Source organism: Macaca mulatta, chromosome 19 (genome assembly GCF_049350105.2).
Source record: "Macaca mulatta isolate MMU2019108-1 chromosome 19, T2T-MMU8v2.0, whole genome shotgun sequence".
Taxonomy (NCBI): Eukaryota; Metazoa; Chordata; class Mammalia; order Primates; family Cercopithecidae; genus Macaca; species Macaca mulatta.
In genome coordinates, this window is record NC_133424.1 from 1,643,985 (window position 1) to 1,764,292 (window position 120,308).

At 60.1% G+C, this 120,308-nt stretch overlaps 7 protein-coding genes and 1 non-coding gene across 45 annotated transcripts; 6 read left to right on the forward strand and 2 right to left on the reverse strand.

The window, feature by feature from the left end:
* Positions 1–1,665: 1,665 nt before the first annotated feature.
* On the forward strand, positions 1,666–11,669 carry WDR18 (WD repeat domain 18). Its single transcript, XM_015122315.3, has 10 exons — positions 1,666–1,884; positions 3,460–3,570; positions 7,013–7,146; positions 7,460–7,601; positions 8,071–8,214; positions 8,303–8,367; positions 8,443–8,567; positions 9,122–9,288; positions 11,111–11,179; positions 11,326–11,669. The coding sequence occupies exons 1-10, from the start codon at positions 1,675–1,677 to the stop codon at positions 11,455–11,457; spliced, it is 1,299 nt and encodes a 432-aa protein (XP_014977801.3). The 5' UTR covers positions 1,666–1,674; the 3' UTR covers positions 11,458–11,669.
* A 6,345-nt stretch (positions 11,670–18,014) lies between these two features.
* On the forward strand, positions 18,015–27,987 carry GRIN3B (glutamate ionotropic receptor NMDA type subunit 3B). 3 transcript variants are annotated; one of them, XM_028839842.2, is made up of 9 exons: positions 18,017–18,536; positions 21,090–21,682; positions 22,463–23,495; positions 25,852–25,997; positions 26,117–26,232; positions 26,401–26,552; positions 26,865–27,029; positions 27,104–27,174; positions 27,432–27,987. In XM_028839842.2, exons 1-9 carry the CDS (start codon positions 18,111–18,113, stop codon positions 27,859–27,861), a joined length of 3,132 nt encoding a protein of 1,043 aa, XP_028695675.2. In that variant the 5' UTR covers positions 18,017–18,110; the 3' UTR covers positions 27,862–27,987. The 3 variants fall into 3 exon arrangements, with proteins under 3 accessions (XP_077834842.1, XP_028695675.2, XP_077834841.1); XM_077978715.1 differs by having other exon boundaries at positions 26,462–26,552; positions 26,801–27,029; XM_077978716.1 differs by lacking the exon at positions 26,865–27,029 and having other exon boundaries at positions 18,015–18,536.
* On the reverse strand, positions 27,910–39,187 carry TMEM259 (transmembrane protein 259). Of its 9 annotated transcripts, none has more exons than XM_077978750.1 (12): positions 38,095–39,187; positions 34,174–34,382; positions 32,436–32,717; positions 31,520–31,619; positions 30,748–30,858; positions 30,374–30,496; positions 30,200–30,300; positions 30,059–30,116; positions 29,898–29,981; positions 29,685–29,817; positions 29,408–29,507; positions 27,910–29,154 (listed from the first exon to the last, which is right to left on the reverse strand). In XM_077978750.1, exons 2-12 carry the CDS (start codon positions 34,192–34,194, stop codon positions 28,609–28,611), a joined length of 1,659 nt encoding a protein of 552 aa, XP_077834876.1. In that variant the 5' UTR covers positions 34,195–34,382; positions 38,095–39,187; the 3' UTR covers positions 27,910–28,608. The 9 variants fall into 9 exon arrangements, with proteins under 9 accessions (XP_077834876.1, XP_077834878.1, XP_077834877.1 ...); XM_077978752.1 differs by lacking the exon at positions 38,095–39,187 and adding an exon at positions 34,579–37,969 and having other exon boundaries at positions 29,898–29,930; positions 34,174–34,524; XM_077978751.1 differs by lacking the exon at positions 38,095–39,187 and adding an exon at positions 34,579–37,969 and having other exon boundaries at positions 34,174–34,524.
* Positions 39,188–39,567: 380 nt separating this feature from the next.
* LOC114674230 (U6 spliceosomal RNA) lies at positions 39,568–39,674 on the forward strand. Its single transcript, XR_003725247.1, has one exon. It is a non-coding gene; the product is annotated as a U6 spliceosomal RNA (small nuclear RNA).
* A 4,402-nt stretch (positions 39,675–44,076) lies between these two features.
* On the forward strand, positions 44,077–55,780 carry CNN2 (calponin 2). Of its 11 annotated transcripts, none has more exons than XM_077978864.1 (8): positions 44,077–44,161; positions 47,940–48,061; positions 49,731–49,797; positions 49,898–50,035; positions 52,972–53,151; positions 53,321–53,467; positions 54,019–54,702; positions 54,956–55,780. In XM_077978864.1, the coding sequence occupies exons 1-7, from the start codon at positions 44,099–44,101 to the stop codon at positions 54,292–54,294; spliced, it is 993 nt and encodes a 330-aa protein (XP_077834990.1). In that variant the 5' UTR covers positions 44,077–44,098; the 3' UTR covers positions 54,295–54,702; positions 54,956–55,780. The 11 variants fall into 11 exon arrangements, with proteins under 11 accessions (XP_077834990.1, XP_077834995.1, XP_077834992.1 ...); XM_077978869.1 differs by having other exon boundaries at positions 53,035–53,151; positions 54,019–54,725; positions 55,002–55,780; XM_077978866.1 differs by having other exon boundaries at positions 53,035–53,151; positions 54,019–54,712; positions 54,944–55,780.
* A 1,041-nt stretch (positions 55,781–56,821) lies between these two features.
* ABCA7 (ATP binding cassette subfamily A member 7) lies at positions 56,822–82,183 on the forward strand. 8 transcript variants are annotated; one of them, XM_015122322.3, is made up of 48 exons: positions 56,822–56,915; positions 57,314–57,459; positions 57,943–58,145; positions 58,228–58,321; positions 58,545–58,686; positions 58,778–58,890; positions 59,029–59,111; positions 59,459–59,539; positions 59,752–59,962; positions 60,045–60,184; positions 60,368–60,484; positions 60,921–61,088; positions 61,353–61,582; positions 62,591–62,767; positions 63,139–63,361; positions 63,494–63,715; positions 63,790–63,991; positions 65,176–65,286; positions 65,550–65,721; positions 67,091–67,222; positions 67,325–67,464; positions 67,610–67,747; positions 68,103–68,287; positions 68,375–68,447; positions 69,214–69,416; positions 69,677–69,725; positions 69,894–69,998; positions 70,081–70,235; positions 70,464–70,588; positions 70,674–70,772; positions 70,992–71,246; positions 71,797–71,829; positions 71,955–72,132; positions 72,220–72,389; positions 72,780–72,957; positions 73,187–73,302; positions 74,063–74,207; positions 74,295–74,418; positions 75,408–75,537; positions 75,610–75,730; positions 75,813–75,875; positions 78,669–78,775; positions 79,055–79,196; positions 80,163–80,297; positions 80,379–80,482; positions 80,782–80,874; positions 81,542–81,782; positions 81,881–82,183. In XM_015122322.3, the coding sequence occupies exons 3-48, from the start codon at positions 58,080–58,082 to the stop codon at positions 82,034–82,036; spliced, it is 6,447 nt and encodes a 2,148-aa protein (XP_014977808.3). In that variant the 5' UTR covers positions 56,822–56,915; positions 57,314–57,459; positions 57,943–58,079; the 3' UTR covers positions 82,037–82,183. The 8 variants fall into 8 exon arrangements, with proteins under 8 accessions (XP_014977808.3, XP_014977810.3, XP_014977807.3 ...); XM_015122324.3 differs by having other exon boundaries at positions 58,073–58,145; XM_015122321.3 differs by having other exon boundaries at positions 57,314–57,450.
* Positions 82,184–82,312: 129 nt separating this feature from the next.
* Positions 82,313–103,506, forward strand: ARHGAP45 (Rho GTPase activating protein 45). 10 transcript variants are annotated; one of them, XM_077978710.1, is made up of 23 exons: positions 82,313–82,768; positions 85,019–85,349; positions 90,017–90,160; positions 90,376–90,460; positions 90,544–90,616; positions 90,820–90,886; positions 90,975–91,112; positions 91,191–91,255; positions 91,460–91,570; positions 91,645–91,725; positions 94,630–94,818; positions 96,455–96,592; positions 96,680–96,870; positions 97,004–97,122; positions 97,207–97,290; positions 97,424–97,528; positions 97,633–97,805; positions 98,266–98,454; positions 98,541–98,678; positions 99,533–99,759; positions 99,835–100,045; positions 101,124–101,232; positions 102,584–103,506. In XM_077978710.1, exons 1-23 carry the CDS (start codon positions 82,631–82,633, stop codon positions 102,922–102,924), a joined length of 3,447 nt encoding a protein of 1,148 aa, XP_077834836.1. In that variant the 5' UTR covers positions 82,313–82,630; the 3' UTR covers positions 102,925–103,506. The 10 variants fall into 10 exon arrangements, with proteins under 10 accessions (XP_077834836.1, XP_077834840.1, XP_077834837.1 ...); XM_077978714.1 differs by having other exon boundaries at positions 82,559–82,768; positions 89,916–90,160; XM_077978711.1 differs by lacking the exon at positions 82,313–82,768 and adding an exon at positions 83,764–84,285.
* A 1,496-nt stretch (positions 103,507–105,002) lies between these two features.
* On the reverse strand, positions 105,003–111,688 carry POLR2E (RNA polymerase II, I and III subunit E). 2 transcript variants are annotated; one of them, XM_015122333.3, is made up of 8 exons: positions 111,587–111,688; positions 110,211–110,385; positions 108,114–108,229; positions 107,280–107,360; positions 106,773–106,831; positions 106,604–106,682; positions 106,195–106,274; positions 105,003–105,485 (listed from the first exon to the last, which is right to left on the reverse strand). In XM_015122333.3, exons 1-7 carry the CDS (start codon positions 111,641–111,643, stop codon positions 106,209–106,211), a joined length of 633 nt encoding a protein of 210 aa, XP_014977819.1. In that variant the 5' UTR covers positions 111,644–111,688; the 3' UTR covers positions 105,003–105,485; positions 106,195–106,208. The 2 variants fall into 2 exon arrangements, with proteins under 2 accessions (XP_014977819.1, XP_014977818.1); XM_015122332.3 differs by having other exon boundaries at positions 105,003–105,528.
* Positions 111,689–120,308: the final 8,620 nt, after the last annotated feature.

Genomic DNA, 120,308 nt, shown 5'->3' on the forward strand with positions numbered 1-120,308 from the left:
GTGGTGGCGGGCGCCTGTAGTCTCAGCTACTTGGGAGGCTGAGGCGGGAGAATGGCGTGAACCCGGGAGGCGGAGCTTGCAGTGAGCCGAGATCACACCACTGCACTCCAGCCTGGGAGACACAGCGAGACTCCGTCTCAAAATAAATAAATAAATAAATAAATAAATAAATAAATGAAACTGTTTTTAGACCAGACGTTGTGGCTGAAGCCTGTAATCCCAGCGGTTTAAGAGGTCAAGGCTTGAGCCCAGGTGTTCGAGACCAGCCTGAACAACATAGTGAGACCCCCCCATCTCTATTAGATATATATTTAAATAAATAATATTTAATTTTTTTTCTTTGAGACAGAGTCTCATTTGCCCAGGCTGGAGTGCAGTGGCGGGATCTCAGCTCACTGAAACCTCCGCCTCCCGGCTTCAAGTGGTTCTCCTGCCTCAGCCTCCTACCACGCCCGGCTAATTTGTGTACTTTTTGTAAAGACGGGGTTTCACCATGTTGGCCAGGCTGGTCTCGAACTCCCGATCTCAGGTGATCCACCCACCTCGGCCTCCCAGAGTGCCGGGATTACAGGCCTGAGCCAAAGTGCCCGGCCTTTTTTCCTTTTTTTTTTTTTTTGAGACGGAATCTCGCTCTGTCGCCCAGGCTGGAGTGCAGTGGCGGGATCTCAGCTCACTGCAAGCTCCGCCTCCCGGGTTCATGTCATTCTCCTGCCTCAGCCTCCCGAGTAGCTGGGACTACAGGCGCCCGCCACCACGCCCGGCTAATTTTTTGTATTTTTAGTAGAGACGGGGTTTCACCATGTTAGCCAGGATGGTCTCGATCTCCTGACCTCGTGATCCGCCTGCCTCGGCCTCCCAAAGTGCTGGGATTACAGGCTTGAGCCACCGCGCCCAGCCCCTTTTTTTTCTTAATGCCATTTTCAGACATGGCCCACGACGGGCAGCCGTGCCATGAGGTTAGACCCTGCTTGGCTCAGACAGAACTGGCGACTTGTTTGACCCATACCAAGTTATCCGACTAATAATTTAGATGCTGGGGCCCCTAAAGAGGGGTCAAGGGGGAGGCAAATATGGACCAATAAGAAAGCACTGGGCCGGGCGCGGTGACTCACGCCTGTAATCAGCACTTTGGGAGGCCGAGTGGGGAGGATCACTTGAGCTCAGGAGTTCGAGGCCAGCCTGGGCAGGACAGTGAGACCCTGGCTCTACAAAAATAAATAAATAAGGAAGCAGTGAATTCCAATGTATTCATCGCCAACTAACCAGGTTGTTGGGTGTGCGCTCCTCTTTTAGGTGCAATGTGCAATGAGGTCGGAACTTTATTATTTGAACATTTAAAAATACGTGAATCCAAGAGGTCGAGTCACTTGGCCAAAAACGCCCGGGAGGAAAAGGCCAAGTCTAGTACCCCGGCTCTAGACCTACTAACTGATCGCCGGAGACCCCGGGCCTTGGAAGAAGTCGCCTCCCCAGATCTCTAAGCCGGCCGCGCGACCCTCGAGTCTCAGGTAAGCGGGAAATCCCATCTCACAGGGAAGCCCCCGCTCCGAGGCACGGGCGCATGCGCGGGTCGGCCACCCGCTGGAGCCGCGGGTGCGCCGCTCTGGCCCGCGTGGCGCAGTCGTCCGCGTCTCGCTGATGATGACGCACGTCCGGGGCGGTGGGGAAGGCAAGATGGCGGCGCCCATGGAGGTGGCCGTGTGTACGGATTCGGCAGCCCCGATGTGGAGCTGCATCGTGTGGGAACTGCACTCGGGCGCCAACCTGCTCACCTACCGCGGCGGCCAGGCGGGACCCCACGGCCTGGCGCTGCTCAATGGCGAGTATCTGCTGGCGGCGCAGCTGGGCAAGAACTACATCAGCGCCTGGGAGCTGCAGCGGAAGGTGCGGCCGTGCGGGCTCGCTGCTGGGCTTGGCTGCGGGGGTCACGGGGCGCCCGAGGCTACAGTCGGGGGATGGGTTTGTGGGGGCCGCGTGCACCCTGAGTCGGAATTGGCGTGGGGCGCGGAGGTCTCCGTTCGGGCGCTCTGCGCATGCGCGGGTCTGGGGGCTTTGGGGAGAGATGCGCGACCTGTTAGGCCGCTCTGCGCACGCGCGGGGCTCAGGCTTAGGCTGCCGTGGGGGCAGTGGGGGAATGGAGACGCTCCGGGGGTCCCTTGGGGCAATTGCGCATGCACGAGTTCTTGGCGCGCGAAATTTGATTAAAAGGAGACTATACGGATCGCGAGGTCAGGAAATCGAGGCCACCCTGGCTAACACGGTGAAACCCCGTCTGTACTAAAAATACAAAAAATTAGCCGGGCATGGTGGCGGGCGCCTGTAGCCCCAGCTACTCGGGAGACTGAGGCGGCAGAACGGCTTGAATCTGGGAGTCAGAGCTTGCAGTGAGCTGAGATCGTACCACTGCACTCCAGCCTGGGCGACAGAGTGAGACTCCGTCTCAAAAAAAAAAAAGAAAGAAAAAAAAAAAAAGGAGACTGTGAGCTCTGTGGATGTTGTGGTTCTGCAGGAAGAGGGAGAAGGACCTAGATCTGGGGGAGTCCCCCATGAAGGAGTGGCGTAGGAGACTCATGCGTTTATCCCTCCAATAAAGAAACAGATACTAACCGTCGCCCACCGTTTCCCCTCTACCCTTAAGCCCAAAATGCAGCCAGTCCCTGAAGCTACTCGCTTCCCCTGTGCGCACACTGAGATCTCTTGGGACTGGTTCTGTGCTCTGGCATTGCCTGATGGAGTCCACGCACAACTCATAAATTTTTCCCATTTTCTTTTATTTTTGAGACAGGGTCTCACTCTGTCGCCCAGGCTGGAGTGCAGTGGTGCGATCTCGGTTCACTGCAGCCTCCGCCTCCAGGGTTCAAGCGATTCTCAGACCTCAGCCTCCTGAGTAGCTGGGACTACAGACCCGCACCAACCACCACACCTAGCTAGTTTTTGTATTTTTTATAGAGGCAGGGTTTCACCATGTTGGCCAGGCTGGTCTCGAACTCCTAAACTCAAGTGATCTACCTACCTCAGCCTCCCAAAAATGCTGGGACTACAGGCATGAGCCACCACGCCTGGCCGAGTTTTCCCATTTTAAAGAGGAGGAAGCTGAGGCTTGGGGTCTTAGGTTGGACATTATGGATAGAAGAATCGGTGCACAAGCCTACTGGGCTCTTGGACCCCAGTGTCCTTCTAGACCCTCTTTGTTTTGTTCCTGTGTTCCTCCCAGCCAGGGTCCCTCTGGCCCTCAGAGGAAGCACCAGCCTCCTCTTATCTACCACCTCCAGCCTCGAATCCTCTTGCAGGGGCGAACACTTCCTCGCTGGACCATGCATTTGCTCAAACCACCCTGCTCCCGACTCCTCTCCCTGGTGCTCTTAACCACTGCCCAGGCGTCCCCTCCCCTCGCCTTCCGCTGCTGTAGGGGCTCCCGTGTCCTGCACGGGGCTCACGAGGCTGATTGTGCATCCATAGGACCAGCTCCAGCAGAAGATCATGTGCCCTGGGCCTGTCACCTGTCTGACTGCGTCACCCAACGGTCTCTACGTCCTGGCAGGAGTTGCAGAAAGCATCCACCTGTGGGAGGTAAGAGGCGCAAAGCGTGAGGGTTTCCCACAGGACATCTCAGCCCATCTGAGCCTTGCCTGCAGGGCACCAGGGAAAGACCATGCGGCCTGGGGCCCTGCGATGGGTGACTGTTCAGGGGTCACAGCCTAAGCTTCACCCTGCTGCCTCCTTTCTCCAGGTCCCCTCGAGACTCTTGCGAATCCCAAAGTGGCCCTAATCCTGCCTTGAGTGCTTGGATAGAGCCCGGTGCAGCCCAGTCCCCAGCACACACACACCGCAGCATCTTCCAGAGCTAGCGGGCATCTCTTCCAGGCAGGGGGCAGCACCTGGCACTTGTAACTTGACAGTTATAAAGGGCTGGGTACAGTGGCTCATGCCAGTAATCACTGCAACCTCTGCCTCCCAGGTTCAAGCTATTGTCCTGCCTCAGCCTCCTGAGTAGCTGGGATTACAGGTGCCCGCCACCACACCTGGCTAATTTGTTTGTATTTAGTAGAGACAGGGTTTCACAATGTTGGTCAGGCTGGTCTCGAACTCCTGACCTCACGTGATCCACCTGACTTGGCCTCCCAAAGTGCTGGGATTACAGGTGTGAGCCACTGTGCCCGGCCAGTGCCTCCTTTTTCTTCCTGCTGGAGCAACTAGGTGACAGCAACCCCTAGACACACTCACAGCCCGGACCGTGCCGTGCTCTCGCAGTGAGACACAGCGAACTGTTCAGGCCATGCATTTAGGTCAGCCTCTCAGCTCCACCCTGGTTAGGGGAAGCAGCCCTGGATGATGTGTGAGTGAGTGGGTGGTGCCGGGAAACTTCATTCACAAAGCCAGGCCTCTTGGGATTTGGCCCATATCGTAGCTGCTGTGTTAGATCATTGGCTGTGTTGTTACACACGGTTCATTGTATCTGGGGGGAGACCTGCCCTCAAACCCACACAGAGCAGGGCAGACAGTACGAGATTTGGAGCCAGAAGACCCAAAGGTAACCATGTTTCTGCCCTTCTGACCTTGTCCTTGCCTCCCCCAGTGGGCTGCTCAGAGAACTGAGAGGGCTGGATGGGCATGAGGATTCTCTGAGAGATACAAAGGCCACCAGGGGGATGGGCATGGTGGCTCATGCCTGGAATCCCAGCACTTTGGGAGGCTGAGATGGGCAGATCACTTGAGGCCAGGAGTTCAAGCCAGCCTGGGTAACATGGTGAAAACCCGTATCTCCAAAATATACAAAAATTAGCTGGGCATGGTGCCATACACCTATAATCCCAGCTTTTTGGGAGGCTGAGGCATGAGAATCACTTGAATCCGGGAGGCAAAGGCTGCAGTGAGCTGAGATCGTACCACTGCACTCCAGCCTGGATGACAGAGCAAGACCTTGTCTCAAAAAAAGACGTGGGGGGGGAGGTGGCGGGGAGCACAGGAATGACAGGAGGCATCATTATCTCACCCCCAGGACACGTGTATATGTATGTAATTTTTAAACTTATTTTTGAGATGGGGTCTCACTACATTGCCGTAGCTGGTCTTGAACTCCTGGACTCAAGCAATCCTCCCAGGTAGCTGGGATTATAGGCATGTGCCACCATGCCTGGCATCCCAAGGCTTTTAAATATCAGTCCTTGATTTTGAAACTGGGATGCTGTTGCTGAGAGAGAAACTGAGGCAGGGAGGCAGTAGCTCACAAGTCACTCCTCACGATATACCTCCTGACCCTGGTGGCTGTCAGTCTGGGGCAGAAGGGTATGTGGGTAGGAATTAAATGTATCATCACCCCATGGGGGATGTCTTAGGTGGGACCCCTTCCTGTTCTTGGCTGGGGACAGTGTGCTGGGTGGCACCCACTACCAGACCCCTGCTCCCCTAGCTTCCTCCTTTTTTTTTTTTTTTTTTTTTTTTGAGATGGAGTCTCACTCTGTTGCTCGGGCTGGAGTGTGGTGGCTCGATCTCAGCTCACTGCAACCTCAGACTCCTGAGTTAAAGTGATTCTCCAGTCTCAGTCCTCCCGAGTAGCTGGGATTACAGGCACCTGCCACCATGCCTGGCTAATTTTTGTATTTTTAGTAGAGACAGAGTTTTGCCATGTTGGTCAGGCTGGTTTGGAACTCCTGGCCTCAGGTGATCCGCCCTCCTCCGCCTCCCAAAGTGTTGGGATGACGGGTGTGAGCCACTGTGGCTGGCCCTCCTGGAGAGTTTCTGACCGGCATGAGCTGTGACCACAAGGGGGTGCCCCACATGCTCAGCTGGAGCTCAGGCCGGACTGCCTCCACTGTGCTCCCTGCCACGGTTGAAATCCTCCTCCTATTCTCTGTGTGCATGACGGGTGTGTGAGTGGTGAGTCAGGAGTGGGCTGGAAACCTGAGAGCCGGGGCTGTGGGGCGGGGGCTGGTCTGCCTCTCCCATGCCACAGGGACAGGGACCTCCCAGGAGGCACTGATTCTCTGATGCTGCCCTGTGTGTACCGGCCCCGGGCAGTGGTGCTCACCAGAACTGCCATCTGTGGTTTGGGGCTGACCTGGACCCTGCTTCATCCAGTGCCATTTAACCCTCCCTGGCCACCCTGGGTTTTGCATGCGAGGAAACTGAGGCCCAGAGAGGGCATGGCCTGTCAAATCTGGGCTCAACAGGCCCTGCCTGCCCCAAGAAAGCACCACGCACAGGGGCTTTTGACAGCAGAAACTCGGCCCCCATCCTGGAGGCCAGAAGTCCTAAATCAAGGTGTCCGCAGAGCCACGCTGCCCCTGGAGGCCCCAGGAGGAGCCTCCCCACCTCTCCGGTGGTAGCCAGCGCCCCTTGGTGCCCTTGGCTTGTGGGTGACTCTCCCCTGCCTCTGCTGCCACGTGGAGCCCCCTGCGTGTTTGCACTTCTCTCAGCTCACCACAACCGGGACACACGGGATGGAGGCCCTCGCTCCAGAACCACCTCATCTTAACTTATTATATGTGCAGAGACACTGCGTCCAAAGAAGGCCATTCACAAATTCCAGGTCCGAACTTTAACAAGCTTTTGGGGGAAACACACGATTCAACCCACAACCCCAACCAGAGATCTCAGCCCTCGCCAGGCGACCTGGAAAGGGCTCCCTGTCCTCTTCCTCAGACAAGCTGCCGGGCTTCCTGCCCCCACCCCCGGTCAGGCCACCACAGCCTCCCCAGAAGCGACTTCCCGCTGAGTGGTGGGAGCTGCCTACAGCTCCCGAGTGCAGCCGTTCCTACAGGGCCTGCGCAGGAAGCCCGTGCCTTCCCTGGGGCCCGGCTCACGGGACCGGCACCTCCCAGAGGCAGCAGGGAAGGGCAGGAGACTTGCCCCCGTCCTGGGCGGTCACGCAGGCGGGGACGAGGCGGGAACAGGTGCCCACCCAGCCCAGGCAGGGGCGCGACAGTGTGGCCATGGCCGTGTGGTCATGGGGTTCCCCGGACTGCAGCCCGCCCTTTCCTCCCCTGACCTGGGTGCCCTCTGCCCCTCACAGGTCTCCACCGGGAACCTTCTGGTCATCCTGAGTCGACATTACCAGGACGTCTCCTGCCTGCAGTTCACAGGGGACAGCAGCCACTTCATCTCAGGGGGCAAGGACTGCCTGGTACTGGCTTGGAGCCTGTGCAGGTAGTGCCTCGCACACCCGGGCCTGCACCTGGGCTCGGGCGGGGAGAGGAGGGGCCCAGGCCCCTGGTGGGAAGGGGCTTCTCTTGGGGGCTGGAGTGCAGAGGACAGAGTGATCATCCCAGGGGTCCTGGCTGCCCACGCTGGGGTCTGGTTTGTCCTGCGGGCCGTGGGGACCCAGCCTGGAGTTTACTCAGGTGAGGCGGGCCAGGCTGCTGAGTGGAGGCAGGTGTGTGCGTGAGGTGGGTGCTGGAGGCGTGGACTGCCTTGTTCCCTCCGGTCCCCGCCTGCTGAGTACCCACCTCACCCGGCCCAGCGTGCTGCAGGCCGACCCCTCCAGGATCCCGGCGCCCCGGCACGTCTGGTCTCACCACACGCTCCCCATCACGGACCTGCACTGCGGCTTTGGGGGCCCCCTGGCCCGGGTGGCCACCTCCTCACTGGACCAGACGGTGAAGGTACAGCCGCCCCCACCCCCCCACCGCGGTCCATGAGCAGAGCCCGGCAGCCGCAAGTCCTCAGCCAGGAATGCAGGGATCGCCTCCTCCCCCTCCCTGCTGTCAGGACTTCAGACAGCTTTTAATCCCCTGGTACTCTGAGCCCAAGGACGTCCAGGGAGGTCTGCCAGCCTGGAAATTCCCACTCATTCACCATTTCTGGTCCGGCTCCCTGGCCAAGCCTGGGGAATCGAAGGGCATCACTACGTTTCAGTCGTGGCCAGTGGTCCTGGGAGGGAGACCCAGGGGTCATCAGCCCGAGACCAAGCTCCGTTTCAGCAAGACCCACATGGTGACGGCTTTCACCCAAAGTCCCAAGCCCTAGGGCCAGAGGACAGCCGACGCCTGACCTCCCTGATGCCCCTGTTCCCACGGGGTCCTCGAGTTCCCCCGCGCCAGGCCGAGCCCCACGTCCTTTGCCCGCCCGCAGCTGTGGGAGGTCTCCTCGGGGGAGCTACTCCTCTCCGTCCTCTTTGATGTGTCCATCATGGCGGTGACCATGGACCTGGCTGAGCACCACATGTTCTGCGGCGGCAGCGAGGGCTCCATCTTCCAGGTCGATCTCTTCACCTGGGTGAGTGCGGCGGCGGTCTGTGGGCTGCACCCTGCCCTGGGACTGAGGGCATCGGGCCTGTGGCTCACAGCCGTCTCGGCCTTCGCAGCCCGGACAGAGGGAGAGGAACTTCCAGCCAGAGCAGGACGCCGGGAAGGTCTTCAAAGGGCACAGGTGGGGACGTGGGAACGGGGCGGGGGGCTCCCGAGCACGTCCTGTCTGGCGCCTGACCCCTGCCTGTCTGTCTAGGAACCAGGTGACCTGCCTGTCGGTGTCTACTGACGGCAGCGTGCTGCTCTCGGGCTCCCACGACGAGACCGTGCGCCTCTGGGATGTGCAGAGCAAGCAGTGCATCCGGACGTTGGCCCTCAAAGGTGGGCGCGCCTCTGCTGAGCCTGCGGCCAGCGTGCAGGGGGCGGGGAGGAGATCCAAGGGGAAAAGGGGCTTGGCTTGACTGTGGGCGGGACTGGCTTGCTGTGGGGTGGGGACTGGCTGGGGGCCTCGCAGGAATGGGGCGGGGACTAATTGGGGGCGGAGACTGCCCTGGATGGGGCGGAACCTGTCAGGTATGGGGCGGGGTCTGGCTGGGGGCGGAGACTGCCCTGGATGGGGCGAAACCTGGCTTGTTGTGAGGCGGGGCCTGGCAGGGATGGGGCGGGGCGTGGCTGGGATGGGGCAGGGAATGGCTGGGGGCGGAGACTGCCGTGGATGGGGCGGAACCTGGCTTGCTGTGGGGCGGGGCCTGGCAGGGATGGGGCGGAGCGTGGCTGGGATGGGGCGGGGAATGGTGTGGATGAGGCGGAACCTGGCTTGCTGTGGGGCGGGGCCTGGCTGGGATGGGGCGGGGAATGGCTGGGGGCGGAGACTGCCGTGGATGGGGCGGAACCTGGCTTGCTGTGGGGTGGGGCCTGACCACCGCACCCCCCAGGCCCAGTCACCAACGCCACCATCCTACTGGCGCCCGTCAGCATGCTGAGCTCAGACTTCAGGCCCAGCCTGCCGCTGCCCCACTTCAACAAGCACCTGCTGGGCGCCGAGCACGGGGACGAGCCGCGCCACGGGGGCCTCACCCTGCGCCTGGGCCTCCACCAGCAGGTACGGCCCCCAGCTGGGAACCCCCACTGCCCTTTGGTCTCAGAAGACCCCGCAGGCCGTGGGCTCCTTCGCTCCCTCAGTCCTGGCACCCGTGCGGCGGGTTCCCCCAAGCCCAGCACTGGAGGGCACATCCTGTGAGCGGGATGGTGATGCTCGGAGGGCCCTCTGCCCACTCTGGGTGTGGACCCAGAGGCTCTGATAAGTTAACCACCCCTCGTCCCCCGGTCAGCAGGGCCGAACTGTGCGCCCCACACGCCAGCCTTCGCGCGCTGGAGATCTGATGGTCAGCTAGGTCTTTCTGCAAAGGGCTAATGCCCCATATTTCGGGCTGTGAGGGGCAAAAGTTTCACATCTGGGCTGCGGAAGGTGCGGGAGCAGCCGTGCAGGGCAGGGAGCGGGTGGGGCCCTGATGGCTGCATGTGGCTCCCACGTGGGTTCGGGGCGGCCTCTGCCTGACCACAGTCACATCCTCACCCCTGCAGCTCAGCACCACCCCCTGCTCTGTGCAGGTGCTAGGGTAGGCTCCTTCCCACCCCGGCCCCAGGAACCTCACAGAAGCCAGTATGGTTGGCTGGGGTGGGGGCTGGGGGGGTCCTTGAGCCTGGGGAGGCTTCCCAGCGTGTTTCCGCCCCACTCCCCAACCTTCAGGGAGCTGCCTGCGTCCTTGGTGTCTCACGTCACTGTCTGTGTCCCTCGCTGGGCTGTGGCGCTTGGCACTTGTCCCCACGCGCCCTCTTCTCACCTGAGTACAGATTGATTTTTTTATCTGGAGGGTGCCCGACAGCCTGACAGACCCTGCACCAGGAGATGCCGTTATCTCCCTTGTCCACGCTGACTGATGGATGGAGTGACGCTCTGTCTTCCCACATCTACCAGTGGGCTCGGGGCGGGCAGGCAAGGGACCCCCACCGTCTGGGCATCTGAAGGCCCCTCAGACCGAAGGAGGCCAGGAGCACAGGCTGGACTGGCTGCTAACAGCATGGGCAAAAGGGGGGCGCGCCTTTGTGTTCAGAAAGTGCTGGAACCTTCGGAGTGAAAACAGGCCTGCAGTGGCACGGAGCCAGCTCCCCGCTAGGGTACCTGCCCGGACACTGCCTCCTCCCAGGGCAGCGGCGGCTCCCACGATTCCTACCCAGCCAAGTGCCCTCCCCAGAACCCCACCCAGCTGGCCACAGTGAGATTCTAGAAGGGGCCAGGCCACACCCTCCGGTAATGCCACCACCTTTTCCTGGGCGCCCCACCTGGCTCCCTTCCTCCTGCGATGGCTGCCAGCTTGTTGCAATACAGCTGACACTGACTGGAATGTCGGCCTGTCCCACAGGCGCTGCTGGGGCCCAACACACAGCGTCCAGGAGGCGGGTTCCCGACCTCCGACCCCCCCAGTGACTGGTCCCTCTGCCCAGGGCAGTGGCCTCACTGGACTGGCTGGGCTCTCCCCATGGCTGGAGGTGGTCACTGTCTGTGAGGCCCTCGTCCGGCCCTGTGTCCCAGAACCTTCCCTGGGATCGCGGGCCCTTCCAGGCCTGACCCAGGCCCCCTGTGTGTGGTGTGGTCATCTGCACCCATATCCCCAGCCCCATCCTTGGGCGCAGTCGTGGAGGATCTGAGGCGCTGGGTGATGGCTGCATAGCCAGGGTCAGGGTGGTCATCTGCAGACTCGAGGGAGATGAATGCCCCTGCCTCAGTCTCCCCTTCTGTCTGTGGGCGTCACGGTGGCCCCTCCCTGACTGAGTGGCTGCCCACGATATCGGGGGTGGGATGGGCAAAGCGTGTGGTGTGTGACAGGACACAGCCCGAGGTCATGCGGCCCACCGTGTTGCAGGGTTCAGAGCCCAGCTACCTGGACCGCACGGAGCAGCTGCAGGCCGTCCTGTGCAGCACCATGGAGAAGGTGGGCAGGGCCTCGGGTTGGGCGGGGCCTCGGGAGGGGCGGCCTCAGGCTGGGCGGGGCCTGAGACTGGGTCAGTCCTGGCCAGTGGCCCCCACTTCAGCGCACCCCAGGCCACTTCCGCCCTCTGACCCCGACTCCTACCGCAGAGCGTGCTTGGTGGCCAGGACCAGCTGCGGGTCCGTGTCACAGAGCTGGAGGACGAGGTGCGCAACCTGCGCAAGATCAACCGGGACCTGTTCGACTTCTCCACGCGCTTCATCACGCGGCCGGCCAAGTGAGGCCCAGAGACCCGGGCCCAAGGCGCCCAGGCCTGAGCCCCACGCCTCCCAGCAACCGGAGCCCACGGGTGTGGCCCCCACCAGCCCAGGCCTGGACTCTCCCCAGTTCTGCGTCGTGTTTGGGCTTTTCCTCTGTGACTGGGCGGTCTTGGTGTCTCGTGGCACGCGTCACATTGGTGCTAGCCTGTTTTTAACAAAAGAGGATGAAAGGCTTCTCCTCTCCTGCCTCCTTGTGTCCGGGTGTGGCCTGGTGCTGGGCGCATCGCAGCTCCACTCTGCTGCTCAGCCCAGCTCAGAACCCCAGCCCCACTGGGCACCCTCCATCCGGAGGTAGAGACCTCAGCCACGCTAGGCCTGGCAGGAACGGCTTTAGGACGCAACCCCGAGCAGCTGCAGTTCTGACTCTGCTCTATTGCCCGAGGGCCTTTGCATGGCCGCGCCTTCCCGAGAAGGCACTGGGCCAGGGTGGTGGGGTTGAAGGAACCAGGAGGCCAGGCCCCTCTGGTCTGCTGTGCAGGGGGTCTGAGTGGAGACAGCCCTGTGGGGTCCCGAAGGGAGGTGGCTTGGTGTAGAGAGACGGGCTGGGGGACGTTTGGGGGTGGATCCAGCTGCCAGGGTTGAGGGGTTTCGCCGGGTGCAGGGCCCAGCTCTCAGGTAGGGTTTTGGGGGTGGCTGGCCCCGGTGGGAACCCAGGGCTCCAGACCAGGCAGGAGGAGGGAGCCGGTGTGGGCGGGGCCTTGGAGCACAGGCTCCTCCCAGTGCCTCCCTCAGGTGCCTTGGGCCCCTGCTGGCTTCCCCAGGGGCCCAGCGAAAGCCGCCCAAACCCCACCCCAGGGCGGTTCTCTGGGCAAAAGGTGCCCTGGCCTCCCCAGGCAGAGGCGGCTTGCCCCACCCAGCAAAGGTGGCCACTGCAGCCTGGGACCACCAGATGGGTCAGGGGCAGGTCTGGGCGTGGTGTCCCGATCTAAGCCAGTCCCCAGAGGGGGTTGCCCGTTGGCCACACCACAGGCGGTGCTTGTGGATATCAAGGGCTTGAGGGAGGCCGGTCCCCTCCGCCCTGGGGATGCTGCCAGCCAGTGCCTGGAGCCCAGCCCAGAAGCCCAGAACCTTCCAGAAAGCTGCCCCTGACTGACAGTCCTGCCTAACGATCCAGAAAATCCGTGTGATTTAACGGGCGTGGTAATGACTGCAGCTTGGAGCCAGCTGCCAGCGCTGAGTTCATGCTTTTTGGCTAATTTGTGTTCTTGTCCCCTCCACGGGGCTCTGAGCCCTCTCGGCTGGCGGCCTGGTCATACTGCGTCAGGGCAGCTGGGCCCTCTCCTGGTACTGACATCCACCTTGGCTGCTCACAGCCGTGAGAGCCTCTCGAGGGTCCCTTCCCCCTGGGCGCACACCCTGCTTGTGCCTGTCCCGTCATGAACCGCTCACCCTGCTGGCCTGCAAGGCTGGGTCCTGCCTGTGGGGAGCACGAAGGTTTGGGGTGAGGCAGCTGAGGGTCCCTTGGGGTTGGCTGATCTCTCTGGGTCTGTACTGCTCCCCTGGGGCCATTCCCACGGCCCCGCCCCCCCCACACAACCACCTCCCAAAGCTCCCCCACCAGCACCAATCAGGACCCCCAGCCACCAACTCGGGGTATCTGCACAATCCTGTGGCTGGTGCCAGGGCTGGGGTGAGGGTGTGCACAGCTGTAGAGGGATGGTTGCCCGCAGCCCCTAGGGGCTGGACTTGGCCACTTGGCCACAGCCGCTCCAAGAGCCCAAGGTGAGCCAGGTACAAACATACAGGCCACTGCGCAGCTGCCTGCACCACACGGCCGTCCGGGGCTGGGGCTGAGGTCGGCTGCCCTCTCCGCAGGCTGCAGAACAGGGTTAGAGTTCACTGAGGGGCAGGGCCCGGCCACCCCACCCCCATCGGAACCTAAAATCACCTGGTAGCCTCAGACGGGCGACACCTGGCTCAGTCAGACTCGACTCGATGTTCTTGTGTCCAGAAAGGGGGCATCCCCCAGTGGGCCTGCCGGGACCCTCCGGGAGCTGGGCGGGAGCTGACGCCTCAGTCCCTGCGTTTCCCTCCATGTTCCCCCTGCATGCCTGGTCCTTGGACACAGGCCCCCTTGGTGCCTCCCCACACCCCCTCCTGCACCCTCATCACTCTCGGCCCAGAGTGTCCAGACGTGCTCAGGCACCGAGGTTCCACCCTGCGTTGTAGTTGACAGGCTGGGTACAGTGGAAACAGTGGAGACGCCATTTGTTCAGTCCCCCCTGGAGACCCCACAGATTCTCAGAGGTACGGGTGTGGGGACTGGGGAGGCCAAGCCTTGACGAGAGGGGATGCCGGTGTGCACAGGTGACCTGGCAGCTGGCAGGGCTTGACTCTGCAGATCACAGCGAGGTGCACCTGCACACCGCCGGGACAGCTGCCAGCAAAGCTGAGAGCAGAGAACCTCGTGGGCGAGGAGGTGGAGAAGCCACAGCCCTCCCGTGCCCTGGTGCGGACGTGAAATGGGGCATCCACTGTGAAAAGAGTCTGTGAAAAGACCACGCCCGGCCTCTGTCAGGTTCTTAAAAAATTAAACAGCGGCCGGGCGCGGTGGCTCACGCCTGTAATCCCTGCACTTTGGGAGGCCGAGATGGGCGGATCACGAGGTCAGGAGATCGAGACCATCCTGGCTAACACGGTGAAACCCCGTCTCTACTAAAATACAAAAAAAAAATTAGCCGGGCGAGGTGGCGGGCGCCTGTAGTCCCAGCTACTCGGGAGGCTGAGGCAGGAGAATGGCGTGAACCCGGGAGGCGGAGCTTGCAGTGAGCCGAGATGGTGCCACTGCACTCCATCCTGGGCGACAAGAGTGAAGACTCCGCCTCAAAAAAAAAAAAAAGAAAAAAAGCCGGGCGCGGTGGCTCACGCCTGTAATCCCAGCACTTTGGGAGGCCGAGGCGGGCGGATCACAAGGTCAGGAGATCGAGACCACGGTGAAACCCCGTCTCTATTAAAAATACAAAAAATTAGCCGGGCGCGGTTGTGGGCGCCTGTAGTCCCAGCTACTCGGGAGGCTGAGGCAGGAGAATGGCGTGAACCCGGGAGGCGGAGCTTGCAGTGAGCCGAGATCGCGCCACTGCACTCCAGCATGGGCGACAGAGCGAGACTCCGTCTCAAAAAAAAAAAAAAAAAAAAAAAAAAAAATTAAACAGCATTGTCTGGGCGCAGTGGCTCACACCTATAATCCCAGCACTTTGGGAGGCCAAGGTGGATCATGAGGTTAGGAGATCGAGACCATCCTGGCTAACATGGTGAAACTCTGTCTCTACTAAAAATACAAAAAAAAAAAAAAAAGCCGGGTGTGGTGGCAGCGCCTGTAGTCCCAGCTACTCGGGAGGCTGAGGCAGAAGAATGGCGTAAACCCGGGAGGCGGAGCTTGCAGTGAGCTGAGATCGTGCCCCTGCACTCCAGCCTGGGCGACAGAGCGAGACTCCGTCTCAAAAAACAACATTAAACAGCATTAAGGTTGGACCCAGCGAGTCCACTTCTGGGCATATATCCAAGAGAATGAGAGCGGGGTTTTGAAGTGATCCACACACACAACTCACAACAGCTCCATCCCCATAGCCAAACAGTGGGGTAAGGCCAGGCGCCATGGCTCATCCCTGTCATCCCAGCATTGTGGGAGGCCGAGGCCGGCGGATCACCTGAGGTCAGGAGACCAGCCTGGCCAACGTGGTGAAACCTCCTCTCTACTAAAAATACAAAACGTAGCCAGGTGTTGTGGCACGCACCTGTAATCCCAGCTACTCAGGAGCCTAAGGCAGAATTGCTTGAACCTGGGAGGTGGAGGTTGCAGTGGGCCGAGATCGCCCCACTGCACTCCAGCCCAGATAACAGAGCAAGACTTCGTCTCAAAAAAAAATGGGGGGAGGGAACCAAGTGTCCACCAGCGGTTGGAGGGTCAGCACAACGTGGTCCTCTGCACAGTGGAATATTATTCAGCCTTGAAAAGGGATGAGAAAGCCCGGTGCAGTGGCTCACCCAGTAATCCAGCACTGTGGGAGGCTGAGGCAGGATAATCACCTGAGCATAGGAGTTTGAGACCAGCCTGGGTAACATCTCTACAAAACCCCATCTCTATAAAAAATGTAAATCTTAGCCAGGTGTGGTGTGTGCCTGTGGTCCCGGCTACTTGGGAAGTCGAGGCAGGAGGATCGCTTGAGCCCATGTGGTTGAGGCTGCAGTGAGCTGCACTCAGCCTCACTCCAGCCTGGGCAACAGAGCCAGATGCAGTCTCAAAAAAATAAAAATAAAAGTGAGGCTCGGACACAGGCCAGAGTATGGGTGCACCTTGAGGATGTCACGCTCAGTGAGAGACGCCAGACACAGAAGGACATGACCTGTCTGATTCCACTCCTAGGAGGTCCGTAGAGTCTTCAGATTCACAGAGACAGAAAGGAGGATGGGAGGCGGCAGGGCTGGGGAGGGGACGGGGAGTCAGTGTTCCTTGGGGACAGTTTCTGTTTGGGAAGATGAGAAAGTTCTGGAGAGGAGGGCGGTGAGGGCTACATAGCAATGAGTGTGCTGAATGTGGCCGAACTGTGTACCTAGAAATGGTTAAGATGGCAAATTTCACGTTATGACTTTTACCACAATAAAAGATTTTTCAAAAGTATCTTCCACGTGTCCACTTGTTCACATGGCAGCTGGGAGTAGGAATGCCCATGTTGCCATATACAGATGGGGAAACTGAGGCAGGGCACAAGGGGAGTTCCAGGAGGGCAGACACAGTCTCTGCCCCTAGGAACTCTTGCTCCTCAGAAGGTGCTGAACCCAGGGAGGGGCGGGGCCCCAGTCGTCCCTGAGGACACCAGGACCCAGCACCTCTCGCAGACCCAGGGAGAGGATCCCTTGTCCTGCTCCTGGGGACACCTGGCCAGGGGGCTGGAGAGGGTGGCCTGCGGGTTCCTGGAACTGAGCCGTCCCTCCCTCTCTCCCCAGTCGTCTCAAAATCCAATCCATTTTACCGGCTGGCACTTGGCATTTTATTCATTTCATGGAGGATTTTTTTCCTCCCTCTGGAACGTTGGCTCCAAAAGGAGATGAGGTTTGGGGTGTGTGTGTGTGTGTGTGTGTGAAGAAAATCACCGGAGTGTAGATCCATTCATTAGAGCTGAATGTTCCCAGCACAGCGGCTGCTCTGCTGCCCTGCGGGATCTGGGAAGACACCGCTGGGAGGATGGGACGAGGAATGTCCGGGCAGGGAGGAAGAGAGGAGGTCCTCTGCTAGATGGATAGACAGATGCAGTCGGCCCCCGTCTATCAGGGGCCTGTGGGATGCCAGGGCCCCAGAAGGACCCCCCGAGGCCCAGAGGACATAGACAGGCTTGGGGACTGGTAGACAGTGGGGAGCTATGGAAGGTTCTAGAGCACTGGAGGAGGGGAATGTGAACAAGCATCCTTGTCTGGGCGGTTGCTCAAACCACAAGCAATTATAGAGTGCCTAGTGTGTGCCAGTGTGAGACAGAGCAGCAGCCAAGCCAGACCCACCCTGACCCTCCCAGAGCTGAGTGGAAGAGATGGTCACTAAATAAGAAGAAAATGAACAAAAACTTGGTAGGCTGTTACGGAAATGTGTGGGGGTTGGGGGTGGGTAGCAGCAGGACTTAAATGAGGCAGGGAGTGGTGCTTCCTGCATTTTCTCAGTGGCAAGTAGGGAACGTTTTTCAGGGCAGGACATTTGGAACTGGGTTTTGAAGGGTGAAGAGGAGTTCTGTGGCCCAAGTTGCCTGCTCACTGCTGGAGGGCAGATCTACTCTATAGGTTCCCATCATCTATGCCTGCCTCAGTTTCCCCAGGGTGCACTGGATGTTAGAACACACCCCTGGGCTGGCCTGGTTAGAAACTGACCACTTCCTGGATGTGGGAGACAAGCATGACCCTTCCTGGGCCTCAACTTCCCTGCCTGAGCAATGGTTGACATTGGTGGAAGAGGTCAGGGATCCTGGAGAGGAACGGGGTGGGCGTCCGGGCCAATTTTATTTTGTTATTTTATTTTATTTTTTTGAGACAGAGTCTCGCTCTGTCGCCCAGGCTGGAGTGTAGTGGTGCCATCTCAGCTCACTGCAAGCTCCGCCTCCCGGGTTCAGGCAATTCTCTTGCCTCAGCCTCCCGAGTAGCTGAGACTACAGGTGCGGGACGCCACGCCCGGATAATTTTTGTATTTTTAATAGAGACGGGGTTTCACCATGTTGGCCAGGCTGGTCTCGAACTCCTGACCTCGTGATCCGCTCGGCCTCCCAAAGTGCTGGGATGACAGGTGTGAACCACCGCGCCTGGCAAGTCGGGGCCAATTTTAAAGCGCAGAGTCCTTTCTTGGCAACTCCATTCCATCTGAGGCCTGAATCAGAGCAGGGATGGGCAGTGGTTAGGCGTCCCCAGCCCCCGCCAAGTGTCACCGCCGAGGCCCGCAAGCAACCATTGGGAGGCTCTATTCCCCCCCCCCGCCCACTCCGGACAAGGCGCGTCCCACTCCCCCCGCGCGGTTGCTGGGAACCCCGAGGCGGCCCGGGCGGGGTGCGGAAGGAGCGTCGGAACCTGGCCGGGTCCCTCCTCCCGTGCCGTGGTCCGGGCGGCTGAGCCCCGCGGCGAGCGGCGCCGACAACTTTGCGATGGAGTTTGTGCGGGCGCTGTGTCTGGGCCTGGCGCTGGCGCTGGGGCCGGGGTCCGCGGGGGGCCACCCGCAGCCGTGCGGCGTCCTGGCGCGCCTGGGGGGCTCCGTGCGCCTGGGCGCCCTCCTGCCCCGCGCGCCTCTCGCCCGCGCCCGCGCCCGCGCCGCCCTGGCCCGAGCAGCCCTGGCGCCGCGGCTGCCGCACAACCTGAGCTTGGAGCTGGTGGTCGCTGCGCCCCCCGCCCGCGACCCCGCCTCTCTGGCTCACGGCCTGTGCCAGGCTCTGGCGCCTCCCGGCGTGGCGGCCCTGCTCGCCTTTCCCGAGGCTCGGCCCGAGCTGCTGCAGCTGCACTTCCTGGCGGCCGCCACCGAGACCCCCGTGCTCAGCCTGCTGCGGCGGGAAGCGCGCGCGCCCCTCGGAGCCCCGGTACGCGGGACGCGCGGAGTCAGGACGTGGGGGACCCGGGGGGGCGGGAGGAAGCCCTGGGCACACCCGGAGTCAGGATGGGGGTGCCGGGACTACGTAGACAGGGAAGGGGGATCCCGGGACGCTAGACGGGCCCCAGGGCTCAGAGATGGGGAAAACCCGGGTGTCCTCGGAACCCAGAAACCGGAACCCAGAGGCAGAGACCCAGGGGCAGGGACCTAGACGCGGCGTTGAGAGCCCCAGGGACGCCCCTGGAACGCCCCTGCAGACCCCTTCCCAGCGCCCTAGTGGAGACCCCGTCACTGTGGCCTCTGCCCCTTCCTTGCCCAGGCCCCTTCCCTCCTTGCCCACAGACCCTTCCCTGGTCCCTGGGACCTCCTGGTCCCCACCCGGCTCTGGGGGGCTGGCTGGAGGACAGGCGGTCTCCCTCCTCACTCTAGGGGTGCAGTTTCGGGGTCTGCAGGTCTGGATCTCCCTCCTTCCATAATTCTCCCCTTCCCCTCCCAGAGGCCTCCAAGATCCCAGAGCAACCCCTGCCATTCCAACCCCAACTCCATTCCCACCCCCCACCCCACTTCCCACCCCACTCCCCACCCCACCTCCCACCCCACTCCCCACCCCACCCCCCACCCCAGGCAGCCTTCAAGTTCCTCTCTTCTGATCCCATCCCAGGCCCAGATCCCGGGAGCAAACGGAATTAGAAGAGAAGGGCTGTTGACTGGGTTCTGGGGACCCTGTTGTTCCCCCCGGCAGGGCTCACTGCACCCCAGATAATAAACCCCCTTCCATCGCCTAGCAAGGAAGTCCCAACTCCGGACATGTGGCCTGGCTGAGCTCTATGCCCAGCTGCCCCTCCTTCCCAACCCGCGCAGGAGCCCCTGCAGCCCCTCCCTCTCCTCAGGGAGGGAGACCCTGACGCTAGAGGGGGAGTCTCTTAACCCAGCTCTGCAGGTGTCCAGGGGACCCCTGTCCCCCACCACCCTAGGGCTGCTGGGAGACGCGGGTCTCAAACCCAGGCCTGGGGCGCCCTCTGCTGCCGCCGCCAGGAGCTGCACCGCTGCAGGCCGGGGCGTGGGACCGACCCAGCGTCTTAGGGACTGGCTTGGCCCCCTGGGGACTGAGCCGCATCCCAAGCCCATCCTCCGGCGCTGGGCACCCTGCTTCCACCCTGGGAAGCGCCCTGCCCACCCGAGGGGACTGGCAAAGCTCTCCCACCTTAAATGCACTAAGTTAAATCCAGGGCCGGACGTGGTGGCTGGCGCCTGGAATCCCAGCACTTTGGGAGGCCGAGGTGGGAGGAAAACTTGAGCTCAGGAGTTTGAGATCAGCCTGGGCAATTTGGCGAGACCCCATCTCTACAATTACAAAAATCAGCTGGGCGTAGTGGTGGGCGCCTGTACTCCCAGCTACTCAGGAGATTCAGGTGGGAGGATCACTTGAGCCTGGGAGGCAGAGGTTGCAATGAGCGGTGATCGCACTACTGCACTCCAGCCTGGGCAACAACCCAGCACTGTCTACAAAAAAAAAAAAATATATATATATATATATATATATATATTTTATATATAATATATATACAGGCTGGGTACAGTGGCTCACGCCTGTAATCCCAGCACTTTGGGAGGCCAAGGCAGGCGGATCATGAGGTCAGGCGATCAAGACCATCCTGGTGAACACGGTGAAACCCCGTCTTTACTAAAAATACAAAAAAAAAAAAAAAAAAAGAGCCGGGCGAGGTGGCGGGCGCCTGTAGTCCCAGCTACTCGGGAGGCTGAGGCAAAAGAATGGTGTGAACCCGGGAGATGGAGCTTGCAGTGAGCCAAGATCACGCCATTGCACTCCAGCCTGGGTGACAGAGCAAGACTCCATCTCAAAAAAAAAAAAAAAAAAAAAAATCCAGGAGAACTTCCTGGATGGCACTGGGCACAAAGGGGCCCCTCAGCCCTCCATGTGCCTGGCATGGGGCAGTAATGTGTGAAAAGGCTGCTAGGGGAAGCTACCTGGTTTGGCCCTAAACACAAGGCCATCACTGGGCTCACCTTTATGGGCCACGGCTCTTGGCCCTAGAGGGGTTCCCAGGCAGGTAGGTGCCACGTGAGGTCAGGACTATAAAGGAATCAGGAAGGGACCTGAGGCTGGAGGAGTTCCAAGCTGGAGCCTAGGCTCTGCCTGGAGGATGGAGAAGTCCGAATAGAGGAGGAGCAATGTGTTTGGGTTTTGAAGGATGTATAGGAGTTGGTGGGCATACAGGGAGAAAGGTATTCCATCTGGGGAACGGCACATGCAACACACACACACACACACACACACACACACACCAAGTGGGCCCATGACAAGGGTAGCTGGAGCCAAGAGAGGCTGGGAGGCTGAGCTTTGTGGGGATGGTGATGGGGAGCCATGGAAGTGTTTAGAGCAGGGCTGGGGCTGGGGGGAGGCGGAAGGGAGGTATAGCCATGCAGCTGGCATCTACTTACGGATCACCCACTGCTGGATTGGGGAGCGCTTTGTGGGGGTGGAGGTCGTCAACCCTAACTGTGGCCGCCCCTCTCCCAGAACCCATTCCACCTGCAGCTGCACTGGGCCAGCCCCCTGGAGACACTGCTGGATGTGCTGGTGGCGGTGCTGCAGGCGCACGCCTGGGAAGACGTCGGCCTGGCCCTGTGCCGCACCCGGGACCCCAGCGACCTGGTGGCCCTCTGGACAAGCCGGGCTGGCCGGGCCCCACAGCTGGTCCTGGACCTAAGCCGGCGGGACACGGGAGATGCAGGACTGCGGGCACTCCTGGCCCCGATGGGGGCACCAGTGGGGGGTGAAGCACCAGTACCCGCGGCGGTCCTCCTCGGCTGCGACGTTGCCCGTGCCCGTCGGGTGCTGGAGGCCGTACCTCCCGGCCCCCACTGGCTGTTGGGGACGCCATTGCCACCCAAGGCCCTGCCCACCGCAGGGCTGCCGCCAGGGCTGCTGGCGCTGGGCGAGGTGGCACGACCCCCGCTGGAGGCTGCCATCCATGACACCGTGCAGCTGGTGGCCCGGGCGCTGGGCAGTGCAGCCAAGGTGCAGCCAGAGCGTGCCCTCCTCCCCACCGCAGTCAACTGCGGGGACCTGCAGCCGGCCGGCCCTGAGTCTCCCGGGCGCTTCTTGGCATGGTGAGTGTGGACCCCGCTTCCCTTAGGAGGGTGTCCGGGCCACAGAGTCTGCGCTGCCCATGGATCACAAAAGGCAACGTGAGGCCGGGCGCGATGGCTCACGCCTGTAATCCCAGCACTTCGGGAGGCCAAGGCGGGCGGATCACTTGAGGTCAGGAGTTCGAGACCAGCCTGGCCAACATGGTGAAACCCCATCTCTACCAAAAAAAAAATTAGCCAGGCGTGGTGGCACACACCTGTAGTTCCAGCTACTCAGGAGGCTGAGGTGAGAGAATCACTTGAGCCTGGGAAGTCCAGGCTGCAGTGAGCTGAGACCGCACCACTGCAGTCCAGCCTGGGCGACAGAGACCCTGTCTCAAACACACACAGTCAGGATGCTTTGCTGATAGATGTCTTAGGTCCACAGAGGCAGTGCCCACCTGGGGAACTATCTCAGGGAGACAATGAGCTGACCTAGGAGGGAGGGAACGGGTCTCTGGCCGAGCCCTGGGGCAGTTCCTGAGAATGAACAACTCCTGGAAACAGGTGACCCCAGCTGGGCGCTTATGTGTCCGTCACTGACATCAGGCATGGCGTATGTAGGGTGGGGGTACAGCCACGGCATCCGGGCATGAATGCCCTGGCATCAAGGGGTTAGGCTTGGGTGCACCAGGAGTGTCCACATTTGTCCTCATGATATGGACGGGGTGCCCAGTGGGAATTGGGCATGTGCTGGGCAGGGGTGAGGGAATGGAGGGGTCTGAACTTTGACACCTGACATCTCCCCTGCCCTGTCCCTAGGTTCCTGGCCAACACGTCCTTCCAGGGCCGCACGGGCCCCGTGTGGGTGACAGGCAGCTCCCAAGTATACATGTCTCGTCACTTTAAGGTGTGGAGCCTGCGCCGGGACCCACGGGGTGCCCCGGCCTGGGCCACGGTGGGCAGCTGGCGGGACGGCCAGCTGGACTTGGAACCCGGGGGTGCCGCTGCAAGGCCCCCACCCCCGCTGGGTGCCCAGGCCCGGCCCAGGCTGCGTGTGGTAACGCTGGTGGAACACCCATTTGTGTTTGCCCGTGATCCGGACGAAGACGGGCAGTGCCCCGCAGGGCAGCTGTGCCTGGACCCCAGCACCAACGACTCGGCCACCCTGGATGCACTGTTCGCCGCGCTGGCCAATGGCTCAGTGCCCCGCGCCCTACGCAAGTGCTGCTACGGCTACTGCATTCACCTGCTGGAGCGGCTGGCGGAGGACACGCCCTTCGACTTCGAGCTGTACATCGTGGGTGACGGCAAGTACGGCGCCCTGCGGGACGGCCGCTGGACCGGCCTGGTCGGGGACCTGCTGGCCGGCCGGGCCCACATGGCGGTCACCAGCTTCAGCATCAACTCCGCCCGCTCACAGGTGGTGGACTTCACCAGTCCCTTCTTCTCCACCAGCCTGGGCATCATGGTGCGGGCACGGGACACGGCCTCACCCATCGGTGCCTTTATGTGGCCCCTGCACTGGTCCATGTGGCTGGGCGTCTTTGCGGCCCTGCACCTCACCGCACTCTTCCTCACTCTGTACGAGTGGCGCAGCCCCTACGGCCTCACGCCGCGTGGCCGCAACCGCAGCACCGTCTTCTCCTACTCCTCAGCCCTCAACCTCTGCTACGCCATCCTCTTCGGACGCACCGTGTCCAGCAAGACGCCCAAGTGTCCCACGGGCCGCCTGCTCATGAATCTCTGGGCCATCTTCTGCCTGCTGGTGCTGTCCAGCTACACGGCCAACCTGGCTGCCGTCATGGTTGGGGACAAGACCTTCGAGGAGCTGTCGGGGATCCACGACCCCAAGGTGGGCGGCCTCAGGGGGCTGGGGGTGGCCTCGGGGGGCTAGCGGGGGCCCCGGGTTGGGCTGCATGGGACAGGGGTGGTCAGCTGGGCATGGAGGATGTCCATTAGGCCAACTCTGTCCCAAGAGACATTTATTCAATTAATGTATTTAAAGAAAAATGGCCGGGCACGGTGGCTCATGCCTGTACTCTCAGCACTTTGTGAGACCAAGGCGGGCAGTTCACCTGAGGTCAGGAGTTCCAGACCAGCCTGGCCAACATGGTGAAATCCCATCTTTACTAAAAAATGCAAAGAATTGACTGAGCATGGGGGCGGACATCTGTAATCCCAGCTACTCGGGAGGCTGAGGCAGGAGAATCACTTGAACCCAGGAGGCAGAGGTTGTGGTGAGTCAAGATGGCGCCACTGCACTCCAGCCTGGGTGACTGAGCAAGACTCCGTCTCAAAAAATAAAAAACAGCCGGACGCGGTGGCTCATGCCTGTAATCCCAGCACTTTGGGAAGCTGAGGCGGGCAGATCACGAGGTCAGGAGATCGAGACCATCCTGGCTAACACGGTGAAACCCTGTTCTACTAAAAATACAAAAAAACAGCCGGGCGTGGTAGCGGGCACCTGTAGTCCCAGCTACTGGGGAGGCTGAGGCAGGAGAATGGTGTGAACCCGGGAGGCGGAGCTTGCAGTGAGCTGAGATCATGCCACTGCACTCCAGCCTGGGCAACAGAGCAAGACTCCGTCTCAAAACAAAAACAAAAACCACAGAGATGGGGGTCTGGCTATGTTGCTCAGGCTGGTCTCAAATGCCAGGGCTCAAGCAATTCTCCCACTTTGACCTCCCAAAGTGCTGGGATTATAGGCGTGACCCGCTACACTGAGCCTACTTTTCTTTTCTTTTCTTTTTTTGAGACAGATCTTGCTCTGTCGCCCAGGCTGGAGTGCAGTGGCACGACCTCAGCTCACTGCAACCTCTGCCTTCTGGGCTCAAGCGATTCTCCTGCCTCAACCTCCCAAGTAGCCGGGATTACAGGTGCCCGCCACCATGCCTGGCTTTTGTATTTTTAGTAGAAACATGGTTTCACCATGTTGGCCAGGCTGGTCTCAAGCTCCTAACCTTGTGATCCTCCTGCTTCAGCCTCCCAAGTGTTGGGATTACACGAGTGAGCCACCACACCTGGTCCTATTGTCTTATTTATCTTTTTTTTGAGACGGAGTCTCAGTCTTGCCCAGAGCTGGAGTGCAGTGGTGCGATCTCAGCTCACCACAAGCTCCACCTCCCAGGTTCAAGCGATTCTCCTGCCTCAGCCTCCCACAGTGCTGGGATTAGGTGTGAACCACCGTGCCCAGCCTCCCTTTGTAATTTATTGGCAAAATTGGGTTTTCTGCCCTGTAGTGTCTCTTAACCTTTGGATCTGCCCAGTGGTGTCCCCTGGGGGTGCCTGGCCTGCTCCCCAGCCCCTGGTATTCCCTGTAAAACGGTAGTAAAGCGTAGATGCCATGCTGTCGGGTGAGCTGACCGTTCCCGGCAGCTCTTCCAATGTAAACGCTGCACAGCCAAGCATAGACACAGCGTTTTCATCATCCGGAAAGATCCATCAGATGCTGCTGACCTAAAGGCACGATGGGATCCAAGTTTGGGTTTTTGGTGGTGCTGGAGTCCCGTGGGGAGGCCTTGGCGGGTGTGACCTCAGCAGCCAGACCCACCTTCTCATGAGAGGTCTGCACCAGGTTACCCTGGCAGCTGTAGGGAGAACAGACCAAGGATGGTGCGGGGAGGACCCGCGGAGGGGCCTGGGCTGGTCCAGGAGGATGATGGGGAAGGAGGCTGGGTTCAATACTGGACCCCAGTCTGGGTGGGAGCCGTGGAGGGGTGAGCAGTGTGCTGAGGGTGGAGTCCCCAGGGTTTTCGGAGAAACAGGGTGTCACAGGCAGTGAGGACAGAGCTGCCTCCGCCGAGGGTGTGAAGAGCCAGAGTGGGGGCAGATCAGGAGTGAGGTCACGGATATGTTAGAGTGGGGCTCCCGTAGGACCCCGAGGGGAGAGGCAGAGGAGGTGGTAGGATAGGCCTCGAACCCAGGGCGAGGTCCGGGTGGCGATGGACCTGCCGGCGTTTAGAACAGAGGGTCTCCACTCGGGTTGATCGTGCCCCCCGGCCCCAGGGGACCCTGGACAGTGTCTGTCTGGAGACAGCTGTGGTTGTCACGCCTGGGGTGTGCTCTGGGCATGGAGTGGCTGGAGGCCAGGAATGCAGCCTCAGCGCCCTGCAGTGCCCAGGACGGCCCCACCCCGGAGAAGGGCGCGTCCCTCAATGGTCAGGAGTCCCGAGGGGCAGGCAGAAGCGCTGACGGGGTCCCCCGCGCAGCTGCACCACCCAGCTCAGGGCTTCCGCGTCGGCACCGTGTGGGAGAGCAGCGCGGAGGCGTACATCAAGAAGAGCTTCCCCGAGATGCACGCGCACATGCGGCGCCACAGTGCGCCCACCACGCCCCACGGCGTGGCCATGCTCACGTGAGCTCGGGCGCAGGGTGGGGAGGGGGCGGGGCATGGGTGGGGCGGGGCGGGGCATGGGCGGGACGGGGGCGGGGCATGGGCGGGGCGACGGCTGACCCCGCTCCCGGCCCCCGCAGGAGCGACCCCCCCAAGCTCAACGCCTTCATTATGGACAAGTCGCTCCTGGACTACGAGGTCTCCATCGACGCCGACTGCAAACTGCTGACCGTGGGCAAGCCCTTCGCCATCGAGGGTGAGGGGCACCTGGGCGGGGCGGGGCGCCGGGGTCTCTGGGGACCTCCTGGGGGCAGTGGGGAGCCACGGAGGGTTTGAGGTGGGAAGAGGTGAAGTCTCACGTGTGCGGGCAGAGTTCCCCTGGGGCAGTCCCACCTGGCCCCACCGCCCGGCCCCGCGCCCCCAGGCTATGGGATCGGACTGCCCCAGAACTCACCACTCACCTCCAACCTGTCCGAGTTCATCAGCCGCTACAAGTCCTCTGGCTTCATTGACCTCCTCCACGACAAGTGGTACAAGATGGTGCCTTGCGGCAAGCGGGTCTTCGCGGTTACAGAGGTGGGGCAGGGCCCAGGACAGAGGGTGGGGGTGGGGGGCCCTGGGCCTTGTCTGAGGTGACCAACCCCGTGCTCATTCCCCAGATATGCGTTTGTCCCCTTCTGCGCACTTCTATGCGCCCTACAAAACCCCAGTTCCAGTGCCCGCTCCTCCATGAAACCTCACTCCCCCAGCCATGGAGTCCCTGCCTCCCAGCCTGGCTCCACTGCCCCAGACCCCTCTCTCTGGCCCAAACTGTTCTCCCCCAGTTCAAGGCTCCCCAGGGGCCTGCCATTACGTGACCGTGAGGGGCTCCTGCTGTGCTGCCCCCAGACCCTGCAGATGAGCATCTATCACTTCTCGGGCCTCTTCGTGTTGCTGTGCCTGGGCCTGGGCAGCGCTCTGCTCAGCTCGCTGGGCGAGCACGCCTTCTTCCGCCTGGCACTGCCGCGCATCCGCAGGGGGAGCAGGCTGCAGTACTGGCTGCACACCAGCCAGGTGGGGACCGGGCGGGCGGCGGGCGGCCCCACCACTCCCGCCTCCTTGCCAACCGTGTCTGTCTGGGGTTTTAGAAAATCCACCGCGCCCTCAACACGGAGCCGCCAGAGGGGTCGAAGGAGGGAATGGCAGAGGCGGAGCCCAGGTAAGTGGTATAAGTGGTGATCGGGGCGGACCACATCCCAGGACGACCCAGACTCACCCCACCAGCTCGCCCCAAAGCCGGCCGCGGGGTGCAGGAGGTTCGCGCAGGTCCCCCGCCCACCCCCGGACGGCTCTGTGCACACCGCAGCTCCCTGGTTGTGCCTATCGGCCATCCTCTGCCCTCAGTGGCCCCTGCAGAGGCCGAGGGCGCGAGACGGCTGCCCCGGCAGACACTGACCAGGTCGGTTCCGTCCCCAGCGGCCCCGAGGTGGAGCAGCAGCAGCAGCAGCAGGGCCTGCCAGTGGCTCCAGAGGGCTGGAAACGGGAGCGCCGGGTCGTGGACAAGGAGCGCCGCGTGCGCTTCCTGCTGGAGCCCGCCGTGGTTGTGGCGCCCCAAGCGGACGCAGAGGCGGAGGATGCCCCGCGAGAGAGCCCCGTCTGGCTGTGCTCCAACGGCCGCCCGCCCGCTGCAAGGCCCACGGGAGACCCGCAGCCCGGGGAGCTGCAGGAGCTGGAGCGGTGCATCGAGATAGCGCGCGAGCGGCTCCGCCAGGCCCTGGTGCGGCGCGGCGAGCTCCTGGCACAGCTCGGGGACAGCGCACGCCACCGGCCTCTGCGCCTGCTTCAGGCCTCAGCGGCCCCCGGGGAGGACCCACCACACTCTGGCCGACGGCGGAGCCGCGAGTAAGGTGGCAGCCAGGCCCTTTGGGCTCAAGACACACACATAGCGCAGTGGGCCGCTGTCAACAGACAGTTTATTCTATATACAAACACAATTTTGTACACTGCAATTAAATAGAATGGAATGAGCGCTCCTCCGCATTCCTCTCCGAGTGACTGGTTTGGCCCCCGGCCCACTCCACCCCGAGTGGGGCTGGCCCACAGCCCTGGCTGCTGCTGATGTTGGCACCTGCACCCCACATCCCTACGCCCGAGGCACAAGCTCTACTCTCCTGGGAACCCCAGGCCTGGTGCACACGCGGGGAGGGCCGGGCCATGGAGAAGGCACTGCAGGGAGCACCAGGCAGAGCCGGGCTGAGGCCGGAAGGGACAGCGCTAGGGTCCAAGGCCCCGCTCCATCCCGGCCTCTCCACACCTCCGCCTTGCTCAGAGACCTGCACCATGGGACCCCACTCCATCCTCAAGACGGTTCATTACAGACCTTTCACCAAGCCCCCTCCAGAACCTTCCACGGAACCCCACCCCCTCTCTTTGCTGGCCAGCTCAAACAGCTCACTATCGGGTACAAGCCTCGGGCACAACCTCACACCACGGGGAGGGAAGCCCGCCTTCCGGGCAAACCCCATGACACCCTGAAAGCCCCCGACACAGGCTGGGCAGTCCCAGAGGAAGGAGGTGGCGACTCCCCAGCCCCCACAGGCTCCAGAAGGTCAGGCCCAGCCAGCAGGGGTCAGAGGCGGCTCAGCTGTGCGGCTCAGGACCCAGCCTCCAAGGGCACCTCTGTTGGGGCCATGGAGGCCGGGCTAGGCCCGCCCACTGCAGCTGCCAGGGGAGTTGTGTCGGAAGCTGCGGAGTCACTCGTGGGGACACTGTCCTGAGGGGCGTTAGGGAGGCCCCCAGCAGGGACCAGTGGGCTGGCTGGACGCCGTTCCAGGAGGGAGGCGCTCAGGCCAGACAGGAAGGAGGCGTCTGTGATGATGGCAGCGGTCTCTGCCATCCAGCCCAGGTCACCACCAGCAGCTGCTGCCACTGAGGCTGCTGCGGCCACCAGGGAGCTGGGCGCCGTGGCCACAGGCCCGGGACTCCCTCCGGCACCGGGCGAGACGGGGCCCAGGGCGGGGGGCTGGCTGGCAGAGTCCGGGGCGGTAGCCGGGGTGCCCGAGTTGTTGTTCATGTCATCGGGCAGCACCGTGGGGGTCCCAGGGCCCAGTGGTGGTGCCTGCAGCAGCATCTCCTGGATGCGGACCTGCTGCAGGATGGCGGGCAGCTCGTAGTGGTGGAAGAAGTAAATCATGGAATGCTGCAGGAGGGCAGGAGGGCGGGAGGGCGGGAGGGCGGGAGGGCGGGAGGGCGGGCGGGAGTCAGGACGGGCCGCCCCTGCTCCGCCCAGCCACTGCTCCCAGAGGGCAGCCCACCCCGCAGGGCTTCTTCCCAGGACCATCCGCTGCCTCTGCCCGCCTGGGCCCACCCTGCAGGGCTTCTTCCCGGGCTGCGGCCTCTCCCGCTTGGAAAGGCACGGCTGGCCCGCCCCCTGCTTGCCGCCTGGGCCTCACCTGGATGAAGAGCCAGGAGGTGACCAGGGCCAGGCTGCTGTACTGCCCATTGAAGCGGTAGTGGTAGGCATAGAAGGCGAAGTGGTAGAGATAGAAGAACCTGCGGGGCGGGGTGTGAGGGCGTCGGGGCTGCCCCGCCCCACCGCAGGTCCCACCCCGCCAGGCCACGCCCCTGGGGTTCCCCCCCCCGCCCCCTGCTCCAACACCCCTCCCCTCTATCAGCCCCCGACCCCTGCCCACCAGCACCCTCTCCATCCTGCCCCCGCGCCGCGCTCACCGCAGCCAGTGCCGCTTGCTGGTGCTGGTGTGGCAGCAGATGGCGTCGTACTGGTCCGCGAGCCACACGATGAGGATGATGTAGAAGGCGGTGGTGGTGTCGTTGAAGAACTCGGACATGATGGCCTCCATCCCTGCGGGGAGAGGCGGCGCCGATTGGAGCGGGCGGGGTGGGGTGCGGCGCAGGGCGGGGGAGGCCGGGTGGGGTCCTCACCGACGAGGGCCAGGATGACGGTCAGCAGGGGCGCTGCGGGGAAGGCGATGGCCATGTTCATCTCCAGCATCTGCAGCAGGTCCACTGCGGGCACAGGGCGGCAGGCGCCCGGTGAGGGCCTGGAGGACGCCCGCCCCGCCCCGCGCCGGCGGGCCACTCACCGATGAAGACGAAGATCTGGTGGTGCGAGTACCGCAGCAGCATGGACACGCTCAGCGTCTGCAGGGGGCGCGCGGGAGGGGCTGTGAGGGGCTGCTTGGCTCCCGCCCCGCCAGCGCCCACGCCCGCCCCGAGGCACTCACGAAGATGACCATGATGACGAAGGCGGCCAGGTACGACGTGCGCGCCATCCACATGCTCACGAAGCGGTAGTGCTCGCCGGACACCACGTTCCGCAGGAAGCCTGCAGCGGAGAGGGCCGTGAGCGCCCGCCGCAACCTGCGCCCTCGCAACCTCCGGCCCAGGGCGTGCCTCACCCTTGTTCTCCTCGTTCTCCGCCAGGCCCTTCACGCTGGACATGAGGATGTCGTCGTAGCCCAGAAACTCATCCAGCAGCAGGCGGCTGAAGCGGTCCCCAAAGCACTGGTCCCGCGTGGGGTCTGCGGGCGGGTGGATCAGGGAGCCGGGAGCCCTGCCCCAGCTGGTTCCATCGCTGAGGCCCCACCTGCCTCCCGGCCCTGCCCGTTCTTAGGAAACCACTCAGGAACCGCAGCCGTGGGAAGCGCGCCTGGGGTGGCGCAGACCCCGGTGCTTCCTGCACAGCCCCCAGCCCCGCACCTGCAGGAGGAGACCCCAGGGAGGAGGAGAGGCCCCGCTATGGAGCTCCCCCAGCCCAGCAGCTCAGACTCACCCAGGGTGACCACCATGACAGGGATACTCAGACGCTGGCGGGTGGCCGGCGACAGGCGCAGGAAGCCATACTCCAGCGAGTACTCCACGATGTATTCATCCTGTGGCCACACTGCGAGGCAGAACCAGGGGCAGGTCAATGCCCCCCACCCCATCCCCCACCACTGCCTCCAGGCGAGGCAGCTGTTGAGGGGCAGAGGGTGAGACCTGCTGAGTCCTGGGCCCCTGGTGGGTGCTGGGAGGACCCGACATGGACACTCAGGATGGTGCCCACCCACACTGGTGTCCCGCCCTGTGTCTGCAGAGGCTGGCCAGGCTCCTCCCGTGGCCCCCTGTCCCTGGCTGGGGCTGGCTGGGTGCAGGGCTGCCCCTCTGCCCTGGCGGCCTGTCAGCACACCCCCAACACTTCAGAGGCCGCGGCCCTCTGGATAGACCGCCTGCTGCTGCCAGATGGGCAGGGGCAGGGGCTTCCCTGAGCACAGCCAGCCAGAACTCCGAGCTCACAGCCAAAGGGGCCCATCCTCTCCAAGTTGCCGTTCACAAGAGGGTCCCAGAGAGGATGAGCTGAGCCAGTTACCCCAGGCCCTGGGGTGTCCCCACAGCCTCGTATGCTGACAGATGGCAGATGGGGAAGTCGAGGCACGGAGCTGCCCTGAATGGTCCAGGGCATGTGGCCAGCAGGCTGGGGATGTTCGGAGGGACCCCACCTGCGCCCCGGCACCCAATGGCTGGGGCAGCCCTGTGAGGCAGCACACCTTTGGTGGGTGGCCTACCTTTGGTGGGCGTCTCGGGGAAGGGGAACTCCTGGCTGTCATTCAGGGCCTCTGTGCTACTCGGCGGCTTGAACACCTTGGGCTCGATGTCCAGCTCAAACTGTGGGCGACCAGGGACCAGGGCGTCAGCAGCGCCAGCCCAGGCTGTGAGGACCCGGCCTGAGGATGCAGTCCTGCTGACAGGAAGACGCTGCGTGCCTCAGCCTCTGCCCCATCACCGACCAGGCCAGGGTGGACTGCACGTGCCTCCTGCCTCAGCCGGGATCCCACCTCAACACCAAGCCTGCCCTGCTGGAGGCCATCTCCAAGCGTGGGTCTGAGTCCTGAAGCTGGGGAAGGGCCAGCCACAGACAGTGGGCCCCATGGAGGGGTCTATCATGCTCTGGCCAAACGCTCAAACTCTTGGGGTTGGCTTTGTGGGAACAGGTGGGACCCCAAATCCTGACTGCTGAAGCAAAAAGATCTCCCACCAGGCCGTGGGGCCCAACACAGCCACCTGGTCCCCCCAGTGCCCGAGGCCACCACAAGCTGAGCAGGCACCCAGCACCTCTGCAGGCAGCGGGGACCTCAGCACGGTGAGGATGGGCCCAGAGCTCTCACCTCCCAGCCCCCAGGCCCCTCAGCTATTCCTGCCCACCGCACCCCCAGGCCCAGCCAATCCCCTCCCGGGACAGCTGGACTCTCGAAGGCTGGAGTCTGCCCAGCCCAGGCCTCCAGCAGGGAGACAGGTGGAGGGTTTGGCTTCAGAGCCCCCAGGCCACCAAAAGCCATGGCAGGCAGAGGCAGGCCTGTCTGCATGCCAGGTCCCTGAAAGTCAAGAACCCCAACATCCTGTCTGTGTCAGGAACTGCCCCTTCAGCCACGAGCATTTATGGGGCACCGGCCTCTGCCGCGGCTGAGCCCAGCCCTGGCTCACCTTGATGGAGCTGTTCCCAAACATCTCCATGGTCAGCTCCTCCTCCTCCTCGTCTTCCACGTCCAGGCTACTGCCTGGCTCCACGGCCAGGCCCGGGAAGCTCCCGGAACCTCCGCCGTCACAGAACTGCAGGAAGACGGGCGCGCGGCTCGAGTTGTGCCGCACCTCCACACGCAGGATGCCCTCGCGAGGCCACTTGTCACGCACATGCTCCAGGCAGTTGATGGGCGAGCGGGAGAAGACGATATGGATGTAGGCCAGGACGAAGAGCACAAACAGGGCCTGGGGGACGGCCGGCAGTCAGTGGGCCGCCCCAGGACCCGCTGCAGCCGACACCTGAGGTCCTACGTGGTGGGGCGCGCTGGGCTGCCCAGGACAGGGGAAAGGAAGGAAACCCCAGAAGCCGAATTGGGCTCTGAGGACCCCGGGTCCCTCCCACACTGACCGCACCTGGCCAACCCCTCACGCAGCCCAAGTGACTGAGGATCCCGGGAACACCCCACTCCAACCCTGGAAGGGCTCTACCACCTGTGGCCTGGCTCTGACAGGCCCCCAGGGCTTAGGCAAGGCCTGTGACTGCCCCGCACCTCCTCAGGGGTGAGCCGGATGAAGCCAGCAGGCTGGGGCCCTCTCAGATGCGCACAGGACCCCCCCGAACCAGGGAAGAGACGAGGCTGGACTCAGACCCACCAAGTGGAGCACACCAGGCCTCTCTGCCAGCCAACAGCTCCCGCCCTGAAAGGAGCAGCCTGAGTGCTGCCGCCACCCAGGGGCCACCAGCTGGGCCCACTGCCTACGAAAGACCGGCACAGGCCTCCACAGCCCATCCTGCTGCTCCCTGCCTCACCTTCCACTGTGTCCCCAGCGCTCCCTGATCTCACCAGCTGAAAATAGCTTCTCTCACCTGACGGGGCGCCCTGTGCACCCCTCCCAGGCCTGGCGGGGCCAGCCGCAGCTGCTGGGGAGACAGTGGCCCTCCACGGCAGGGCCAGGCTGTCGTGCCCCCCAAGGCACAGTCTATGAACTGGGGTGGCAGCAGCTCTCACCTGGGGGCTCCTGCCCAGGGGATGCTGGGGACATCTGTGGTTGTCACAACTAGGGGAGCTCCCGGCATGGAGTGGATGAGGCAAGGGATGCTGCTCAGCACCCAGCAGTGCCAAGGACGGCCCCACCCCAACGTCCACAGGGCCTGGGGAGCCCACGCCCCAGCATGCTGCAGGCACAACTCAGAGGGGGCCCTCTAGGGGCAGTTCAGGGCAGCCCCTCTTCCACCTGCCCACCTCATCATCTGGCAGCTTGGCTGCCCACTGTACCTCCCAACCTGAGGTCTAGGCATCACCCCCCGAACCTGGTGAGGGTCACGTCCACCTGCTGCCCCGATCTGGGAAACTGAGGACCCAGCTGGGCCAAGGGGGCGCCCACGGCCGCATGGAACCCCAGACTCTCAGGGAAAAATTGACCAGACTCAAAACCACAAGCCAGAGAGGCCTGCAGCACAGGACCCCTCCCTGACCTGCTGGCAGGTGCACCGAGGCCCGGGGCGCAGTGAGCCACCTGTGGCCGCACAGCCATGGGCAAGACCAGCAGGAGCCTCAACTCTTCCCACAGGGAGCCGGGCCTCCTCTCCAGAGCCCTCTGCAGACCCAGCAAAGCAACCCACTGCTGGCCCGGCCGCAGTGCTGTGACCTGAGGGAGGCCCTGAGTCTGAGCATAGATGAAGCCCTGGGTCCGGCCGCACCTGCAGCTGGGCTCGCCCCATCACACTCGCCAGGTCCAGGAGCTGGAGAACCCCTGGGCTGATCTGAACTGCATTTCCAGTCCTTACAGCCAAAGGAGTGCAGGGGATGGAAGTTCGCACAGCACTGAGATTGAAGCAGAAACAGGCGACAGCAGAACCCTGACCACCATGAATTCAGGTCCCTCTGCTGGGGAGGGTTCCCCTGTGTCCTGCGGGAGGCAGGGAGGGCAGTATGAACGGTGGGCAGCCCTGGAGCCTGAGATGCCTTCAAAGCCTAGGACTTCCCCCATATGGCATCTGGGGACGGGAGCCACAGAGGCTGGGCCCAGTGGTGGGTCACGGTCAGAGACGCTGACCCAGCAGTCCCTCGGCTCAGCACCCTCAGGAGAGAGGGGCCGGCCAGGCCCGCAGTGGATGCGCTGGTGGCCATGCTCAGCCTTCCAGGCCCAGACGTCCAGCAGGAGCTGTGCCCAGGACAGCTATGGACCCTGTGCCAAGATGTTCCAAAAAGTGCTGACACACAGTGGGCCGAGGTCGGGGCTGCCCAACGCTTCCCAAGGGACGCACGGCTGTTACCATCCCTGGTTTATAGATGAGGAACTGACGCAGAGTTCCTGACAGACCTGGACCTGCTGAGGTCACATGGCCAGGAGGGAGGGGCCGGGGCAGTGCCAGGCTGCACACTTAAGGCCCCACAGAGAAGAGCAGCGCCTGGGGTCGCCCTGAGGAAGGGTGTGAGTGACCTGTCCTATGAAGACAGCAGACATGATGAGAGGATGCCAGTGTCTTCACACAATGTGCACACACTCCAGTGGAAGACGCCAAGTCCCCCAGACGCTATGACTCAGATGTCACTGTTTCTGCCCCATCAGGTGCTCCGTGCTGACCGGGCTCAGGAACCCCCAGCCCGGGCCCACCACGGTCCTTCTTCCCTGACAGCCTGACCAGGAATCTGCCCCACTGGACGAGGCCTGCTCCCACCAAAGCCTCAGCTCCCCCACAATCTCCCACCACAAAACAAGGAGCAGGCACCGCCCAGCCAGACATAGGCTCATCTTGAGTCCCGGGTCCTCCTCCCCAAGACCTGTCATCAGCCACCTTGCAGCAGACACCTCACCTGGCCCGGCCTGGCACCACACGCCCAGGCAGCCTCGTCCACACCCACAGCAGCCCTCCCCAGGGATCTCAACTGCAAATGCTCCCACGGGCCCCTGGCCACCCTCCGCCTGCAGCCTGGCTCAGCCACTGGCACGTCTTGGGTGGTACAGACCCCACACTCCATGGCCCTGTCCCTGACTCCAGCTCCCCAGCAGCTGCCCACCTGCTCCAGCCCCAGCGCCTTCCCACACGCCCTCCAGCTGCCTAGACAGCCTGCCCCGTCCCACTGGCTGTGGCAGGAGGCCCTGCCCACCCCCGACAGGAGTCACCCCACCCCTATGGCCCTTTCTTCCTCCGGGTCAGCCCACACACCACTGCACCCACAGGAGCTCCTCCCCCAGCCCGGGGCTGTGCTCACCACACCAGGAAGCTTCCTGGATGTTCTGGCCTCGGCTCCCAGGGCACCCGAACACTCAGCCACCCGGTGGACCTCTCCCTTCCTGTCTCCCCACAGACCTGGAGGGCCAGGAGCAGCCTGCTCCCTCTCTGGGTATTTGAGCGACCCACAGACTGACAGACAAGCCTGCAGAGCCACACTCTCCTCCTCAGGTGGGGCACAGAGCCCTCAGCCCCGGCCAGGAAACGCTACCTGGGGCTCCCCTTTGTCCACCTGGGGTGCTTCTGGCCTCCAGGCCACGGGGTCCTCTCCTTCTACCGCAGCCTCACAAAGTGGCCTCAATGTGACAGGTCCCCCATTCCGAGCACGGCCCCTGGGGTCTCATATACCTTGTCTTTCATCCTCACAACGACCCCACCAGAGGAGCCCCGTTACTCCCCGTGGCTAGGGGTGGGCCCTTGCCCATGTCCAGTGCGCTGAGTCGAGACCCCCTTCACCCTGTGGGCATCCACTCAGTGGTCACCTGGGTCCGGAGCCCAACTGCACAGGTGCGGGCACCCAGTGACAGCACCCTAGGATGGACGGTCTCTGCCACGCTGGCTTCGGGGCCATGAAGGCCAGCAGAGGTGGGTGCTGAGGCTGGAGGGAGGTCTCCCCAGGGCCTCTGGAACACAGGCCCCTGCCGCCTCTTCTCTCCCCAGCACCTGGTACTGCCTGGCATTTCCTAAAACCACCCAGGCAAGGGTGAGGGGCTGAGGGGCCTCGTGCTGGCTCAGGGCTGGGAGCTCCTGGCATTTCGTGAAGCCACCCAGGCATGGGGGAGGGCCGGGGGGCTCCATGCCAGCTCAGGGCTGGGAGCTCAGGGGCACAGGGGCCACAGAATGAAGAAACCTTGAAGGGACCGCACCAGGGAGGACCTGGCTCTCTGCAGGGAGAGCCCCGGAAGCCGGGTGGGCAGGAAGCAGAAGAGCCTTCTGGAATTCAAGGCAGCCTCTGAGAGCCAGTCCTAGCCTGCACTTTGCAGATAAGTAAAAGTGAAGGCGGCAAGGTCAGATTCTGAACCACCAGATTACCCGGTGGAGAATTCACAACGAACCGATTTCCCCACCCAGGCCGGGCACGGGGGCTCACACCTGTAATCCCAGCATTTCTGGAGGCCAAGGTGGGCGGGTCGCCTGAAATCAGTTTTGAGACCAGCCTGGCCAACATGGCAAAACCCATGTCTACCAAAAATACAAAAAAAGTAGCTGGTTGTGGTGGCGGGCGCCTGTAGTCCCAGCTACTCGGGAGGCTGAGGCAGAATTATTGCTGGAACCCAGGAGGTGGAGGTTGCAGTGAGCCGAGATTGAGCCACTGCATTCCAGCCTGGGCGACAGAGCAAGACTCCATCTCAAAAAAAAAAAAAAAAATCACCACCCAGAGATCTCGCAGCCCAGAGCCCCCTGCTGAGAGAGGAGGGATGGGGGGCGCTAAGAACCTCCCCAGAATCTCCACCCTCCACAGGAGAGGGGGGACCTCCAGCTCTGGCCCAGCCCCATCTGACCACCTGTGAGTGGCACCTGCCTGGAGATAGAGTTGGGTAGGCTTGATCCCTTTCCAAACTGGGACGTGGTGGGACGGAAGCCCAGGCAACAGGGATGCACCTCCCAGGGAGGCTGAGCTCTGTCGGGGGCACCTGGCCTGGCACCCAGCACACATCCTCCACAAAGCTAAGGACAGAGCGGCTCCATCCTGGACCCAGGCTACTCCATGGAAGGAAAACCCACGTCCACAGACCAGCCTCCGTCCACAGTTTCAGGTCCCGTCTGTGGACCCCAGAGCAGGGAAAGGCCGCCTGCCCGAGTAACCCTTCACAGTCCTGCTCTGATGCCCAGAGGCAACCACGCCACTCTGGGGGGCTGCAGGGAGGAAGAAGGTGGGAAGGATGACGGGCTGAGCTCTGGCCTGGGGAGGCCACAGATCTGGAGGCTAAGGGGCCTCCCTTGAGGCGGCGGTAGGCTGGGACCCACACGCAGGTCTGCAGGACGGCCAAGCTCCAGCTCCACCTGCTGAGCCCAAAAGAGCAGCCGGCTCCTGACCAACAGGCCTGGCCCGCCAGAGTCAGCCCCCTCTCTGCAGACTAGCTCCAAAAAGCTCACGGCGCAAGTTCAGCACCCCCCAAGCCCCAGCACTGCGGTGTTCTGATGCAAAACAAAAACGGCCATGTCTCCATTTCCCCAGGTGGTCCAGGACCCCGGCCAACTTGTTTTCTGAGTGGCTGCACCTGCTGCTGAGCCCCTCCTGTCACCCAAGACAGACTCCTTCTCAGAGGGACTCAGGCCAGTCCTGCATGGCTGAGACCTCTGTGCCATCTGAGAAGGGCAGGAGGGGGACAGAGGCCAAGACGCAGAGGTCGGTGCCTCATACAGGAGGCACGGGAGACAGACCTGAACTCCTGGGTCAGGAAGGGGATGGGGACCAAGCGGAGGAGGCCGGGGATGGGCTGGAACGCTGCTGCCGGTGACTTTGCCGCTAACCCTAGGGAGGTGACCTCAGCTAAGTCACATTCTCCTGAGGCTCAGGAGAGGGGAACGAGGTGGGGGCAGGTGGAAGCCTACAAGGAGGGAGAGAGCCCCACCAGGAGGAAGAGTGGGGAGTGGACTTCCAGGACTGGGGCTGGTCCAAGGGAGCCCTGGGTCAGACTGGGTTCTGGGCCAGCACACGGGGAGTGGAAAGAGGCCTGGGGACTGAGGGTCACAGGCGGCAGAGTCAGGGGTCAAAGGGCGGGAGGTGCTCCGTCGCAGGCCAGGACCGGGCTCCAAGCCTGGGTAGATAGGGACCTGGGAAAGGCGGTCGCCGGGGACAGGATGGTCCCTGGAGGGGGCTGAGATGGAGGTTTCCAGAGAACAGCGGCTTCTAGTGCAGTGGCAACCGGCCTTCCCGGGTGTACGTCCCCGGGCGGGATGGGGTCACGAGACGGTGTCCCTGGCCAATCCCAGGGTCAGAGGTCGCGAGGGAGGACCCTAACCGGTAGGGTCGGATCTAGGCCTCGGGGTGCAGGGTGGCGCTCGGTGTCCCCAGCGAGGCCAGGGGCCGCAGTCGCAGGTCGCAGACATGGGGGTCAGGCCGGGCGCTGGGGTCAAGGGTCGGGGGTCGGCGCCGCGGTCACCTTGAGCAACACGAAGAACTCGAAGAGACGGCGGAAGGCGGGCGGGAAGAGCCGCGAATAGGTGACAGCCATCTTGAAGAACAGCGCGTGGAACAGCCGGTCGCGCACGTTGATGAGGGGGTTGGGGTTGAGGTTGGGGGTGCGAGGCCCGCGCGCAGGGGCCGGGCCGCCGCCGCCGCCGTTGGGCCCGGGCCCCGGAGCTCCGGGCGCCGCGTGCTCCGACATGCCGCCCAGCGTCGCGCCCTAACGGCCCGCAGGTGTCCGAGGGCGCCTCCCGGCCGCCATCGGCCGCCCTTACCGCCGCCGCGCTCCTTACGGCCGCCCGGCCGCTGCCGCCATCTTCCGCCTCCTCGTCCTGCTGCGGCCCTGCTGACGCTAGCGAGTCGCCACGCCGGGCAAGAGCGGCCCCCCTGCGCCTGCAGGGAACGCTGGGATACCAGCGGCCGCCCGGGGAAGCTTCATCCCCGCCCTGGCCTGCGCCAGGGGGCGAGGCTACATCCGGCCCACCACTTTTGCATATTGCACCCACAATCCACCGCGTCTAGGAGGCCAGTATAAGACGGTAAAATTTTGATAAAATATGGGATTTTGCGTGACGGAAGACACTCAAAGTAAGTGCAAGCAGAGAATTTATTTGGCAATATACAACTGTAGGAAGTTATGCTAAACATAAGACTGACCATAAGTTCTCCTAACTGTAAGGTAATTAGTTTGAAGGCCTTTAAATAACCGTAGCTGGAACTTTTGAGTCGTGCTCGCTTCGGCAGCACATATACTAAAATTGGAACGATACAGAGAAGATTAGCATGGCCCCTGCGCAAGGATGACACGCAAATTCGTGAAGCGTTCCATATTTTTGCTTATAGTCCGCAGCTGGTCAGCTCGTTTTGCTTCCCTTCCCCGGACTCCCCGGATGTCCATCTCCCCTGGCACCAGAGGTTGGCGATAGGACAATCTGGCCGTCCCCACTCAAGCACCTGCCCCTGTAGCCCTCGGGCAACAGTAAGTAAATGCTCTTCAGGGGCACGTATTGAGTCCCTCCTGCCTACATAAGAGGATACTACGGTTTCTGTTTTTGGGTTTTTTTTGTTTGAGACGGATTCTCGCTCCGTCACCCAGGCTGGAGTGCAGAAGCGCGATCTCGGCTCTCTGCAACCTCCGCCTCCCGGGTTCAAGCGATTCTCCTGCCTCAGCCTCCCAAGTAGCTGGGATTACAGGCATGCGCCACCGCGCCCAGCTCATTTTGTATTTTTGGTAGAGACTGGGTTGCTCCATGTTGGTGAGGCTGGTCTCGAACTCCCAACCTTAGGTGATCTGCCCGCCTCAGCCTCCCAAAGTGCTGGGATTACAGGAATGAGCCACAACGCCCGGTCTAGACAGGGTTTTTTGTAGATCCATGTTGCCTATGGTCTGAACTCTTGAGCTCAAGCAATCTGCCAGCGTCAGCCTCCCAAAGTGCTGGGATTACAGGTGTGACCCACCAAGCCCACCCAAAAAAAAGTTTTGGTTTTTGTTTGTTTGTTTTGACACAGAGTCTCACTGCCGCCCAGGCTGGAGTGCAGTGGCGTGATCTTGGCTCACTGCAACCTCCGCCTCTTGGGTTCAAGCAATTCTCGGCCTCAGCCTCCTGAATAGCTGGGATTACGGGCGCCCGCCACCACGCCCAGCTAATTGTTTTATATTTTTAGTAGAGACAGGGTTGAACTCCTGACCTCGTGATCCACCTGCCTCGGCCTCCCAAAGTGCTGGGGTTACAGGCGTGAGCCACCCCACCTGGCAGAGAAGGGGTTTCACTGTGTTAGCCAGGATGGTCTCCATCTGCTGACCTCGTGATCCGCCAGTCTCGGCCTCCCAAAGTGCTGGGATTACAGGCGTGAGCCATGGCGCCTGACCTGTTAATTTTTATTTTTTAGAGACAAGGTCTCACTCAGTCACCCAAGCTGGAGTGTAGGGATATGATCATGGCTCACTGCAGCCTCCACCTCCTGGGCTCAAGCAATCCTCCCACCTCAGCCTCCCAAGTAGCTGGGATTACAGGCATGCATCATCATTCTCAGCTAATTTTTTTTTTTTTTTTTTGAGACGGAGTCTCGCTCTGTCGCCCAGGCTGGAGTGCAGTGTCGCGATCTTGGCTCACTGCAAGCTCCGCCTCCCGGGTTCCCGCCATTCTCCTGCCTCAGCCTCCTGAGTAGCTGGGACTACAGGCGCCCGCCACCACGGCCGGCTAATTTTTTGTATTTTTAGTAGAGACGGGGTTTCACCGTGGTCTCGATCTCCTGACCTTGTGATCCGCCCGCCTCGGCCTCCCAAAGTGCTGGGATTACAGGCGTGAGCCACCGCGCCCGGCCTCTCAGCTAATTTTTTAAAACATTTTTTGAGGTCAGGAGATCAAGAACATCCTGGATAACAGGGTGAAACCCCGTCTCTACTAAAACATTGTAAAAAATTAGCTGGGCGTGGTGGCAGGCGCCTGTACTCGGGAGTCTACTCGGGAGGCTGAGGCAGGAGAATGGCGTGAACCTGGGAGGCAGAGCTTGTAGTTGAGCCGAGATCGTGCCACTGCACTCCAGCCTGGGTGACAGAGAGAGAGACTCTGTCTCAATAAAATAAAATAAATAAAATAAAATAAAATAATGTATTTGCTTCCCTGATGGCACCAGCCACACTTCCAGTGCTCGGCGGCCCCGTGGCCAGTGGCTACAGTAGTAGACAGTGCCACATTAAAAATTTCCTTCGTCTCAAAATAACAGAAATGGTCAGCACTAATCTAAAATGAGATTCGTCGGCTAGCTGCAGTGGCTCACGCCTGTAATCGCAGCACTTTGGGAGGCTGAGGCGGGTGGATCACCTGAGGTCAGGGGTTTGAGACCAGCCTGGCCAACATGGCCAAATCCCATTTCTACTAAAAATAAAATAAAATAAAATGTGTCAAATTCCTACTCATGCTTCAAAACCCCATCTCCCTTGCCTCCTCTTACATGCAGCTTTCCTTGATTCCTCCAACAGAGCCCCAACTCTCCCTCCATGTTCCTCCAGCCCCAAGCCTCTCATTCTGTCCTGTACTTGCTCATATAGCGAAACAGGGTGTGGGGGTCCGCTTGTGCCGGCTCATACAGGGAATCTGGGTTGGGGGTCAGCCTGTGCCAGCTCTGTCTTCCTGGGCATGGGTTGGGCCAGAGCTAAGGTCTCCTGAGAGCCGGCACTGCCTGACAGGAGACTGTACCGGAAACTTTTTTTTTTTTTTTTCTGAGACAGAGTCTCGCTCTGTTGCCCAGGCTGGAGTGAGTGGCACAATCTCGGCTCACTGCAAGCTCCGCCTCCCAGGTTCACGCCATTCCCCTGCCTCAGCCTCCCGAGTAGCTGGAACTACAGGCGCCCGCCACCTCGCCCAGCTAATTTTTTGTATTTTTTTTTTAGTAGAGACGGGGTTTCACCGTGTTAGGATGGTCTCGATCTCCTGACCTTGTGATCCACCCGCCTCGGCCTCCCAAAGTGCTGGGATTACAGGCGTGAGCCACCGCGCCCAGCTGTACCGGAAACTTTTTAATAATTTATTATTATTAGTTTTTGAGATGGAGTGTCACTGTGTCGCCCAGGCTGGAGTGCAGTGGCGCGATCTCGGCTTACTACAACCTCCGCCTCCTGGGTTCAAGTGATTCCTCCCACCTCAGCCTCCTCAGTAGCTGGCATTACAGGCATGTGCCCCCATGCCCAACTAATTTTTGTTTTTTTAGTAGAGACGGAGTTTCGCCATATTAGCCAAGCTGGTCTGGAACTCCTGACCTCAAGTGATCTGCCTGCCTCGGCCTCCCAAAGTGCTGGGATTACATGCATGAACCACCCGGATTTTTATATTTATTTTTATTTATTTATTTATTTATTTATTTATTTATTATTTTTGAGACAGAGTCTGTCGCCCAGGCTGGAGTGAGTGGCGCGATCTCAACTCACTGCAAGCTCCACCTCCCGGTTTCTTTTTTTTTTTTTTTTTTTTTGAGACTGAGTCTCGCTCTGTCGCCCAGGCTGGAGTGCTGTGGCCGGATCTCAGCTCACTGCAAGCTCCGCCTCCCGGGTTCCCGCCATTCTCCTGCCTCAGCCTCCCGAGTAGCTGGGACTACAGGCATCCGCCACCTCGCCCGGCTAATTTTTTTGTATTTTTTTAGTAGAGACGGAGTTTCACCGTGTTAGCCCGGATGGTCTTGATCTCCTGACCTCGTGATCCGCCCGTCTCGGCCTCCCAAAGTGCTGGGATTACAGGCTTGAGCCACCGCGCCCGGCCGCCGCCTCCCGGTTTCGCCATTCTCCTGCCTCAGCCTCTCGAGTAGCTGGGATTACAGGCACCGGCCACCGCGCCCGGCTAATTCTTTTGTATTTTTTGTAGAGACGGGGTGTCACCACGTTAGCCAGGATGGTCTCGATCTCCTGACCTTGTGATCCACCCGCCTCGGCCCCCCCAAAGTGCTGGCATTACAGGCGTGAGCCACCGCGCCCGGTCTTGTTTATTGATTGTTTTATTTTTATTTATTTATTTTTTTATTGATTTTTAAAGACAGGCTCTTGCTCTGTTGCCCAGGCTGCTGGAGCGCAACGTTGTGATAACTCACTCCAGCCTCGACCTCCTGGCCTCAACGGATCCTCTCCCTTCGGCCTCAGCTTCCCAAGTAGCTAGAACTCCAGGTGCAAGCTACCGCACCCAGTAAGAATCCTATTCTCTTTTGGACTAACAAACTCCTACTCATCCATCAAAGCCCCAGCTCCAAAGGCCCCTTCTCCTGGCCTGGTTCCCTAGTCCACCTCCCAGCTAGTAGAGCTCCCTGGGAAGGGGTTAGACGCCTCTAAGTGGCAGAGAGAGGCCCTCATTCCTGCCCCAAAGGAAGCCTTCTCCCCTCCCCTGTGTGGCAGAAGAGGAGTCGGAGACGGAGAAAGAGGGAGAGCCGCCCAGGAGCTCTGAGCAGGGAGCCGGCAGGAGCGCCACGTCCGGGCGGCCTTGGTCCCTCCCTGCCTCAGTTTCCCGTGGCGTCAAAGCGGGCGAGCGCCCCTCCGGGCCTCTGGTGACGGGGGTGCTGTGCCCGGGCGGGGGTCCGGGGGCGACCGAGGGGGCTCAGGAAGTCCGCGGCCGCAGGAATTCGGCGCCTCCAGGCCTTATAAGGACATTTGCGCTCCGGGCCAATCAGCGGCGGGGGCGTGGCGCGCGGAGCCCAGCGCGTCCCAACCCCGCGCCCGCCCGGCGGTCCCGTCCCGTCCCGTCCCGTCCGGCCCCGTCCCGCCGCCGCCAGCCAGCCATGAGCTCCACGCAGTTCAACAAGGGCCCCTCGTACGGGCTATCGGCCGAGGTCAAGAACCGGGTGAGTGAGGGGCGCCCCCTTGTCCCCCCACAGCGCGGCCGTCGCACGCTCGGACCTCTGCAGGAGCCCCCAGGCCCCCCAGCACCTCCCGGGCAGGGAGCTTGGAAACCCGGGGCGGAGGGGCCCTTGTTCTCACTGACGTCTGGAGGGGGGATGTCTGCGGGCACCCCCGAGGCTCCCGCGAATCTAGGGGAGCAGCCAGGTCTGAGATTCTGGGGGAAGAATGACCCCATTCATCCCCCAACATCTAGGGGTAGTGGGGTCTGACGTCCTTCCCTCGCCATGGCCCCAGGACCCCCACGTGTGAAGGCCCTGGCACCCTCTCAACCTTGGAGCAGGTCCGTTCAAGGGCCCACAACGCTCTGGGGATCTGGGGGGGACCCCAGCAACCCTGTCATCTCCTGGCCACACTTCTGCTTTTGGGTCCTCTCAGCTTTGGGAGGGGAAGGGGCGGGCCGAGTGGTTTTTGAGAAGTGTTACCCCCCCACACAGGAATTTCTTGGCCTCTGGGACACCTTGGGGGTGTCCTGCAGGGAGAGTAGTAGCTGCTTTGCATGTTCACTTTGTCCCCATCTGACTAATTTAAACGGATAACAAAGAGGTTCTCTGAAGGTGGCCCTAAGATGTGTGGGGTTTTGTAACCTGGAAGCAAGAGCTGGGGCCTGGCAGGTCGCCGTGGCTCACGCCTGTAATCCCGGAACTTTGGGAGGCGGAGCTGGGTGGATGGCTTGAGCCCAGTCTGGGCAACACTGTGAAACCCTGTCTCTATAATTAAAAAAAAAAAAAAAAAAGCCCAGGGCTCCGGGAGACACTTTTTAAGAAAGCACTTGTGGTTCTGGCTCAGAGAAGGCCAGATGCTTCGCAGGGTCACACAGCAGCGTCCTGGACAGGATTCCTAGGGAAAGTGGGGGGCGGGGGCTGTGATGCCAGATCCACAGAGAGGACCGGGACCTGACCCTCCAGGACCTTCCAGCTGGAGGGGGGTGTCGTCCCCGCCCACCCCCTCCCCCAACGCCCACTGGGCACCTGGGAAGGTGTCCTTACAGCTGGCTTCTGCAGGGGAACCTGCCTCTGCACGCTCTGAGGGCACCGGCCCTGCCAGTCCCGATAGCCACCTGCCCCGGCGGGACTCCAGGGCCCACAGACTGGAGGGAGAATTCCTGCTTCTCCGCTGTGAGCCCCTCCAAGACTTCAGACCAGCTCTTGGCCAAAAAGGGAGACTGAGGGTTGGGACAGCGGAGGCCTGAACCAGGGTCCCAAGCCCGGGGCTCACGACTCCTCCTTCAAGGGGCCATGTGCACCCTGCAGTCACAGAGCCCCCCATGTAGTGGGGTGGGCACCCTGCTGCACCTCGCACACAGCCGGCTAAGGGTACCAGTGTCCTTGGGGACCTCAGAGATGTTCCAGCTGCCCAGGGCCACACAGCCGGCAAGTGGCAGGGCCAGGACTGAAACCCAGTACCTGCTGGGCCTGCGGAAGTAGGAGAGGGTACAGGAGGGTGGGGCGGCTTCCGGAGATGGGGTGGGGTGGGGGCAGGTCGATACCTGCCCTGGCGGGGGTGAGGGCAGAGGCTGGCAGAGCTGCTTCGCAGGCTCCCCGCGCAACCCTCAGTCTGTCTCTTTGGAGGGTGGGCGAGGTGTCGGCCAGCTTGCCAGGGTCACGGAAGTGTCGCATCGCAATTAGACACCAGCTTCCCCCTGGCTTCCGCTCACACCTGCTTTACACCGGCTCTCTTTCTCCCCCGCTCCCCCGTGGCTCAGTTTACGCCTGGCAGGATGGCACGGAGGCGGCTCGGATCCACCGTGTCTGTGGCCTTGCATCCCGGCTTGGGGGTCCGGACCCGCTGGGAACAGCTGGTTCAGATTTAGCCGGGGAGGCAGCGTGCATTCCTAGCAGTTTGTGGTGAACAGGAATGTGCTGGAAGGCCGGCAGGCGGGCAGTGGGGGGCGGGGGTGGAGGGAGGACGGCGGCCGCTGGGGGCGGGGCCAGGCCAGGCGCCTCTGCCAGGGACCCCTGGGCCCCTGAGCCAGCAGAGATGTGGTGCAACTGGGCAAGGCAGGGCTGAGTACCCAGCAGCTGCCTGTTCTCATTCCTCGGGATCAAGGTTGCCGGCTGGGCGGGGCTAACCTCCAGGCATGGGAAGCCGAGCTGGATGGGCTGTGAGCTGGTTTGTGGGGGCCTCCCCGCCTTTGCCTCCTCTGGGCTACGGGCTCTTTCCACACAGGTCCAGGTCAGGGGACCCTACCCAAATAATTCCAGGCAGGTCCAGGTCAGGGAATCCTACACAAAAGATTCCAGGAAGAGATGAGGAAGCAGAGGCTGAAGGGAACTGTTCGTGGGAACCTGGGGAGTTGGGTGCAGAGCAAGGAGAGGGATTTGATTTGATCCTTCCCTCGATCCCTTCCTCCCTCCCTCCTTCCTTTCTTTTTTTTTTAAGACAGAGGCTCACTCTTTTCCAGACTGGAGTGAAGTACCCCGATCTCGGCTCACTGCCTCCTCCACCTCCCGGGTTCAAGCAATTTTCCTGCCTCGGCCTCCCGAGTAGCTGGGACTGCAGGTGCACACCACCATGCCCAGCTCATTTTTGTTTTTTAGTAAGGACAGGATTTCACCATGTGGGCTAGGCTGGTCTTGAACTCCTGACCTCAGATGATCCACCCGCCTTGGCCTCCCAAAGTGCTGGGATTATAGGTGTGAGCCACCATGCCTGGCCCCAACCCTACTTTATTTTCCCTCCAGCCTTTATCTCCTGCTCCCGCTACACAACTTGCCCCTGTGCTTATGGTCCCCTATATGCTTTGCCGTCTGCCTCAGTGCTGTCTCCGCGGTCACTACTGGCTGGATAGGGATGCTCAAGGTCCCCACCGGTGCACACCCTCTGCCCAGGAGCACACAGCCCATTCCCCCATGGCGGTGTCTCAGAGCACTGAAGGCCAAGAAAACTAGAATGGCCGGGTGGAGGAAGGTGGCAGGGAGTCGGTGGCAAGGAGCCAGGTGTGTGACCAGAGGTGGTCAGCCTCCGGGGCAACTTCTTCGGGAGTTGCTAAGAAGCAGGATCCGGTCCTGGCGCAGTGGCTCATGCCTGTAATCCCAGCACTTTGGGAGGCTGAGGTGGGCGGATCACGAGGTCAGGAATTCGAGACCAGCCTGGCCAACATGGTGAAATCTTGTCTCAACTAAAAATAAAAAAATTAATTAGGCATGGTGGCACGCACCTGTAATCCCAGCTACTCAGGAGGCTGAGGCAGAAAAATCGTTTGAACCCAGAAGGCGGAGCTTGCAATGAGCCGAGATCGCGCCACTGCACTCCAGCCTAGGCGACAGAGCGAGACTGTCTCAAAAAAAAAAGAAAAAAGAGGTGGTGATTGCACAACATTGCAAACGTACGAAAAGCTGCTAAATGGTATACTTTCAGGTGGTTGAAGTGGTAAATGTCATGTGTGATGTAGCGGGGAGGTGAGAAGGCAGGGCGCGGGGGCAGATCCGGCCAGGTGCGTCCTACACCCAGAGTGGATTAGAGCTGATGTATATCAGTGAGTGCTGAGACGGTTGTCCGCCGGCTTGCAGGGTGGTTTATCTGTGCCCGCCTGCAGTGGCTGGGGTGCCCCTAATGATGGGAAAAGGGAGGATCTGTGTGGGTGTGGTGAGGGGGAACCTCCAGGCCCCTCTGTCTCCTGTTGCCCTGGAGTCCCCGGCCCCACCCTGTCCAGAGCTTCTGGGGGACTCCTGCCCGGGGTGCCCCCACCCCAGCTCAGTCTCGTGCCCTTTGCTCCACCAGCTCCTGTCCAAATATGACCCCCAGAAGGAGGCAGAGCTCCGCACCTGGATCGAGGGACTCACCAGCCTCTCCATCGGCCCCGACTTCCAGAAAGGCCTGAAGGACGGAACTATCTTATGCACGTGAGTACACGCAGGGACACGGGCTGTCTCACACTTAACGCATCTTGTTTTTTTGTTTTTTTTTTTCCTTTTTGTGGAGAACGGGGTCTCGCTATATTACCCGGGCAGGTCTTGAACTCCTGGGCTCAAGCTATCCTCCCGCCTCTGCCTCCCTGAGAGCTGGGATTACAGGCATGAGCCACCGCGCCCGGCCGAATCTTGGTTTTTCTCACTCTTTTCTTTTTTTTTTTTTTTTTTTTTTTGAGACGGGGTCTTGCTCTGTCACCCAGGCTGGAGTGCAGTGGCCGGATCTCAGCTCACTGCAAGCTCCGCCTCCCAGGTTCAAGCCATTCTCCTGCCTCAGCCTCCCGAGTAGCTGGGACTACAGGCGCCCGCCACCTCGCCCGGCTAGTTTTTTTTTTGTACTTTTTAGTAGAGACGGGGTTTCACCGGGTTCGCCAGGATGGTCTCGATCTCCTGACCTTGTGATCCGCCCGTCTCGGCCTCCCAAAGTGCTGGGATTACAGGCTTGAGCCACCACGCCCGGCCCCTACTCTTTTCTTTTTTTAATTAAGAAATTTTGGGGGGGCCAGGCACGGCAGCTCACACCTGTAATCCCAGCACTTTGGGAGGCCGAGGCGGGTGGATCTCGAGGTCAGGAGTTCGAGACCAGCCTGCCCAGCACGGCACAACCCTGTCTCTCCTAAAAATACAAAAAAAATTAGCCGGGCGTGGTGGCATGCGCCTGTAGTCCCAGCTACTCGGGAGGCTGAGGCAGGAGAATTGCTTGAACCCGGGAGGTGGAGGTTGTCGTGAGCTGAGATCGTGCCATTGCACTCCAGCCCGGGCAACAGAGTAAGACTCCGTCTCAAGGAAAAAAAAAAAAAAGAAAGTTAGCTGGGCGTGGTGGCTAAATAAATAAAAAAAAAATTTTTTTTGAGATGGGGTCTCACTCTGTCGTCCAGGCTGGAATGCAATGGCACGATCTCGGCTCACTGCAACCTCTGCCTCCCAAGTTCAAGTGATTCTCCTGCCTCAGCCTCCCGAGTAGCTGGGATTACAGGCGACTGCCACCACGCCTGGCTAATTTTTTTTTGTATTTTTAGTAGAGACAGAGTTTCGCCATGTTGGCCAGGCTGGTCTTGAATTCCCGACCTCACGTGATCTGCCTGCCTTGGCCTTCCAAAGTGCTGAGATTACAGGCCTGAGCCACCAAACCCAGCCAAAGATTACTTTATAAAGTGGAAACCTGAGGCCCAGGATGGTGGCTCACGCTTGTAATCCAAGCACTTTGGGATGCTGAGGTGGATGGATCACGAGGTCAGGAGTTCGAGACCAGCCTGGACAACAAGTGGAAACCCTGTCTCTACTAAAAATGCAAAAATTAGCTGGGCGTGGTGGCGGGTGCCTGTCATCCCAGCTACTTGGGAGGCTGAGGCAGGAGAATCACTTGAACCCGGGAGGTGGAGGTGGCAGTGAGCCTAGATAGCGTCATTGCACTCCAGCCTGGGTGATAGAGCCAGACTCAGTCTCAAAAAAAAAAAAAAAAGGAGTGGAAACTGAGTCCCGGGGAGAGGCAGTGAGTTTGCCCTGGAAGGCGTGAGCTTGGCTGAGATCAGCATCGGGCCTTCACGATTATTCATTGTTCATGGAGGTTTCTGTTCCCCCCACCCCATATTGTGCCCTCCAGACTCATGAACAAGCTACAGCCGGGCTCCGTCCCCAAGATCAACCGCTCCATGCAGAACTGGCACCAGGTGAGGGGCTGGTGGGGCGGAGTAGGGATGGTGCTGGGGGCCCATCTAACAGGTGGGGAGACTGAGGCCCACTCACCGTCCCTCTCCTGCCTCCTCCCAGCTAGAAAACCTGTCCAACTTCATCAAGGCCATGGTCAGCTACGGCATGAACCCCGTGGACCTGTTCGAGGCCAACGACCTGTTTGAGAGTGGGAACATGACACAGGTGCAGGTGTCTCTTCTCGCCCTGGCGGGGAAGGTGAGGCCCAGAGAGGGGCAGCCACCTGCCCAGAGTCACACAGCGGGGTGGATGTAGCTGTTGCATTCACGTGTTTGCAAATTTTTGTTTGTTTTTGAAACGGAGTCTCGCTCTGTCACTCAGGGTGGAGTGCAGTGGTGTGATCTCAGCTCACTGCAACAACCTCCGCCTCCCAGGTTCAAGCGATCCTCCTGCCTCAGCCTCCCAATTAGCTGGGATTACAGGCACCTGCCACCACGCCCGGCTAATTGTTGTATCTTTAGTAGAGATGGGGTTTCACCATGCTGGCCAGGCTGGTCTTGAACTCTTGACCGGGTGATCCGCCCACCTCAGCCTCCCAAAGTGCTGGGATTATAGGCATGAGCCACCGAGCCCGGCCTCGTTTGCAAATATTTCTGAGCATCCGCAAGGTGCCAGGCACTTCGGATTCCTTGGTGAACAGGAAAGACATGGTCTACACCTTTATGGAGTTCAGTCTGATGGGGGAGGCATGCAAAAGTGAATACAGCATTTTATTATGTAAGCTCTTATTATATGTAAGCTCTGGCCAGGCGTGGTGGCTCACACCTGTATTCCCAGGACTTTGGGAGGCCGAGGTGGGAGGATCACTTGAGCTCAGGAGTTCGAGACCATTCTGGCCAACATGGTGAAACCTCGTCTCTACTAGGAATACAAAAATTAGCTGGGTGTTGTGGCACGCGCCTGTAATCCCAGCTCCTCGGGAGGTTGAGCTGAGGAGTTAGAGGTTGCAGTGAGCTCTGACCGCACCACTGCCCTCCAGCCTGGGCAACAGAGCAAGACTCTCTCAAAAAATAATAATACCAAAAGTAATAAATAAGCTGTAAACTGGGAGAAATGCCTTAAAGAGAAGAATTAGACCAATGTTGAGCATCTAGTGACCCTCAAGCCCAGACCAGGAGCGTGGGTGGGACGGTGTCTGGTGTAGACTGGGAGCGTGGGTGGGACGGTGTCTGGTGTAGACTGGGAGCGTGGGCGGGACGCGGTGTCTGGTGCAGTCCGGGACCGTGGGCGGGACGCGGTGTCTGGTGCAGTCTGGGAGCGTGGGCGGGACGCGGTGTCTGGTGTAGTCCGGGAGCGTGGGCGGGACGCGGTGTCTGGTGTAGTCCGGGAGCGTGGGCGGGACGGTGTCTGGGGTAGACCGGGAGCGTGGGCGGGACGCGGTGTCTGGTGTAGTCCGGGAGCGTGGGCGGGACGCGGTGTCTGGTGTAGTCCGGGAGCGTGGGTGGGACGCGGTGTCTGGGGTAGTCCGGGAGCGTGGGTGGGACGGTGTCTGGGGCAGTCCGGGAGCGTGGGTGGGACGCGGTGTCTGGGGTAGTCCGGGAGCGTGGGTGGGACGGTGTCTGGGGCAGTCCGGGAGCGTGGGTGGGACGGTGTCTGGGGCAGTCCGGGAGCGTGGGTGGGACGGTGTCTGGGGCAGTCCGGGAGCGTGGGTGGGACGGTGTCTGGTGTAGTCCGGGAGCGTGGGTGGGACGGTGTCTGGGGCAGTCCGGGAGCGTGGGTGGGACGGTGTCTGGGGCAGTCCGGGAGCGTGGGTGGGACGGTGTCTGGGGCAGTCCGGGAGCGTGGGTGGGACGGTGTCTGGGGCAGTCCGGGAGCGTGGGTGGGACGGTGTCTGGGGCAGTCCGGGAGTGTGGGCGGGACGGTGTCTGGGGCAGTCCGGGAGCGTGGGTGGGACGGTGTCTCGCGCAGAAGGACCAGTAAGGTCTCGACATTGGAACTGGCTTGGGCTGTTAGAGGAACGGGGAAGGGAGCTGGTTTTCTCCTGGGATAACTACTCCAAATGGTGTGTTCAGAAGCCCCCGTGGCTGCCTGGTAACCTCACATGGGGAATGGTGGTCAGGGAGGAGTTGGGTGCAGGCATCCCAGTGAAGGGCAGTGCCAGCGGCCTGGCCAGGGTGCCCGGGGATTGGGTAGGAGCAGGTGGTAGAAGGTGAGAGAGAGAAGGTGAAAACCGCCTCCCCATGCCCACAATTCTTGGCCTGAGCCCTGGAAACCTGAGCTGTTGCCTAAAGCGAGGGACACTGGGATGAAACAGCCCCGTGGGCCGGACGCGGTGGCGCACGCCTGTAATCCCAGCACTTTCGGAGGCCGAGGCAGGCGGATGACTTGAGGCCAGGAGTTCAAGACCAGCCTGGCATCATGGTGAAACCCCGTCTCTACTAAAAATACAAAAATTAGCTGGGCGTGGTGGCGGGCGCCTGTAATTCTAGCTACTTGAGAGGCTGAGGCAGGAGAATCGCTTGAATCCAGGAGGAAGAGTTTGCAGTGAGCCGAGATTGCGCCACTGCACTCCAGCCTAGAATTCCAGCGGGCGCCTGTAATTCTAGCTACTTGAGAGGCTGAGGCAGGAGAATCGCTTGAATCCAGGAGGAAGAGTTTGCAGTGAGCCGAGATTGCGCCACTGCACTCCAGCCTGGGTGACAGAGCCAGACTCCATCTCAAAAAAAAAAAAAAAAAAAGGGCCGGGCGCGGTGGCTCACGCCTGTAATCCCAGCGCTTTGGGAGGCTGAGGCGGGCAGATCACGAGGTCAGGAGATCGAGATCGTCCTGGCTAACACGGTGAAATCCCGTCTCTACTAAAAAAAATACAAAAAAAATTATCTCGACATGGTGGTGGGCGTCTGTAGTCCCAGCTATTCGGGAGGCTGAGAAAGGAGAATGGCATGAACCCGGGAGGCGGAGCTTGTAGTGGGCCGAGATTGCCCCACTGAACTCCAGCCTGGGTGACGACAGAGCGAGACTCCATCTCAAAATAAAATAAAATAAAAATAATAAAATAAAATAAAAAACTGAAACAGTTGTATGATGGGTGTGTGGAGTGTGTGGAGTCCCAGACACCCTCAAAACATGCCTGAGGGGCTCTGCGCGGCAGGCGGAGGGGACAAGCTGTGGCCTGGTCTCTGTGCCGCCCTCAGGGCCTGGATCTAGGGTCCCTGGCTGCCTTCCCCTGGTACTCCCGGCCCTTTTCCCTCACCCAGGCCAAGACTAAGGGGCTGCAGAGCGGGGTGGACATTGGCGTCAAGTACTCGGAGAAGCAGGAGCGGAATTTCGATGATGCCACCATGAAGGCCGGCCAGTGTGTCATCGGGCTGCAGGTGGGTGACGGCTCCCCCAGCCCCAGGGACCACAGCATTGGGGGATGACGGTGTTGGGGGACAGCGGCGTTGGGGGACGGCGACGTGGAGCCCTGTGCTCCCTCAGGTTTGGGGAGGGACTGGAAACTTGTTGGGTGCAGTCTGACCTCTCCCGCAAACCTCCCTGCAGATGGGCACCAACAAATGCGCCAGCCAGTCGGGCATGACCGCGTACGGCACGAGGAGGCATCTCTATGACCCCAAGAACCATATCCTGCCCCCCATGGACCACTCGACCATCAGCCTCCAGATGGGCACAAACAAGTGTGCGAGCCAGGTGGGGCTCGCCCGGGTGCCCCAGACTCCTCTCCCTGTCCCTCCATAATCTGTGGTCTCGGCCCCTCCCCGAGGCCACCTCTGGCTTCCCTCCAGGCTCTTGGTCTCAGCCCCTTCCCTGGACCACCTCCGGCTTCCCTCCCTGCTCTCTGTCTCCGCCTTGGATTTCAACCTCTGTCGTTTCCACCTGGCTGTGGGTGCCTGGGGAAGTTACTACCTCACCCTGTCTCATTTTCCCTTAAGGACTACCCAAAGGTCCACCCAATTCTTCTTCTTTTTTTTTTTTTAATCTATTTATTTATTTTATTTATTTATTATTTATTATTATTATTTATTTTATTTATCTTTATTTTATTTATGTATTTATTTTGAGACAAGATCTCACTCTGTTATCCAGGCGGGAGCGCAGTGGTGCAATCTCGGGTCACTGCATCCTCTGCTCTGGGCTCAGGTGGTCCCCCAAAATGCTGGGATTACAGGCGTGAGCCACTGCACCCAGTGAAGGTCCCCTCCTCTCCACCGTGACCTGCTCCACCCTTCCTTCCTTTCTAGGTGGGCATGACGGCTCCCGGGACGCGGCGGCACATCTATGACACCAAGCTGGGAACCGACAAGTGTGACAACTCCTCCATGTCCCTGCAGATGGGCTACACGCAGGGCGCCAACCAGAGCGGCCAGGTCTTTGGCCTGGGCCGACAGATATATGACCCCAAGTATTGCCCACAAGGCACAGTGGCCGATGGGGCTCCCTCAGGCGCCGGCGACTGCCCGGACCCAGGGGAGGTCCCTGAATATCCCCCTTACTACCAGGAGGAGGCCGGCTACTGAGGCTCCCAGCACGCTCTCTTCCCACATCATCTCCCCGTCTGGGTTTTTGGGTTTTTCTGTGTTTTCATCTTTGTTTTTTTTCTTAGCCGGTTCAGTGCTGCCAATCAACCGAGGGTCTGTGAGTGGCAGTGTGGGATCAGGCAGCAGAGCTTTTTTCCCCTTTGACTTGGGCCTTCGCAGGGCTGAGCCACCGGGCTGTGGGGGAGGGAGGTCAAGGCCATATCCCGATACATATAGGGCGTGTAGGGCGAGGGTCCCTGCTGGCACGTTCAGGCTGTGCTGGGGAGAAGAGACTAACTGGTTCCCAAAGGTTTCTGGTTGCCTCGCCTCTTCCCCCTTTTGTCAGCTGAGCAGTTTGTGGTTTCTCTGCAAGTTTCAGGAAGTATTCACAAAAGAAAAATACATTTGGCCGGGCGCGGTGGCTCAAGCCTGTAATCCCAGCACTTTGGGAGGCCGAGGCGGGCGGATCACAAGGTCAGAAGATCGAGACCACAGTGAAACCCCGTCTCTACTAAAAATACAAAAAAATTAGCCGGGCGCGGTGGCGGGCGCCTGTAGTCCCAGCTACTCAGGAGGCTGAGGCAGGAGAATGGCGGGAACCGGGGAGGCGGAGCTTGCAGTGAGCCGAGATCGCGCCACTGCACTCCAGCCTGGGCAACAGCCTGAGACTCCGTCTCAAAAAAAAAAAAAAAAAAAAAAAAAAAAAGAAAAATACATTTTGCTTTTTATTCCTGAGGAATGGGGCAGGGACAGTGGAGAAGGTGCTGGGAAATCAGTCACCTGGGAAAGGGGGCCCGGCCATGATGCTAAATATCTCCAGCTCCCGAGTGACTGGATTTCTCCAGGACCAACAGACCTCAGATCCTCAGACCTGCCCCAGGGCCAGGTGGGGAAAGTGAAGGCTGTACGAGGAAGTGAAATTCTGAGTTGTTGGGCTAAGCCTGATCCCCTCTCCATGCTACCCGCCCCCCAACCCACTCTGGCCTCAGTAGGTTTTGTTTTAGTTGTGGCTGTCACCTAGGCTAGAGTGCAGTAGCGCAATCTTGGCTCACTGCACCTCCACCTCCCGGGCTCAAGCGATTCTCCAGCCTCAGCCTCCTACTGCAGGTGGAGCTAGCTGCAGTAGCTGGGACTGCAGGTGCTCCACCACGCCCGGCTAATTTTTGTATTTTTAGTAGAGACGGGGTTTCTCTATGTTGGCCAGGCTGCTCTCGAACTCCTGGCCTCAGATGTGATCCACCCGCCTCGGCCTCCCCAAGTGCTGAGATTATAGGTGTGAGTCACCATGCCCGGCCCCTCAGTAGGTTTTAAGGAGCCCCCAGCCCTCCTCCTTTCTGGTCTCGACAAGCTATACTGCTCCATCTTCCCCTGGCCACACGCCCCGCCAAGTACTGCACAGGGACCCCCACCCAGGGGCCCTGCTCCATGAGATAATGTGAAATACGATTGTGGACCAAACACAATAAAACCTCTGTAAGAAGAGAAAGTGGCTGAGAGAGTTGGCGTCGATGAGGGCGTGTTTTGCTTTGATGCTTTTGTGGGTAGAGGGGGGTCTTGGGGGATGGAGGGATCAAGGGAAAATGTCCAGTTCACCACTGGGAGGAGGAGTAAAAGCTGAAGCCACAGGTGAGTCTGGGTGGAATGAATGATTTGAAGGGCCGGGACTTGGGGTAGAGGGAGAGGCTGGGCTTCCTGGCCAGTTGGAGAGGAAGCAGTTGCCTCAAAGGCTCTCGATGCGCTCCGGCTGCACCCTGCCTCACAGCGCAAGCCTCCTGGCCTCAGCCTGGATGTCTCCCCGCTAGCGAACTCCTATTTATCCCCAAAGCCCCAACGGCAGTGCCACCGCCCTCCGCCGTGGGAGCCCTCCCCGCGCTTCTCACTCTCCCCAGCGCTTTCAAAGCTGTGGACCCACACACTCCCATTTCAGCTTCACCTCCAGCCTGTGAAATAAACTCCTCTTCCAGAGTGGGAAACGGGTTTTCCTCAAGATCAGGGTAACCCATTATGACCTGAGCCTCTAGAATGTTGGCCCCCCTCCTTCTGCCATCGCCTTGTCCAACTGCAGAAACCGAGAAGCGTTCGTGGAATGAATGAACGAACGAATGATTCTAGTGGAACCCCCACTTTGCAGATGGACAAGTAGAGTCCCAGAGTCTGGACTAGACTAGAGAGAGCCTGGCCAGCCCCGGGGACAGCAGGGACAGAGGGAACTCTTGCAATCCGGAGCTGCGGTATTGCAGCCGGCTATGCAACGTGGGGAGGCAGCCTGGCTCCCCAAAGACAGCTCAGCCTCTTTCCCGGAGGCCGGTCCGCCTGGGACCAGCCGGGCACCCCGCCACCCTACGGTGATGCAGCAAGAACCGCGCGGTCCCTTTAAGAAACCCGGCTCAGCGAGGCCCTTCTGTGATCCCGCCTCCTCCCTCGGCTCGCGCAGCTCCGACGGAGCCGTCCCGTGAGTGACGGGCAGGCCGCCCAATAGCAGCGTGCAGAGGCAAGGGCGTGGCCCGGCGCTGCTAACTGCGCGGGGAAGCTCGGGGCACTTGGCTTAAGTAAGGGCGCCGCGCTCCCTGCCTGCTGCTGGGCGGGGGAAAGGCGGCAAGAGCTGGGGAGCCCCTGGAACGGTGAGAAGGACTCGGAGAGGGAGGAAGCCCCGAGACTCGAGAATGCGGGGTTGGGGCCGGGAGGGATGCACGTTCCCTGGGAATTAGGGGGTCCAGTCTCTGACCCTTCCTTTCCTTCCGGTGAGTGTTGAGGGCGGCTGAATTGACCACTAATTCTCAAGGAGGCCATCGGACATCTAGGACTCTTAAGAGGGCCTTTGCCAATCACACACCTGCAGCCCCCGGCCCGTTAGAACTGCACTCTCCCTTGCCTTATTTTACAAATGGAGAAACTGAGGCCGCTCCCCCAGATCCTAAGTCCCGCTTGATGTAAAGGAAAGAATCCTGGCGTAAGGGTCTGGGTCCGAGGTCCCAGCTCCGGCCCGGTCACCTTTAGCAACTTCCTGCCCCTCTGTCAGCTTCAGATTCTCCATCTGTGTCAGCGGTGAACCGGCCCATTGTAAAGAGATCAGGAATCGCTGGCTCCAGGAGTCTCTATCCCAGCCCCTTCGCCTGACTCTTCCTCTGGCTCCTGCGGTCCTTCTGAGCGATCATGGTACATAAGGTGTGGGCAGAGCTGGGGTCGTGTCTCCAGCTGTGCGACTGCCTCTCTGGGTGCCTGCGTTTTTTCTCTTGGGCCTCGGTTTCCACTTCTGTAGAGTGGGGTGATATCTAGCACTTCCTCTGGGCGTGTGAAATGTCCAGCGCTGCCAATATTTGTCGCTGTTATTTTTGGAGAACAGTGAGGGGAAAGGAACCCTTGCCTGGGCTGGGCCAGGCAGGAGGCTGGGGGTCAGGACCTGGAAGAGGCTTCCAGGTGAGGCTTGCGGTGCAGCCTGGTGACGACAGCGCTAAGCCCAAACTCGGTCCCTGGAGGATTAGAGGATGGTCTTTAAGTCCCCAACTGTCAGCTCTACGCAGAGCGACAGTCCTGGCAGCCAATGAGATGCGAGGACGGCTGCGGGTGGAGCTCCCATTGGTTTACTCCACCCCTGGGGGTAGCGGAGTCCCTTTATCAAGTGACTAGTGTTCGCCTGACTCTAATCAGAGCTTCCAGGAACGCTGCGCTGTGGGATAGAGGAATGAGGTTCAGAGAAGGGCAGAGAGTTGCCCACAGCTGCATCGCATGTCTTCAGCCCGACCGTTGTCCTGACCTCTCTGTCCCATCCCCCGCCCAGTCTCACCATGGCCTTCTGGACACAGCTGATGTTGCTGCTCTGGAAGAATTCCATGTATCGCCGGAGACAGCCGGTAACACCCCGGTGTGCGGCCAGGGCCGGGTGGGCCGGCAGCCCCTACTGTCCCCCACCATCTCCCACCTATTCTCCCCCAGGTGCAGCTTCTGGTCGAATTGCTGTGGCCTCTCTTCCTCTTCTTCATCCTGGTGGCTGTTCGCCACTCCCACCCGCCCCTGGAGCACCATGAATGTGAGCCCCCCCAGCGGCCAGGCACTTTGCCTGTGTAGGGGAAGGCAGACGGGTCCCCCGAGCACAGGGATCCCCAGTGCATGTCAGGGAGCTTTCACCAGACCGCCAATACATGGCATGGGAGTGAGCTCTCCGTCGCTGGAGGCATACAAGCAGTGCCGGGCGACCCGATGGGGGTGGAGTCAGAGTCCACGGGGCCTCAGCACCGGGCATCTCCCCGCAGGCCACTTCCCCAACAAGCCACTGCCATCGGCGGGCACCGTGCCCTGGCTCCAGGGTCTCATCTGTAACATGAACAACACCTGCTTCCCACAGCTGACACTGGGCGAGGAGCCCGGGCGTCTGAGCAACTTCAACAATTCCCTGTGAGCCAGAGGCAGTGGGTGTGGCCAGCCTGCAAACGAGGGGCTGCAGTGCCTGCCGGAACCCTGCCTCCTGCCCTCTCTCTGTCCCCAGGGTCTCCCGGCTGCTAGCCGATGCCCGCACTGTGCTGGGAGGGGCCAGTGCCCACAGGACGCTGGCTGGCCTGGGGAAGCTGATCGCCATGCTGAGGGCTGCACCCAGCACAGGTGAGGAGGCCGGGGGGCCTCTGGCAGGGCTGAGCTCTGAGCCTCGACTTGCCCGGCCATGAAATGGGCACAGGGTGGGGGTGGGTGCCTCAGGCCACCGTCCCCCCAGCCCCATGCTCCTGTGTGCTCCTCCCCCAGCCCGGCCTCAACCAACCAAGCAGTCTCCACTGGAACCACCTATGTTGGACGTCGCGGAGCTGCTGACGTCATTGCTGCGCATGGTAGGGTGTGGGGACGGGACCGCGCTGACTTCCTGGGACGCTACACTGGGAATGTCCTGGCACTGCACCACCCCAGGCCAAGGACCTCCCGTTCCAGGCATCCAGGCTGTCCCTGGTCCCTGCAGTGATGCTTCTTGTCCTGTCTGGGCCCAGACAGAGTGTGTCTGACCCGGTGATGAAGACTTGTCTGTGAGATCTCGAATGAGTCCCTGTGTCTCTCAGAGCCTCAGTTTCCCTATTTGTAAAGTGAGGGCTATGATAGTATGGTCTGCCTGGGAACTGGCCAGAGCGCTGGACCCCTAGTGAGCGCTCAAAGTCATTGTCACCCTTGTGGTCTTTCTCCCCAGGAATCCCTGGGGTTGGCACTGGGCCAAGCCCAGGAGCCCTTGCAGAGCTTGTTGGAGGCAGCTGAGGACCTGGCCCAGGAGGTACGAGGCCCCACCCATCCTCAACCCCCATGCAGGCAACGTTGGCAGGCAGCCTGCACCGGGAGGGTCTCGGGCAGCCCGGACACTTCTCTTGGGTGGGTCTTCAGGAGAATTAGCAAGAGAGGGAGAGGCTGCCCCTGACCCAGTGCCCTGCCCTGGTTAGGGCTTGAAGTTGGGATCGCTGCCAGCTCCGTCTGGTGACCTCTCTCTAGATCCTGGCGCTGCCTAGCCTGGTGGAGCTTCAGGCACTGCTGCACAGACCCCGAGGGACTGGTGGGCCCCTGGAGTTGCTGTCTGAGGCCCTCTGCAGTGCCAGGGGACCTAGCAGCACAGTGGGCCCCTCCCTCAACTGGTATGAGGCTAGTGACCTGATGGAGCTGGTGAGACAGGAGCCAGAATCAGCCCTGCCGGACAGCAGCCTGAGTGAGTGACTGACCTTGGTTTCCCCTCCTGGGAAGTGGAGCGGTGGACATGGGGGCAGGGCCTCATGGCACCTCCATCCCAGGCCCCGCCTGCTCAGAGCTGATTGGAGCCCTGGACAACCATCCGCTGTCCCGCCTGCTCTGGAGACGCCTGAAGCCTCTGATCCTGGGGAAGCTGCTGTTTGCACCAGATACACCTTTTACCCGGAAGCTCATGGCCCAGGTGGGGGTAGCCTGGATGCTGGGGCGGGAGGGTGGCAGCCAGAGCCTATCCAGTACACTCAGTCCAGTGGCTCAGAGCCAGGCCAGAGGGTCATGGAAACTGGGTTTGAAGAAGTAGGAGTTAGCTGATGGAAGGAGATCAGCACGTGTGAAGGATCATTAGTGGAGGGGGTGCTGTCCGCAGGTGAACCGGACCTTTGAGGAGCTGGCCCTGCTGAGGGATGTCCAGGAGGTGTGGGAGGTGCTGGGACCCCGGATCTTCACCTTCATGAACGACAGTTCCAATGTGGCCATGCTGCAGGTGTGTGCGGGGCGGGGGAGGCGAGATGTGGCTCCCTGGTGGAGAGGGCAGACGGGCCCGGTGGATGGGAAGGCGGGCTCCATGCAGACCCCACTTTGGTGTTGGTGGTGTTTTTTTTTTTTTTTTTTTTTAAAGAGATGGAGTCTCGCTCTGTTGCCCAGGCTGGACTGCAGTGGCGAGATCTTGGCTCATTGCAACCTCCACCTCCTGGATTCAAGCAATTCTCCTGCTTCAGCCTCACAAGTAGCTGGGATCACAGGCATGTGCCAACGCTCCCAGCTAATTTTTGTATTTTTAGTAGAGACCATGTTGGCCAGGCTGGTCTGGAACTCCTGGCCTCAAGTGATCCGCTCACCTTGGCCTCCCAAAGTGCTGGGATTACAGGCATGAGCCACTGCGCCTGATCCAGACTCTCACTTTCACCTGCGCCCCCCAGCGGCTCCTGCAAGTGCAGGACGAAGGAAGAAGGCAGCCCACGCCTGGAGGCCAGGACCGCATGGAGGCCCTGCGATCCTTCCTGGACCCTGGGAGCGGTGGCTACAGCTGGCAGGACGCACATGCTGATGTGGGGCGCCTGGTGGGCACGCTGGGCCGAGTGGCGGAGGTGAGGGGCCGTCCACCTGCGGGGTCTGTTTCAGCGTGGAGGCAGGGCCCACCCTGGGGTTCCCACCCTGGTGTTCCCAGGGAGAGGGAGGCGGGCCCGGCCTTAGTAAGAGCCTGGGATTTGCAGAGATCTCAGGAGGGAGCCGGTCCCACACTGGGCCTATAAGGGGAAAACATGGCACAGCCCCGAGGTCCAGGGGGAGCAGCGGAGTGGTCTAGGAGGCAGGCAGACCCCAGCGCCTAGGACTCACCCCGCATCCCACAGTGCCTGTCCTTGGACAAGCTGGAGGCGGCACCCTCAGAGGCAGCCCTGGTGTCGCGGGCCCTGCAACTGCTCGCGGAACATCGATTCTGGGCCGGCGTCGTCTTCTTGGGACCTGAGGATTCTTCAGACCCCACTGAACACCCAACCCCAGACCTAGGCCCGGGTCACGTGCGCATCAAAATCCGCATGGACATTGACGTGGTCACCAGGACCAATAAGATCAGGGACAGGTCAGGCGAGAGTGGGGGGGGGGGAGGAGGAGGGACTGGGCGGGGCCAAGAGCGTGGTGGGTGGGGCCAGGCAGCATTCAGCCTATTGGAGACCATGATAGACAGGATCTGGGCTGTATCAACAGCGGTATAGTAGCCAGAGCCCAGGGCTCCTTAGACCAATAGGGGCCCGTGATAGGCGGGGCCTAGGTGCATGAGGGGCGTGGCCATGGGCCTGGGATAAGATTAGAGCAGGTATAGGTTGAGGGCAATGGTGGGCGGAGCCAAGTGTATCATTACACCCCTGGAATAAGGGTGGAGCTGAAATTGCACCGGGTGCTGAGCACAGTAGATCCCGCCTGTCATCTCAGAACTTTGGGAGGCCAAGGTGGGAGAATCTCTCGAGGACAGGTGTTCGAGACTAGCCCGGGCAATACAGTGAGGCCCCCGCCCCCCACCACCCCCACCAACCTCAAGAAAAATGTCTTTAAAAATTAGCCACCATGGGCCGGGCGTGGTGGCTCACGTCTGTAATCCCAGCACTTTGGGAGGCCGAGGCGGGAGGATCACGAGGTCAGGAGATCGAGACCATCCTGAGTAATACGGTGAAACCCCATCTCTACTAAAAAATACATAAAATTAGCCGGGCGTGGTAGCACACGCCTGTAGTCCCAGCTACACGGGAGGCTGAGGCAGGAGAATCCCTTGAACCCGGGAGGCAGAGGTTGCAGTGAGCCGAGATGGCCGCACTGCACTCCAGCCTGGGCGATAGAGCGAGAGTCCGTCTCAAATAAATAAATAAATAAATAAATAAATAAATAAATAAAATTAGCCAGGCGACTTGGGCGGCAGAGGTGGGAGGATCACTTGATCCCGGGAGGTCACGGCTGCAGTGAGCTATGATCGCAGCTCTTCACTCCAGCCTGGGCGACAGGGCAAGACCCAGTCTCAGAAAAAAAAGTTATTCAGGGCGGGGCCCTGAGAGTTTCTAGCCCTTCCCTACAACCTGCCACCATACCCCTCTCGCAGGTTTTGGGACCCTGGCCCAGCTGCGGACCCCTTGACCGACCTGCGCTACGTGTGGGGCGGCTTCGTGTACCTGCAGGACCTGGTGGAGCGCGCAGCCGTCCGCGTGCTCAGCGGCGCCGTCCCCCGGGCCGGCCTCTACCTGCAGCAGATGCCCTATCCGTGCTATGTGGATGACGTGTGAGCTCTGGCACCCCTCCCCGCTGTCCCCCGCGGCGGGAAGGTCCCGGGTGTAGGGGTGAGCCCAGGCTCTGTTGGGAACCTTTCTGCGGTCCAGGCTGCGAACTTGGCACCTTTACACCACTCCACGTGACCTGCTACAGCGGGAGGAGCAGGGGACTCTGAGGGTCTGGGGTCTCCCGGCACAGGCAGAGCCTGGCCTGCACTGATGCCTGGGAGCCCGAGGCTGGCTGGATCAGGGTCCAAGGAACAGGGAGGCGAATCTTCCCGTCTTGAGATCCCGGGACACGAACCAGTCGTGCCAGATGGTGGGGGGAGTGGGGCAGTCTGCGGAGGGTCTCTGGCCTCCACCCCAGCCGTCCCCACCCCAGGTTCCTGCGTGTGCTGAGCCGGTCGCTGCCGCTCTTCCTGACGCTGGCCTGGATCTACTCCGTGACGCTGACGGTGAAGGCCGTGGTGCGGGAGAAGGAGACACGGCTGCGGGACACCATGCGCGCCATGGGGCTCAGCCGCGGGGTGCTCTGGCTCGGCTGGTTCCTCAGCTGCCTCGGGCCCTTCCTGCTCAGCGCCGCGCTGCTGGTTCTGGTGCTCAAGGTGGGCGCGCGTCGGCCTGCCCAGTTGCAGAATGAGTGCGCAGGAGGGTGGCAGGCAGAAGCTGCCCCGCGTGGGTGCGCGCCCCCCGGGCCAATCCAGGAGCTGGACCTGAGCTCCCATCGCCTCCCACAGCTGGGGGACATCCTCCCCTACAGCCACCCGGGCGTGGTCTTCCTGTTCTTGGCGGCCTTCGCCGTGGCCACGGTGACCCAGAGCTTCCTGCTCAGCGCCTTCTTCTCCCGCGCCAACCTGGCTGCGGCCTGCGGCGGCCTGGCCTACTTCTCCCTCTATCTGCCCTACGTGCTGTGCGTGGCTTGGCGGGACCGGCTGCCGGCGGGTGGCCGCGTGGCCGCGGTGAGAGCCCGGTCGGGCGTGGGTGGGGGACGCACCCCGCCTCGGCCGCTCACTGACCGCCCGCTTTTCTGCAGAGCCTGCTGTCGCCCGTGGCCTTCGGCTTCGGCTGCGAGAGCCTGGCGCTGCTGGAGGAGCAGGGCGAGGGCGCGCAGTGGCACAACGTGGGCACCCAGCCCACAGCAGACGTCTTCAGCCTGGCCCAGGTCTCTGGCCTTCTGCTGCTGGACGCGGCGCTCTACAGCCTCGCCACCTGGTACCTGGAAGCCGTGTGCCCAGGTGGGCCGTAGGGCACGGGGCTCTGGGCCAAGTCGCACCTGCTTTGCGGGGGGATGGGCTAGGGGCGTGACCTCCAGGCCGTTTGGTACCCAGAGACTTATTCCCTTGGAGAGAAGGCGGGGCTTCCTGGCACAGGCATGCAGGTGGCTGCACTGGAGGGGTGCGGCCTGAGGCAGGTGGTGGGTGGGGTTTCTTAGCCCCTACACCTGGACGCCCTGATTCCAGGTGTGTGGCCAGAAGCTGGCACAGTCGCTGGGCACTGTAGCTCACACTTGTAATACCAGCACTTTGGGAGGCCGAGGCGGGAGGATCGCTTGAGTCCAGGAGTTTGAGACCAGGCTGGGCAACATAGTGAGACTCCATCTCTACAAAAAGTTAGCTGGGCGTGGTGGCACGCACCTGTAGTCCCAGCTACTTGGAAGGATGAGGTGGGAGGATCACTTGAGCCTAGGAGGTCCCGACTGCAGTAAGCCATGATCGTACCAGCCTGGGCGACAGAATGAGACCCCCATCTGCTAAAAAAAAAAAAACAAAAAAACTGGGACAGGTGCGGTGGCTCACGCCTGTAATCCCAGCACTTTGGGAGGCTGAGGCAGGCGGATCACCTGAGGTTGGGATATCGAGACCAGCCTGACCAACATGGAGAAGCCCCATCTCTACTAAAAATACAAAATTAGCCAGGCGTGGTGGCGCATGCCTGTAATCCCACCTACTCAGGAAGGCTGAGGCAGGAGAATTGCTTGAACCCGGGAGGTGGAGGTTGTGGTGAGTCAAGATCGAGCCACTACACTCCAGCATGGGCAACAAGAGTGAAACTCAGTCTCAAAAAAAAAAAAAGGCTGGACGCGGTGGCTCACGCCTGTTATCCCAGCACTTTGGGGAGGCCGAGGCAGGCAGATCACGAGGTCAGGAGATGGAGACCATCCTGGCTAACACGGTGAAACCCCGTCTCTACAAAAAACTGGCCAGGCGTGGTGGTGGGTGCCTGTAGTCCCAGCTACTCAGGAGGCTGAGGCAGGAGAGTGGTGTGAACCCGGGAGGCAGAGCTTGCAGTGAGCGGAAATCGTGCTACTGCACTCCAGCCTGGGGACAGAGCGAGACTCCGTCTCAAAAAAAAAAAAAAAAAAAAAAACTTGTACATTCCGGGGGGTGGGCTAAGTGATAACCAGTGCCCCTCCCCCCAGGCCAGTATGGGATCCCTGAACCATGGAATTTTCCATTTCGGAGGAGCTACTGGTGTGGACCTCGGCCCCCCAAGAGTCCAGCCCCGTGCCCCACACAGCTGGACCCAAAGGGTGAGGCCCTACAAGGCTTAATAGCTGGTTTCCCACTTAGATGCCCAGTTCTGCCCGCAAAACGAGATTCCACAGATGCCAATGTCAATGACCTGGACACCCCAACCCTCACGCCTGCCCTGAACACACTGCAGTCCCCAAGCTCCCCCAACTTTTATAGGCCCCAGCCCAGCAGGTCCCGGATTCCACAGCCTAGCTCTAAGGGACTTGCAGGCACCGGGACACCCATGACCTCCATGGCTGAGTCCATCCCGTCTCTGCAGTGCTGGTGGAGGAGGCACCGCCTGGCCTGAGTCCTGGCGTCTCCGTTCGCGGCCTGGAGAAGCACTTTGCTGGCAGCCCGCAGCCAGCCCTGCGGGGACTCAGCCTGGACTTCTACCAGGGCCACATCACCGCCTTCCTGGGCCACAACGGGGCCGGCAAGACCACGACACTGTGAGTGCCCCCACCACTCCTTCCCTTCCCTTGGGCCTCAGCTTCTCTAGCCATTCAATGGGAAAGGGATCAGAAGGTTCCCATACACCCGAATGGGAGAGAAACCACATCTCTACTAAAAATACAAAAATAAGCCAGGTGTGGTGGTGCGTGCCTGTAATCCCAGCTACTCGGGAGGCTGAGGCAGGAGAATCACTTGAACCCAGGAGGCGGAGGTTGCAGTGAGCCAAGACTGTGCTGTTGCACTCCAGCCTGGGCAACAGAGCAAGACTCTGTCTCAAAAAAATAAAAATAAACAAATAAATAAAAATGAGGCTATCACAGGGTTTTGGATGTAGCATTTAATAGGTGCTCTGTGGCCAGGCGCGGTGGCTCACACCTGTAATCCCAGCACTTTGGGAGGCCGAGGCGGGCGGATCGCGAGGTCAGGAGATCGAGACCATCCTGGCTAACACGGTGAAACCCCATCTCTACTAAAAATGCAAAAAATTAGCCGGGCGAGGTGGCGGGCGCCTGTAGTCCCAGCTACTCGGGAGGCTGAGGCAGGAGGATGGCGTGAACCCGGGAGGCGGAGCCTGCAGTGAGCCGAGATCGTGCCACTGCACTCCAGCCTGGGGGACAGAGCTAGACTCCACCTCAAAAAAAAAAAAAAAAAAAAAATTTCTTAGAAAGTTCTTTTTTTTTTTTTTTTGAGACGGAGTCTCGCTCTGCCGCCCAGGCTGGAGTGCAGTGACTGGATCTCAGCTCACTGCAAGCTCCGCCTCCCGGGTTCACGCCATTCTCCTGCCTCAGCCTCCCGAGTAGCTGGGACTACAGGCGCCCGCCACCTCGCCCGGCTAGTTTTTCGTATTTTTCAGTAGAGACGGGGTTTCACCGTGTTAGCCAGGATGGTCTCGATCTCCTGACCTCGCGATCCGCCCGTCTCGGCCTCCCAAAGTGCTGGGATTACAGGCTTGAGCCACCGCGCCCGGCCAGAAAGTTCTAAAAGAGGCCAGGCCTGCGCAGTGGCTCATGCCTGTAATCCCAGCACTTTGGGAGGCTCAGGTGGGCGGATCAGGAGGTAAGGAGATCGAGAACATCCCGGCTAACACGGTGAAACCCCGTCTCTACTAAAATACAAAAATAATTAGCCGGGCGTGGTGGCAGGTGCCTGTAGTCCCAGCTACTCAGGAGGCTGAGGCAGGAGAATGGCGTGAACCCAGGAGGCAGAGCTTGCAGTGAGCCGAGATCACCCCACTGCACTCCAGCCTGGATGACAGATAGAGACTCCGTCTCAAAAAAAAAAAAAATTTAAAAAGTAAAAATAGGTGCTCTGTAACTGTTGACGCACTCTGTGAAGGGGGCTGCTCTGAGACCCCTCTGCCCACAGGTCCATCTTGAGTGGTCTCTTCCCACCCAGTGGTGGCTCTGCGTTCATCCTGGGCCACGACGTCTGCTCCAGCATGACCGCCATCCGGCCCCACCTGGGCATCTGTCCCCAGTACAACGTGTTGTTTGACATGTGCGTCTCGGCAGGCCCAGAGTGCAGTGGTGGGAAGGGGCTGGACGCCGTCTGGGACTCTGCCTGCCACGTGGGTCACTCTGCTCTGTGCACTGGCCACAGGCTGACCGTGGGCGAGCACATCTGGTTCTATGGGCGGCTGAAGGGTCTGAGTGCCGCTGTGGTGGGTCCCGAGCAGCACCGTCTGCTGCAGGACGTGGGGCTGGTCTCCAAGCAGAGTGTGCAGACTCGCCACCTCTCTGGTGAGCCCAATCCCTAGGGAGGGGGGCTGGGGGAATCTCACAGGGAGGGGGGCTGGGGGAAGCCAGGTATTGAGGTCCATGTGAGTAGGCAGCCCTGCCCAAGGCTGGGTGCAACACACTGAGGTCCCTTCCCCATCTCTACCAGGTGGGATGCAACGGAAGCTGTCTGTGGCCATTGCCTTTGTGGGTGGCTCCCAAGTTGTTTTCCTGGATGAGCCTACAGCTGGTGTGGATCCTGCTTCCCGCCGCGGCATTTGGGAGCTGCTGCTCAAATACCGAGAAGGTCAGAGCTGGGGATTCTGCTTGAGGGGCCAGAAAAGGTTTCTGACAAGGAAGTGCTGGGGATGGGGTTTTGAGGAATGAGTAGGAGTTTGCTACATGTGGACCCCACTTCTTGCTATGGCATTTAGGGGCTGCTGCTCAAATACCAAGACAGTAAGAGTTGGGGGTAGCCAGAGGTTCCCCTGGATTCTGCCTAAGGGGCCAGGAAAGGTTTCTGACAAGGAGGTTCTGGGGATGAGGTTTTGAGGGATGAATAGGAGTTTGCTTCATGGGGCAGACAACTCCTGGCAGAGGCCCCAGCTCGGGCAAAGACCCGGTGGCCTGATGGTAGTTGTGGGTTGGTCCCCCATGCCTAGGTCGCACACTGATCCTCTCCACCCACCACCTGGATGAGGCGGAGCTGCTGGGAGACCGTGTGGCTGTGGTAGCGGGGGGTCGCTTGTGCTGCTGTGGCTCCCCACTCTTCCTGCGTCGTCAACTGGGCTCTGGCTACTACCTGACGCTAGTGAAGGCCCGCCTTCCCCTGACCACCAGTGAGAAGGTGGGGACCAGCCTTCTCCTCACCCCTGACCTCCAGGACTCTGTTCAGCCCTGAAGGCCTAGTTACTTGGTGCCTCTCTGCCCGCAGGCTGACACTGACATGGAGGGCAGCATGGACACCGGGCAGGAAAAGAAGAACAGCAGCCAGGGCAGCAGAGTCGGTGAGGGCCGGGGTGGGAGACCCAGAGCGGGTGGGCAGTGGGGTGGTTGTGCCTTAATTTGAGGAGAAGGAGGGGGAGGGGGAGGAAGAAAAGGGGGAGGAGGGGGGAAGGAGGAGGAGGAGGAAGATGAGGGAGGAGGAGGAGAGGGAGGGGGAGTGGGAGGAGGAAGAGGGGGAGGAAGAGGAGGAGGGCAGTTGCAGACCTGAGCCGATGTCCCCCATCCCTGGGCTGAGCCTGAACCATGAGATGAATTTGAACACTGACCCCACCTTTAACCCAACCAGGGCTGAGCCCAGAGACAAACCTACCCCAACCTCCTACCCTAGGTCCAGCGCTGCCCTCAAGTTCTTTTTTTGTTTGTTTTTGAGTCTTGCTCTGTTGCCCAGGCTGGAGTGCAGTGGTGTGATCCTGGCTCACTGCAACCTCTGCCTCCTGGGTTCAAGCATTTCTCCTGCCTTAGCCTCCCGAGTAGCTGGAGTTACAGGTGGGTGCCACCATGCCTGGCTAATTTTTGTATTATTGGTAGAAATGGGGTTTCACCATGTTGGTCAAGCTGGTCTCAAACTCCTGACCTCAAGTGATCCCCCTATCTCGGCCTCCAAAGTGTGGGGATTACAGGTGTGAGCCACTGCACCTGGCCTAAGTTCTTAACCTTGATCTCTGCCTGCAGGGACAGTCCCCTCACAGGTCACCAATGCCTCTTCCCCAGGGAGACTGGGGTGGGGCGTGAGCTGGGGCTCTCTGAAGCACCCCTCTGTCCACACAGGCACTCCTCAGCTGCTGGCCCTGGTGCAGCACTGGGTGCCCGGGACACGGCTGGTGGAGGAGCTGCCACACGAACTGGTGCTGGTGCTGCCCTACACGGGTGCCCATGACGGCAGCTTCGCCACACTCTTCCAAGAGCTAGACACGCGACTGGCAGAGCTGAGCCTCACTGGCTACGGGATCTCCGACACCAGCCTCGAGGAGGTGTGAGGCCTGGGTGCTGGTGAGGTGGGGCCAGAAGGAGGGCTGCCTGGAGGAGGTGGTGTTTTGAAGGATGAATAGCAGTGTGTTTATGAGCAGCAAGGACATTCAGGGAGGAGGCATGGCACATGAGGAGCTCTGGTGGCTCAGATGTCCCTTGGGAAGGTCCGGGGGACCCATGGTGTAGGAGGGGTGGGGGGCTCATAAGCCCCCAGTTCCCCCTGTGGGTGTCCAGGCTCTGAGCCCCCCGCTTGTCTCCCCAGATCTTCCTGAAGGTGGTGGAGGACTATGCTGCGGACACAAATACGGAGGGTGCGGCCGCAGCTCCCTGACCCCTGACCCCGATCCAGAGTGGGACTGAAACCAAGTTCCCATCCCTGGCTTAGTCTGGTCCAAGGCATAGCGTTTACCCCTATGCCTGATTTCTGATCCCCCGATCTGTGATCTTCAACTTTGACCCTGACCCCAATGGCCCTGCAGATGGCAGCTGTGGGCAGCACCCGTGCACGGGCATTGCTGGCCTAGATGTGACCCTGCGGCTCAAGATGCCACCGGAAGAGACAGTGCTGGAGAATGGGGAGCCAGGTAAGTCCTCCCCAGTGGCCCTGTGGTTCTCCCAGCCCCCCACCCATAGCAGCGTGAGCACTGACCCTCTCATCCCTCACAGCTGGGTCAGCCCCAGAGACCCAGGCCCTGCAGGGCTCTGGGCCAGACACCGTGGGCCGGGTACAGGGCTGGGCACTGACCCGCCAGCAGCTCCAGGCCCTGCTTCTCAAGCGCTTTCTGCTTGCCCGCCGCAGCCGCCGCGGCCTGTTTGCGCAGGTGAGGGGGGCCAGCACCAGGGAGTCGCATGGGAGTCCCTGAGTTCCCTACCCTGGCCATCCACTCAGTGGCCTAATTCAAACCCTTACCCTCGTGTGTATTCCCAACCCAGAGCACATTTACTGAGGGCACTGGGGAGCCATGGGTGGTTGTAGAGCATGAGCAGGGACAGGGGCAAGCAAGCCTGGAAGGTGGGTGGAAGCAGCAGCTGATGGGCTGGTCCCCCAGATCGTGCTGCCTGCCCTCTTTGTGGGCCTGGCCCTTGTGTTCAGCCTCATCGTGCCTCCTTTCGGGCACTACCCGGCTCTGCGGCTCAGTCCCACCATGTACGGTGCTCAGGTGTCTTTCTTCAGGTGGGTGCAGAAGGAAGGGGCTGGTGGCAGGAAGACTAAGGATCTGGGGGTACAGCCCTGATCCTCCATCTCCCCTCACACACAGCGAGGACGCCCCGGGGGACCCTGGACGTGCCCGGCTGCTCGAGGCACTGCTGCAGGAGGCAGGACTGGAGGAGCCCTCCGTGCAGAATAGCTCCAACAGGTGACGGCATCTCGTTGGCCTGGACCTTGCCCCTCTCTGGCCTCAGTTTTCCCATCTCGTCCCTGGCCAAGGGGCCTCAGGGGGAACCCGAAGCATCCCCTGTGCCCACCTGGGAGCTGGGAGCCTCTGTGTCTCCAGGAGCCCCCAGAAGCTGGGTGCTCACAGACCCGCACCTTGACCCTGCCGGGCCCCTGAGTGTGCACAGCCCATTGTCTGCAGGTTCTCGGCGCCAGAAGTTCCTGCTGAAGTGGCCAAGGTCTTGGCCAGTGGCAACTGGACCCCAGAGTCTCCTTCCCCAGACTGCCAGTGTAGCCGGCCCGGCGTCCGGCGCCTGTTGCCCGACTGCCCGGCTGCAGCTGGTGGTCCCCCTCCACCACAGGCAGTGAGCAGCTCCGGGGAAGTGATTCAGAACCTGACGGGCCGGAACCTATCTGACTTCCTGGTGAAGACCTACCCGCGCCTGGTGCGCCAGGGGTGAGCCATGCCCCGGGACTCAGTTTCCCTGGCTATAGCGTGGGTCCTTGGGTTGGTAGGGCTGGTGTGGTACTGGGGGAGGTGGCGGAGAGGTTGGATGCCCAGCCTGGGGCTCTGGGCTGGGGGTCCTGTGTGCCCTCCTCTACTCTTTTTTTTTTTTTTTGAGATGGAGTCTCCCTCTGTCACCCAGGCTGGAGTGCAGAGGCGTGATCGCAGCTCACTGCAACCTCCACCTCCCAGGTTCAAGCAATTCTCCTGCCTCAGCCTCCCAAGTAGCTGGGACTGCAGGCATGTGCCAGTGCACCTGGCTAATTTTTGCATTTTTAGTAGAGACAGGGTTTCACCGTGTTGCCAGGCTGGTCTCGAACTCCTGACCTCAGATGATCCACCTGCCTTGGCCTCCCCAAGTGCTGGGATTACAGGCGGGAGCCACCGCGCCTGGCCTTCTTTTCTCTTTTTGTCTCACCCTTGACTCTGCAGGCCCCTCTCACCGTTTCTCTCTGTCCCACATCCCTGCCTCTGCCTGTGTCTCTGTCCGTCTCTCCCACAGCCTGAAGACTAAGAAGTGGGTGAATGAGGTCAGGTGAGGAGGGGTCTAGCTTGGGGTCCCCTGCCCCAGTTCCACTCCCGTGCCCTCTGCCTGCCCCCTGGGAGCTCTCCCAGCCCCCCGGCCCTCAGCTCCCCTTCCCTGCCTGCATGGCCTCATAGGTATGGAGGATTCTCGCTGGGGGGCCGAGACCCAAGCCTGCCCTCGGGCCAAGAGTTGGGCCACTCAGTGGAGGAGTTGTGGGCGCTGCTGAGCCCCTTGCCTGGCGGGGCCCTCGACCGTGTCCTGAATAACCTCACAGCCTGGACTCACAGCCTGGATTCTCAGGACAGCCTCAAGGTGGGAACTGGGGGTGACAGGTGGGTGTCCTGTCACAGCAAGGTCCAACCCCATTTTCCTGACCCTATGACCTTGACCCCCACCCAGATCTGGTTCAACAACAAAGGTTGGCACTCCATGGTGGCCTTTGTCAACCGAGCCAACAACGCACTCCTACGTGCTCACCTGCCCCCAGGCTCGGCCCGCCACACCCACAGCATCACCACACTCAACCACCCCTTGAACCTCACCAAGGAGCAGCTGTCTGAGGCCGCACTGTGAGTCCCTCCACCCTTCATGTCCTACCCTTTCTCCGTTTGTCGTTTGAGGTGGTGGGAACTGGATTTGAACCCTGACATACTCTTGCTTTATAAATGGGGGACAGAAACTGTTCCTCTGCTCCCTAAACCAGGGAAATGGGACCTCCTCAGGCTCCACGGGCCCCAGCCTCCCCAACACATCCTCGTCCCACCAACCTTTATCCTGTCTTGAGACCTGTACAACCTCTGCTGCCAAATCCCAGGCACTGTCATCCCTAAATTGCCCCCACCATCTCTGCCACTGCTGACTGCCCCATAGACCTTTGTCCCATCAATGGCGTGTTCAGCTCTGCTCTGAGCAACCCATGCGCCCTCACCCTACAATAGCCCTCATGTCCTCACCTCCAGGATGGCCTCCTCGGTGGATGTCCTCGTCTCCATCTGTGTGGTCTTTGCCATGTCCTTCGTCCCGGCCAGCTTCACTCTTGTCCTCATTGAGGAGCGAGTCACCCGAGCCAAGCACCTGCAGCTCATGGGGGGCCTGTCCCCCACCCTCTACTGGCTAGGCAACTTTCTCTGGGACATGGTGCGGGGGCTGCTTGGATGGGTGGGGGCCCAGCCACTGCTTGCCACTGCCCTGTCTGGCCCCTTCTAGGCAGGGGCTTGTCCAAGATGGCCTGGGTAAAGTCTTAAGGATTGTGGGAGACTTTGTGTCCTCCTTCTCAAAAAGCAAGGAGGTCAGGGTGGGAATAGGGCTGAGGGTGGTAGTCCCCACCCCTTCACACTGATAAAGGTAACTGCCATCTCCAATGCAGTGTAACTATTTGGTGCCAGCGTGCATCGTGGTGCTCATCTTTCTGGCCTTCCAGCAGAGGGCATATGTGGCCCCTGCCAACCTGCCTGCTCTCCTGCTGTTGCTACTACTGTATGGGTGAGGACCCCAGTCCCTCAGGGCCTATTCTTACTGCCCCTTACTGCCTTCCCCATCAATGCTGCTGAGAGAACTCTACAGCAGCTCCCAAGGAGAGGATATGGAGGTCTGGGGTGATACCATGTGTGATCCAATTCAGTAGTGTGCCAAGGTGGCCTTAAAAGCTCATCTTGTCCTGACTCATATTAATAGAGGTCTAAGGCAGCCCACGCCTGTAATCCCAGCACTTTGGGAGGTTGAGGCAGGAGGACTGCTTGAGGTCAGGAGGGCAACATAGAGAGCCTTTTCTCTAAAAAGAAAGAAAGGGCTGGGCACAGTGGCTCACGCCTGTAATCCCAGTACTTTGGAAGGCCAAGGCAGGCAAATCACAAGGTCAGGAGATGGAGACGATCCTGGCTAACATGGTGAAACCCCGTCTGTACTAAAAATATAAAAAAATTAGCCAGGCGTGGTGGCCTGCACCTATAGTCCCAGCTACTCGGGAGGCTGAGGCAGGAGAATGGCGTGAACCCAGGTGGCAGAGCTTGCAGCAAGCCAAGATTGCACCACTGCACTCCAGCCTGGGCGAAAGAGTGAGACTCAATCTCAAAAAATAAAAAAATAGAAAGAGAGAAAGAGAAAGAAAAAAAAAAAAAACAGACATGTGCTTTGGGTGAAAATGTCGAGGTCTAAGGCAGAGAAGATGGGAATGGAGATTTTTATTCCTCTCTGGGCTTCTCAGTCTGAGTAGTTACTCCAGTGACTCCTATTGTCCCTTCAGCTGGTCGATCACACCGCTCATGTACCCAGCCTCCTTCTTCTTCTCCGTGCCCAGCACGGCCTATGTGGTACTCACCTGCATAAACCTCTTTATTGGCATCAATGGAAGTATGGCCACCTTTGTGCTTGAGCTCTTCTCTGATCAGGTGGGGCACCATGAGGCTGGGGCTTGGGCTGGGTTGGGTTGTTGGACTCAGCCCCTAACCAACATCCCTCTTGCTGCCCTTGAGCAGAAGCTGCAGGAGGTGAGCCGGATCTTGAAACAGGTCTTCCTTATCTTCCCCCACTTCTGCTTGGGCCGGGGGCTCATCGACATGGTGCGGAACCAGGCCATGGCTGATGCCTTTGAGCGCTTGGGTGAGAACTTCCTGTCAGATGGGGCCATGGCTACAGATAGCTAGCACCCTTGGAGACCTAGAGTTAATTATACACAGTGGAGACAAACAGCCCCGCCAGGGAGACAGCCAGGATTCTTAGGTGGCCGCAAGATTGGGCCAAGTTGGAGGTATAAGAAAGCAGCCATGGCCGGGCGCGGTGGCTCAAGCCTGTAATCCCAGCACTTTGGGAGGCCGAGACGGGCGAATCACGAGGTCAGGAGATCGAGACCATCCTGGTTAACACGGTGAAACCTCGTCTCTACTAAAAATAAAAAAAACTAGCCGGGCGAGGTGGCGGGCGCCTGTAGTCCCAGCTACTCGGGAGACTGAGGCAGGAGAATGGCGTAAACCTGGGAGGCGGAGCTTGCAGTGAGCTGAGATCCGGCCACTGTACTCCAACCTGGGCGGCAGAGCGAGACTCCGTCTCAAAAAAAAAAAAAAAAAAAAAAAACAAGAAAGCAGCCATATTGTAATCCCAGCACTTTGGAAGGCTGAGGCGGGCGGATCACAAGGTCAGGAGATCGAGACTACCCTGGCTAACACGGTGAAACCCCGTCTCTACTAAAAATACAAAAAATTAGCCGGGCGTGGTGGTGCGCACCTGTAGTCCCAGCTACTCAGAGGCTGAGGCGGGAGAATGGCATGAACCCAGGAGTCGGAGCTTGCAGTGAGCCAAGATCGCGCCACTGCACTCCAGCCTGGGCGACACAGCGAGAATTGATCTCAAAAAAAAAAAAAAAAAGAAAGCAGCCATATAAAGTTAATTCTGTCTTAGATTACATCACAAGAGGCCTAAGCCTCTAATTAAGGAAGGTGATAAAACTTCTGTTTTCTATGCCAATTAGACTCCAGCTGAGTGGCCTATCCAATTTGTGCTCCTTTCCCTTAAGAATCCAGAGTGACATGGACGGTGAAGGGGCCAGAAACCAAGACTCTCATGGACCCAGTCCCTCTTTTCTATATCCACAGGAGACAGGCAGTTCCAGTCACCCCTGCGCTGGGAGGTGGTCGGCAAGAACCTCTTGGCCATGGTGATACAGGGGCCCGTCTTCCTTCTCTTCACACTGCTGTTGCAGCACCGAAGCCAACTCCTGCCACAGTTAGTCAGGTCTACAGAGAGGGTGGCAGGGGCCAAGGACCTACTTTAGGCCCACATATGTTCTGTCCCCAGACCCAAGGTGAGGTCCCTGCCACCCCTGGGATTGGAGGATGAAGATGTAGCCCGTGAACGGGAGCGGGTGGTCCGAGGAGCCACCCAGGGAGATGTGTTGGTGCTGAGGAACTTGACCAAGGTAGGTGTGGCCAGGTTGACTGCTGGGTTGGGGGGGCTCCCACTGGCCCACTCACCTTTCTGAAGGACCTGCACTCTTCCAGGTATACCATGGGCAGAGGATGCCAGCTGTTGACCGTTTGTGCCTGGGGATCCCCCCTGGTGAGGTGAGTCCAGGGGTGGAGGCCTGGTGCAGGGAAAGTGAGAGGCTGCCCTACTGAGTGCCCTCCCCATCATCCTTTACTGAACACCTACTATGTGCCCACGGCCCTTTATTGAGCAACTACTGTGCATCCACCACCTTTTATTGGGCACCTACTGTGTGCCAATATTTGTGCTCCTATTTTTATTTTATTTTATTTTATTTTATTTTATTTATTTTTTTGAGACGTAGTCTCTCTCTGTCGCCCAGGCTGGAGTGCAGTGGCACCATCTCGGCTCACTGCAAGCTCCACCTCCTGGCTTCATGCCATTCTCCTGCCTCAGCCTCCCAAGTAGCTGGGACTACAGGCGCCCACCACCACGCCCGGCTGATTTTTGTATTTTTAGTAGAGACGGGTTTTCACTGTGTTAGCCAGGATGGTCTCGATCTTCTGACCTCGTGATCCGCCCACCTTGGCCTCCCAAAGTGCTAGGATTACAGGCATGAGCCACTGCGCCTGGCCTTTTTTTTTTTTTTTTTTAGAGACAGAGGCTCGCTCTGTCGCCCAGGCTGGAGTGCAGTGGCCGGATCTCAGCTCACTGCAAGCTCCGCCTCCCGGGTTTACGCCATTCTCCTGCCTCAGCCTCCCAAGTAGCTGGGACTACAGGCGCCCACCACCTCGCCCGGCTAGTTTTTTGTATTTTTTAGTAGAGACGGGGTTTCATCGTGTTAGCCATGATGGTCTCGATCTCCTGACCTCGTGATCTGCCCACCTCAGCCTCCCACAGTGCTGGGATTACAGGTGTGAGCCACCGCGCCTGGTCTGTGCTTTTATTTTGAGCCAGCAAAACCTCATTAAGCACCTACTGCCTGCTTACATCTATTAAACACACACTGTGCTCACTAAAGAGGTGTACTGAATACTTTTGTGTCCATCAGCGTTTATCAAATACCAATAGAATTTACTGGACCCTTGTTATATACACATCTATATCAAGCACTTGTCACAGCCAACATTGATCAGGCACCTGCTTTGTACCAGTTCACATTCAAGCACCCTTGAACTATGTGCAAATTTATTTGCTGTGTGCCACTTATTGGCCACCTACTAGGGCTGGTATACATCTGCAAACAAGTGCTGTTTGTTAGCACACATTGCAGTATGTGTGTGTGTGTGTATATATATGGGATTTATAGATATATAAAAATATAAATATAAATATAAATAGGAATTTATATATATATATAATATATATATATTTCTTTTGAGATGGAGTCTTGCTGTCACCCAGCCTGGTGTGCCATGGCGCAATCTTGGCTCACTGTAACCTCTGCCTCCCGGGTTCAAGCAATTTTCCAGCCTCAGCCTCCCGAGTAGCTGGGACCACAGGCACACACCACCATGCCCAGCTAATTTTTGTATTTTTAGTAGAGACGGGGTTTCACCATGTTGGCCAGGCTGGTCTTGCACTCAACCTCAAATGATCCACCCACCTTGGCCTCCCAAAGTGCTGGGATCACAGGTGTGAGCCACCACACCTGGCCTTTTTTTTTTTTTTTTTTTTTTTTTTTTTGAGACAAAGTCTCGCTCTGCCACCCAGGCTGGAGTGCAATGGTGTGATCTCAGCTCACTGCAACCTCTGCCTCCCGGGTTCAGGCAATTCTCCTGCCTCAGCCTCCTGAGTAGCTGGGATTACAGGTATGCGCCACCACACCCGGCTACTTTTTGTATTTTCAGTACAGATAGGGTTTCACCATATTGGCCAGGCTGATCTTGAACTCCTGACCTCAGGTGATCTGCCCGCCTTGGCTTCCCAAAGTGCTGAGGTTACAGGTGTGAGCCACCAGGCCTGGCCGACAGTATATCGTTACTAAGCCCCTACTGTGTGCTGGTCAACCTCTCCACCTTGGGCTGACTGTGTACCCAGCCTAAGTACACACAGTATGCCAGGAAACATATGGAAAGCTCATGCCCTGATATTTGTTGAACACTTGCTGCATACGGCTTTTATGGGGGACCCACTGTGTGCCAAAAGCCATTCCCTGCTAAGTGACAGCTTTATGCCTCGCTACATACCCCAATATCTGCCCAGCTCCCCTGGGGCCCCAAACACGGCCCTCCATGTGGACACTCAGAAATCAGAGGTGCTGAGGCCGGGCGTGGTGGCTCACACCTGTAACCCTAGCACTTTGGAAGGCCAAGGTGGGAGGATCACTTGAGATCAGGAGTTCGAGACCAGCCTGGTCAACACGCCAAAACCCCATCTCTACTAAAAAATACAAAAAATTAGCTGGGCTTGGTGGTACACTACTGTAGTCCCAGCTACTCTGGAGCCTGAGACAGGAGAATTGCTTGAACCCAGGAGATGGAGGTTGCAGTGAGTCGAGATCGGGCCATTGCCCTTCAGCCTGGGTGACAAAGCAAGACTACGTCTCATAAAAAAACGAAAAGAAAAAAAGAGGCCGGGCGCGGTGGCTCACGCCTGTAATCCCAGCACTTTAGGAGGCCGAGGCAGGCGGATCACGAGGTCAAGAGATCGAGACCATACTAGCCAACATGGTGAAACCCCATCTCTACTAAAAAAAAAAAATACAAAAATTAGCTGGGCGTGGTGGTGCGTGGCCCCAGCTACTTGGGAGGCTGAAGCAGGAGAACTGCTTGAACCCGGGAGGCAGAGGTTGCAGTGAGCCAAGCTTGCGCCACTGCACTCCAGCCTGGGAAACAAGAGCAAAACTTGGTCTCAGAAAAAAAGAAATCAGAGGTGCTGGAACCAGGGCCTGAGGCCTCACTGAGTACCATCTGTGGGCATCCCTGCAGTGTTTTGGACTGCTGGGCGTGAACGGAGCAGGGAAAACGTCCACGTTTCGCATGGTGACTGGGGACACATTGGCCAGCGGGGGCGAGGCTGTGCTGGCAGGCCACAGGTGAGGGGCACCGGGTAGGGTCGGGGTGGGGCAGGGTTGGCCCTGACGTCCTTGTTCCCCATCCCTCCACCTCCCGTGCATGGACTGGGCTCATGGCCCCACACCTGCATGGTCTCTGGGACGCGTGCACCCCTACATCCCACACGCGGACCAGGCCCTGAGACACCCTTGTCCCTTACCATCGTGGCCCTGGATGGGTGGGCCCTGAGACCCCTGTGTTAGCCACCAGTATTGTCAGGGACTAGCCAGCTCTCTGAGCCCCCTGCATCCCCACCCCAGCGTGGCCCAGGAACCCAGTGCTGCACACCTCAGCATGGGCTACTGCCCTCAATCCGATGCCATCTTTGAGCTGCTGACGGGCCGTGAGCACCTGGAGCTGTTTGCGCGCCTGCGCGGTGTCCCGGAGACCCAGGTTGCCCAGGTGAGCCCACTCTGCCTCCACTGCTCTCACCTCCCAGGGCCCATCCGACTCAGGCCGTGCCCCTAAAGCCTGGCCCAATCCTGCACACTCTCGCCTTGGCTCCACCCCTGTCCCTGCCACCAGATCGTGCTTCCTTCCCTTATGCCTCTGTCACCCATCCTGGTCCAATAGGGATTTGGCTAGCCCGCTTCTTTGTCCCGCCCCACCAAGTTCCGACATTCTCATTGATCCACCGACCCTTTCTTCCGCTGCACGTAGCCCCTCTCTCCCTGAGTCTTCCTGCTGTAGCCCTGCCCACTTGCTCCTCTTCCGCCTCACCCCTGGGGCTTCGCACCTTTCTCGCTGGGTTCACCGTCAGCTTCTCACTCTGGCCGTTCCCAGTTTGCAGCCCTTTCACTGTCTCTTCTATCTGCCCGGGGGTCCTGGCTTTGCCCTGGCCTGCCCCACTCTCAGCCTTTCCCACCCCATGCCCTCTCTGGCCCGGCCCCATACCCCTGCTGGCTCCACCCACACCATGGCCCCGCCGATAGACATGTTGACTCCACCCACACCATGGACCCGCCCCACACTCATGCTGGCTCCACCCATACCATGGCCCTGCCCCATCTCATGCTGGCTCCACCCACACCATGGCCCCACCCCGTATTCATGCTGGCTCCACCCACACTATGGCTCTATCCCATAGCCATGTGGGCTCCACCCACACCATGGCCCCGCCCCATACCCATGCTGGCTCCACCCATTCCATGGCCCAGCTCCATACCCATCCCAGCTCCACCCACACCAAGGCCCCACCCCACACTCACGCTGCCCCCACCACACTATGGCTCTGTCCCATTCTCACATTTGCCCTGCCCCATGCCCACTGTGCCCCTGCTCCACACTCAGTGCTGGCCCCGCCACACTGTGGCCCTGCCCCTTAGTCATCAATATGAGTCCCATGCCCACTTTGGCCCCACCCCACAGACTGCTGGCTCGGGCCTAGCGCGCCTGGGACTCTCATGGTATGCAGACCGGCCGGCAGGCACCTACAGCGGAGGGAACAAACGCAAGCTGGCGACGGCCGTGGCACTGGTTGGGGACCCAGCCATGGTGTTTCTGGTGCGTGGGGGAGGTGCCGGGGTGGGGTAGGGCCCGCGACAGAGGCGGGGCCTTGCTTATGGGATTTTCCATGCTGCCCAGGACGAGCCGACCACAGGCATGGACCCCAGCGCACGGCGCTTCCTCTGGAACAGCCTTTTGGCCGTGGTACGGGAGGGCCGTTCAGTGATGCTCACCTCCCACAGGTGCGCCGGGCGCGGGTGTCCTGGGCTGTGGTTAAGGCGATCCAGGCCTAGAGAGAGATCCCCAAAACACAAGGCCACAGGGGATGGGGGGGTCCTGGCCCTGGTGGGGCGAGGGCGCCAGGACCCGGGGTGTAAGGACACACAGAGGTGGGACGCAGCGCCAGGATGAGAACGCTCTGGGGAAGGGTGGGGAGACGTCCACACCGGAAGGGTGGTCCAGGCCCGGGGAAGCAGGCAGTGTGGCGCCAGGCACAGGTGGTCCAGGCCTCAACAGAGCTCGTGGTGCCGGGTCCCGACAGCATGGAGGAGTGTGAAGCGCTCTGCTCACGCCTGGCCATCATGGTGAATGGGCGGTTCTGCTGCCTGGGCAGCCCGCAACATCTCAAGGGCAGGTGAGCGAGCGGGGCCTCCAGGCAGGTGTGGGGTGAGGGTGGGCACGTAGGTGGGCTCAGGGGAGAGGCCAGACGTAGGGCCAGGTGAGGAAAGTTTGGCTTCGACTGGAGAGATGGCCAGGGCTTTAGATTGTCCTGCAGGGGTGACTGAGGGGGCGAGACAGGCTGGGGTGTGCTCGGCGTGCAGGACCAGGAGCCGGGGGCTCTGGGTGGATTCAGAAGGCATAACCAGGTGTGCGCTGGAGCAGGTGCAGCCTGGAGAGGTGAGGGTGGGTTGATGGGTGGAGTTAGGGGAGGGCCGGTTATTGAGCGGGGCCATAGGAAAGTGGGTGGGGGTATTTATTGTGTGGGCGGGGGTAGGGTGCAAAGGCAAAAGAGGAGTGTCCAAAAGAAGAGTCAAGTGGAGTGATAGCTTCGAGAGCAGCCTGGGCAACCTAGGGAGACCCCATCTCTATAAAAAATTAATTAGCTGGACATGGCGATGTGTGCCTGTGGTCTCAGCTACGCGGGTGGGGGTGGGGGGACTGAGGTGGGAAGACCACTTGATCACTAACATAGGTACAAGGATGGGGCGGGGCCGGAGAGTAGTAGGGGCTGGAGGGTGAGCTGAGCTGAGGTGGGACCTGGGAAAGGCACTATCCGGTAGCCCTGGCCCCACTCACTGCAGATTCGCGGCCGGCCACACACTGACCCTGCGGGTTCCCGCCGAGAGGTCCCAGCCGGCAGCGGCCTTCGTGGCGGCCGAGTTCCCTGGGGCGGAGCTGCGCGAGGCACACGGATGCCGCCTGCGCTTCCAGCTGCCGCCGGGAGGGCGCTGCGCCCTGGCGCGCGTCTTTGGAGTGCTGGCGGTGCACGGCGCAGAGCACGGCGTGGAGGACTTTTCTGTGAGCCAGACGATGCTGGAGGAGGTGATCACGGCGCCGGGGTCGGGCTGGGGGAGGCAGGCTGGGGGCCAGGCCTGTGGGCTGACCGCCCCTCTTGTCCCCTCTGGACCGCCCACCGCCAGGTATTCTTGTACTTCTCCGAGGACCAGGGGAAGGATGAGGACGCAGAGGAGCACAAGGAGGCAGGAGTGGGAGTGGACCCCGCGCCAGGCCTGCAGCGCCCCAAACGCATCAGCCAGTTTCTCGATGACCCTAGCACTGAGGAGACTGTGCTCTGAGCCTCCCTCCCCTGCAGGGCCGCGGGGAGGCCCTGGGAATGGCAAGGGCAGGGTAGAGTGCCCAGGCGCCCTGGACTTAGGCTGGCAGAGGGGCTGGTGCCCTGGAGAAAATAAAGAGAAGGCTGGAGAGAAGCAGTGGTGGTGAAACCATGTGCATGTGTGTTCTTGCACCAGGTTGCACACATGTCCACACAGCTGCCTGCACATGTGTGTGGATATGGCTGGCCCCTTGCAAGCTGAGTGTGCCCGTATAGGCCAAGTGACGATTCGTAGGACACAGGTGTGAGTGTGTCTACAGCTAACTGGACCCCAGCTGTAAATGCCTCTGTGGCCAGCCCAGGAGTTGGGGATCCGAGTGCGGGTCTCATAAGGGCCTGGTCACCATCCCCAGGTCCTTGCATGCCCACGTGGGGCTGGCGCCTAAGGGCGGTACCTGTAAGTGCCTGGCCATGAAGTGGGGATGAGGTCAGGGCTCAGGAATGTCCTGGGAAGCTTAGAGGAGCCCACTGTCCCGGAGCACACGCCTCCTGGCCGGGCCAGAAGCCCATCCGACATTCAGCTGACCCTCACCCCCTGATCCCAGCCCTCAGAGCCATGAGTCGGGGGCAAAGAGTTCTCAAGGGTCTGCTAGGCTGGGTTTGCACCTGGACCCAGGCCTGGAGAGCTGAACTTGGAGCAAGGGGCTGTGACCTTCATGTCCTGTGCCCCAGAGATCTGCCCCTCCCACCCGAGGTAGGTGGGAATGGGGTTTGGGAAAGAGGTTGGGGTTTTGGGATTGGGAGTGGGGTTGTGGAAGGGGACAGCAGGGAGACTTGGGGAGGGGAGAGAGTTCACACTGGGGGATGGGGGTTGGGGGAAGGTAGGAGGCTGGGATCTGTATGCCTGCAGTTGCCCCAGCTCTTGGCCAATGCCGCCTCAGGCTGTTATCAGCAACGGGTGCCTGCGTCCTGCTGCCCAGCACGTCCGGTGGTCCGGAGCCACTGGAATGCAGCAAGGGAGGCGGGGCTGGGGACCTTAGCTAAGGGCAGTGCTGAGATCTGGGGCAACATGATACGGCCCACAGGGCTGCTGAGAGGTAACCAGGTGTCCTCAGCATATTCTGACGATGGTGGGGTCCACACTACAGCTTGGGAACCCCTGTGCAGGCAGCCTAGGAGCGGGTTGACGCCGGGGCCCACAAGGACAGGGCCGGGTGAACTGTTCTGACTATTCCTGGAAGTCTTTGCACCCAGGGCTTCGGTTCTGGGCCTCAGTTTCCCCGCCTGTCCTCGACCTGGCCCACCTCCCGGGGCTGCAGGGCGGGTGATGGGGGTGACTCTACTCTGTCCCACCCTGCTGGGGCCCGGCCACACCCTAGGGTCTGCAGGGGAGGAGGTGGAGCGGGGGCTTGCCTTCAGGGAAAAGGGGGCTGTAGGGGCGCAGCTTCGGCCTGTGCATGTGTCTGGGGTCTGAGGGCGAGGCTCCCGGAGCTTGGTGGTGTCTGAGTGCGCTTGGAGGTCCGGGTCTCTGCGTGTCATCGTGCACACGTGTCTGTGCACGCCCAGTCGCGTCCGGGAGTGAGGGTCAGCGCCCTGCAGGCGGCCGCCCTGTGCCCGCCGAGGGCCACAGCGTCAGGCAGGGGCTCCGCGTCCCACCCCGCGAGCCGCGCGGCTCCGAGCTCCCGAAAGCGGAAGCGGGGGGCGCGGCCCGGGGCTGGGGGCGGGGCCTGCGACCTCACCTTCGCGCCCACTCCGCAGAGCTGCAGGCTGAGGCCTGGAAGGGTCGGGGGCGAGGCCGCGTCGCCGCCTCCCCGAAGCCTTTTCCTGTTGCGGGGAGGGCCCGCCAGTGACGGCCGGGCCTGTCACGTGGGCCTGACAGCTGGGGAGGGGGTGGCCGTCGACAATGTGGTCCCGAAGCGGCCAGCGCCGGGAGCTGCAGCGCTGAGACCCCCAGCCCGCCTGAACCAGCCCGCCCCCTCGGGCTCCCGGCCTGGGCCCCATCATGTTCTCCAGGAAGAAACGAGATCTCATGAAAACCCCTTCCATCTCGAAAAAGAACCGCGCGGGAAGCCCCAGCCCGCAGCCCTCGGGGGTGAGTGGAGCCCGGGCGCAGACCTGGAGCTGACACCGGCCGCAGGGGGACAGGGACCCGCCCTGTACTCGGGGCCCATGCTGGGGCAGCGGCTCGGGGCTCGTGCCAGTTACAGCCCCTACCGGGCGGGACGGCGGGGGCCACAGCAGAGAGGCCGGGACCCCGGCATTCAGCTCACGGTAGGGACCCTGGGAGTAGTGGCCGCCTCCCTCCACTCCATCCAGGGCTGGCCGCGGGGCCCAGGGAGCAGGAAGGGAAGGTGCCGAGTTGGGACAATGTTGGGTTTGGGCCGCTGCAGGTTGGGGGCTTAGGCAATCTGGGGGCTCTGGGAGCCGTTGAGATGGGAGGGCTGTGGCCTGGCCATTGGGTTGATGTTTGACCGGGCAGCAGATCCTCTAAAGGGATCCACCAGGTTCAAGGGCTGGGGAGTGTCTCCAGACCTGGGGTATCTGCAAAGCTGGGGGTCTACAAAGCTTGGGGGATCTGGGATGTCTACAGGCCTGGGGCTGTCCATAGGCTCTGGGGGTCCATGGACCTTTAGAGGTACAGACATAGAAGTGTCTTCACTCAAAGTAGCTGCGTTGTAGGAGCCTGAGGGGGGCTTGAAGGGCTGAGGACCCTCCCCACCCCCACCAGGAAGTGGGGACCCCCCCCTCCCGCGCCTCCCCGCAGGCCCCGCCCCGGCTGTGGTTTGGGTAGGGACCGTTGTTTGTGAAAGCTCTAGGGAAGAGGATGTTGGGTAACAGGTGGGGGGGTACGCTACCAAATCTCGGCCCTGTGACCTCTGGCCTTTGACCCCTATGGGGTCGGGGTGACGATGGCCCTCCACAGCCCCATTTAATTTCTGGGGAAACTGAGGCAGTGTCCAGGCCGGAAAATCCGTTTAACGAGCTCCCCTTGGACCTGTCCAAGGAGCTGCCCAGGAAGGATGGAGTTGATGCCGTGTTCCCTGGACCAAGCCTGGAGCCATCCACTGGGTCCTCCAGCGCCAAGGCCACAGGCACCCTCAAGCGGCCTACCAGCCTGAGCCGCCACGCCAGTGCAGCTGGTTTCCCACTGTCGGGTGCCGCCTCCTGGACACTGGGCCGGAGCCACCGGAGCCCGCTGACAGCTGCCAGCCCGGGCGAGCAGCCTACCGAGGGCGCCGGCCCAGACGGCGTCGAGGACATCTCCCATCTGCTGGCCGACGTGGCCCGCTTCGCTGAGGGCCTTGAGAAACTTAAGGAGTGTGTGTTGCATGACGGTGAGAGCCATGGGGACACGGAGGCCTGGGTGGAAGACAGAGCCAGACCCAAGGGAGGATGGAAGGAGGGACTTGGGGAGGCTCAGAAGGGAATGGCAGGGAGGGCTATGTGGAAGAGGCCATGACAGCTAAGGCTTTGAGGGATGTGTAGGAGTTTGGTGGGGGGAGTCTCTGAGTGTACACTGGCTCAGGAGGGTGCCCAATTTATTTATTTATTTTAAAGGATCTGATGGCAATTAGGAGGGAAAGGCAGAGGAAATGTCCCATGCACGGGCTCAGAAACATGGAAACAGAGAATGCATTTGGAGGCCAAGGTGTGGGGTGCCGCTGGTGTAGGATGAAGGCATGACAAGGCCAGGCAGAAGGGCAATGGGGAGCTATAGAAGATGTTAGAGCACAGGACAGATGGGGGCAGATCTGTGTCTTGGAACGAAGCAAACTGGGGGTTGGCTGAGGTCTGGATGGAAAGAGATTCAGGAGGCACAGCGAGGGGTAGGATGGGGGCATCAGGCGGCTAGAGGTGCTGGGACCCAGAGGCCTGCAGGCCGGCAGTTCCGTTTTCTCCTCCACGCGGCCGCTGACAGCCCTGCTTCCTGCCGAGTTATTTTCATCTGCTTCCTGTTTGTCCCTGGCAGCCCAGGCGGGCACCTCATGTGCTGCCTTCAGCTCCCGGCTCCTCCTAGAAACCACAGTGCAAGGGTCATGCCAGGCGCTCTGATCTGCTCCAGGCAGGCGCCCATTTTACAGATGACGAAACTGAGTCTCTAGTGAGGCCCTCACCCCCGGCTCACCCAGCCAGTGCAGGGCAGAGCCAGGACTGGACCTCAAGTGTTGGAGTGGCCTCTGCACCTTCAGGGCGCTAGTTGGGGAAGGCCCGGTCCCCGCTGGGAGGAGTGGGAGCCCCTGGGTTATCTGGTCCCATGGGCGGGGACTAGGCTGGTTTCCTGGGGAAACCCTAATCTCGGTTCCTTTCCGATCCTGGCGCTTCCTTGGAGGCCTGGCCTGGGCGGGGCTCAGCTCCCAGGCTCCTGCAGGAGGTCCGAACTGGGCCAGCCAGGGTGGGACACTTTCTTTTTTTCTTTTCTTTTCTTTTTATTGATTGATTGATTGATTGATTGATTGATACAGGGTCTTGCTCTGTTGCCCAGGCTGGAGTGCAGTGGTGTGATCAAGGCTCACTGTAGCCTTGAACTCCTGGGCTCAAGCCAACCTCCCACCTCTGCCTCCTGAGTACTTGAGACTACAGGCATGAGCCACTGTACCTGGCTTATTTTATTTTATTGTTTTTGAGATGGTGAGATGGAGTCTTACTCTGTTGCCCAGGCTGGAGTGCAGTGGCGTTATCTTGGCTCACTGCAACCTCTGCCTCCTGGGTTCAAGTGACTCTTCTGCCTCAGGATCCCAAGTAGCTGGGGCTACAGGTGTGCGCCACCACACCCAGCTAATTTTTGTATTTTTAGTAGAGACGGGGTTTCACCATATTGGCCAGATTGGTCTCTAACTCCTGACCTCATGATCCGCCCGCCTCAGCCTCCCAGAATGCTGGGATTACAGCAGGCATGAGCCACCGCGCCTGGATTTTTTTTTGTGTGTGTGTGAGACAGAGTCTCACTTTGTCACCCAGGCTGGAGTGCAGTGGTGAGATCTCAGCTCAATGCAACCTCCACCTCCTGGGTTCAAGTGATTCTTCTGCCTCAGCCTCCCGAGTAGCTGGGATTACAGGCGAGTGCCACCATGCCCGGCTTTTTTTTTTTTTTTTTTTTAGTAGAGAGGGGGTTTCACCATGTTGACCACGCTGGTCTTGAACTCCTGACCTCAAGTGATCCACCCACCTCGGCCTCCCAAAGTGCCAGGATTACAGGCGTGAGCCACTGCGCCCGGCCAATTTTTGTACTTTTTGTAGAGACCGGGGTCTCCCGATGTTGCGCAGGCTGGTCTAGAACTCCAGAGTTAAAACCATTCTCCCGGCTCCGCCTCCCAAAGTGCTGGGATAACAGGCCTGATCCACCGTGCCCGGCTGGGGGCGCCTTCTGTGCGTCTCGGGGCCGCCCCAGGCCAGAGGAGACCCTGGCCACTAGGATGTGGGCTCTAGTCCCGATGCTTCTCAGCTGCTGAGACCCTGGCGAGCCCCTTCCCTCTCCAGGTGTCAGGTGACTTGTCTATAAAATGGGGCCACCTGCCTGCAGCGATGGTTGTGGGGTCCACCCCACAGCTTGGGAATCCGCGTGCAGGCAGCTAGGAGGGGGCCCACATGGACGGTGCGGGCGGCCCGGGGTCACCCCGACTTTTCCCGGGCTTCCTCGTTCCCGGGCTTCAGGTCTGGGCCTCAGTTTCCCTGCCTGTCCTCGACCCTCCCCACCTCGAAGCTCTGCGGGTAAGGAAGGACCCTGACTGGGGCGAAGGGGACGCCAGGGCGGGGTTTCTCTCGCGGGGGCGGGGCCTCCGGACCGGCCGGAGCCGGTTTGGCCACCGGAGACCCCCATCGGTCAGCCGCCAGGCCCCACGCGCTCGCGGTCTCCGCGCCCCGACGGCTGCGCCATGTGTATCTGCGGGACGGCGCACCCGGCGCTGGACGAGGGCCCCGTGCGCTGCCGGGCGGGTCCCCGAGGTGAGGGGACAGGTGCGGGGTGCGGGGTCCCCAAGCGCGTACGGGAGCACGTGGCGCTTGGGCCGTTTGCCGCCCGCGGTGGGGGAGCAGCGGCTGCCGCGCGCCTGGCCTGGCCGTGCGCACCTGGGCATCCCTGCGCTGCGCAGGGGTCGTGCCGGCCGCTGGCTTCCTGGGTGGGGGCGGCGCGGGGACAGCGGGGGCGCAGGCCGGGGCCGCGCGCGCGGAATGGCGGGCGCGGGGCAGAAAGGTCCCGGGAAGGGGCGTGGCCGGGGCCTCCCAGCGGCTTCCCCGAGCTCCTGGAGCCCCAGTCCCATTCCCCGAGTCCGCCGCATCCAGCAGCGAAGACGTGCTCCAGTGCTGGGTCTCATGCGCGGCGGCGGCCAGTGGGGAATCTCTGGCGGGTGACTCGGGCGGTCTCTTCCCGGAGGTGACGTTCACCTGGGGTCTTTGGTGCCGAAAGAGACGGGCAGTTATTTTTTCGGATTTCACTTTGTATTTGGGGCATTCTCTGAGCGGTACAGTCAAGTGTCAAATCTGCCCCTCCCGCTGGTCTCTGTCCTCTCTGGCCTTTCCCCTCGTACGAATTCCGCGGGTTGGTTTTCACTGCATGGTGTGTGCCTGGCTCTCCATGTTTCGCCTGTACCCTCTGCTTTTTTCCTTCTTTTCTTTCTTTATTTTCCCTTTCCTTTACTTCTTTTCTGAGATGGAGGAGTGTCACCCAGGCCCGGAGTGCAGTGGCGCGATCTCAGTTCACTGCAACCTCCACCTCCCGAGTTCAAGCGATTCTCCTGCCTCAGCCTCCCAAGTAGCCAGGATTACAGGGGCGCACCACCACGCCGCTAATTTTTGTATTTTTAGTAGAGATGGGGTTTCACCATGTTGGCCAGGATGGTCTCGAACTCCTGACCTCAAGTGATCTGCCTGTCTCGGCCACCCTAAGTGCTGGGATTACAGGTGTGAGCCACCATGCTTGGCCCTCTCTGCTTTTTTCTTCTTCCGTTTGAGAACGTTCGATAAGGGCATTTACCTTTTTGTTATTTATTTTATTTCTTTTTTTTTTTTTTTTTTTTGAGACGGAGTCTCATTCTGTCCCCCAGGATGGAGTGCAGTGGCCAGATCTCGGCTTACTGCAAGCTCCGCCTCCCGGGTTTATGCCATTCTACTGCCTCAGCCTCCCGAGTAGCTGGGACTACAGGCCCCCGCCACCTAGCCTGGCTAGTTTTTTGTATTTTTAGTAGAGACGGGGTTTCACCGTGTTAGCCAGGATGGTCTCGATCTCCTGACCTCATGATCCACCCGTCTCGGCCTCCCAAAGTGCTGGGATTACAGACTTGAGCCACCATGTCTGGCCTTGTTATTTATTTCTTACGGAGATAGGGTCTCACTGTATTGCCCAGGCTGGTCTTGAATTCCTGGGCTCAGCCTTCCAAAGTGCTGGGGTCACAGGTGTAAGCCACTGCTCCTGGCTGAGGAGGGCAGTGAAAGCCAGGTTCCACCACCCTCTTCTGCTCTAACACCTTCTGTGGCTCCCTATTGCCCTGGAGATAAAGCCAGGCAGCATCCCTCTGCCTGGCGTTCTCATGCCTTTAGAGCTAAGTGTAGATGGAAAAGCTGTGTGACTGTTGAGAAATGACTTCTCTTCTCTATGCCTCAGTTTCCTCACCCAGGTAGGAAGGGCAGAGAGAGACCTGGACAGGGCTATTAGCAGTCCTGAGGGGTTAGGGCAGGGAAGGGGCCTGGTGGGCTGCATGGAGGAAGGGGCTGCAGGACTGTAGCTTGAAGGACAAGAGGCAGTTTGCTTTCTGGAGGGACAGGAAAAGCGTGTTCTGAGCAGCACAGAGTGCCTAGGCCAAGGTCTGGCCTTTGCTGATGTGGCCAGTAGCCCAGGGAGGGACAGTGCCCTCCCCGCAGTCTCGAAATGAGCCCCAGGCATCTGCCCTCTCCCACCTCTGCCTCAGTTTCCCCATCTGGGAACAGGAACTCTGAAGAGGGAGGAGGTGGACAGACTTTCCCCGGGACCAGGCCCCACCCCACTGTTCACTCCGACTCTGCCCAGCAGACCTCCTTGAGGCCCGCCGCCCGCTGGCCCACGAGTGCCTGGGTGAGGCCCTGCGTGTCATGCGTCAGATCATCTCCAAGTACCCGCTGCTGAACACCGTGGAGACGCTCACGGCAGCCGGCACCCTCATTGCCAAGGTCAAAGGTCAGCCTGCTGGAACAGGGCTTCGAGGGCTCTCTTCCTGGAAGGGCATCCTGGAGGAGGGCATGTTTGAAGTGGGTTTTGAAGGATGCATAGGAGTTTGACAGGCACAACAGCTCCCTGCTGTTCCCACTGGGTTGAGGGCTCTGGTCAGTTCTTGCAGGGATGGTCACCTCCCAGAGTGGGCCCACCTCCTTGCCCTTATCTCTGCTTCCCAGCCTTCCATTACGAGAGCAACAATGATCTGGAGAAACAAGAGTTTGAGAAGGCCCTGGAGACGATTGCTGTGGCCTTCAGTAGCACGTGAGTGCGGGAGCCTGTGGGTCAGAGCAAGGGAGCGTGGGGGGCCCGGGTGTCTCTCGATGGTGACCCCTCTGGTCCTGCAGAGTGTCCGAGTTCCTCATGGGTGAAGTGGACAGCAGCACCCTCCTAGCAGTGCCTCCTGGGGACTCGAGCCAGGTGAGTGGAGTGGGCCGGGGCCACCTGTGTCCAGCTTCTGGAGGCCAGCCGGGTTCAGGTCTGCAGGGCCCAGCCAGTCACCCTGCTGCCCCTGTGTGCCTCGGTTTCCCTCTGTGTCCGGGGGGCAGCAACCGTTCCCTGAAAGGTGGGCACTGCGCAGGGCCCCGCATGGTGCTGGTCTCACCTGCGTCTCCATCCTACAGTCCATGGAAAGCCTGTACGGACCGGGCAGTGAGGGTACCCCTCCCAGCCTTGACGACTGTGATGCCGGTAAGCCCTCACACAGCACAGGCAGGCATTTGAGGGGTGAGCCATTGCCGGGGTCGGGCCAGGCTGAGCAGGCCTGCGTTCCCTGCAGGCTGCCTGCCCGCCGAGGAGGTGGACGTGCTGCTGCAGCGCTGTGAGGGGGGCGTGGATGCCGCGCTCCTGTATGCCAAGAACATGGCCAAGTACATGAAGGACCTCATCAGCTATCTGGAGAAGCGGACAACGCTGGGTGAGAGCTGGGGTCCCTGCAGGGTGGGTCTGGAGGAAGGCCTTGTCCCAGCATCTCACACCCCTCCCCGGCCCGCAGAGATGGAGTTTGCCAAGGGACTGCAGAAGATCTGTCACAACTGCAGACAGAGCGTCATGCAAGAGGTGGGGGCCCCGCGGGCACGGGGTGGGGATCCCTGGGCCCGGGTGTGAGTCTCAGCCCCATTTCAAGGACCCAGGGACCAAGAGCAGGGCTTCCCCTCTACATTAACGGGGGTGGCTGCAGGGACAGGGAGGTGGTGGCTGGGGGTGCTGGGGCCGCCCTGCCTCCATCCCTCTCCACCCAGTGACCCGGTGCCCCACCCACAGCCCCACATGCCACTCCTGTCCATCTACTCGCTGGCCCTGGAGCAGGACCTGGAGTTCGGCCACGGCATGGTGCAGGCGGTGGGCACCTTGCAGACCCAGACCTTCATGCAGGTGCGTGGTGCCTGGATGGGCGGGCTGGGCCGGGGCGTCACCAGGGTACCCACTCACAGCCCGTCTCGCCCCAGCCCCTGACCCTGCGGCGGCTTGAACACGAGAAGCGCAGGAAGGAGATCAAGGAGGCCTGGCACCGCGCCCAGAGGAAGCTGGTGAGGCGGGCGGGAGGGGGCGGACGGGGGCGGGCAGCGGGTCTCGGCGCAGGCGCAGTCCCAACCCCAGCCCCATAGCGGGGACCCTGCGGTGAGCGCTGCACAAATCCCGGCCTCCTGCGCATGCGCGGCCTTGCAGGTTGAGCCCCAAACCGGGTCGGAGACGCTCCAGCCCCACCGCCCCCAGCTCTGCCTGGAAGGACCGGCGCTCACTGCTGTCCCTGCAGAAATGGGGAGAAGCCGTGCCTACCTCAGTTGTAAACAGCAGGTCTCCGGGTTGGAGGGAGACTCATGGTCTCTCAGAACTGGAGAAGCTCCATGCTCCTGCCTGTACTTTTTTTTATTTTTATTTTTTAGCGGAGCCTCGCTCTGTCGCCCAGGCTGCAGGCTGGAGTGCAGTGGCACCATCTCGGCTTTCGCTGCAACCTCCATCTCCCTGGTTCAAACGATTCTCCTGTCTCAGCCTCCCGAATAGCTGGGATTACAGAAGCACAGCACCACACCTGGCTAATTTTTGTATTTTTAGTAGAGACGGGGTTTCATCATAGTGGTCAGGCTGGTCTCGAACTACTGACGTCAGTTGATCCACCCGCGTCGGCCTCCCAAAGTGCCGGGATTACAGACTTGAGTCACCCCACTCGGCTTCCTGCCTGTATTCTCTTCCCACTTCGCTTTTGGGTTATTTCAAAGACACCAGTGCCTTTTTGTTTCTTTCCTTCTTTGTTTTGAGATAGGGTCTCGCTCTGTCACCCAGGCTGGACTGCAGTGACGCAATCATACCTCACTGCAGACTTGACTTCTTGGGCTCCAATGATCCTCCCACCTCAGCCTCCTAAGTTCCTGGGTCTATAGGCAGCGGCCATCACACCCAGTTCATTTTTTTGCATTTTTTGTATGCTATGTTGCCCAGTTTTTGTTTGCTTTTTAGCCGTGTTAACAGGGTCTGCGGTGAGACGCAGCCTCCTAGCTCCTTCCAGCACATACCAGCAAACACGGATCTGCCCTGTTTTGTACACGCGAGGACAGCTTACCTCATGCCCTGTTCTGCCTCTGGTTTTTATCCTCACCTCCGTATAGAGAGGCTCACCCCATATCAGTCAGCATGAAGCAGCTGGAACCCCTTTTTTTGGCTGTGCAGGGCTCAGCTGGGGAGATTGAGTAGGTTATTCCATGGACGTTTTGGGAGTGGCTGAGCTGTTGCTGTTACACACACCATTGCTATGACAAGCTTGTGCCCCTGTCTCAAGGATGCCTGAGGGTTTATCTGGGATCAGTGCCCAAAATAGAACTGCTGGGTCAAGGGCCGTGCGTGTATGAGCTGCCCTCTCAGGCCACAGCAGTGCTTTTCCTCTTCCATGAACCCTCAGTGCTTATCCTTTGCTTACTTGGCATTGGACAGTGGCTTCTTATTGATTTGTCAGAGCTTTTTACATACTAGAGAACTTAGGCCTTAATCATGTGAGTTTTAGACTCCCCCGATTACCCTCCCACAATTTACTATTTGACTTTTGATTTTTACTTGTGGCCTATTGTGCCAGGTAGAAACCTGTGATTGTTAGTAGCAGGAATTTTTTTTTTTTTTTTTTTTTTGAGACAGTCTCACTCTGTCACCCAGGCTGGAGTGCAGTGGCTCGATCTCGGCTCACTGCAACCTCCATCTCCCGGGCTCAAGCGATTCTTCTGCCTCAGCCTCCCAAGTACCTGGGATTACAGGCGTCTGCCACCACACCTGGCGTGTTTTTAGTAGAGATGGGGTTTCACTACCTTGGCCAGGCTGGTCTTGAACTCCTGACCTCAGGAGTTCTGCCCACCTCGGCCTTCCAAAGTGCTGGAATTATAGGTGTAAGGCATCGTGCTCGGCTAATTTTTATATTTTTGGTAGAGACGGGGTTTCATCATGTTGGCCAGGCTGGTCTCGAGTGGGTAGGACCACAGGTGTGCGCCACCACGTCTGGCTAAATTTTTTTATTTTTTTGTAGAGATGGGGTCTCACTATGTTGGCCAGGCTGGTCTCGAACTCCTGGCCTCAAGCGATCCTCCTGCCTCGGCCTCCCAAAGCAGTGGCATTACAGGTGTGAGCCATAGCACCTGGCCTTCTCCTAGTAATTGGATGAGTCCGTTTGTTTATATGTGAATCTGGTGGTGCAGGTTGTGAGGTGTGGCCCCCAAGCCCACAGGTTTTTGACTAAGTACTCTTCCTGTGGGCGCCTGGCTTCCTGCCTGGGCGGCTTCTCTGTTCTCATCTGTGAGGAGGGAAGTGAAAGCAACAGAGCTTGGAGACGCTGGCCTGTTCCCGTGGGGGTTGGTGTCAGCGTCTGCAGAGCTGCCATTTGAGCCTCTGTTCAGAGCTTAGCTGTGCCTCAGCTTCCCAGGCTGCAGAGTGGGCACACAGGACACTCATTTCTCCGAGGGTCCTGTTGCGGGTGCCTCCTCCCGTTCTTTTTTTTTTTGAGCTGGAATCTCTGTTGCCCAGGCTGGAGCACAGTGGTGCAATCTCGGCTCACTGCCACCCTTGCCTCCTGGGTTCAAGCTATTCGCCGTTCTTGTGCCTCAGCCTCCCGAGTAGCTGGGATTACAGGTGTGCACCACAACGCCCGGCTAATTTTTTATATTTTGGGTAGATATGGGGTTTCACTATGGCGGCCAGGCTGGTCTCAAACTCCTGACCTCAAGTGATCCGCCTGCCTCAGCCTCCCAAAGTGCTGGGATTACAGGTGTGAGCCACCGCGCCCGGCCACTCCTCCTGTTCTTCCATTGCCGATTGTGCAGGGCCCTCTGCGTGCCCAGCTGGGCCATGGGGTCTTGGTGAGAGAAATGGGGGTGGGGAGGAAGAGAGGAGCTGGGGAGACTGAGTCCCATCCGAGGATGGGGTTGAAACTGGCCTCCGGGCTCCCACACCCACAGCAAGAGGCGGAGTCTAACCTGCGCAAGGCCAAGCAGGGTTACACGCAGCGCTGCGAGGACCACGACAAGGCTCGCTTCCTCGTGGCCAAGGCAGAGGAGGAGCAGGCTGGCACCACTCTGGGAGCGGGCAGCACAGTCACCAAAACGCTGGACAAGAGGCGGCGGCTGGAGGAGGAGGCGAAGAACAAGGTGACGGAGGGTGGAGGCGGGGCTGGAGGGCCCTGGAGGAGGAGATCCAATGCTTGATGTGACATTTACCACTTCCAGTCCTTTGCTTTTGGTTTTGTGGGGTTTTTTTGTTTGTTGTTTTGAGACGGAGTCTCACTCTGTTGCCCAGGCTGGAGTGCAGCGGCGTGATCTCAGCTCACTGCAAGCTCCGCTTCCCTGGTTCACGCCATTCTCCTGCCTCAGCCTCCCGAGTAGCTGGGACTACAGGTGCCCGCCATCATGCCCGGCTAATTGTTTTGTATTTTTAGTAGAGATGGGGTTTCACTGTGTTAGGATGGTCTCGATCTCCTTACCTCATGATCCGCCCATCTCCGCCTCCTAAAGTGCTGGGATTACAGGTGTGAGCCACTGTGCCCAGCTGGTTTGCTTTTTTGAGACAAAGTCTCGTTCTGTTGCCCAGGCTGGAGTGCAGTGGGGAGATCTCGGCTCACTGCAACATCCACCTCCCAGGTTCACACAATTTTCTGCCTCAGCCACCTGAGTAGCTGAGATTACAGGGACCTGCCACCAGGTCCGGCTACTTTTTTTTTTTTTTTTTTTTTTTTTGAGACGGAGTCTCGCTCTGTTGCCCAGGCTGGAGTGCAGTGGCATAATCTCGGCTCACTGCAAGCTCCGTCTCCCAGGTTCACACCATTCTCCTGCCTCAGCCTCCCAAGTAGCTGGGACTACAGGTGCCCGCCACCACGCCCGGCTAATTTGTTTTTGTATTTTTAGTAGAGATGGGGTTTCACCGTGTTAGCCAGGATGGTCTCAATTTCCTGACCTCGTGATCTGCCCGCCTCAGCCTCCCAAAGTGCTGGGATTACAGGCGTGAGCCACCGCACCTGGCCAAGAATTTTTTAAAAATTAGCTGGGGGCCGGGCACGGTGCCAGTAGAGATGGCACCCCATCTCTACTAAAAATACAAAAAATTAGCCGGGCATAGTGGTGGGCGCCTGTAGTCCCAGCTACTCGGGAGGCTGAGGCAGGAGAATGGCGTAAACCCGGGAGGCGGAGCTTGCAGTGAGCCGAGATCGTGCCACTGCACTCCAGCCTGGGTGACAGAGTGAGACCCCGTCTCAAAAAATAAAAATTTTTTTATGGAGATGGGGTCTAAGGCTGGGCGTGGTGGCTCACACCTGAAAACCCAGCCCTTTGGGAGGCTGAGACGGGCAGATCATATGAGGTCAGGAGTTCGAGACCAGCCTGGCCAAAATGGCGAAACCCCATCTCTCTACTAAAATCACAAAAAATTAGCCGGGCATGGTGGGTGAGAGGGGGCATCGGTAATCCCAGTTATTCGGGAGGCTGAGGCAGGAGAATCGCTTGAACCCGGGAGGTGGAGGTTGCAGTGATCTGAGATCACGCCACTGCTCTTCAGCCTGGGCTACAGACCAAGATTTCGTCTCAAAAAAAAAAAAAAAAAAAAAAAAGAGATGGTGGGGGGCAGGTCTCACCATGTTGTTCAGGCTGGTCTCGAACCCCTGGCCTCAAGCAAGTCTCCTACTGTGGCCTCCGGAGGCGCTGGGGTGACAGGCTTGAGCCCGGCCTCCCTGAGGTTTCTGAGTCCTGCACCCCAGGCTGAGGCCTCCCTCTGTGTGCCCGGCCCCCACCGCAGGCGGAGGAAGCTATGGCCACCTACCGCACCTGCGTGGCGGACGCTAAGACGCAGAAGCAGGAGCTGGAGGATACCAAGGTGACAGCCCTGCGGCAAATCCAGGAGGTCATCCGGCAGAGCGACCAGACCATCAAGTCGGTGCGTGGGGTGCTCCGGCCGCCTGGGCGGCGATGGCGGACCGGGCCGCCTCCTCCTGACCCCGCCGTTCTCGGGTGCCGCCCGCAGGCCACCATCTCCTACTATCAGATGATGCATATGCAGACGGCGCCGCTGCCCGTGCACTTCCAGATGCTGTGTGAGAGCAGCAAGCTGTACGACCCGGGCCAGCAGTACGCCTCGCACGTGCGCCAGCTGCAGCGGGACCAGGAGCCCGATGTGCACTACGACTTCGAGCCCCACGTGTCCGCCAACGCTTGGTAAGGCCACCCAGCTGCCCGGTCCCCGGCGCACAGGGCCCTGCCTGGGAGCCGGGCTTCCCTCCATCGGGGGCGTGAAGATGAAGCCGCTTTGCCCCCCATCACCGCCCCTCCTCCGGGTTTATTTCACCAGGTCCCCCGTCCTGCGTGCCCGGAAGAGCAGCTTCAACGTGAGTGATGTGGCGGGGCCGGAGGCTGCCGGCAGCCCCCCAGAGGAAGGCATTGAGGGCGCACCTGCCAAGGAGCGCCGGGGTGAGTGTCCGGCCGGGCCCCGGGGCGGATGCTGGCTCCCTGCGGTCCACCCTGGCCCTTCACCAGGGACACCTCTTTCTCCAGCCGGGCGAGGACACCAGGTTCACAAGTCATGGCCGCTCTCGATCTCAGACTCGGACAGTGGGCTGGACACCGGCCCTGGCACAGGTGACGGAGGCTCTCTGGCGGGCTGGGGGGTGGAGCTGCTGCCTCTCCTGGGCCTCAGGGCTTCACGCACCACGGGTGATGGAGGGCACCCCCCCTGGCTCGGGGAGTCTGAATGGCCCTGATTCCCGCCCAGGGGACTTTAAGAAGTTCGAGCGGACATCATCCAGTGGCACCATGTCGTCCACGGAGGAGCTGGTGGACCCGGAGGGTGGAGCTGGGGCTTCAGCCTTTGAGCAGGGTGAGGGTCCCCTGACGGGGCTGGAGAGAGAGGGGGGTTGGACACAGTCCAGGGGCCTGGCCCTGACCTGCCTTGGTGACACCAGCCGCCTGTGCTGCCCGCAGCTGACCTCAACGGCATGACCCCTGAGTTGCCGGTGGCTGTGCCCAGTGGGCCGTTCCGCCACGAGGGGCTGTCCAAGGCGGCCCGTACTCACCGGCTCCGGAAGCTCCGTACACCCGCCAAGTGCCGCGAGTGCAACAGCTACGTCTACTTCCAGGGTGCTGAGTGCGAGGAGGTGAGTGGGACGCCCCGACGGACAGCTGGGAGCCTTTGGGGTGCCCTCGGGAAGGTCTGGCCCGGAGCAGGGAGCAGTCGGGCGCCTTTGGAAGGAGGCGAATGGAGGGGTGGGGTGGGCCTTTTAGGTTTGGGGGGCAGTGTTGGCTCTGAGGCAGCGAGGCCTGCAGGGGGTAGACCTGGAGTGTGAAGAGCCCTGGGGCTGTGGCCAGAAGACCTGGAGGGCAAAGGCCTTGGAGCTGTGGCCAGAAAACCAAGGGGCGGGAAGGAGAGGAGGCTGGAGCGGCAGGCAGGCGGGATCACCCCTGGGGTGGAAGCCAGGAGCCACTGTCCAGCTTGTGTTTACAGAAGCTGCCGTGTGGGGGACTGTGAGCGGCCCCGGGGAGGTGGGGTGGAGCCGCTGGGGGCTGCACTGGGCTGGGCGTCCCGGGGCTTGGCTCACTCACTCTGGCCGCCCCCAGTGCTGCCTGGCCTGCCACAAGAAATGTCTGGAGACGCTGGCCATACAGTGCGGGCACAAGAAGCTGCAGGGCCGCCTACAGCTGTTCGGCCAGGACTTCAGCCAGGCGGCCCGCAGCGCCCCCGACGGCGTGCCCTTCATTGTCAAGAAGTGCGTCTGCGAGATCGAGCGGCGGGCGCTGCGCACCAAGGTAAGGTGGGGGGTGGAGGCGGCTCCCAGCGGGGAGGCGGGCGTGAGCCGAGGCTGACAGGCCTCCCCACCTCTGGACTCCCGCAGGGCATCTACCGGGTCAATGGGGTAAAGACGCGCGTGGAGAAGCTGTGCCAGGCCTTCGAGAACGGCAAGGAGCTGGTCGAGCTGTCGCAGGCCTCGCCCCACGACATCAGCAACGTTCTCAAGCTCTACCTGCGCCAGGTGAGACCCACCGGAGGTGGCCAAGCGGAGCCTGGAAGGGGCGTAGCCAGGCAGGAGGAGGTGGGGTGGGGGTGCTGGAGCTGGAACAGGACTGAGCTGGAGCAGGACTGGCGCAACGCGGGGCTTGGTGGGCGGGACAGGGTGGGCGGGACAGTGCCTGGCGGGGCACTGCTGAGGCTGGGGTCGTGGTCATGGTAGGAGCTGGACGGGGCAGTTCTGTGTCGGGGCACGGACAGGGACAGGAGGGGCCAGGTGGGGGCTGGGTCAGCACGTAGCAGGGGTGTGCCCACAGCAGAAGCACACCTGACGCTGTGCTGAGGCGGGGCCGGGGCTCGGTGGGGCGTGGCCAGAGCAGAATGGGCGTGTCCAGTGTTTGGCAGGGACCCGTATGAGGCTAGGGGAGGGGCTGAGGCTAGACAAGTGAAGGGCTGGGGGTGGGGCCTGGGCTTGGTGGGGTGAGGCTGGGGCAGGATGAGTGTGACTAGGGCTTGGCAGGGGCGGGGCTGGGGCTAGGGGCGTGGTCATGGCCGGGGAAGGGCGGGGCTGGGGTTAGGGGCGTGGTCGTGTCTGGGGAAGGGCGGAGCTGGGCTGGGATGGGAATGGGACCAGCACTTCTCAGGTGGTGGGGAAGGGGTCAGACTGCTGAGTAGAGCCTGAGCTTTTTGGGGTACCTGCAGGGCGGGGTGGGCGTGGCCAGAGCGAGAAAGGGGACTGAGGCTGCTCTGGGTAGAACCCGAGCTCGGTGGGGCGTGACCAGTGCTTGGTGGGGGTGGGGCTGAGGCTGCGCACGTGGTAGGCACGCGTGGGGGCTGGGCCAGGCCCACCAACACCTGCTGACCCTTGACACCGCACAGCTTCCCGAGCCGCTCATTTCCTTCCGCCTCTACCACGAGCTCGTGGGGCTGGCTAAGGACAGCCTGAAGGCAGAGGCCGAGGCCAAGGCGGCGTCCCGGGGTCGTCAGGACGGCTCGGAGAGCGAGGCAGTGATGGTGGCCATGGCAGGTCGGCTGCGGGAGCTCCTGCGGGACCTGCCGCTCGAGAACCGGGCCTCGCTGCAGTACCTGCTGCGGCACCTACGCAGGTGAGGCCCGGCATATGGGGTGGAGGGCTCGGGGTCCCGGGAGCCGCTCAGCACCTGGCCCTGCCCGCCCCGCAGGATCGTGGAGGTGGAGCAGGACAACAAGATGACCCCTGGGAACCTGGGCATCGTGTTCGGGCCCACGCTGCTTCGGCCACGGCCCACCGAGGCCACCGTGTCCCTCTCCTCCCTGGTGGATTACCCCCACCAGGCCCGCGTCATCGAGACTCTCATCGTCCACTACGGGCTGGTCTTCGAGGAGGAGCCAGAGGAGACCCCCGGGGACCAGGTGAGGGTGTGGGCCTGACCAGGGCTGTCCACTCGGGGCTTGGGGAGCAGGGGGCGCTGCTGGGGACAGTCGTTGTGGGATGAAGCCCAAGGAACCACAGGGAGATAATTTGGTTTGGACGGGGTACTTCGAGAGGCCTGTGTCTTTTTGTCTTTCATGCAAAGAACTGCGCGAAGTCTGCACTGAATCTGGCAGAGGTGCAAAGGCTCTGCGGCGGCCCCTCCACTCTCCCTTGGGGCTGGCATTGGGCCTCACCTTTCAGGCACCCTCCTTCCCCGTTTCCCACCCCGGTGCTGCCTGCAGCCACAAGCAGCACGCTAGCCCCTGTGTCCACAGCCACCCGAGCTGCCACTGCACTCTGCTGCGAGGTCAATCCCCTGCTTCAGAGTTTCCTGTCTAGGAGTTGTGGTTTCACTTCTGTTGCCCAGGCTGGAGTGCAATGGGGCGATCTCAGCCCACCACAATCTCCGCTGCCCAGGTTCAAGCGATTCTCCTGCCTCAGTCTCCCGAGTAGCTGGGACTATAGGCGCCCGCCACCATGCCCGGCTAATTTTTGTATTTTTAACAGAGATGGGGTTTCACTTTTTTGGCCAGGCTGGTCTCGAATTCCTGACCTCAAGTAATCCACACCCCGCCTTGGCCTCTTGAAGTGCTGGGATTACAGGTGTGAGCCACCGCGCCCGGCCTCTCGTATTTTTTCAATCCATCTTCTCTGGGCGTTTAGTGGGTGCAGTTTCCCGGGTTTGCTCTTGGCTGAGGACAGACCGCCTGGGGTGCGGTCTCAGGACAGTGGGGCCCACAGCTCTGACGGTGTCTGTGCTGGGTATGGCCTTTCCGTCCTGTGCTCTTGAAGCTCTCGGGAGAAACCACAGATGGGGACAGGAGCAGCCGTGGGTGGCAAGAGGAGCGGAATTTCAGAAATTCCCGTCCCATGTTCCTTGTGGGAATGGCCAGTGTGGTCACAGCCTGGGCAGCAGCGGGTGTCAGTAGCTGTTAGGGGCTGTGTGGTGTGTTTGTTAATTTGTAACATGGAAAATGGAGCCCTGGCCCCTCCCTGACTTCCTTTCTGCCCTTGCAGGACGAGTCATCCAGCCAGCGAGCTGAGGTGGTCATCCAGGTGCCGTACCTGGAGGCGGGCGAGGGGGTGGTGTACCCCCTGCAGGAGGCTGCGGAGGATGGGTGCAGAGGTGAGTGAGTGGCTGCCCGAACAGCCCCAAGGGAGGCCGGCGTGTGCCACCCGTGGGCGCAGGTGCCATGACCTAGTTGTGCACACGTGGCAGGGTCCATGGCGCAGCACGTTCTGTGGATTTTGTCTGCCACGGAGACCACACCTGTGAGCTACTCGTTCATTTTCTTTTAACCAGCTGCAAACAGAGGCAAGGCAGTGCCTTTTGAGGCGCCTACCCCGCACTCAGAAACCGGTAATGTGAACGTGCGGCTGACGCTGTGTAAGGCTCCAGGTGCACCAGGCACCTGGCCAGGCTAGGTGCCTTCCCTGCAGCAGCCTCATTTTCTAGAGAAGGGCACGGGGCTGGGGGTTTGACTCAGGTGGGGCTGGCGCCACCTGTCAGAGGCAGCCAGCCCTGAGTGCCGCATCTAGTTACGGTACCTCTGTATTAGTCTGTTTTCACACTGCTGATCCACACCTGAGGCCAGACGCGGTGCCTCACGTCTGTAATCCCAGCACTTTGGGAGGCCGAGGCAGGTGGATCACTTGAGGTCAGGAGTTTGAGACCAGCCTGACCAACATGGTGAAACCCGGTTTCTACTAAAAATACAAAAATTAGCCGGGTGTGGTGACAGGTGCCTGGAATCCCAGCTACTCAGGAGGCTGAGGCAGGAGAATTGCTTGAACCGGGGAGGTGGAGGTTGCGGTGAGCCGAGATCGTGCCACTGCGTTCCAGCCTGGGCAACAGAGCGAGACTCTGGTCTCAAAAAGAGAGAAATACCTGAGGCTGGGCAATTTACAAAAGAAAGAGGTTTAGTGGAGTTACAGTTCATGTAGGTGGGAAGGCCTCACAATTGTGGCGGAAAACAAGGAGCGAGTCACGTCTTGCATGGGTGGTGGCAGGCAAAGGGAGAGCTTGTGTCGGGAAACCCTACTTTTTAGACCATCAGATCTTGTGAAAACCATTCACTATCACGAGAGCAGCCCAGAAAGACTCTCCTCCACGATTCAGCCATCTCCCGCCAGGTCCCTCCCACAACACGTGGGAATTAGGGGAGCTACAAGATGAGGTTTAGGTGGGGACACAGAGCCAGACTCTGTCAACACCCCTCTCTCCTTTCCTCCTCCATCTCTGTCTCTTCCCCATCTCTCTCCTCCTCCTCCTCCTCCTCACTCCCTGTCCTCCCTCTCTGTCCCTCCCCTTGTCTCTCTCTTCTCTCCCCCATCTGTTTTTCCCCACCTCTCCTCCGTCTCTCCTCCATCTCCCTCCCCATCTCTCTGTCTGTCTCTCTCCCCACCTCTCCTCTGTCTCTTCTGCATCTGTCTCTCCCCATCTCTGCCTCTCCTCCATCTCTGTCTCCCTGTCTCAGAATCCCGAGTTGTGTCCAACGACTCGGACTCGGACCTAGAGGAGGCCTCCGAGCTGCTGTCGTCATCGGAGGCCAGTGCCCTGCGCCGCCTCAGCCTCCTGGAGCAGCAGCAGAGTGAGGCCAGCCTGGAGGAGGCTTCTGGCAGCCACAGCGGCAGCGAGGAGCGGCTGGAGGCCACCGCCCGGGAGGACGGGGACGAGGACGACCCGGCCCGGCAGCTCTCAGGATTCAACACAAACCAGTCCAACAACGTGCTGCAGGCCCCACTGCCCACCATGAGGCTCCGTGGCGGGCGGATCGCGCTGGGCTCCTGCAGGGAGAGGCGGCCTGAGTTCGTGTGAGCTGGGGCGGGGCCGGGACCACAGGTGGCTTCTCTCTCGCCTGCTCCTGTCCCTCCAGGGGGGCTCTATGCGTCGTCCTGGGGTCCCGTCCTGGAGTCGCTGCTGAGAGCACCTGGACTTGGTTGTCCTGGCAGCACGCGCCGCCTCCCGGAAGCTTCCAGGAGCACAAGGGCCGCGGGGTGTGCCCTGCGCTCTCCCCCGCGCCCCGGCCCAGCTGAGCTGAGAACACTGCTGTCTAGTGAAGTCGCGGTGGCCGTGCTGGTGCCCACAGGGCTGTGTGGATGGAGGGAGCTGACCGCATGCCCCGGTCATCACAGGGACGGCAGGCCCTGCCCCGCCTCTCACAGGTCTGTTGCAGGGACTCCGGAAACCATTCTGGGAGCTGTGGATGGGGGCGGAGGCTGGGGTCTGGTGCGGCGTCCAGGGTGCAGTACGGCAGGGCCTCAATACTGGCCCTAGACTCCCTTTTCCAGAACACCAGGTGTGGCCACCTGGGGCTTAGGTACACAGTGGGGCCTCTTGGAAGCCACCGTGTAGCTTTTCACAGGCACGTGTATTTTGCTGAAATAAAGGTTTTAATCGGGTGTTTTCTGTGCCAGCTGCCAGCCTGGAAGGGGCCAGGGAGGGGACGTAGCCCCGCAGCGTGGCCCTGGGCCTCCTCCCAGGGGAGATGTGAGGAAGGGAAACCCCCTGCCACGGGGCCCCGCGAGGTGGGAGCCCAGGTGGTCTTCACGACAGGCTGTGCCGACACTCAGGCATCGAATGACCATGTCGTGTCCACCTGCAGCCCAGGGCAGTCCAGGAGAACGTTCCAGATGACGGACGTGTTCTTGAGCTCTGAGGTTCCACACACCAGCCCCACGTGGCCACCAAGCACTGGAAACGTGGCCCATACGCCCGTGGAACTGCGTTTTGTTTGAGACAGGGTGTAACCCTGCGGCCCAAGCTGGAGTATGGTAGCACAATCGTAGCTCACTGCAGCCTTGACTTCCTGGCCTCAAATGATCCTCCCGCCTCAGCCTCCCAAAGTGTTGGGATTACAGGTGTGAGCCACTGTGCCCAGGTAATCTTTTAAGTTTTTTGCAGAGGGGAGGGGTTTCTCTGTGTTGCCCAGGTTGGTCTTTTAACTCCCGAGCTCAAGCGATTCTCCTATTTGAGCCTCACTGCAACCTCCACCTCCTGGGTTCAAGAGATTCTCCTGCCTCAGCTCCCAAGTAGTTGGGATTACAGGCATGAGCCACCACGCCCAGGTAATTTTTGTATTTTCAGTAGAGACAGGGTTTTGCCATGTTGGCCAGGCTGGTCTCGAACACCTGACCTCCAGTGATCTGCCCACCTCGGCCTCCAAAGTGCTGGGATTACAGGCGTGAGCCACCGCACCCGGCCTCCAGAATGTTCTCATCTTCCCAAACTATGACTGTGCACATGACACACGCTGTCCCCATCCCCGTCCCCAGCCCCGGGCACCCCCATCCTGCTTCCGGGCTCTGACGACTCTAGCGACCTCCTAGGAGTGAAATCAGTTTGTCCTTTTGTGTCTGGCTTGCTTTGGCCGAAACGATTTTGAAAAAAGCACATTTGGAGAGAAGGGGAAGCACCGTCCCTGTCACTCACACACCATCAGACTTAACCTAAAGATCCCTGCAGGGCTGCACTGCGCCATCCCCGGCCTGGGCGTCGGGAGCCCTGCAGACCACCCATCACACAAGGGTGAATTACATCCTCATAAAGCTCTTGTGAAGTAAACACAGGCGGCTGGGTTAAACTTGGGCAGGCGAGGCCTTCTGAAATCAGACAAAGGGGGAAGTAGAGCCAGATCCCAAACGTCTATACGAGGAACTGGCCACAAACCACAGCTGCACACACCAGAGAACTCCACACCCTCACGGGAAGGGAGGGAGACACGCTCACGCCTGATCCAGGAGCACAAGTGGGAGGGCGGGGTGAGGGCCTGGGGAGGCGCTGACCTCCGAAGCCAGGGCCAGAGAATGCCAGCAGGAGGGACCGCCTGCCAAGCCGACCTCGTGTGCTTGGGGAGACGCAAGGCCACCTGCTAAATACCTTTTCAGTAGGCCTGGTTTTCATATCAAGTAAATTTATTTGCTCAAAACATCTTTAACGTTTGAGAACACCCAACCTCCTCCAACAACCAAAAACTCCAGAGCTGGAATCTCACACCCTGGTGGCTCGAGGGTGTGCACAGCCGTGAATGGAGTAAGGAGCCGAGGCTGGGCGGGGGCCACCACGCTTCAGGGCCCCCGAGGAAAGGAAGACAAGGGGTAGAAGGCTGAGAGCCCGGGAGGAAGCAGTGGCTGGTGGGAGACCGGGACCCCAAACCCCCAACAGAGGGGGCCCAGCACCAACTGCCCCCAGGTGACCTCCCTCAGGGGCTTTGTCTCTTCTGAGGCTGCATCTTGCACAAATCCACAGGTGAATGGGCCGGCTGGGCCTCACCCCAGGACGGGAGAACTTGGGTGAAGGCCACCTGCCTTGGGGAGTCCAGAGAAGCAGCAGCCGTGAGAGCTGGGGGGCTGGACTCTGGCAGGGCAGGGGCGTCCGTCCTGCAGGGATGGGGGTCACTGTCTGTGTGTCTGCCTCTAGGGGCTGGGAAAGAAGTGGAGGGTGGTCACACGAGTGGGGCAGATCTAGTCGGCCCAGGACAGCCCAACGTCAACTACTGAGCGATAAGGAGGTGCAGGAGGCCCGGCGGGAGGAGGCCCAGGCCACAGTGCAGAGGCTGGGCGGCTCACTTGTGCCCAGCGGTCACACAGGTGTGGGCAGTGGCTCTGACCTCAAAGGAACTGTGCCAGCATCAGACCAGGCCAAGCCCCACCCCTGGGCTGAGTGTGAAGTGGGGCTGCCTGCCAGGACAGCACCTCGCCACGACCAGAGTCCAGGGGAGCTGCGAGGTTCTCACATGAGCAAAGGCTGTCCCGCTCCTGACTCAGGCCAGTCCCTCCCCAGGTGCCCACGCCGGGAAGGGGTAGCCTGAAACCGCCCCCCCTCTCCGAGCGCTGGGCTCTCCGGGCAGGTTTCTAAACCCTCTTCTGGAAAGGCCCGCCGCACACCCGCCCGTGTCTCGCTTCTAAGGTGGGTCAGTGGTGGGGGACATGCACGCCCCGCGTAGTCAGGTGGGGGCTGGAGATGTCCTGGGAGCGCCTGGTGGCCCAGCTGGGCTGGTGCTAGGACGGGTTTGCTGCTGGACGAAGCGAGAACAGCTTGGAGGGGACGACACCCCCGCCTCAATGCCTGTCCCTCTGGCCGTCTCACCTGTCAGGCGGTGGCTACTGCACCAGCCGGTAGGTGATGTACCTGCCCGCCGTCTCGCTGGGCCGGATGATCTTCACCACCTGCAGAGACAGAGAGCAGGGGCTGGGAACGCCTGAGGGGCCTCACTGCAGTCACCAGACAGCAGGCGGGCAGCCCACGGGCTGGGGATGGCCGGCAGGGGCCCAAAATGCTGACCCTGGGCTGCAGGACCCGCTCCCCGGGAACCTGGGTCACGCTCTTCTCTGGGCCTAGTAACCCTGGCTTTAAGAGGGGGTGATTGGGGGTGTGGTCTCGAGGTCCCCTCTAGGCCCTGGGTTGAGGGGCGGGGCTGTCACGGAGGAAGAGAAGCCCCTTCTCTGAGTGGTCAGCTCAAAGCAGCCCCAGGGCCCCTTCTTCCTGCAAGGCTCACCTGCCCACGCTTTATCCCAAAGTAGCGCGCCACAGGGTCCCCCGCCTGGATCCTGGGCAGCTGGTTCTCTCGGAGCTTACTGGGAAGCAGGGTCAGGAAAATGCCAGACGGCGCCGTGGAGGGGGAGGGGGACGCGGAAGTCTCAAGGGACAGGGGCTGGAAAGGATACTATCGGGCCAGCAGCTCTGTCACCTCCTCCTTGGTCATGACGACGTGCTCAGGGACCAGCTGCCGAGAGAGGAAGCCACCAGGCATCACCGAGGGCTGGCCAGACCACACGGCTCCCAGGCGCCACCACAGCCCCTGTGCCTCCAGATGGACAAGAGCCCCGAACCCCCCTCCCCCGACCCCCGCACCCCGGCTGCACAGGCTTCTGAGGCAGACGGCCAGGGCACAGCCGCCTCCCGCTGGGACCCCTCCTGCCATGTCGGCAGCACTAGGCTCCCTCCACACCCCCAACAGTCCCGTTCTACAGGCTGGGGTGGGCCTGCGGATCTGCATTCCTAGGAAGCTCCCGGGTTTGGCTGCTGCAGGTCCCAGGCCACCCTTTGAGAACCCCTGTTCTCCACGCACTAACGGGAGCACCCACCCTGGGCCCCAGATCCCACATCTTCCTGGCCACCCGCAAACCCTGCATCTCTGCCGGCCCCACGCAGGCTCCACGGCGGGCGCCCACCTCGTGCTCCGTGATGTTGATGAGCAGCTCCTGCTGCAGAAACTGCTCCAGGATGTACTTGGGGGCCATGTCGACCAGGGACTGGAAGAGAGTGGCGCTCAGGCACGGCCCGGAGGGGCCCAGACAACCCCAACCCCATTTCCTGCCTCAAGCTACATAGAGCTTACTCGTGTGCCCCAACACACCCCACGTCATAAATCAGAAAACCCCACTGCCAGCCCCACCAGCCTCTCCGCTCATCAAGGGCCTCTGTCATGAGCAGTGATGAGGCCGTGGAAACTCGGACGTGTTTCCATCCGTCACACGCCTCCAGGGGCGGCCCTCAGAGCTGCAGGGTGGCCTCTTCCCCATACGGGGTGCCGCTCTGTGTGACTGCGTGAACCCCGCAGCCAGCGGGCCAGGGACTAAACTGCTCTGCTGACTGCCCATCACAGCACGGCGGCCTGGCTCAGGAGTGTCCGATACACAGGCGGGGACACGCCCCGTGCCGGGCCTCCTCTGCGTGTCCCCCTGGACACTGGCTCAGGACAAGGAACCTGCGGCTCCCGCAAGCGGCGCCAGGCCGAGGGCTGCGGCACACAGGCACTGGCGAGAGAGGCACAGCGCCCTCCGCCCTTACGCCCCTCCCGAGCGCCAGGGGAGGGCGGCAGCGCCTGGGGTGGGCCATGGACGGGGTGGGAGGGAGGTGGTCAGGGCCTGTCAGACATCCGGGCCACATCCTCCAGGGCACCCTGACGGGCCTGGCCCCAGGCACGTGAGCCGCCTGTGGGCGCTGCTCGGGGGAGGAGGCTGGGGAGGGCGAGAGGCTGGAAGGGCGGGGTGGGGGGTGCCCACCTGCTTGGCGGAGGGCGTCATGCCCTGCTGCACCACGATGAGGGCACGCGTGATGTTCTCCTCCTGCATGCGCTGGCAGTACACCTTGATGGTCTTGATGCCCACCTTGGGCTCCTCTGCAGACAGAAAATGTGCTTGCCTGCACCACCCTGGGCCCTCCCGGCCTTCGCCCACCCAGACCACAGAGCACCTGGGTTCCAGCCCCATTCCACACAGGCGCTTCTCCTGCTCAGACCTCAGCTTCCACGTTTGCAAAACGAGACCTGAGTTGCAGGATCCCAGGACAGGGGAAGAAAGGGCTGAAACCTCATTCACCTAGAGACAAGGACGGGGGCCTGACACCCCTCAGTCACCCAGAGACCAGTGAGAGGCAGAGACCTTCAACTCTGAGAGGCTCCCACCCCGGGCAGTCCTGGGGAGGGGGGGTGACTCAGCACCCACCTGTCCAACAAGCACATCTCACACCCCAGGATGCTCTCTTTAAGAAGCGTCACCTGAGGCCGGGTGCAGTGGCTCACACCTGTAACCCTAGCACTTTGGGAGGCTGAGGCAGGTGGATTGCTTGAGGTCAGGAGTTCGAAACCAGCCTGGCCAACATCGTGAAATCCCATTTCTATTAACAGTACAAAAAATTGGCCAGGCACGGTGGCTCACACCTGCAATCCCAGCACTTTGGGAGGCTGAGGCAGGCGGATCACAATGTAAAGAGATCGAGACCATCCTGGCTAACACGGTGAAACCCCGTTTCTACTAAAAATACAAAAAATTAGCTGGGCGTGGTGGCGGGCACCTGTAGTCCCAGCTACTCTGGAGACTAAGGCAGGAGAATGGTGTGAACCCGGGAGAAGGAGCGTGCAGTGAGCCAAGATTGTGCCATTGCACTCTAACCTGGGCGACAGAGCGAGATTCCGTCTCAAAAAACCAAATAAACACTACTAAAAAAAGTAAAAGTAGCCAGGTGAGATGGTGTATGCCTGTAAACCTAGCTTTTTGTGGGAGGCTGAGGTGGGAGGATTGCTTCAACCCAGGAGGTGGAGGTTGCAGTGAGCCGAGATTGCGCCACTGCACTCCAGCCTGGGTGACAGAGAGAGAGACTCAGCCTCAAAAAAAAAAGAAGACCGGGCGCAGTGGCTCACGCCTGTAATCCCAGCACTTTGGGAGGCCGAGGCAGGCAGATCACCTGAAGTCAGGAGTTTGAAAGCAGCCTGGCCAACATGGTGAAACCCCATCTCGACCAAAAATACAAAAAAAAAAAAAAATAGCCAGGTATGGTGGTGGGTGCCTGCAGTCTCAGCTACTCAGGAAGCTGAGGCAGGAGAATTTTGAACTCAGGAGGTGGAGGCTGCAGCGAGCCGAAATGGCACCACTGCACCACCTGGGTGACAGAATGAGACTTTCAAAAAAAAAAAAGCAGTAGCATCACCCGGTTGGCAGACACGCTCCGTCCACCCCACTGATTAATTCTGGGCACGCGGCTGTGTCCCTAGGCGCTGGTAGTCCCCCAACCACTGAGGGCGCTAGAGCCATCCTGGGGGGGGGCAGACAGGTGGGGAGACTTCCACGGTCCAGGTGCTGAAACCGAGGGTCCCAGGGGTCCCGGGAAAAGCGGCCTGAGCACAACCTCGAGGGATGAGTAGCGGACGCTGACAAGGCAGAGGCGGCATGGGGTGCAGAGGAATGGGCTGGGGCAGACAGGGGCCACAGCTCACAAGGAGGCTGCGCTGACCCACACGGGGCCTCCTGGGCCAGGCCAAGAAGCTGGAAGTGCACCCAACGGCCAGGATGGGGGAGCCAAGGAACACAGGTAGGGCAAAGGTCATGAGGGGCTGCGGGTGAGTAGGGAGGTCCATGGGACTCTCCTGGTTGGCAGGAAGAAAGGGGACCGATGAGAGGGAAACCAGAAAGAGGCTGCGCATGAGAGGGGTCAGAGGTCCACGGCATCGCCCACAGCAAGGAAGAGGAGGGGAAGTTTTCCTCCCAGATTGGGCAGAGGATCAAACGCTGGGCACGAGGCGGGAGGGGGTGGGTGCTAGCGGCCGGCTCCTCAGCAGGTGCTCGGGCGGCTCCACCAGAACTCCCCCGGGACCCGCTGCTCACCTGGAAAGAACACAAACATCTGGTCGGTGGGGTCATCGTTGTGGGCCACCAGCACCGTGAGGTCAGTGCGCCGCGGCCGCCCCTCACTCGGCTTGTCTCCAAATTGGGCTTTGAACTCCTCCAGTGTCTGGTCAAGCTCGTCCTGGGTCACTAGGTAGCCACGGTCGTGGCACAGCTGCAGAGAGAAAGAACCAGCTGACCCCAGGGCAGAGACAGGAAGGCGGCCAGAGCTCGTGACCCAGAAGTCAGACCTGCGGCTGCTGCAGAGGACAGAGGTGAACAGCAAACGGAATGAACACTCGCTGTGTGCCCCATGACAGCCATCCTGGCCCCCACAGCCCCACACCACAGGATGGGACCAGCGTGATCCCGAGAGGCTCGCAGAGGTGTCCAGCCTTGACCAAGACCGTCCGTCTATCCAGCCTCACAGGAACCTGGCAGGGGGCAAAGCCCTCCAAACCACTTTGCAGAGCTACCCTAAAGACAGGGACAAAGACGGGGCGTGGGGGGTCACGTCCACGACCCCAGAGCTCAGGGAGGCCGAGGCAGGAGGGCTGCTTGAGGCCAGGAGTTCAAGGATGCAGTGAGCTATGACTGCACCACTGCGCTGCAGCCTGGGCGACAGAGTGAGAGCTTGTCTCTTAAAAAAAAAAAAAAAAAAAAAAAAAAAAAAAAGACAGGGACCGAAACAAATGTGACTTCAGGCTGACAATGTTTGCGGCCCGGAGGAAGGAGAATCAGGCTGCGGGGGGCTTCGCTAAAGACAAGGGCATAGGGGGTGGGGAAGCAAGACAAAACAAAAGCTCCCAAACGGCCCCAACGGCTGAGGGAGGACCCTGAACCGCAGGCCCTCAGACCTTTGCCCAGTTTCCAAACCGGAGTCGGCCCAGTGGCCTCCATCTGTCTCAGACCCCGAGGCACGGGTTCCGGGCTCCACGTCCCCATCGAAAGCCCCAGCTCGCCTGCTGCTTCCCAACCACCAACTCCGCCAGCCTCGGATGCTGAGACGCCCTGGGGTTCAGGACGCAAGGACAAATGGCGACGCTGAATCACAGAGAGGGGCAGGGTCTGGGGGCGCCCCCCGTCCCCATTCGCACCTTCCTCCTCTCGCCGCCATGTGCGCCGCACCAGCCCAAGCCGCCCGCCCACCGCTAAGCCCCGCACCCAGACGTCTCGAAACCCCCTCCCTTCCCCGCTGCCGGCTCAGGTCGGGCCCAGCGCCTGGGATCCCCGGCGGCCTCGGGGCCTCCCGTGTCGGCCGGGCCCTCCGTCGCTGCTGCTGCGACGGGAGTACGAGGAGACGCCGAGCTCGACCTCGCCTCGGGCCCCTGCACCTGCTGCTCGCGCCCCCGCCCCCAACACCACGCGCGGCTCACCTGCATGATGGTCTTGCGGATTTTCCAGAGCCGGTACGTCTCCTCCTCGTCGTCCATCGCCGCCACTCGCACCCGTTTTGCCTGCGAGAACCCGCGCGGACTGCGCCTGCGCCGACTCCCAATCAGGCCCCCTCCACGTAACCCCGCCCCGCGATGGGCTGTCGTCGGCGAACGCCTGAATGCAGCAACTTCCGGGATCGGCAGCGCCAAGGGCAGCCCGAGCCTTGCGAGAACGGCAGTTTGCTGCGCGAGACTCTCCCTCCGTAGTTCTCGTGTGTCTTTGGCTGCACGGCCTCTTGGGAGTTGTAGTTTCCGTTCAACTCCCACGTTGCGGCGACAGTTTAGAATCCCATGAGGCGGGGGCGAAGTGTGGGCGGGGAAACTGAGGCCTGGAATGGGTCAAGGGGCAGCTCGGCTCCTAGGGACGGTCGGGGAGCCTAGTGGGAACTCTTTAAATATTTGTGCATCAAACTGTACAGGGTTTCCTCTGTTGGCTCCAGGCCAGGTCAGGGTTAATGCCCTTGGGCCTCAGTTTCCCTACCTGTGCAATGGCAAAAAGTGTCCCTACTTTAGGCGGTTAACTGAGAGTCTTAGGTAGAGCTAGGCATATCTCTAGGTGCTTTTTAAGTCCCTTCACCTCTGTCCTCTCCCCTGAGTGCCAGCCTAGCCTGGGTATCTCCCCACCCCAGATCCGTCCTGTCTTTGCAAACCTCACCTCCCCAGATTCACGGAGGATCCCAGCCCAGCACTCGCTGTGTGAAGGCAATCAGTCACTGACTCAGTGATGCATTCATTAATTCAGCATTTACTCAGCAACCTACAGTGATGGTGAATAAAAACAGGCCAGGTATCCCTTGCATTCAGAGACAGGATTTAGTAAAATAACGTTACTGGGCGCAGTGGCTCATGCCTGTAATCCGAGCACTTTGGGAGGCTGAGGTGGGCAGATCACGAGATCAGGAGATCGAGACCATCCTGGCTAACACGGTGAAACCCCATCTCTACTAAAAATACAAAAAATTAGCTGGGCCAGGTGCCCGTAGTCTCAGCTACTCGGGAGGCTGACGCAGGAGAATGGCGTGAACCCGGGAGGCGGAGCTTGCAGTGAGCCGAGATCCGGCCACTGCACTCCAGCCTGGGCCGCAGAGCGAGACTCCGTCTCAATAAATAAATAAATAAATAGGACAGGCGCAGTGGCTCATGCCTGTAATCCCAGCACTTTGGGAGGCCAAGGTGGGTGGATCATGAGGTCAGGAGTTCGAGACCAGCCTGGCCAAGATGGTGAAACCCTGTCTCTACTAAAAACTACAAAAATTGGCCAGGCGCGGTGGCTCAAGCCTGTAATCCCAGCACTTTGGGAGGCCGAGATGGGCGGATCATGAGGTCAGGAGATCAAGACCATCCTGGCCAGGCGCGGTGGCTCAAGCCTGTAATCCCAGCACTTTGGGAGGCCGAGATGGGTGGATCATGAGGTCAGGAGATCAAGACCATCCTGGCTAACACAGTGAAACCCCGTCTCTACTAAAAAATACAAAAAGCTAGCCGGGCGAGGTGGCGGGCGCCTGTAGTCCCAGCTACTCCGGAGGCTGAGGCAGGAGAATGGCATGAACCCAGGAGGCGGAGCTTGCAGTGAGCTGAGATCTGGCCACTGCACTCCAGCCTGGGCAACAGAGCGAGACTCCGTCCCCCCCCAAAAAAACTACAAAAATTAGCTGGGTGCGGTGGTGAGCACCTGTAATCCCAGCTACTCGGGAGGCTGAGGCAGGAGAATCGCTTGAACCCGGGCAGGCAGAGTCTGCAGTAAGCCAAGATCATATCACTGCACTCTAACCTGGGCAACAGGGCAAAACTCTTTCTCAAAAAATATATATATAATAATAAATAAATAAATAACAACGTTAGAAAGTGACAAAGCTATGGAATAAGACAGAGCAGAGAGGCTAAGTGACATGGGGAGAAGGGGAGACCTGTAGTATCAAATGGGGAGGTCACGGAATACAGTGAGGACAGATTCAAGCAAAAATCCCATTAGATGTAGTGGCTCATGCCTGTAATCCCAGCACTTTGGGTGGCTGAGGTGAGCAGATCATGAGGTCAGGAGTTCGAGACCAGCTTGGCCAACATGATGAAACCTCGTCTCTACTAAAAATACAAAAATTAGCCAGGTTTGGCAGTGGTCACCTGTAGTCCCAGCTACTCAGGAGGCTGAGGCAGGAGAATCGCTTGAACCCAGGAGGCGGAGGTTGCAGTGAGCTGAGATCACACCACTGCACTCCAGCCTGGGTGACAGAGCAAGTCTCCATCTAGACAAAAAAAAAAAAAAAAAAAAAATCCCATTGGGCGCAGTGGCTCACACCTGTAATCCCAGCACTTTGGGAGGCTGAGTGGGAAGGATCCCTTTGTTGTAGTTTTCCAGTTTTTTTGTTTGTTTGTTTGTTTTTGTTTTTGTTTTTTTTTTGAGACGGAGTCTCGCTCTGTCGCACAGGCTGGAGTGCAGTGGCCGGATCTCAGCTCACTACAAGCTACGCCCCCTGGGTTCACGCCATTCTCCTGCCTCAGCCTCCTGAGTAGCTGGGACTACAGGCGCCCGCCACCTCGCCCGGCTAGTTTTTTGTATTTTTAGTAGAACAGGGTTTCACCGTGTTAGCCAGGATGGTCTCGATCTCCTGACCTCGTGGTCCGCCCGTCTCGGCCTCCCAAAGTGCTGGGATTACAGGCGTGAGCCACCGCGCCTGGCCGTTTTCCAGTTTTTAGTTGTAAGTCCCTGACTTTTCTTTTCTTTTCTTTTTTTTGAGACGGAGTCTCTCTCTGCCGCCCAGGCTGGAGTGCAGTGGCCGGATCTCAGCTCACTGCAGGCTCCGCCTCCCGGGTTCACGCAATTCTCCTGCCTCAGCCTCCCCAGTAGCTGGGACTACAGGCGCCCGCCACCTCGCCCGGCTAGTTTTTTGTATTTTTTAGTAGAGACGGGGTTTCACCGTGTCAGCCAGGATGGTCTCGATCTCCTGACCTCGTGATCCGCCCGCCTCGGCCTCCCAAAGTGCTGGGATTACAGGCTTGAGCCACCGCGCCCGGCCTAAGTCCCTGACTTTTCTACACTGATATTTGAGATTCTTTTTGCGGGGGCTGTCAGGGGCTGCTTTTTGTTTTTGTTTTTGTTTTTTCCTGAGATGGAGTCTCGCTCTGTCCCCCAGGCGGGACTGCAGGGGCGCAATCTCGGCTCACTGCAAGCTTCGCCTCCCGGGTTCAGGCCATTCTCCTGCCTCAGCCTCCTGAGTAGCTGGGACTACAGGCGCCCGCCACCTCGCCCGGCTAGTTTTTTGTATTTTTAGTAGAACAGGGTTTCACCGTGTTAGCCAGGATGGTCTCGATCTCCTGACCTCGTGATCCGCCCGTCTCGGCCTCCCAAAGTGCTGGGATTACAGGCGTGAGCCACCGCGCCCGGCCGTTTTCCAGTTTTTAGTTGTAAGTCCCTGACTTTTCTACACTGATATTTGAGATTCTTTTTGGGGGGCTGTCGGGCTGCTTTTTGTTTTTGTTTTTGTTTTTTCCTGAGACGGAGTCTCGCTCTGTCACCCAGGCGGGACTGCAGGGGTGCAATCTCGGCTCACTGCAAGCTTCGCCTCCCGGGTTCAGGCCATTCTCCTGCCTCAGCCTCCGGAGTAGCTGGGACTACAGGCGCCCGCCACCACACCTGGCTAATTTTTTGTACTTTTAGTAGAGACGGGGTTTCACCATGTTAGCCTGCCTCAGCCTCCCAAAATGCTGGGATTGCAGGCGTGAGTCACCGCACCTGACTGCTCTTTAGACTTTGACTTTAGGTTTGTGCAAACTTTCTTTTTTTTTTTTTTTTTTTGGAGACAGAGTCTCGCTCTGTTGCCCAGGCTGGAGTGCAGTGGCCAGATCTCAGCTCACTGCAAGCTCCGCCTCCAGGGTCTACGCCATTCTCCTGCCTCAGCCTCCCGAGTAGCTGGGACTACAGGCGCCCGCCACCTCGTCCGGCTAGTTTTTTGTATTTTTTAGTAGAGACGGGGTTTCACTGTGTTAGCCAGGATGGTCTCGATCTCCTGACCTCGTGATCCGCCCGTCTTGGCCTCCCAAAGTGCTGGGATTACAGGCTTGAGCCACCGCGCCCGGCCGGTTTGTGCAAACTTTCTTATCTAACTACCTAACTTTTCTTTCTCACCTTGAGGCCAGGAGTTTGAGACGAGCCTGGGCAACATAGGAAGACCCCATTTCTTTTTTAGTTGTTTTTTTTTTGAGATCGAGTCTCGCTCTGTCACCCAGGTTGGAGTACAGTGGTATAATCTCAGCTCACTGCAGCCTCTGCCTCCTGGGTTTAAATGATTCTCCTGCGTTGGCCTCCCGAGTAGCTGGAATTACAGGCGTGAGCCACCACACCTGGCTAATTTTTTTGTATTTTTAGTAGAGATGGGGTTTCACCGTGTTAGCCAGGCTGGTCTCGAACTCCTGACCTCAGATGATCTGTTTGCCTCGGCCTCCCAAAGTGCTGGGATTAACACACATGAGCCACCACACCTGGCCAGGAAGACCCTATTTCTACAAAAAAATGTAAAAATTAGCCGAGCATGGTGGGTGCACCTGTAGTCTCAGTTACTCGGGAGGCTGAGGTGGGAAGATCTAGGATCACCAGAGCCCAGCGGTCGAGGTTGCATTGAGCTGTGATTGTGCCACTGCACTCCGGTCTGGGGCACAGAGACGCTGTCTCCAAACAAACAAACAGAAAACAAAAACCAGAGGAGGAGAGGGAGGAAACCTGGGGGTGCCTGGGGATAGCTGTATCAGGCACACAGCACAGCCAGGTCAGAGGCCCTGAGGCTGCGCCTCGCCTGGAGTGTTCCTGGCAGGGAAGGGGCAGGAGAGGAGGTCAGAGGGCAAGGTGGGGCAGGTCCCACGAGGCCTTGCTGGTCAGGGTAAAATGTTTGGAGCTGCTGTGTTGGGAAATGACTGTCTGGAGCCAGGGCAGAAGCGAGAGACCTGGGAGGGACTGGGAAGGCGAACTGGCCACAGGTTGGGGTGGCTCCGACTAGGGTAGGGGGAAGCACAGAGCGGGGAGGGTGCCATAGGGCGAGAAAAAGAGGGCAAAGAGGGGACAAAGCTGTCCCTGTCAGAGTGGGAAGAGGGTGGGAGGGTGGAGGCGTGGAGGTCGAGGTGAGCTCTGCAATTCAGGGCAAGGTCTGGGGGGATGGACGTACAGGCAGGGTGGCCACGTGGTGGAGATTAGAGCCGGGAGCCTGGACCACGTCCTGGGAACAGAGTAGAGCCCGGGAGAGTGAGTCCAGCCCCGCTGGTGTTCAGAAGCCCGGAGAAGAGAGGAGGCACCAGCAGGAGGGGAGACTCAGGACAGACACTGGAGCAGCCCCCGAGCTACAGACCTGGCTGTGTGAACTCAGGCAGGTTACTCAACCTCTCTGTGCCTCCCCTCTCCCTTGCCTTGTAAAACAGAGACAAGAGGTCGGGCGCGGTGGCTCACTCCTGTAATCCCAGCACTTTGGGAGGCCGAGGCGGGCGGATCACGAGGTCAGGAGATCGAGATCATCCTGGCGAACACGGTGTAACCCCGTCTCTACTGAAAATACAAAAAAATTAGCCAGGCGTGGTGGCGGGTGCCTGTAGTCCCAGCTACTTGGGAGGCTGAGGCAGGAGAATGGCGTAGACCCGGGAGGCTGAGCTTGCAGTGAGCCGAGATCCGGCCACTGCACTCCAGCCTGGGTGACAGAGTGAGACTCTGTCTCAAAAAAAAAGAAAAAAAAAAAAAAAAAAAAAACAGGGACAAGAACAGCACCCACTTCTCAGTGTCATTGGCTAATAATTGCAGTGTACATAGAGCAGCGCCTGGCACCAGCATTGCATAAGTGCTCCTTAAATAGGATAAAGGGCAGGAGGTTGCCAGGTGTCCTGGAAACCCGGTGAGGAAGGTGTCTAGGGGCAGAGGGAGGGAGTGGCTATGTGATGCCACCAGACAGCCAAGTCAGCCTGAGGACTGAGGAGGGATTAGCCCAGCAGACATTGCTTGTGGCTCAAGGAAGGGAGCCAGTCAGTGCCTGGCAGGGCGGATTTGGGGGAGGAGAGAATTGGAGGTGTGGGGCAGATACATGGGGGATCAGGAGATGGACAGGGCTCAGGAGTGGATTTTATGACAGAAGAAAGGGCATCTGGGTTGCTGGAGTAAAGACCCAGTAGTGACCTGCAAATCCGGGGCAGGGGTGGATTAAGAGAGGCTAAGCTCAAGCCGGGGGCAGCCTGGATGATAACGGCAGAGTCAGAGGCCCAAAAGTCAGGCCATGATCCACACACAGTGTGGGTGAGAATGTAAGAAGGTGCAGCTGCTGTAGAAAACAGACTGGTCGGCTGGGCGCAGTGGCTCATGCCTGTAAACCAAGCACTTTGGGTGGCCGAGGCAGGCAGATCACCTGAGGTCAGGAGTTCGAGACCAGCCTGGCCAACATAGTGAAACCCCGTCTCTACTAAAAATACCAAAGTTAGCCAAGCGTGGTGGCACGCGCCTGCAATCCCAGCTACTTGGGAGGCTGAGGGAGGAGAATCGCTTGAACCTGGGAGGTGGAGGTTGGGGTGAGCCGAGATCACACCACTGCACTCCAGCTTGAGCAAAAAGAGTGAAACTCCATCTCACTCCATCTCAAAAAAAAAAAAGAAAGAAAGAAAGAAAAGAAAACAGTCTGGTGGATCCTCAAACCGTTACACAAGGAGTCACCATAGACTCAGCAATTCCGCCCAAGAGAAATGAAAACATACGCCCACACAAACACTTGTACAGCTTTACAAACTCAACAGGTGAAAACAACCTAGATGTCCATCCACAGATGAATAAATACACACAATGTGATTCCTCCACACACTGGAATATTTCTCAGCCATGAAAAGGAATGATGAGGCTCTGACACAGGCCACAATGTGGATGCAGCCTGAGGACCTCATGCCCAGTGAGATAGGCCAGGCAAAAAAGACACGCAGTGGGTGATCCCATTTCTATGAAATGTCCAGGACAGGCCAATCCACAGAGACAGGAGGGGATGTGTGGGTGCCAGGTCCTAGGGCAGGAGATGGGGAGTGAAGGCTGACGGGGTCCGGGCTTCCTTTGGGGACAATGAAGATATTCTGGGCTGGGCGCGGTGGCTCACGTCTGTAATCCCAGCACTTTGGGAGGCCTAGGCGGGTGGATCACCTGAGGTCGGGAGTTTGAGACCAGCCTGACCAACATGGAGAAACTCCGTCTCTACTAAAAATACAAAATTAGCTGGGCGTGGTGGCGCATGCCTGTAATCCCAGCTACTTGGCAGACTTAGGCAGGAAAATTGCTTGAACCCAGGAGGTGGAGGCGCAGTGAGCTGAGATCGCACCTTCGCACTCCAGCCTGGGCAACAAGAGGAAAACTTCGTCTCAAAAGAAAAAAAAACACGCCAGGCGCAGTCGCTCACGCCTGTACTACCAGCACTTTGGGAGGCCGAGGTAGGCAGATCACAAGGTCAGGAGATCGAGACTATCCTGGCTAACACGGTGAAACCCCGTCTCTATTAAAAATACAAAAATTAGCCGGGTGTGGTGGCGGGTGCCAGTAGTCCCAGCTACTTGGGAGGCTGAGGCAGGAGAATGGTGCGAACCCGGGGGGCAGAGCTTGCAGTGAGCCGAGATCGCGCCACTGCACTCCAGCCTGGGAGACACAGCGAGACTCCATCTCAAAAAAAAAAAAAGAAAAGAAAAAGAATTCTGGAACTAGATAGAGGTGATGGTCTCATAACATTGAGGCGATGGTCTCATAACTGTGCACATCCTAAAAACACTGAATTGTACACTTTAAAGTGGTTAAAATATTGAATTTCATATGTATTTTGTTTTAATTTCAAAACTTTTTTTTTTTTTTTTGAGACAGAGTTTTGCTGTATCCTCCCAGGCTGGAGTGCAGTGGCATGATCTCGGCTCACTGCAACCTCCCACTCCCGGGTTCAAGCAATTCTCCTGCCTCAGCCTCCAGAGTAGTTGAGATTACAGGTGCCTGCTGCCACGTCCTGCTAATTTTTTTTTTTTTTTTTTTTTTGAGATGGAGTCTCACTCTGTCTCCCAGGCTGGAGAGAAAAGGTGCAATCTCGGCTCACTGCAACCTCCACCCTCTGGGTTCAAGAAATTCTCCTGCCTCAGCCTCTCCAGTAGCTGGGATTACAGCGCACACCACCACGACCAGCTAATTTTTGTATTTTTAGTACAGACGAGCTTTCTCCATGTTGGTCAGGCTGGTCTCGATCTCCTGACCTCATGATCCGCCCTCCTTGGCCTCCCAAAGTGCTGGGATTACAGGTGTGAGCCACCGTGCCCAGCCCTAATTTTTGTATTTTTAGTAGAGACACAGTTTCCCCATGTTGGCCAGGCTGGCCTCAAACTCCTAATCTCAGGTGATACACCTGCTTCAGACCCCCAAAGTGCTGGGATTACAGATGTGAGCCACCGCACCCAGCCCCCAATTTTTTCTTTTTGAGACAGAGTCTTGCTCTGTCGTCCAGGCTGGAGTGCAGTGGCAGGATTTTGGCTCACTGCAAGCTCTGCCTCCTGGGTTCACGCCATTCTCCTGCCTCAGTTGCCTGAGTAGTGGGACTACAGGCGCCGCCACCACGCCCAGCTAATTTTTTGTATTTTTAATAGAGATGGGGTTTCACCGTGTTAGCCAGGATGGTCTCCATCTCCTGACCTC

Coding starts and splice junctions, on each gene's coding strand:
- WDR18 (XM_015122315.3), top strand. CDS start 1,675: ATGGCGGCGCCCATGGAGGTGGCCGTGTGTACGGATTCGGCAGCCCCG. Junction 8,215..8,302: donor AGGTCGATCTCTTCACCTGG/GTGAGTGCGGCG, acceptor CGGCCTTCGCAG/CCCGGACAGAGGGAGAGGAA. Junction 9,289..11,110: donor GCCTGGGCCTCCACCAGCAG/GTACGGCCCCCA, acceptor ACCGTGTTGCAG/GGTTCAGAGCCCAGCTACCT.
- GRIN3B (XM_077978715.1), top strand. CDS start 18,111: ATGGAGTTTGTGCGGGCGCTGTGTCTGGGCCTGGCGCTGGCGCTGGGG. Junction 21,683..22,462: donor CCCGGGCGCTTCTTGGCATG/GTGAGTGTGGAC, acceptor CCCTGTCCCTAG/GTTCCTGGCCAACACGTCCT. Junction 26,233..26,461: donor CAAGCCCTTCGCCATCGAGG/GTGAGGGGCACC, acceptor CGAGTTCATCAG/CCGCTACAAGTCCTCTGGCT.
- TMEM259 (XM_077978747.1), bottom strand. CDS start 39,041: ATGTCGGAGCACGCGGCGCCCGGAGCTCCGGGGCCCGGGCCCAACGGC. Junction 30,497..30,747: donor TGTCATGGTGGTCACCCTGG/GTGAGTCTGAGC, acceptor ACCCGCCCGCAG/ACCCCACGCGGGACCAGTGC. Junction 29,155..29,407: donor CCTCCTGGCTCTTCATCCAG/GTGAGGCCCAGG, acceptor GCCCTCCTGCAG/CATTCCATGATTTACTTCTT.
- CNN2 (XM_077978864.1), top strand. CDS start 44,099: ATGAGCTCCACGCAGTTCAACAAGGGCCCCTCGTACGGGCTATCGGCC. Junction 48,062..49,730: donor GACGGAACTATCTTATGCAC/GTGAGTACACGC, acceptor TGTGCCCTCCAG/ACTCATGAACAAGCTACAGC. Junction 49,798..49,897: donor CCATGCAGAACTGGCACCAG/GTGAGGGGCTGG, acceptor GCCTCCTCCCAG/CTAGAAAACCTGTCCAACTT.
- ABCA7 (XM_015122322.3), top strand. CDS start 58,080: ATGGCCTTCTGGACACAGCTGATGTTGCTGCTCTGGAAGAATTCCATG. Junction 58,687..58,777: donor AGCAACTTCAACAATTCCCT/GTGAGCCAGAGG, acceptor CTCTGTCCCCAG/GGTCTCCCGGCTGCTAGCCG. Junction 61,089..61,352: donor CGCTGGGCCGAGTGGCGGAG/GTGAGGGGCCGT, acceptor CGCATCCCACAG/TGCCTGTCCTTGGACAAGCT.
- ARHGAP45 (XM_077978706.1), top strand. CDS start 84,184: ATGCTGGGGCAGCGGCTCGGGGCTCGTGCCAGTTACAGCCCCTACCGG. Junction 91,256..91,459: donor GACAGAGCGTCATGCAAGAG/GTGGGGGCCCCG, acceptor CCCCACCCACAG/CCCCACATGCCACTCCTGTC. Junction 96,871..97,003: donor CACGTGTCCGCCAACGCTTG/GTAAGGCCACCC, acceptor TTATTTCACCAG/GTCCCCCGTCCTGCGTGCCC.
- POLR2E (XM_015122333.3), bottom strand. CDS start 111,643: ATGGACGACGAGGAGGAGACGTACCGGCTCTGGAAAATCCGCAAGACC. Junction 108,230..110,210: donor GATGTTTGTGTTCTTTCCAG/GTGAGCAGCGGG, acceptor TTCTGTCTGCAG/AGGAGCCCAAGGTGGGCATC. Junction 106,832..107,279: donor TCAACATCACGGAGCACGAG/GTGGGCGCCCGC, acceptor CTCTCTCGGCAG/CTGGTCCCTGAGCACGTCGT.